Below are 144,179 nucleotides of genomic sequence, written 5' to 3'. Positions count from 1 at the left end.
CACGCTGTGCCATCAGAGCCTGAAGCGAGGCATTAACGTTCTGAACCTGAACACAACCTGCATGACCAGGCACCTGCATGCAAAGCATGAACTGCAGTGGAGTAAACACCCTAAAACCAAGGAAGTCACTCAGGCTCCCCCTGCTACCTCTTCTGCTGCTGCCGCCTCGGCCTATTCTGCTGCTGCCGCCTCGGCCTCTTCCTCCGCCTCTGGAGGAACGTTGGCACCTGCCGCCCAGCAAACAGGGGATGTACCACCAACACCACCACCACCACCTCCGTCACCAAGCGTCTCAACCATGTCACACGCCAGCGTTCAGCTCTCCATCTCACAAACATTTGATAGAAAGCGTAAATTCCCACCTAGCCACCCTCGATCCCTGGCCCTGAATGCCAGCATTTCTAAACTACTGGCCTATGAAATGCTGTCATTTAGGCTGGTGGACACAGACAGCTTCAAACAGCTCATGTCGCTTGCTGTCCCACAGTATGTTGTTCCCAGCCGGCACTACTTCTCCAAGAGAGCCGTGCCTTCCCTGCACAACCAAGTATCCGATAAAATCAAGTGTGCACTGCGCAACGCCATCTGTGGCAAGGTCCACCTAACCACAGATACGTGGACCAGTAAGCACGGCCAGGGACGCTATATCTCCCTAACTGCACACTGGGTAAATGTAGTGGCAGCTGGGCCCCAGGCGGAGAGCTGTTTGGCGCACGTCCTTCCGCCGCCAAGGATCGCAGGGCAACATTCTTTGCCTCCTGTTGCCACCTCCTCCTTCTCGGCTTCCTCCTCCTCTTCTTCCACCTGCTCATCCAGTCAGCCACACACCTTCACCACCAACTTCAGCACAGCCCGGGGTAAACGTCAGCAGGCCATTCTGAAACTCATATGTTTGGGGGACAGGCCCCACACCGCACAGGAGTTGTGGCGGGGTATTGAACAACAGACCGACGAGTGGTTGCTGCCGGTGAGCCTCAAGCCCGGCCTGGTGGTGTGTGATAATGGGCGAAATCTCGTTGCAGCTCTGGGACTAGCCAATTTGATGCACATCCCTTGCTTGGCGCATGTGCTGAATTTGGTGGTGCAGAAGTTCATTCACAACTACCCCGACATGTAAGAGCTGCTGCATAAAGTGCGGGCCGTCTGTTCGCGCTTCCGGCGTTCACATCCTGCTGCTGCTCGCCTGTCTGCGCTACAGCGTAACTTCGGCCTTCCCGCTCACCGCCTCATATGCGACGTGCCCACCAGGTGGAACTCCACCTTGCACATGCTGGACAGACTGTGCGAGCAGCAGCAGGCCATAGTGGAGTTTCAGCTGCAGCACGCACGGGTCAGTCGCACTACAGAACAGCACCACTTCACCACCAATGACTGGGCCTCCATGCGAGACCTGTGTGCCCTGTTGCGCTGTTTCGAGTACTCCACCAACATGGCCAGTGGCGATGACACCGTTATCAGCGTTACAATACCACTTCTATGTCTCCTTGAGAAAACACTTAGGGCGATGATGGAAGAGGAGGTGGCCCAGGAGGAGGAGGAGGAGGAGGAAGAGGGGTCATTTTTAGCACTTTCAGGCCAGTCTCTTCGAAGTGACTCAGAGGGAGGTTTTTGGCAACAGCAGAGGCCAGGTACAAATGTGGCCAGCCAGGGCCCACTACTGGAGGACGAGGAGGACGAGGATGAGGAGGAGGTGGAGGAGGATGAGGATGAAGCATGGTCACAGCGGGGTGGCACCCAACGCAGCTCGGGTCCATCACTGGTGCGTGGCTGGGGGGAAAGGCAGGACGATGACGATACGCCTCCCACAGAGGACAGCTTGTCCTTAACCCTGGGCAGCCTGGCACACATGAGCGACTACATGCTGCAGTGCCTGCGCAACGACAGCAGAGTTGCCCACATTTTAACCTGTGCGGACTACTGGGTTGCCACCCTGCTGGATCCACGCTACAAAGACAATGTGCCCACCTTACTTCCTGCACTGGAGCGTGATAGGAAGATGCGCGAGTACAAGCGCACGTTGGTAGACGCGCTACTGAGAGCATTCCCAAATGTCACAGGGGAACAAGTGGAAGCCCAAGGCCAAGGCAGAGGAGGAGCAAGAGGTCGCCAAGGCAGCTGTGTCACGGCCAGCTCCTCTGAGGGCAGGGTTAGCATGGCAGAGATGTGGAAAACTTTTGTCAACACGCCACAGCTAACTGCACCACCACCTGATACGCAACGTGTTAGCAGGAGGCAACATTTCACTAACATGGTGGAACAGTACGTGTGCACACCCCTCCACGTACTGACTGATGGTTCGGCCCCATTCAACTTCTGGGTCTCTAAATTGTCCACGTGGCCAGAGCTAGCCTTTTATGCCTTGGAGGTGCTGGCCTGCCCGGCAGCCAGCGTTTTGTCTGAACGTGTATTCAGCACGGCAGGGGGCGTCATTACAGACAAACGCAGCCGCCTGTCTACAGCCAATGTGGACAAGCTGACGTTCATAAAAATGAACCAGGCATGGATCCCACAGGACCTGTCCGTCCCTTGTCCAGATTAGACATTAACTACCTCCCCTAAATATATGCCAATGGACTGTTGCAGTGGTGGGTGACGTGAAGCCTCATTCTCTGCTATGACATGCAGACTGATTCTCTGCTGTCATGAAGCCAGATTGTCTGTTACGGGACCTCTCTGCTCTGCCTGTGTGCTAGGCCTAAATATATGCCAATGGACTGTTGCAGTGGTGGGTGACGTGAAGCCTCATTCTCTGCTATGACATGCAGACTGATTCTCTGCTGACATGAAGCCAGATTGTCTGTTACGGGACCTCTCTCCTCTGCCTGTGTGCTAGGCCTAAATATATGCCAATGGACTGTTGCAGTGGTGGCTGACGTGAAGCCTCATTCTCTGCTATGACATGCAGACTAATTCTCTGCTGACATGAAGCCAGATTGTCTGTTACGGGACCTCTCTCCTCTGCCTGGGTGCTGGGCCTAAATTTATGACAATGGACTGTTGCAGTGGTGGCTGACGTGAAGCCTGATTCTCTGCTATGACATGCAGACTGATTCTCTGCTGACATGAAGCCAGATCCTCTGTTACGGGACCTCTCTCCTCTGCCTGGGTGCTGGGCCTAAATTTATGACAATGGACTGTTGCAGTGGTGGCTGACGTGAAGCCTGATTCTCTGCTATGACATGCAGACTGATTCTCTGCTGACATGAAGCCAGATTCTCTGTTACGGGACCTCCCTCCTCTGCCTGGGTGCTGGGCCTAAATTTATGACAATGGACTGTTGCAGTGGTGGGTGACGTGAAGCCTCATTCTCTGCTATGACATGCAGACTGATTCTCTGCTGTCATGAAGCCAGATTGTCTGTTACGGGACCTCTCTGCTCTGCCTGTGTGCTAGGCCTAAATATATGCCAATGGACTGTTGCAGTGGTGGGTGACGTGAAGCCTCATTCTCTGCTATGACATGCAGACTGATTCTCTGCTGACATGAAGCCAGATTGTCTGTTACGGGACCTCTCTCCTCTGCCTGTGTGCTAGGCCTAAATATATGCCAATGGACTGTTGCAGTGGTGGCTGACGTGAAGCCTCATTCTCTGCTATGACATGCAGACTAATTCTCTGCTGACATGAAGCCAGATTGTCTGTTACGGGACCTCTCTCCTCTGCCTGGGTGCTGGGCCTAAATTTATGACAATGGACTGTTGCAGTGGTGGCTGACGTGAAGCCTGATTCTCTGCTATGACATGCAGACTGATTCTCTGCTGACATGAAGCCAGATCCTCTGTTACGGGACCTCTCTCCTCTGCCTGGGTGCTGGGCCTAAATTTATGACAATGGACTGTTGCAGTGGTGGCTGACGTGAAGCCTGATTCTCTGCTATGATATGCAGACTGATTCTCTGCTGACATGAAGCCAGATTCTCTGTTACGGGACCTCCCTCCTCTGCCTGGGTGCTGGGCCTAAATTTATGACAATGGACTGTTGCAGTGGTGGGTGACGTGAAGCCTCATTCTCTGCTATGACATGCAGACTGATTCTCTGCTGTCATGAAGCCAGATTGTCTGTTACGGGACCTCTCTGCTCTGCCTGTGTGCTAGGCCTAAATATATGCCAATGGACTGTTGCAGTGGTGGGTGACGTGAAGCCTCATTCTCTGCTATGACATGCAGACTGATTCTCTGCTGACATAAAGCCAGATTGTCTGTTACGGGACCTCTCTCCTCTGCCTGTGTGCTAGGCCTAAATATATGCCAATGGACTGTTGCAGTGGTGGCTGACGTGAAGCCTCATTCTCTGCTATGACATGCAGACTAATTCTCTGCTGACATGAAGCCAGATTGTCTGTTACGGGACCTCTCTCCTCTGCCTGGGTGCTGGGCCTAAATTTATGACAATGGACTGTTGCAGTGGTGGCTGACGTGAAGCCTGATTCTCTGCTATGACATGCAGACTGATTCTCTGCTGACATGAAGCCAGATCCTCTGTTACGGGACCTCTCTCCTCTGCCTGGGTGCTGGGCCTAAATTTATGACAATGGACTGTTGCAGTGGTGGGTGACGTGAAGCCTGATTCTCTGCTATGATATGAAGACTGATTCTCTGCTGACATGAAGCCAGATTGTCTGTTACGGGACCTCTCTCCTCTGCCTGGGTGCTGGGCCTAAATATATGCCAATGGACTGTTGCAGTGGTGGCTGACGTGAAGCCTCATTCTCTGCTATGACATGCAGACTGATTCTCTGCTGACATGAAGCCAGATTGTCTGTTACGGGACCTCTCTCCTCTGCCTGGGTGCTGGGTAGTGTTGAGCGCGAATATTCGAAAAGCAAATTTTTTTCGCGAATATCGCAACTTCGCGAATATTTCGAATATAGTGCTATATATTCGTAAAAACGAATATTCGTTTTTGGTTTCCCCCCCCCCCCCCCACAAAATTACAGTACACATATAATTGATTGTTTCCCAAAGGTCCAACAGCTCAGATCTTACTCACATTGCCTAGAAAGTGATTGAGGCGCGAATCTTCGTAAGGCGATTTTATTAGCGCACATGCGAATATCGGCACGTCCCAGAACAGAGGCAAAGGGCTTTGCATTCATACATTAGTGAATTGAGTTGCGAATCTTCGTAAGGCGATTTTATTAGCGCACATGCGAATATCTACACTTGTCCCAGAACAGAGGCAAAGGGCTTTGCATTCATACATTAGTGATTGAATTGAGCTGCGAATCTTCGTAAGGCGATTTTATTAACGCAAATGCAAATATCTACACTTGTCCCCAGAACAGAGAGGCAAAGGCCTGTGCATTCATATAGTATAGCACCATATTCGCGAATACGTAGAACTTCGTAAAATTCGATTTACGAATATTCGTATTTTTTATTTTACTTTCCACCTTACAGATTACATTGATCTGTACTCTGTCAACTACTGTCATCACCCCCCACTGTATCTCGATTGATTCCCAAAAGTCTCACATTCCCTAGAAAGTGATTGAGGTGCGAATCTTCGTAAGGCGATTTTATTAGCGCACATGCGAATATCTACACTTGTCCCAGAACAGAGGCAAAGGGCATTGCATTCATACATTAGTGATTGAATTGAGTTGCGAATCTTCGTAAGGCGATTTCATTAGCGCACATGTGAATTTTGCATAGCATATGTATTATGCGATGCGAAAATTCGAATTATCGCATATGCGAAATAATAACGAATTTGAATAATCGCGAATATTTTACGAATATTCTTTCGAATATTCACAAAATTTCGCGAATTCGAATATGGGACATGCCGCTCAACACTAGTGCTGGGCCTAAATTTATGACAATGGACTGTTGCAGTGGTGGGTGACGTGAAGCCTGATTCTCTGCTATGACATGCAGACTGATTCTCTGCTGACATGAAGCCAGATTCTCTGTTACGGGACCTCTCTCCTCTGCCTGTGTGTGTGCTGGGCCTAAATATATGCCAATGGACTGTTGCAGTGGTGGCTGACGTGAAGCCTCATTCTCTGCTATGACATGCAGACTGATTCTCTGCTGACATGAAGCCAGATTCTCTGTTACGGGACCTCTCTCCTCTGCCTGTGTGTGTGCTGGGCCTAAATATATGCCAATGGACTGTTGCAGTGGTGGCTGACGTGAAGCCTCATTCTCTGCTATGACATGCAGACTAATTCTCTGCTGACATGAAGACAGATTCTCTGTTACGGGACCTCCCTCCTCTGCCTGGGTGCTGGGCCTAAATATATGCCAATGGACTGTTGCAGTGGTGGCTGACGTGAAGCCTCATTCTCTGCTATGACATGCAGACTAATTCTCTGCTGACATGAAGACAGATTCTCTGTTACGGGACCTCTCTCCTCTGCCTGGGTGCCGGGGCCTAAATATCTGAGAATGGACTGTTCCAGTGGTGGGTGACGGGAAGCCAGATTCTCTGCTATGGAACCTCTCTCCAATTGATTTTGGTTAATTTTTATTTATTTAATTTTTATTTTAATTCATTTCCCTATCCACATTTGTTTGCAGGGGATTTACCTACATGTTGCTGCCTTTTGCAGCCCTCTAGCTCTTTCCTGGGCTGTTTTACAGCCTTTTTAGTGCCGAAAAGTTCGGGTCCCCATTGACTTCAATGGGGTTCGGGTTCGGGACGAAGTTCGGATCGGGTTCGGATCCCGAACCCGAACATTTCCGGGATGTTCGGCCGAACTTCTCGAACCCGAACATCCAGGTGTTCGCTCAACTCTAACCACGACCCAAATAACGGACTTGCCATGGGAGGAGGGAAGATCTGTAATAAAGTCCATGGCGATGTGAGACCAGGGAACTTCAGGAATGGGTAGAGGCAAGAGGAGACCCGCTGGTTTCTGGCGAGGCGATTTATCCCGGGCGCAAATCATACAGGCCTGGACGAAGTCCGAGACATCTTTCTCTAGAGAAGGCCACCAGTACCTTTGGGAGATTAGTTGGAGAGACTTTTGCACCCCTGGATGACCGGCAAAAGGGGAGGCGTGGCCCCACTTGAGAATTCGCAGCCGCTGACGTGGGGGTACGTAGGATTTGCCAGGAGGAAGAAGGCGCAGGTCCACGGGAGCGACTGTTATAAGGCGTTCTGGAGGGATACTATATCAAGGTGTTAACTCGTCGCCCACCACATCAGAGGAGCGAGACAGAGCATCTGCCCTAATGTTCTTACAAGCTGGACGGAAATGGATCTCAAAATTAAAGCGGGCGAAGAACAGAGACCAACGAGCCTGACGGGGATTTAATCTCTGAGCAGACTGGAGATAAGCCAGGTTCTTGTGGTCCGTGAAGATGTACACCGGATGTGTGGCGCCCTCGAGTAAATGTCTCCATTCCTCCAGTGCCAATTTAATAGCCAGCAGTTCCCTGTCCCCAATGGAGTAATTTCTCTCTGCGGAAGAGAATGTTTTAGAAAAGAAGCCACAAGTAGAAGTCTTGCCCCGGGAAGACTTCTGGGTGAGGACAGCTCCGGCTCCCACCGAGGAGGCATCCACTTCAAGAGAGAAAGGCTTGGTGGAATCTGGTCTAGAGAGAACGGGTGCAGAGGCAAAGGCGCATTTCAGGGACTGGAAGGCTTCCTCGGCTTGGGAAGGTCAGGATTTGGGGTTAGCTCCTTTTCTTGTGAGGGCCACGATAGGAGCTACCAGAGTGGAATAGTGAGGGATGAATTGCCTGTAGTAATTCGCAAAGCCCAGAAATCTTTGTATGGCTCGGAGACCAGAGGGGCGTGGCCAATCCAGAACCGCCAAGAGCTTGGCTGGGTCCATTTGAAGTCCTTGGGCTGAGATAATGTATCCCAGGAAAGGCAGGGAGGTCCGTTCAAAAAGACATTTTTCAAGTTTAGCATACAGGCGATTTCTCCTAAGACGAGTAAGAACTTGTTGCACATGGACCCTGTGTTGATCCAAATTGGAGGAAAAGATCAGGATATCATCCAGGTATACGACCACGCAGGTGTAAAGTAAGTCCCTGAAAATATCATTGACGAATTCCTGGAAGACAGCAGGTGCGTTGCAGAGGCCGAAGGGCATCACCAAATACTCAAAATGGCCATCCCTTGTGTTAAAGGCGGTCTTCCATTCATCTCCTTCCCGGATACGGATCAGATTATAGGCCCCTCGAAGGTCCAATTTTGTGAAGATCTTAGCCCCTCGGAGACGATCAAATAGCTCAGAGATTAGAGGCAGAGGGTAACGGTTCTTGATGGTAATTTTATTAAGACCTCTGTAGTCAATGCAGGGGCGGAGGGAGCCGTCTTTTTTTGTCACGAAGAAAAAACCGGCCCCAGCAGGAGAAGAAGATTTTCTTATGAATCCTCTCTGTAGGTTCTCACATATATAGTCGGACATGGCAAGAGTCTCAGGAGGTGAGAGAGGATAAATTCTGCCCCGAGGTGGAGTAGAACCGGGTATCAGGTCGAGGATCGGTGAGGAGGAAGGACCTCAGCTTGTTTCTTGCAGAAGACATCCGCGAAGGAATGGTATGGCTTGGGCAGCCCAGAAGGCGGAGAAACTTGCGGGTTCTGTTTGACCAGAGCAGGCTTGAGACAGCGGTCCGAACAGGAGGAACCCCAACGCAGGATCTCACCGGTGGACCAATTCAGGACAGGACTATGACGTTGAAGCCACGGCAGACCCAGGAGGAGTTCGGAGGAACCGAAGGGAAGGACAAAGAACTCTATAGTCTCGGTATGAAATATTCCGATGTCCATCTGCAGAGGCTGGGTACGGAACTGTACGGTGGCAGAGAGTCTCTCACCGTTAACAGTAGAGATGAAAAACGGCTTGGGTAGACGGATTACTGGAATACGGTACTTATCAACCAAGGAGGCGTGAATGAAGTTGCCAGCTGAACCGGAATCCAAGAAGGCGGCTGCGGAGAAAGAGGACTTGGAAGAGATGATCAACTGCACGGGTATGATGAGACGTGGAGAGGAAGAATCCACACCTAGCAACGCCTCTCCCACGTTTACTAGGTGCGAGCGTTTCCCGAACGCGGTGGACGGAGAGGACAATCTCTAAGGAAGTGCTCGGTACTGGCACAGTACAGACACAGGTTCTCGTTTCTGCAGCGGCTTCGTTCTTGCGGAGTCAGGCGTGACCGATCCACCTGCATGGCTTCCACGGCGGAAAGCCCAGTAGCGGGTTGAGGTGGACGCAGAAAAACGGGAGCCAGACGAGGAAAGCGTCTAGGACGAGCTTTTTCCTTTTCAAGGAGGAGTTCCTCTTGTCTTTCGGCGAAACGTTTGTCTATCCTAGTGGCCAGCAAGATGAGGTCACTAAGAGTGGAAGGAAGCTCACGTGCAGCCAGAACGTCCTTTACTTCACTATTAAGTCCCTTCTTGAAGGTGGCGCAAAGGGCTTCATTGTTCCAGTTCAGCTCAGAGGCCAGGGTGCGGAACTGAATGGCATAGTCACCCACGGAAGAACCTCCTTAGGTCAAATTTAGTAAGGCAGTCTCTGCGGAGGTAACCCGGGCAGGCTCCTCAAAAACATTCCGGAACTCTAGGCAGAAGCTCTGGACGGAAGCGGTGGCAGGATCTGCGCGGTCCCATAGTGGTGTAGCCCAGGCCAGGGCCTTCCCGGACAGCAAACTGAGAATAAAGGCTACCTTGGCTCGCTCAGAAGGAAACTGATCGGACAGAAGCTCGAGGTGGAGAGAGCACTGCGACAAGAACCCACGGCACTGCTTAGGATCTCCGTCATATTTGTCTGGTAGGGACAAACGGATTCTGGAACCGGTGGCAACTGCAGGCGGAGGTGACGCAGCAGGAGCAGACGGAGGAGCTGGCTGTTGCTGAGAAGGCAGGAGCTGCTGCAACATGGCGGTCAGCTGTTGACCCTGCTGGGCCACAATAGTGGTGAGGTCCGCTAGGCTTGGCAGGGGAACATCAGCGGGATCCATGGCCGGATCTTACTGTCACGTACTGGCAGGACAGGTAGTGGATCCTCTGGACCAGAGAGGCGATGGCGCGGGTTGTACTAAAGGACCGGTTCTAAGCAGTTACTGGTCTTCACCAGAGCCCGCCGCAAGGCGGGATGGATTTGCTGCGGCGGTAACTACCAGGTCGTGTCCCCTAGTAACAACTCGACCTCTCTGGCAGCTGATAAGGCGTGGTACACAGGGAGAAGGCAAGAGCGTAGTCGGACGTAGCAGAGGTCAGGGCAGGCGGCAAAGGTTCTAAGGCGAGTAGACGGTAGCAACGGGTTCGGCAACAGGCAAGGCAAACAAACACTGTGGAACGCTTTCTCTGAGGCACAAGGCACAAAGATCCGGCAGGAAGCTGTGGGAGGAGAAGGTTAAATGGGCAGTGCACAGGTGCAGCCTAATTAAGTCAGCACTGCCTCTCACAAACCTTAACCCTTAATATCCCTTTTGGACCAGGCACCAATCACTGGTGCACTGGCCCTTTGAATCTAAGAGTCCCGGCGCACGCGTGCCCTAGAGAGCGAGGACGCACACGCCGAGACACTGGAGTGCTGCCTGGGGGCATACGCTGTGAGCGCTCCGCGGCCAGCAGGGGACCCGGAGCGCTCAGCGTAACACTTGCTCTTCCCCAATGGAGCGTTCCGCTGCGGCTTTTGCAGCCCTGCGAGTGACTGGCAACACCGGCACAATAATGTCATCACATTTAACATTTGCACAACTTGAATCAGTTAAACACATGTTTGCTACCTGTGTACATACACCCGCCATCCCCTCTACATCTCCTGTCATAGGAGAACTGCTCCCACACACCCCACCTCCCACCTCCCGCGGTCCATCCCCAAGGTTATCTGATGTTACACAAACATCCTTGCACAGTACCTCGGGATGTCCAGGGACCTCCATAGGGACGGGTGAGTCCTGTGGGCTTCCAGGGGGCACGTATCACGAGACCAATCGTCCTAGGTCAGTGCCTAATAAAACATTTGTGGGGATCTCCGCAGAGACTCCCACCTCCCTTACTCCACTCCCAGCCCCCCAATCAAGGAAAACACGAGCTAGGGGAACATTAGGGCTCACCCCCCCAACTCCCGTGATGGTGAGGCTTTTGCCGGGAATAAGGTCTGCGTCATCCACTAGTTCAGGCCGAACTAGTGTGACTTCGGCTCCTGTATCGCGGAAGCCTGTGGTGCATCGGTTGCCCACAGTAACCGACTGTAGGTTGTCTGCGGTGTGTCTTGCAGCTCCATTCACTAACAGCACAGATGATGGGTTGCGGGCAAGCTTGCCAGGGGGTGCTGTCTTCTTCTCTGGGCACGAGTGGCTGAGGTGTCCTGGCTTGCCGCACGCATAGCACTTGCGCACGTCTGTCGGTGCTGGCTTGACTCCTTCCGGTCTTTGTGCAGGCCTGTGAAAGGGTCGCTGGACAGGAACCGACAAAGCTGGCCGGGAGGAAGAAGCAGATGAAGAGGTTCCTCCCAGACGGGACAGAGTGTCTTTGAATGCCCGAGTGCTGGGCATGGCGACGTATTCATCGGCTAGCTCGGTCGCCTCTCGCGCACTCTTCGGCTTGTGCTCACATACGTATTTTTGCACATCTGTGGGGCAATTGGAGACAAACTGTTCTCGGACCATCAGATCCGCCAGGGACTGCTTGGTGTCCTCTGTGAGGGGATCAGACCACTGTTGGAAGGTGGTCTGCAACTTGCCCAGATGGTCCATAAAAGTATCTCCGGGCCCTCTCCGCAGGGACCGGAACCGTAAACGGTAAGTCTCTGGAGTCAGCTGGTACTTGACCAGAATAGCCTTTTTGATGACCGCGTAACTGGTACGCTCTGCTAATGGTAGTCCGACCAGGGCCTCCATAGCTTTGCTCTTCAGTGCGGACATTAGATGTCCCGCCCACTGTGGCTCTGGTACCTGGTACTGCTGGCATGAGGTTTCAAAAGCATGCAGGAAAAGATCAATGTCACAGTTCTCAGACTCCATCACAGGCAGTTTTGGCTTGACCATCAGGGATGGACCTGTGGATGTGGCATGCCGGTCGGACCCCTGAAGCTGTACTCGGGCCATGTCCAGTTCATGCCTGCAGACAGCTTCCCGTTCTGCAGCCTCGCGCTCAGCCTGGCGCTCTGCCCGACGTGCCTCCAGCAGCCGAAAATATAAGTCCGGGTTACTAAGCATTAGTTGGTCCAGACCATTTCGGGATGGCATAGAGACAGAGTTATGTCCAGCTAGAGGACTGCAAGCCCCAGCAGGCTGTCCTCCTCCCAGTTCATCATCCTCATTCTGGAAGGGGTCACCTGGCTCAGGGGCCCCAGAGTCTCCTCCATTCTCTGAATCCTGCAGGGATGACTCTTGACTCCTCCGTGCACATAACTCCTGGATAAGGACAGTCTTATTTTTCCCATATACTTGGATGCCTTTGTGCTCACACAGAGCTGTGATATCAGCCACGCTCAGGGCATCATAATTCACGGATTCGGACATTATTGCCAAATAAAAGATAGGACAGAAAACAAGAGAGAGGGGAGGGTACTGTCGTGAATTATTATTCTATCAAAACTAATGCACTGTGCTTCGTTTTCCAGAATTTTTCAATCCTTTAGTACAGAGTTATGGACATAACTTCATGCACTAATAGTCTAAGCATACAGAAATCCCGTAAGCTGCCACCAGAAAAATGTCACGAACTATGGATCCAATCGCTCCGGATCCCACAGCTGTGACGTAGTGGTCTGTGACGGAGTCTGCGCACACACAGAGACCTCACGTGACCGGGGTATTACCATTCGGCTAACACCCCCCCACTACACTTCGGTAACTGCCACCACGTGGGTTCCCGGTCCACGAGCCGACTATCCGGGTCATTCACTATCACACAGATCAGTGGATGAACCGGATATCACTTACTGACCAACCGCAGTCAATCACCCCCAGCTACAATTCCTAAATGCAATTTAACTAACTACCTGGTAACGTCTCTTCAAAGGCAAGGTACGTTGTTCAGCAGCTTAGAATATGGAAGACTTGGCCATTTAGATTTTATAATCTTTAATAAGCGGTAAAAAGCAGTGCATACAAATCTAATGAAAATGACTATAAATCTACAGAATAATAATAACAATATAAATAATCACGACAGTTCAAATGAAAGGGAAAAAGATGAAAGAATACTTAGTTTCTCTGGAGGGTTTCAGATGGTCGTTCATATGTCCTTTTTGAATCCTTGCAAACCCCTTTTCAGTATGTATCAGGGGAGACCCTCAAAGTTCTTCTGATACAGGGATATGCTGTAAATTTCCAATTAAGTGTCTGGTGATGTTCCATGGGTCTCTCTCCTCTGTCCTTGTGCATGGATTTTTATGAACTCTCCCATGGGCAGGAGACTTACTCCTGTCAGCCAATGGCAGCAGAGTGACTGTGAAGCTTAGGGATTGGCCCCCAAGTGTTTTATGACCCCATCAAAGTTCAGTTCCTACAATGAGGATTATACTTAAGCCCGTATCTCCCTGATACATCGGCATATTTTTATACAGAATACATATTTGCGATCCTTATTTATTTACCTACAGAATGAGACCACACACGGTAATGCTGGGACCTGTAGTTCTTCTACCACCCATAGGTCAGCTAAGGAATCACATCCTCTAGTCATATTTGATACCCAATTAACCACAATACTCTGTAGAGCCTGGATCTGGTGTCAGAAAGGGCATAAGTTGATTCATAAATGAAATATGAAAGTGGACCGGTTTTATGCCCAGAGCTAATTAAGGGCTATTAGCTCTCCTCAAACCAGACCTGGAAATTAATGACGTCACGCTCCAGCCAGGCTTGACAGCGAGCTGATCTTATCTTACCGGACAGGATGAGCTGGGCCTGGTATAGCTTTTATGACCTTTTATTGCTGGCCTTACAGAGTAGTGGTAATAAAAGTGTCCATCTATATCATAGGCGACCCAGGCTTCAGAAAGACGAGAGTTCACAGTTTTTTTACATAGGCCAGAAGCATATAAGATGTCTACCCAGAGGAATTATGTATGTATGCCGGCACACTTAGGGCTCTCTAGCTCCCTCTAGCGTCTAGGAGGCTAAACTATACCCAAACAGGCCTGACACCAGATAATACAGGGAAATGAACATTTAACATCATATAATTGCAATAGACATGTTAACCCTTGTGTAGTGCCCACCTTTACCTAGTGGGACACTACATCTGACACCATCCTTCTTTGTACTATAGTAATCTATGTACCCTATTGTATGTAAATGAGGCTGTTGGGGGGTTTAAACTAGGTGTGCTATGCCTATATAAAGTTAGTTGACTCCCAAGCTATGTGTTGTCTAATTCTTGGGAAAAAGGGATTATTGTAACGCTACCTGGATTATTGTATGCTGTTCCTGTCTAACAGCAGAGTTATTGTGGATTATATTGCCTCTCCGCTACAATTGGTGGCAAGCGACGTGATTAAAACCGCACAGCAAAGCAGCAGTTCGTTGAAACAGCCATTCGGATATACCGGTGTTCGAGAATATGTGCAGTTATACGAACGAACGGTGAATGGAGACGAATTATGCAACTCCACAGGAGACAGAGCCAACGGAATTTACAAGAGAGCTCAATAGCAGGTTAGCTTTTTACCCAAACAACCCCTCCGTGGAGACACTAGAAAGACTGATAGCAGATGTACAGGAGTACATTGTGGCTAAGCAAAACACTATTCAGCGAGTCGGGGAAGGAGCCCCAGCGCCCATCAGCACTACCCAGGGAAAAGCCAAGATTACCTACTAAGCTTTTAAAAATTGCACAGAAGGAGAAAGTGATATAGATGAATACCTACAGGATTTCAAAAGGTCGCAGAGGCATACCGAACCGTCCCAGACGAAAACATCGGGAATTATCCCAAAGTCAAACAAGCCAACCTAGCACGGTATGCCATTACCTCTGAGGCATACCGACTCAATTTCCGGGACATCAAGAAACAAACAAAAGACTCACACACCGACTACAGCGAGCCGCCAAGGGGTGGATGGAAGTAACACGGGTCACCACTATGGAAGAGATGTTCCAGTTAATTGTAATGGAGCAGTTTTTCAATGGACTAAACACAGAACTGCAAAATTGAGTACGAGATCATAAACCTTGTACCCTACCAGAGGCAGCCAAGCTAGCTGACGAGTTCCAAGACACCAGGCGATACCAATGCACACCACACCGGACCACGTATGGATCTACCACCCGTCTGCCAGCAGTGACTACATTGGCTCATCCATGACCAGCCACGAGCCACAACCAGTACCCTCCTAGGTACAATACCTGACCACCAATCCACTGCCACACCTGCAACCAACAGGAGCACATCCAGAGAGACTGCCCACGTAACCGACCTCGCCAGAACTGGAACCACCAGGGTCCTCCTTCCCCCAATCCGGCTGCAGTACACTGCTGCCAAAGAGAATCTGTGCTCCCAACATCCACAGTTACCTCAATAGAAGAGCCTCTGGGGACCCTACACGAGGTAAACCCCATACAAGCCGCTTCCGACAACTGCCAGGGGCATCGCCAGGTGGTACACATGGAGGGGAAGAGTATACAAGGATTACATGACTCTGGAGCCATGTTAACCCTGGTCTGAAATTATTTGGTGCCTAAGCACACCCTTACTGGAGACAGTGTAGCTGTACAGGTAGCAGGGGAGCAATTTACAAAGTTCCCACTGCCAAGGTGCATTAGAATTGGGGGACAGGGCATAGAAATGTGGAGGTAGGAATTATGCAGGATTTGCCCGCTGATGTTATTTTGGGCAACGACTTGGGGGAGCTTACCTCTGCTTTTGTCCCTCAACCAACTATCCAAGAGGCCTACCCAGTTGTTACCCGGCAACAAGCACGCACCACGGCTCCTTCCGATCACTCTGAGGCTCGGGTAAACAATATGCCACACACCCCTCCTATTCTCCCCTGGGATTCCCCCCTGGAATTTGGCAGTGAGGTGGCCCTAGATACCTCCCTGCAGGTATATAAAGATAGGATAAAAAAGGACCAAGGAGGGTTGGAGGGAGAGAGATATGCTTGGGACAAAGGTCTTATATACTGCTAGGCAGAGAAGTTAGTAGCAGGGTCCATACCCGTGCCCATGAAGCAGTTAGTGGTACCCCGAAAGTATAGACGAGAGTTGCTGTGCATTGTGCATGATATACCATTATGAGGACATTTAGGAATCAGCCGAACTAAACATCGGCTGACGCAAAACTTCTTCTGGCCAGGTATCTCAAAGGATATTAGACAATAATGTCAAATGTGAGATACCTGCCAGAGGGTAGGGAAGAGAGGGGATCGCTATAAAGCCAAACTCAGATCCCTGCCCATAGTTGAAGAACCCTTCAGTCGGGTAGCTGTAGACATAATAGGACCCCTAGCGAAACCCAGTCCCTCCGGCAAAAAAATACATCTTGACCGTAGTGGACTACGCCACTAGATACCCAGAGGCAGTGGCGTTGACCAATGTACATGCAGATACTATAGCGGATGCCCTTATGCGAATATTCTCCCGTATGGGATTTCCCCAGGAGATTATTTCGGATAGGGGCACCCAGTTCACTGCAGAGGTCACCCATCAACTCTGGAAAGTGTGTGGGGTGCAACAAATCTTAAACTCCGCCTACAACCCCCAGTCCAACGGGCTCTGTGAATGGTTTAACGGAACACTTAAACAGATGATCCGCACGTTCATAGATACTCAAAAAGACTGGGAACGGTTTTTGCCCCACTTGCTCTTTGCCTATAGGGAAGTACCCCAAGAATCCATGGGATTCTTCCCTTTTTAAATATTGTTCGGGAGGAGAGTGAGGGGTCCCTTAGACCTTATCAGAGAACACTGGGAGGGAGGGGTAACTACGAATGGTACCCCTATTGTCCCATACATGCTAGAGTTTAGGGAACGCTTGGAGGCTCTGACCCAGACGGTAGGCACTAACCTCCAAGTGGCCCAACAACGACAGCGCAGATGGTACGATAAGGGGGCCTGGGACCGCAGCTTTCAGGTCGGGCAGAAGGTGTTAATCCTATGGGCAGTCCCTAATGACAAGCTGCAGGACTCCTGGCAGGGCCCATACAAGGTGGTGGAGCAAATTTGCGATACCACCTATGTGATCGACCCGTGCACTGGAGCAAGGGGCAGATTCATGCTCCATGTGAACATTCTGAAGCCCTACTACGAGCGCATAGAAGAGGTCACCGCTATTTGCCCCTCTGCCGCAGAGGAGTTTGATAATTTACCTCTCCCAGACCTCCTAGAGAAAGAGGGCCAGAAAAAGGACCTGGAAGAGGTTCAGTTAGGCGAACGGCTGAGTCCACAGGAAAGGGCGCAGGCTCATAGTCTAATAAGGGAAAAAGGGACCACTTTTTCTAATCTCCCCGGGTACACCCCGTTAGCTACCCACAGAGTAGAAACACCAGGGTAGACCCCCCTCCGCCAACCTCCTTACCGCATACCTGAATCCGTAAAGGATAATATGCGCAAGGAAACTGAAGAAATTCTACAGCTAGGAGTCAGAGCACTTTGAAAGCCCTTGGGCCTCCCCAGAAGGGATGGGACTACCCGCTTCTGCATAGACTACTGGAGGCTTAATGATAAGACCGTATCCGATGCCTACCCTATGCCCCGGATAGACGAGCTTTTAGACAAAATGGCCAGGGGCCAATACCTCACCATAAAAAATCTTTGTAAGGAGTATTGTCAGATTCCCCTAGCCGAAGATGCCATCCCTAAGTCGGCGTTTGTCACCCCGTTTGGCCTGTTCCAGTTTAAGGTCATGCCATTTGGGATGAAAAACGCTCCGGCTACTTTTCAGAGGATGGTGGATCGGCTGTTGGATGGGTTTCAGGAGTACGCTTGCGCCTATCTAGATGATATAGCGATCTTCAGCCATTCCTGGACCAAACACCTGACCCACATAGGAGCCATACTAGACCGTATTAGAGAGCCAGGATTAACATTGAAACCCAGTAAGTGCCATATAGGGATGGCAGAAGTCCAATACCTAGGACACTGGGTAGGGAGCGGCCAACAAAAACCGGAACCGGCTATGGTAGAGGCTGTAGCCAAATGGCCAACCCCTCGTACCAAAACTCAAGTACTGGCATTCTTAGGGACTGCAGGATACTACTGTAAATTTTTACCTGACTACAGTACCCTGGCCAAACCCCTCACCGATTTGACCCACAAGAATCTTCCTAAAATATTCTTCTCTCTAAAGTCAGTTTACTCTTATTGCATGATAGCATCTGCCACAATTATGAAATACAGACAATACAGACTTACACAGTGTACAATGTGAATTGGAAGGTAAATGGTTGGTGTAAGAAATCTTTCCCTAGTACACACTCTTTCTAACCTTTGCCCAGGGGTCGCCCCGGATGGTGGGGTTCCCTGTCCGCGTACCTTCCCTCCTTTCCCTATAACACCCTAACAGTGATAGTGTAGTGTAAACAAATAACATATATACGATACTGCCACAACATAGATAATTGTTGTACAAAGCAATGCTCCAAAGTGTTTCACCCATTCAAGGGCTCCTCAGGGGGTCTTGGTTCCAGTGATACAGATAGTATAGTGACACCTGTTTAAGTGTTTATCCCAAGATAAATATAAAAACACTTTTTGCAGTGTCTAGGTAGATGGTACAATCACCATATATACATTATCCGATTTGTCGTCTCAAATAGGTATTGCAGACGTCATAATCAAAAATGGTACAACAGACCTTATCAGGTGAGGGCTGGGTATCGCGCTAGCTCCTATTTTGATGGTAGGTGCTGCTACCTGTAATCCAACATATATAGTAAAAAGCAAGTACTAGATGCAGATAGGGATGTACAGTCATGTGAAAAAATTAGGACACCCTTTGAAAGCATGTGGTTTTTTGTAACATTTTTAATAAAAGGTTATTTCATCTCCGTTTCAACAATACAGAGAGATTAAAGTAATCCAACTAAACAAAGAAAACTGAAGAAAAGTCTTTTCAAGATCTTCTGTAAATGTCATTCTACAAAAATGCCTATTCTAACTGAGGAAAAAGATAGGACACCCTCACATGTATTCCCTCTTAAATTGGCTCAGATCTCACACAGGTATATCACACCAGGTGCACATAATTAGTAGATCGTTACTCTGCATGTTGAATGAGGCTTGCCCTATTTAAACCTCAGACATTTAGTTTGGTGTGCTCCTGACTGTTGAAGTGAGAGTGAGCACCATGGTGAGAGCAAAAGAGCTGTCAGAGGACTTCAGAAAAAAGATTGTAGCAGTCTATGAGTCTGGGAAGGGATTTAAAAAGATCTCAAAAGATTTTGAAATCAGCCATTCCACTGTCCGGAAGATAGTCTACAAGTGGAGGGCTTTCAAAACAACTGCCAACATGCCCAGGACTGGTCGCCCCAGCAAGTTCACCCCAAGAGCAGACCGCAAGATGCTAAAAGCGGTCTCCAAAAACCCTAAAGTGTCATCTCGAGAACTACAGCAGGCTCTGGCTACTGTTGATGTAGAAGTACATGCCTCTACAATCAGAAAGAGACTGTACAAGTTTAACTTGCATGGGAGGTGTGCAAGGAGGAAACCTTTGCTTTCCAAGAGAAACATCGAGGCCAGACTGACATTTGCCAGAGATAAAGTTGACAAAGACCAGGACTTCTGGAATAATGTTCTTTGGACAGATGAGTCCAAAATTGAATTATTTGGACACAACAGCAGAGGACATGTTTGGCGTAAACCAAACACAGCATTCCAAGAAAAGAACCTCATACCAACTGTGAAGCATGGAGGTGGAAGTGTCATGGTTTGGGGCTGCTTTGCTGCAGCAGGACCTGGTCAGCTCACCATCATAGAATCCACGATGAATTCTACTGTGTATCAGAAGGTGCTTGAAGAACATGTGAGACCATCAGTTAGAAAATTAAAGCTGAAGCGGAACTGGACCATGCAACATGACAATGACCCAAAACATACTAGTAAATCAACCAAAGATTGGCTGAAAAAGAAGAAATGGAGAGTCCTGGAATGGCCAAGTCAAAGTCCAGATTTGAATCCCATTGAGATGCTGTGGGGTGACTTGAAAAGGGCTGTACGTGCAAGAAACCCCTCAAACATCTCACAGCTGAAAAAGTTCTGCATTGAGGAGTGGGGTAAAATTTCCTCAGACCGATGTCGAAGACTGGTAGATGGCTACAAGAACCGTCTCACTGCAGTTATTTCAGCCAAAGGATGTAACACTCGCTATTAGGGGCAAGGGTGTCCTATCTTTTTCCTCAGTTAGAATAGGCATTTTTGTAGAATGACATTTACAGAAGATCTTGAAAAGACTTTTCTTCAGTTTTCTTTGTTTAGTTGGATTACTTTAATCTCTCTGTATTGTTGAAACGGAGATGAAATAACCTTTTATTAAAAATGTTACAAAAAACCACATGCTTTCAAAGGGTGTCCTAATTTTTTCACATGACTGTATACAGAGAGACCCTTAGTCGAGGTCAAACTCTTTACTTCAACATCCAGGGACATTCAAGTACACTTACAATTTAGCTCCCAGCTCCTGACGTGACTGCCTCCTCCCAAGGGTCGATATGGCAGTGGCATACATGGGAAATTCTGTTCTTTTAAAACTTACGCTCCTCAGGCACTTCCGGTCTGGTGGAACAGAAACGTCACTTCCGGTTCTGCGAGTCACCAGGACACTGGGAGCTAAATTGTAAGTGTACTTGAATGTCCCTGGATGTTGAAGTAAAGAGTTTGACCTTGACTAAGGGTCTCTCCCCCACAGGGTGTCCAAAAGAGAATGGTGGCAGTCCTACATCTCCTGCTGCAGCAGAGCAAAGCGGGGAGCAGCTGGAACAGGAAGCCAAAGAGAGGGGCGCTTCCTTCACGTTTGTGCGCAAAACCAAGAACAAACTTCAGCGAGAATTGGATGATCTGATAGTGGACCTGGACCACCAGAGGCAAATTATGTCTCATATAGAGAAGTACGGCTCGGCCCGATATGACGAAAAACGTGACAGAACTGATGCTGATGCTCCGGTAAAGGAGACCAAGGCCCTCTCCTTGGTTAGAGCCTTTGAAGAAGCGCTTGAGGAGTGAGGTGAATGTGAGAGGATGATCAAGCAACCCAGAGCAGAGATAGAGAATCTCATGAGCTCAAACAATGACGTCGGGAAGAACGTCTATGAGTTGGAGAATATGGAAGAAGTTTCTTCTGAACAAGTTGATGACGCTGATGTGGAGGCAGAAGTCAAGAGAGTAGCCAGGACCGGGTCATGAAAGATGTCCCCTCTGCCGTCAGTGCCTTCCAGAAAGCCAGCGGTCTGCTGGGGAAGAAATATGAGGATACAGACGGCTAGTATACAGATGTTGTCTACTACTGTGAGATGGCTCTCCTAGAGCCTGCCCGAAAGGAGAACAATATCCTGGGTGACCCTCTGGAGGGAATGCCAGAAGATGAAGAGTCTGATGAGGACCCTGGTGTCTCCAGTACCTCCAACCTTGATGAGAAAGAGGAGGGGTTAAGAATGCAAATATATGATGCTGTGTCTGAGGAAGATGAGAAAGCTAACAGAGTGAAGGAAGACTCAAAGGCCGAAGAAGCTAAGGCCGATGAGTTGGAGTGGGAGAAATCCTCAGATGTTCCAGAGACCAAGGATAAGGCTGAAGAGGGGTCTGCCGAAGTGGGGAGAGCCACTGAAGAAATAGAAGACTCTGAAACTGAATCCAAACCTGAGCTAAACGCTGTGGGGAGTAAAGAAAAAAGAGAAGTGTTATCTGTTGATAGAAGAAAGAAACAAAGCGAGTGTGAACACCAGGTGACACCAGAGCTGCTAAAGGGTGGTATAAAATGGACCAGCCGGATCTCCAACAAAAGGAGGAGGCGGGAGCTCCCCGTGGAAAACACGGCTGTAAAGATTGCAGAAGTTAGAGGTCGTGGACCTAAGAAGAAATCTGGGAAAGGAGCACGCCAGAAAGCTAAGAAAAAGTTCTCCAGCAAAGAGAAGGAGGACTCCCTTAGACACTGTCTGCTAGGTAGAAAGTCAGTGTTTATGAAATACCAAGCTCTGCTAGCCTGGGGGGGGGGGGGGGGGGCAGAATAGAGAGAAATATGTGACACTGACCACATCTTCCAGAGGGCATGGTACGATGTGGGAAAATCCCCAGACCTCCGGTCTGAAGAAGAGGGGGGGGGGGGATAGGTGGTAATGTGAACAGTGCTGGAAGGTGTGTTGTCCCATTTCAGGTAACTCAGATGGGTGAGACAAATAAAATCCAGAGAGTGGTAGTAGTCTCAGCAAAGCATAGTTTGCTGAGACATTTCTGTATACATTTTCTGGGCTGCATTTTACTTGGACTGGTGGCTAGGCTTGGTGGAGGGAGTTTCTAGTCCACACCTTTCCAGTATGGGTTTTCCTTTCTACCTGAGGTGATCCGCAGGTGAGGCTCAGGTTTGCATAAAGCGCCTCAGAGTAGGTCAGTCTGGGGAGGGAGAGCAAGACTGTTTTGTGAAGCAGAGGCTCTGTGTGTGGTCTCAGTCAGGAGGACTGAGGGGCCACAAGGCTTTGAATAGCCTGAGGTTTGGAGGACCTAGAGAACGAGGGTTGCACGCCCCGCGTCTGGAGGACTACTGGGACACACTCCCCTAAAAGGTACTGGAGTTGCCACAGCCTGGAGAATGCAGTATTGATGTTGGCTGAGGAAAGCCGCATATAATGTCCATGTGTGAACTGTGCTCTATGAGTGAGGTAGGGACGTATTTTGTTTAGGTAGCGCCTAGATGGGCAGGAGTTTATTTGTGTTTTAAGTGTTGGCGGTGCGGGAACCTCACCTAATCTGGCATAGATTACTGACAGTTGCACTTGGGACTATAGTTCATGATTAATGTCAGCATTGGTATGTTGTCTAGGAGCTGTTCACTACTGCAGAGGAAAAAAGACACTTTGCAGCCATGATAGTCCAGCAGGACTGTTTATGAGAAGATACTCATGAACTTATAACATAATAACACCTTATATTGCATAAAAATAGGTATTATTTTCCCTGGAAGTTCAGCATAAGGCCCCATTCACACGTCCGCAATTTCATTCTGCATTTTGCAAAACGGAATTGCGGACTCCGGCTCCATTCCCGAAAAATAGAACATTTGGAACGCACATTGCCGTGCCCGTGTTTTGCGGATCCGAGGATCTGTGGATCCGCAAAACATGTTACGGACGTGTGAATGGACCCTAAGATGCAGCCAAAATTCCTTATCAACATGCAATGCTACTTAAACTATGTGTTCAATGCTAATGCTATCCTTTATAACAGAATTATATAGCTTCTCATGCTGATTGGCTCTCTGCCAGTACTGTCTGGCAGAAGGATCTCAGCTCATATTGCAGAGCTATCAGAGAGGGCCCTGCTTGTGATATCTTTTGATTTGGATGAGCTGCAGCAGTATGGTTGACTTCCCTTCAGAAAGGAAATCTCCTCACTGGGCACAAACTTAGGGCTCATGCACATGTTCGTTGGTCGGCCGTTCTGTGCATTGGAGACCGCAATTTGTGGTCCCCAATGCACAGACAGCATCCGTGCAGATTCCACAGATGGATCCTGAGTCTGTGATCCGTTTGTACTGCAAAAAATAATACATGTTCTATTTTTATGCGGTGCACGGAGAAAAACCCAATGGAAGCATTTCCGTGCCTCAGTTACTCACCGTCCTCCAGGATCACTTGAATGGGTACGCATCCGGGATGCTGAGTGCACACAGCCGGTGCCGGCATATCACGGACCTGCTGTTCGCGAGCTGCAATATGGGCATGGCCGGGCAACAGCTGTGTGCATGAGCCCTTACAGATCTACATGTTCTAAGAGTGCAATGCAACCAGCTTTTGTTAGCCACATCCAATCCTGCATAGTCCCTTACACACAGCCCCAGCAATTCCACAAGTAAATTGCACCAAATATAATACATTGGTGTGTAATGCCACACCCCACCACCACAAATTTGTTTTCCACTGTTAAACCTATGTCAAATTAATGAAAAGTGTTGGGGCCACTTCACCTGCTTCACTATGAGATCACTACACCAGCACTGAAAGGAGGAAGGGAGCAGGGAAGCTACTGAACATGTCAATCAACCACTGAATGCAGGAGAAGGTGGACCTGGATGTTGGCGACATAAAATAAGCAGAGAGCACTACAAGAGATGAGAATGTGTGTACATAAAAACATAACAGTATTTTTATTGCATGTACTGCATATTGCAATAATATTTCATTTGAAATGCCCCTTTAATTGCATAGTAATACTTTCTAACAGATAACTAATTTAAGGTTTTTAAAAGAGGACCGCATAAACAGTACATTTTTAACCTCTTCCTGACCAGTACCGTACATGTATGGTGTTTCATACAGCAGACACCTGCGGCTAAAGTCCGTGATCGCATGTAATGTCGTTTGTGGACTTTTAACCTTTCAGATGCCATGGTCAAGCGTTAAAACCCAGAATCCTGCGCTATCGGGCTTGCTCTGGCCCCCAACCCCCACCTCCCCGGTGGAGATCAGGGAAGCCGGAGGCATTACGTGGCAGCTTCAGTCTTTTGGAATGAACCAAAGCTACTGCACATTAGTTCCTATGGAGCTCCTGCCAGGGCCCCATAAGAATACATTGAAATCCTCATACACTCCAATTATAATGTAAAAAAATATATTTTTCCCATTTGGCAAATGGCAAAATAGAAAAAAAGTCAAAATGGGCAATTCCCTTTTTTTGGTTGCTTCACCTCTCACAAAAAAATTTAATAAAAACTGATCACATAGTAACATAGTTTATAAGTTGAGCCTGAAAAAAAGACTTACACACCCCAGAACGGCATCCATGAAAAGTACAGATTGTCCTGCAAAAAATGAGCCCTCAAACAGCTCCGTACACAGAACTATAAAAAAAAAGTTATAGAATATGGAGATGAAAAAATATATATATTTCCCCCCAAACCTATACATATGGGTATCACCATAATTGTTCTGACCTGGAGAAAGAAAATAATCAGTCAGTTTTACCGTATACTGAATGCCCTAATACAAAAACTGTTGTAGAATAGCTTTTTTTTCCAATTTCATCCCATTTGGATTTTTTTTCCATCTCCCCACTACACCCTATGCCTGCAAAAAAAAAAAGCATTCATACAGAAAATGGAAAAATTAAAAAACGTTATCGCCCCAGAAAGGCAGGGAGTGAAAAATGAAAACGCTAAAATTAAAAACCCTCCGGGGCTGAAAGGGTTAATGCAAAACAATGTCATTATTGAAAAGTCTTATATTATCCGCCATATATGAATTCAACAGTCATTTATAAAACATCCTAACCCCCCCCCCCCCCTGCTCACAAATTGTCACATGTTAAAAAAAAGGATGATATATGTTTTTTTCACAGGAATCCACTGCATGGAGTAGTATAGTCTGCAGCACTAGTCCATACAGCAATACATCTTAAATCCCATGAGTAAGGGATTACCACCCTGCAATCCATCAGTGGTGGTTGTGCTTGCACAATATAGGAAAACGCACTAGCCTATGTGCGCTCCCATTGTCCGGCCACCAAAGAGGCTGATGTGATTTACTATACTGTGCAAGAACTATATATGGATTGTAGGGTGGTCTGTAACCATGGAAACAAACAGTGTAAGTAGTATAGTAAGACATGTCTCGTCAAAATCAAAGTGACAGGTGCCCCGCCCCTTTTTCACACCATAACACCTCCCAGAAACGCCCTAACCCCACCCAGATCTGCCCATTTTTCTCCCCTCGCCGCCCCAAATCACGCCTAAATGCCTCCCACTTTGATATGATTTTCATATCATTTTATATGGTTTAATATAAATTTTATATCAAATGATAAGCTTTACATATCCCTTTATAAGTCCTTATCAAATGATAAACTTTTATTAACACTTTATATCCCATTTATAACATTTTGATAGGGTTTTATACCACTTTTATGTCATTTTGTGATTTAATATCACTTTGATATAATTTTGATATGCCTTTTCACTTTGACATAATTTTGATATGCCTTTTATATATTGGCATGCCCGGTCATGTCCAAAAGACGTATACTACATGGCCGGGCGTCTTTTAATTATAATAGCAATGATAAAAAATCAAGGATGACAAAATGTTTAAATAATTTAAAAAAGTTTTATCAATTTTCTTTATTTACAACACGTCAACTTAAATTTTCAGCAACCACTTAGAGGTCGACAAGTTTGTGTGTAATACAACAGCTTATACATAATTGTTTCATGCGCTTCGCTACAAAGGAGCGCACAACATGATCATTTTAAAATCACTCGTAAACATTTTTACACTTTCAAAAGGTATTCCTTTAGCTATACAATGTGAGATATAGATGCAGTAATGGCAGCAGACCAAACTAGCGACGCCCTGGATGTTTAGATACCTTATAGTCTTAGAATTTTTGTATCCAAATTTTATAAATTCAGCAGTAAATAGCTCACTCGATGGCGATAATCCATAACTATCAAAAAAATATAGATACGTCGTCGCTGTAATATAATTAAAATGCAGTGTTGCCCCCCCTTATACGAATTGTTTGCATTTACAATGTAGGCCGCCAGGCGGTTGATGATTTTATTTTTAGGTAATAAATCGCACGGAAATACACCTTTAAATATGCAAAGGGCGTGAAAGTTGGTTTTAATAACACGTGTAATTTCATAATTATTAATTTTTATTGAGAAGCATATAAAACTTCCCTTCTATTATTTATTTTAATAATGTTTTCATGAACTGAGTACACAATCATGTTAATAGTGTTTACAATTCAGCTCTGAGATTTCTGCTTTTTACTAGCGAGAAATGACCGCCGGGTTCTTGATCCGGCGATAAATAAAAAGTGAACAATGTGTAGCCGTTCAAAATTTTGGACCGGTCCGCGGATAAAGCGTTGTCAGCCTTATGCTTTCCCGGAAATATGCACGAGCGACATATATTCTCGAACCGCTGATTCATCTTGGAAGTTAGGTTGAAACGGTTTTGCGGGTATCTGTTGCCCCTGTCCAAATATAAGGCCGCATAATTCACATTATAACGGTTGAAGCACAAGAATTTCTTTGGTAATGACCTGAAAATGACTTGTTGTCCACAAACGTTAGTATTACTGTTCTTGGTATGTTCCCAGAAAAAGATTCTCGTGGTTAGATATGCGAACAAATTTTCGTATTTCTCTGAATAAGGGCTCTATGCCGCCATAAGAGCCGACAGCTTTCGGCGTGTAGTACTGTTTTCGGAATATCTCGGCAATACCTGTAATTTAAGCAATGCTTTTAAGCAGCGTCTATCAAACAATGCGACCCAACTGTTTACGCAATATTAACTAATCATGATAGTGGATTTATTGTAAAAAGAAAAAAGCGGGCTACAGTTTATTTAAAAACAGTTTATGTAAAACTAATAAAAACATTACAAGACGTTACGTACAAACACATTTTATATACATTCAAAGTAAAATAAAATTATGTAAAAAAATAAAAACATTATAATGCGTTACATACAAATACATTTTATATATAGTACATTCAAAAGTGTAGCATCTGAAGGGGGTGTGGCTTGCTCATGGCTGAGTGAGACGTGTGTCGCTGCAGCTCTCCCGCCATTCCAGCTTATTCAGCTATTTCTACACTATAAAATCTGCTTCCATCTGACTACCATGGGCAGGAAAACAGCCAAGAACGCTGCGGACACCGATTAGCAGGGTGACGGAGCCGGCATTCAGAAATTTTTCGGATCCCAGCCGAGCACAACGGGACAGCAGGGAGCCCTCAAGATGGCCGCCGGCACCTCCATGCCGCTTCCAGAGCGCGGCTCCTGCTCGACCCCTTCAGATGCTAACTCCAGGAGTCCCTCCTCGTGCACCTCCGATATCGGATGGGACCTACAAGCTCAACTGAGAGCATTACCTACAAAGGAGGACTTGGAACACTCGGTCTCCCGCCTTGAACAGACTTACAGAACAGAGATGGATGTACTGAAGGGGGAGATTGTCCACTTAGGTCACCGGGTGGAGGCTTCTGAGAAATCACAGGAGGCCGTCTTTGAGCACCTTGCAGACCATCAGCAGGTGCTTTCTGCTCACTCCACGCAGATTTCCCAGATCTTATCCCATATCGACGACATTGATAATCGTCACCGGAGAAATAACCTCCGAATAAGGGGGCTGCCAGAATCCGTTCTGCCGGCTGACTTGGATGCCTCTGTCCAGGCGTTATTTAGATCTTTACTAAAAGGCTCTGATGACTCACCCATTGAGCTGGACCGGGTTCACAGGGCCCTAGGGCCTAAATCAGCAGACCCCAACAGACCGCGGGACATTGTATGCCGAGTGCATTTTTTCAAAATCAAGGAGGACATTATGAGAGCCGCGCGGCAGTCCGAGGACTTGTCCTACAAAGGGGCCCAAATTCAGATCCTACCTGACTTATCTAGGAGCACACTGCAATTACGGAGAGCGGTCCGACCTATTCTCACCCTGTTGAGAGAGAAGGACATCATATATCGTTGGGGCTTCCCGTTCCAGCTTCATGCCAGAAAAGATGGCAAGATGGCGACATTTCGTGACTTGGAGGACCTCCCTAAGTTCCTTGAGACTTTCTCTTTGCCTAAGGTCTCCCTCCCAGAATGGCCAGTGTTGCCATCCCCTGCACAGCTGCCAGAGAGAGCTCGATGGACACAAGTATCGCCGCGGTCAGCGAAGTCAAAGAACACGCCGTGATACCCGCGTCTACTTTTCTCATGTTGGACTATCATGTTCCCACATGCTGAGTGATCCTTCGCTCCTATTCTATATTTCTCAGGGTCCTCATACTTAGTTTCTCTGCGCATTGTTCCTGTTGGTCTAATCTGTCTGTTTTCAGTCCTGATTTACACTCTTTGTGAGTGTTACTTGCAGTTTTGTTCAGTCTGGCTATGACCTAGCTCCCATATCGGGGCTAGTGCATGGGCAGTAACATCTTTACTAAATAGCTTATTCCGGTTTTTCCTTCATTTTGAAAAGCGGGAGGGTGCCGGCTCGTCCTGAGCTTCTACCTGCCTAGTTGGTGTGGTGGAGACCTCCCTGAGATGCTGAATCCTCAGGCTGAGTGCCACCAGTTTTTGCCGTGTGTATTATCTGTGAGTCTTTGTCTTGTTAACCCTGTCTTGTCCTCTCTCCCCTTTTGTTCTTTCCCTCCCCTCCCTTCCCTGATAGGGTTGTACTTCGATTCCCTAATCCTACTTCTATAGATGGCGTCTATTAAGTTTGGTTCCTATAATGTGAACGGACTTAATGAACCCGCTAAGCGCAATCAAATCTTGTATAGTATGCATAAACAAAGGGTCTCGATAGCTCTTTTGCAGGAGACTCACTTTAAGACGGGACATGTGCCCTCCTGCAAAAGCAGATATTACACGACCTGGTAGCACTGTACTCACTCAGAGTCCAAATCTCGGGGTGTGTCCATTGCCGTCCATAAATCAGTACCTTGTGAAATTTTAGACACAGTCTCCGATGCTTCTGGTCGTTTCCTCTTCATTAAGATTTCCCTATCGTCTAGACTCCTAATAATTGCTAATGTTTACTTTCCTAATGCAGGTCACTCGCGTTTTGCCTCCAGGATGTTTTCCACCTTGACTGACTTTGCAGATGGGCTGCCAATCGTCCTAGGAGGGGACATTAACTTTCCCTTGGATGTGTCCCTGGATGCCTCCTCTGGTAGGTCCTCGATCTCCCCTTGGGTGGCCCGTGGTTTCAAGAGACATCTTAGATCCCTTAGACTCATACATGCATGGCGCATTTTATTCCCTACCACAAAGGTTACACGTTTTTCTCAGCATCCCACAACACATATCACCGCCTAGACTATACATATATCTCCCACTCCTTGCTCGACTCCCGCCCAGCCGCAGGAATTGAGCCTGCGTTATTTTCTGACCACTCCTTGACGTGGGTGGCCCTTGACATTGGCGACCCCTCCAGGTCTTTTGGTTCCTGGAAACTCAACGACAATATTCTCAGGGATCCTGTCTGCACTGCGGACATACGTTCTGCCCTTGCTGACTTTGCCCTGAACCATGAATCTGACCCTTCCAGCCCGACTATTAAATGGGAAGCCCTGAAATGTGTGGTTAGAGGCAGATTCATCCTACACACTTCCAGACTTAAAAGAATCAGGGCTGGGGAGATTAAATCGCTACTAGAGAAATTAGCGGAGCTGGAGCAGAAGCATAAGGGGTCACTCTCAAATGAGGTTTTCCAGGAGCTCTGTGAGACTCGCACAGCTCTCAGGAAAATAATTGACCAAAAATACTTGGGTGCTAGGGACAGGCTTCAGAAACTCTTTTATGGTCATGGGGATAAAAGTGGCAGATTGCTAGCGAGAATGCTACGGCCCAAAACGAACGCCTCATATATCCCCTCCCTAAATCGTAGGATAGGGGGGCGAGTTCATGCGACGGGTGACATTCTACAGGAATTTCGCTCTTACTATGAGGACTTATATAACATTAGAGGGAAGTTTGCGGACCTGCCCATTGATGCTAAAACTAAAAAGATCAGGGATTATATGGCCGGCCTTCTAGGCCCTAAATTATCCGATGAACAGAGGGAAGAACTAGAAGGGGAGATAACGGAATCGGAGGTACGTAAAACAATTAAGGGCCTGACAGTCTGTAAAAGCCCAGGACCAGACGGATTCACACCCCGCTTTTATAAAAGCTTTTTGGACGAGGTTGCATCCCCCTTCGCCAGAATGTGCAATTCCCTGTCGGATGGTGCGTCTTTCCCTCCCCAGGCTCTGATGGCCCACATCTGTGTTATTCCGAAACCGGGGAAAGACCCGCTAGCTTGTAGCAACTATCGTCCCATCTCTCTGATCAATGTAGACGTAAAGATCTATGCAAAAATTTTAGCTGATTGGATGAAGCCGTTTATACCATCTCTGATCCATGTGGATCAAGCGGGCTTTGTCCCGGGGAGGGAAACGCGCGACAATACCATCCGCACCATGGCCATTATTGACCATGCTGGCAAAGGGGGATCTCCTCTGTGTCTTTTGTCGATCGACGCAGAAAAAGCATTCGACCGGGTGGACTGGTCCTTCCTCTCTGAATCCCTTAAAGCGTTTGGTTTTGGCCCTGGCATGATAGATAGAATTTTGGCATTATACCGTGACCCTAGCGCCCAGGTCTGAGTCAACGGATCTTTATCCACTCCTTTCCGTATCCATAATGGCACAAGACAAGGGTGCCCACTTTCCCCTTTGTTATACATTATGGTTATGGAATTCCTAGCTAGAGCACTAAGGGCAAATGAATCCATCAAGGGCCTATGTATGGGTGCATTGGAGTCAAAAATAGCCATATATGCAGATGACCTCCTTATATATTGTGGTGCTGCTGCTGGAGCTCCTGTTGCAGGGAGAGGACGTGGTCTATCTGTGCCAGCTACACGCACAAGTGAAACCCCTTCCTCATGTGCGAGTAGGCGACAAAACCTGCAGCGGTATTTGGTCGGGCCTAATGCTGCTCTACGAATGGTGAGGCCTGAACAAGTACAGGCGATAGTAGATTGGGGTGCTGACAGTGGATCCAGTTCCTTCACATTGTCTCCCACCCAGTCTCCTGCTGAAAGACTACAGTTGGCACCAGCAGCCAATGTCCATTAGTCTTTCACCTCACCCCCTTGCAAATCAGCCAAACAATCTAAGTCCTAAGTCATGCAGCAGTCTCCTCTGCTTTTTGATGACTCTGTTAGCAGGGTTTGCCAGGGGCCATCAACCTAGCCCTATCACATAATTAAAAGAGATTGAGTGCACCGATGCCCAACCACTTATCTTTCAAGATGAGTACATGGGAGGACCATCGCAGCACGTCTCGGATGATGACGAAACACAGGTGCCAACTGCTAGGGCTTTTGAAAGTATGCAGACCAACAAGGAAGGCAGGGGTGAAGACTGGGTGGAAGATGATGTGGAGGACGATGAGGTCCTTGACCCCATATGGAATCAAGGTCATGTGAGTGACCTATGTACGTAGGCCGGTTTAAAAAAATATATAAAATGTCATTTACATTTTCAGCTGAAATTGACAAATTTTTGGGTGTATAGTACCACTGCTATACCTAGTAGACAGGTTAAGCAAAAAAAAAAGTCCTTTACATTTTAGGGTTAAATTAACCAATTTTGGAGTGTATAGTACCACTGCTATACTTAGTAGGCCGGTTTAAAAAAAAAAAAAAAATAATTGTCAGTTACATTTTCTGGTGAAATTCACCAATTTTTGGGTGTGAAGTACCCGTCCTCTACCTAGTTGACAGCTTAATAAATTTCAATAATTTTTCTGTTACATTCTTGGGTTGACATTATACAATTTTAGACGTGAATAAACACCTGCTATGCATAGATGACAGGGAATAACATTTGATATATTATTCAGTAATTAATGTGCGCCACATCCTATCATTCAGTGCTTATACTATGAAAAGTTGTCACACTTTTACGCTTTAATAATTTCTCCCATATTTCAACTCTATAATTTTAAATTTGAAAAAATGAATCCTCCCTTGGATGTGGTCTCTCTTTCTCACGCTCCCTCTCTGGTCTGGAACCCTGATTCCCCGCCACCCGTGATCACCATGGTAGGCGTATAAAAGAACATCGAAAGTTGATAGAGCAGATATCAAATTGGATTGTGAACATCACGGGGACGTGCGACATGGTGGGGCAGTAAGTATGTACACGCCTACACGAACTGACTGACAGGGGTCAGCCCCTGCAACTTCTGGGTCTCCAAATTGGGCACATAGCCTGAGCTAGCCCTTTACCCCTTGGAGCTGCTGGCCTGCCCTGCAACCAGTCTGAACGTGTGTTTACCATGACTGGATGGGGTTATCACAGGTTATATTTCCCAATGTTTTGGGGTGTACCCTAATTTTAAAAATAACATTTAAAACCAAAAAGCAGTGTAGGCTACCTCCTCCTCCACTGCTGCTGTCACCTACACCGCCATATACACCACCTCCTCAACCTCCTACTCCATATGGATCTCGTCCTCCTAGATCAAGATTATTATTTTTTATTGTTACCTATTTTATGTTATTTAACCCCTTAAGGACACAGGGCGTACAGGTACGCCCTTGTGCCCTGGTACTTAAGGACACAGGGCGTACATGTACGCCCTGTGCATTTTCAATCACCGCCGCGCGGCCGGCGGCGATCGGAACCCCGTGCCTGCTCAAATCATTGAGCAGGCACTTGGGGCAAATGCGTCGGGGGGTCCGGTGACCCCCCCATGTATGCGATCGCAAAAAACCGCAGGTCAATTCAGACCTGCGGTTTTCTGCGTTTCCGGGTTATTCGGGTCTCTGAAGACCCGATAACCCGGAACAGGATGGTGATGGTGGTGTGATTTCACTCCACCAATCACCATCCAGCGATCCTGAGTGGTGATGGTGACATCACCACTCAGGATCGCTTTCTGATTGGTCAGGGGGCGGTGCGGCGGCAGATTCAAAAGAGGCAGGCGCCCCTCTCCTCCTCCTTTTGTGTTCCAGCGCCGGAGGAGAGAGGAGCTGCCTGCTTGTGTCCACCATCGCTGCCAGCACCCCTGATCTGTGCCCCCAGGACCCGATCTGTGCCCCAGCACCCCATCAGGTACATAGGGACAGCTAGGGAAAGTTTGGGATAGGCAGGGAAAAAAAAGGGAAAGTTAGTTTTTTTTTACTTTTTATTGCATCACCCTAGTTAGGGTGTCTGGGGTCCACAGCACAGCTGTGTGACCCTAGACCCCCCAGGGGTGCTGCCACTTGCCCCCCTCCCCCTGCCACTTGCCCCCCCCCCCCCCCACCTTTTTTGGGGTGCTTTTTTTTTTTTTTTTTTTTTTTTTTTTTGAGTTCGCTGACTGTGACCGGCACTTAGCGTCCGGCCACTGTAAGCGCATCGCACACCCCACCGCTGATCAACTTCGGACGGTTGATCAGCAGTTTTGAATTTTTTTTCCTCACTTTTTTGCCCTTTTTTTAGTTAGTTTTATTTATTTTTTTCTGTTAGTTTTAGGGTGAGTTCGTGAACACCCGTGCCCCCTCACACACGCACACCAAATAAAGAGTTACACACACGCACATATACACGCAGACACACACTCCCCTATGGCCCGCCGGACGTTCTCGGCCGAGGAGGCATACGCCCAGCTTGCCTCCGAGTCCGAGAGTCCCAGTGAGGATGAGGATGACCCCACATTCCTGTTGTCATCCGCATCCTCCTCATCATCTAGCGATGATGATGAGCCCCCAAGGCGGCGGAGACGCCGCCAGGCGGAGCAAGGGGACCGCCATGTTAGGGACCCTGTGGCCCACACTAGTACGAGCAGCTCTGGGGCTCGTACTGGTTTCCCGGCCCACCAGTTAAATCCACCGGAGCACCCTGCCGGTGAACTTGTCTGGTGTAGCCCAGAGCGATACGAGCCCGTGATTCCTGATTTTGTAGGCCAATCAGGAATCCAGATTTCCACAGTGGGCTACACTGAATATGACTTTTTTTGTCATTTTTTCAGTGACTCACTGGTAAATCTGATGGTGGAGCAGACGAATCTGTACGCCCAACAGTTCGTCGCTCAACACCCGGGCTCCTTTTTGGCCAGGCCCGGTGGCTGGACGCCGGTCAGTGCAGCCGAAATGAGGACATTTTGGGGCCTCGTGCTGCATATGGGCCTGGTCAAGAAACCCAGTGCCAGGCTGTACTGGAGTGGGGACGTCCTATATCAGACCCCACTTTACAGTACGGTTATGACACGCTCCCGGTTTGAGGCCATCAGGAAATGTCTGCATTATTCCGATAATGCAGCATGTCCACCCCGAGGTGATCCTGCCCATGACCGTCTGTACAAGATACGGCCGGTCATCGATCACTTTGGGGCCAAATTCATGGAGGCCTATGTACCTGGAAGGGAGGTCGTGGTTGATGAGTCTCTCATTGCGTTCAAGGGGAGACTCATTTTCCGCCAGTATGTGCCTTCCAAGCGGGCGAGGTATGGCGTGAAGCTATACAAAATTTGTGAGAGTACCTCAGGGTACACTTACAAATTTCGTGTGTACGAGGGGCGAGATTCCCGGATTCAACCACCAGAATGTCCCCCCACTCTGGGTGTTACCGGGAAACTCGTGTGGGACCTTATGTACCCACTGCTGGATAAGGGTTACCACTTGTACGTGGATAACTTTTATACCAGTATCCCCTTGTTCCAGTCCCTTGCCGCCAGATCCACGTCCGCTTGTGGGACCGTGCGGAAAAATCAACGCGGCCTCCCTGCCCACCCCCTCCAGGTACCCATCCCCAGGGGTGAGACCCGTGCCCTTACCACTGGAAACCTGTTGCTGGTCAGGTATAAGGACAAGAGGGATGTCCTTATGCTGTCCACAATTCATGGTAACGGCATCACCCCTGTCCCTGTGCGAGGTACCGCGGCAACGGTCCTCAAGCCCGATTGTATCGTCGCCTACAATCGGTATATGGGAGGAGTTGATCTCTCGGATCAAGTCCTCAAGCCATATAACGCCATGCGCAAAACCCGGGCATGGTACAAAAAAGTTGCGGTCTACTTGGTGCAGGTTGCCATGTACAACTCTTTTGTACTATCCCGAAGCGCTGGCAGCACAGGGACATTCCTCCAGTTCTATGAGGCAGTCCTCAAGGCCCTGATCTTTTCGGACCGGGAAAGAGCAGGCCGGAGTACCTCGGGAACTGTAGGCGCCCGGATCGTCCCTGGCCAACACTTTCCAGGTGTGGTCCCCCATACTGGAAAGAAGGGACGAACCCAAAAAAAGTGCAGAGTGTGTCGCAGGAGGGGGATACGGAAGGACACGACTACTCAGTGCGACACATGCCCCGATCATCCGGGCCTCTGCATTGACGGTTGCTTCAGGGAGTATCACACTTCCATGGAGTACTAAATTTATATCCCAATTTAGGACTGACATGGGATAAAAAAAAAAAATGGTTCTCAGACTTGAGACACCCAAAAAAACTAAAATAATTTATTAAAAGTAGACATAGGTATTGCCGCGTCTGTAATAATCTCCTCTATAAAAATGCCCCATGACCTAACCCCCCAGATTAACACGGTCCAGAAAAAAAAAAAAGGTGCAAAAAAAGTTTTTTTTTGTCACCTTACATAATAAAAAGTTTAATAGCAAGCGATCAAAAAGTCATATAGCCCCCAAATTAGTGCCAATACAACCGTCATCTCATCCCGCAAAAAATGAGCCCCCACATAAGATAATCAGATAAAAAAAAAAATTGAAAATGACCCTTAGACTTTAGAGATACAAATTTTTTTTTAGGGTATCAAAAAGGATAATATAGTCTAAAACCTAAATTATTGTAAAAAAAAAGTTGACTTATTAGGTATCGCCACGTCCGTAAGAATCTCCTCTATAAAAATACCTTATGACCCAACCCCCCAGATTAACACAGTAAAAAAAAAAAAAAAAAAAATAGGTGCAAAAAATTTTTTTTTTGTCACCTTACATAACAAAAAGTTTCATAGCAAGCGATCAAAAAGTCATATAGCCCCCAAAATAGTGCCAATAAAACCGTCCACTCATCCCGCAAAAAATGAGCCCCCACATAAGATAATTGGCTAAAAGAAAATTTAAAAAATTACACTTAGACTTTAGAGATACCCAAAAAAAAAAGTTGTATCAAAAAAGATAATATAGTCAAAAACCTAAATAATTGTAAAAAAAAGTAGACTTATTAGATATTGCCGCGTCCGTAAGAATCTCCTCTATAACAATATCCCATGACCTAACTACCCAGATTAACACGGTTAAAAAAAAAACAAAAAAACGGTGCCAAAACCGCTATTTTTGGCACTTTTCCATTTCAGTCCGTTTTTTCCGGTAAGAAAACAAGGGTTAACAACCAAACAAAAGTTAAAATTTATTACCCTGATACTGCAGTTTACAGAAACGCCACATTTGTGGTCGTAAACTGCTGTATCCGTAAAAGGGAGGCTGCAAAAGGAAAGGACCGACATGGTTTCTGGAAGGCCGATTTTGATGGCCTTTTTTATTGACACCATATCCCTTTTGAAGCCCCCCTGATGCCCCCCTAGAGTAAAAACTCCCTAAAATTGACCCCATCTAAGAAACTACACCCCTCAAGGTATTCAAAAATGATTATACAAACTTTATTAACCCTTTAGGTGTTCCTCAACAGTTAATGGCAAATGGAGATGAAATATCAGAATTTCAATTTTTGGTAACCTTACCTCACAAAAATGTAATATAGAGCAACCAAAAATTATATTTACCCTAAAAATACTCCCCCAAAAAATGCCACCTTATCCCGTAGTTTCCAAAATGGGGTCACTTTTAGGGAGTTTCGACTCCAGGGGTGCATCAGGGGGGTTGAAACAGGACACGGTGTAAATAAACCGGTCCATAAAAATCAGCCCTCCAAAAACCAAACGGCGCACCTTTCACTCTACGCCCCGCTGTGTGGCCGTACAGTAGTGTACGGCCACATATTGGGTATTTCTGTAAACGGCAGAGTCAGGGTAATAAAGATACAGTCTTGTTTGGCTGTTAACCCTTGCTTTGTTAGTAGAAAACATGGGTTAAAATGGAAAATAAGGCAAAAAAATGAAATTTTCCAATTTCATCCCCATTTGCCAATAACTCTTGCGCAACACCTAAAGGGTTAACGACAAATGTAAAATCAGTTTTGAATACCTTGAGGGGTGTAGTTTCTTAGATGGGGTCACTTTTTGGGAGTTTCTACTCTAGGGGTGCATCAGGGGTCTTCAAATGGGACATGGTGTAAATAAACCAGTCCATAAAAATCAGCCCTCCAAAAACCAAACGGCGCACCTTTCACTCTATGCCCCGCTGTGTGGCCGTACAGTAGTTTACGGCCACATATTGGGTGTTTCTGTAAACGGCAGAGTCAGGGTAATAAAGATACAGTCTTGTTTGGCTGTTAACCCTTGATTTGTTAGTGGAAAAAATGGGTTAAAATGGAAAATTAGACAAAAAAATGAAATTTGCAAATTTCATCCCCATTTGCCAATAACTCTTGCGCAACACCTAAAGGGTTAACGACGAATGTAAAATCAGTTTTGAATACCTTGAGGGGTGTAGTTTCTTAGATGGGGTCACTTTTAGGGAGTTTCTACTCTAGGGGTGCATCAGGGGTCTTCAAATGGGACATGGTGTAAATAAACCAGTCCATAAAAATCAGCCCTCCAAAAACCAAACGGCGCACCTTTCACTCTATGCCCCGCTGTGTGGCCGTACAGTAGTTTACGGCCACATATTGGGTGTTTCTGTAAACGGCAGAGTCAGGGTAATAAAGATACAGTCTTGTTTGGCTGTTAACCCTTGATTTGTTAGTGGAAAAAATGGGTTAAAATGGAAAATTAGACAAAAAAATGAAATTTTCCAATTTCATCCCCATTTGCCAATAACTCTTGCGCAACACCTAAAGGGTTAACGACGAATGTAAAATCAGTTTTGAATACCTTGAGGGGTGTAGTTTCTTAGATGGGGTCACTTTTAGGGAGTTTCTACTCTAGGGGTGCATCAGGGGTCTTCAAATGGGACATGGTGTAAATAAACCAGTCCATAAAAATCAGCCCTCCAAAAACCAAACGGCGCACCTTTCACTCTATGCCCCGCTGTGTGGCCGTACAGTAGTTTACGGCCACATATTGGGTGTTTCTGTAAACGGCAGAGTCAGGGTAATAAAGATACAGTCTTGTTTGGCTGTTAACCCTTGCTTTGTTAGTGGAAAAAATGGGTTAAAATAAAAAATTTGACAAAAAAAAGAAATTCTCAAATTTCATCCCCATTTGCCAATAACTCTTGTGCAACACCTAAAGGGTTAACAACGTATGTAAAATCAGTTTTGAATACCTTGAGGGGTGTAGTTTCTTAGATGGGGTCATTTTTGGGTGGTTTCTATTATGTAAGCCTCGCAAAGTGACTTCAGACCTGAACTGGTCCCTAAAAATGTCGTTTTTGTAAATTGCTGAAAAATTTCAAGATTTGCTTCTAAACTTCTAAGCCTTATAACATCCCCAAAAAATAAAATATCATTCCCAAAACAATTCAAACATAAAGTAGACATATGGGGAATGTAAAGTCATCACAATTTTTGGGGGTATTACTATGTATTACAGAAGTAGAGAAACTGAAACTTTGAAATTTGCAAATTTTTCCAAAAATTTGTTAAATTAGGTATTTTTTGGTGCAAAAAAAAATATTTTTTTGACTTCATTTCACCAGTGTCATGAAGTACAATATGTGACGAAAAAACAATCTCAGAACGGCCTGGATAAGTCAAAGCGTTTTAAAGTTATGAGCACTTAAAGTGACACTGGTCAGATTTGCAAAAAATGGCCTGGTCCTAAGGTGTAAAAAGGCTGTGTCCCTAAGGGGTTAAAGTCATATCCCTATCCACATTTGTTTGCAGAGCACTTGCCATGCTCTTACCACATTTTGATGCCATTTGTAGCCTTCTAGCCATTTCCATGACATTTTTACAGCCATTTTAGTGCTCAAAAGTTTGTGTCCCCATTGACTTCAATGGGGTTTGGGGTCAAGTTCGGGTCAAGTTTGGGTCCCAAACTCGAACTTTTTTCTCAAGTTCGGCCGAACCCGACGAACCCAAACATCCAGGTGTCCGCTCAACTCTAGTATCGACCCATTTCAACTTATCAAATTGGCGTCAGTATGAGGTCTTGAGAAGGGCTTATAGGGGCACGATTATGGCTGTGACTGAAAAAAAGTGACGCAATACTTTAAACGTGAAAAGAAATACAGAACAGTCACTAAATGTATCGACCCAGGTGTCATTTTTCAGCTCTTCGTACCACACCATGAATTATTTTTTCTCGCCTGACATCATGTAATCGCAGCCGTAATACCGCTCATCCGGGAATGACACCTATGTAATTTTGTTATTCTTCCGTATTGAAAAAATGCGGGAAGTGACCCTTGGCACCTGAAAAACCCATAGCTTCGGGCATCTTACTGAGCTTCATCTGTATGAAATTCAACAAATCTATTAATCAAATTTTTAAAATCAGTCAGGGTAACGCAGATTAACCATCCCGCCTTGGTTTAATGTCAATTTTAAATTTTTTAGTTGATCAGCTCCTGTATAACAAAATAAGCGTCGTAACGACCGGCATTCTGTGCTATGAACGTGTAGCCGGAAACTTTCCGTCGATTAAAAAAGCGTACAAAATCGCGCGTATAGGATTTACTGCTAAATTGCCAGGAATTAGGGCCGTATAAATGCAATTGGGTATATGTATGCCTGTTTCTTGCATGCACTCAAAGTTGTAAAAGATGTACTTGTCAGATTGTAAGGCTGCATGTAAGAGACGTGGTCGTCAAATTTGCCAACCAGCCCGCCACAGACGCTGCATTTTAAACCGCTACACTTGTGCTCAGCTCCCCAGTCTATAAATCTGTAATAAAAACCGCCCCAAAAATTTTTCTTACAAAACATATTGGGCACCGAACATTATCTTCCTGATCAACGCAATCCGACCGGTGACACGCTTTTCAAAACTGTATACAGCCGTGTTGGTGTTTTATTGTTTTACAAACCGGATTCCAAAAAAGTTGGGACACTAAACAAATTGTGAATAAAAACTGAATGCAATGATGTGGAGATGGCAAATGTCAATATTTTTTTTTGTAATAGAACGTAGATGACAGATCAAACGTTTAATCCGAGTAAATGTATCATTTTAAAGGAAAAATACGTTGATTTCAAATTTTCAGTGTCAACAAATCTCCAAAAAGTTGGGACAAGTAGCAATAAGAGGCAGGAAAAAGTAAATTTGAGCATAACGAAGAGCTGGAAGACCAATTAACACTAATTAGGTCAATTGTCAACATGGTTGGGTATAAAAAGAGCTTCTCAGAGCGGCAGTGTCTCTCAGAAGCCAAGATGGGTAGAGGATCACCTATTCCCACAATGTTGCGCAGAAAGATAGTGGAGCAATATCAGAAAGGTGTTACCCAGCGAAAAATCTATCATCCAACTGTGCATAACATCATCCGAAGATTCAGAGAATCTGGAACAATCTCTGTGCGTAAGGGTCAAGGCCGTAAAACCATACTGGATGCTCGTGATCTCCGGGCCCTTAACCACTTTAACCCCGCTAGCTAAAACCCCCTTAATGACCAGGCCACTTTTTACACTTCTGCACTACACTACTTTCGCCGTTTATTGCTCGGTCATGCACCACCCAAATGAATTTTACCTCCTTTTCTTCTCACTAATAGAGCTTTCATTTGGTGGTATTTTATTGCTGCTGACATTTTTACTTTTTTTGTTATTAATCGAAATTTAACGATTTTTTTGCCAAAAAATGAAATTTTTCACTTTCAGCTGTAAAATTTTGCAAAAAAAACGACATCCATATATAAACTTTTCACTAAATTTATTGTTCTACATGTCTTTGATAAAAAAAAATGTTTGGGCAAAAAAAAATGGTTTGGGTAAAAGTTATAGCGTTTACAAACTATGGTATAAAAATGTGAATTTCCGCTTTTTGAAGCAGCTCTGACTTTCTGAGCACCTGTCATGTTTCCTGAGGTTCTACAAAGCCCAGACAGTAGAAAACCCCCACAAATGACCCCATTTCGGAAAGTAGACACCCTAAGGTATTCGCTGATGGGCATAGTGAGTTCATAGAACTTTTTATTTTTTGTCACAAGTTAGCGGAAAATGATTTTTTATAATTTTTTTTCTTACAAAGTCTCATATTCCACTAACTTGCGACAAAAAATAAAAAATTCTAGGAACTCACCATGCCCCTCACGGAATACCTTGGGGTGTCTTCTTTCCAAAATGGGGTCACTTGTGGCGTAGTTATACTGCCCTGGCAATTTAGGGGCCCATATGTGTGAGAAGTACTTTGCAATCAAAATGTGTAAAAAATTGCCTGCGAAATCCGAAAGGTGCTCTTTGTGAGCCCCTTTGCCCACCTTGGCTGCAAAAAAGTGTCACAATCTGGTATCGCCGTACTCAGGAGAAGTTGGGGAATGTGTTTTGGGGTGTTATTTTACATATACCCATGCTGGGTGAGAGAAATATCTTGGTCAAATGCCAACTTTTCCCATTTTTTTATACAAAGTTGGCATTTGACCAAGATATTTATCTCACCCAGCATGGGTATATGTAAAATGACACCCCAAAACACAATCCCCAACTTCTCCTGAGTACGGCGATACCACATGTGTGACACTTTTTTGCAGCCTAGATGCGCAAAGCGCAAAAAATTCCTTTTAGGAGGGCATTTGTAGACATTTGGATCCCAGACTTCTTCTCACGCTTTCGGGCCCCTAACATGCCAGGGCAGTATAAATACCCCACATGTGACCCCATTTTAGAAAGAAGACACCCCAAGGTATTCCGTGAGGGGCATGGCGAGTTCCTAGAATTTTTTTTTTTGGCACAAGTTAGCGGAAATTGATTTTTTTGGTATTTTCTCACAAAGTCTCCCTTTCCACTAACTAGGGACAAAAATTTCAATCTTTCATGGACTCAATATGCCCCTCACGGAATACCTTGGGGTGTCTTCTTTCCGAAATGGGGTCACATGTGGGGTATTTATACTGCCCTGGCATTTTAGGGCCCAAAAGCGTGAGAAGAAGTCTGGAATATAAATGTCTAAAAAATTTTACGCATTTGGATTGAATTTTTTACGGATCCACGGATACATGGATCGGATCCGCAAAACGCATACGGACGTCTGAATGGAGCCTTACAGGGGGTGATCAATGACAGGGGGGTGATTACCCCCCTGTCATTGATCACCCCCCTGTAAGGCTCCATTCAGACGTCCGTATGATTTTTTACGGATCCACGGATACATGGATCGGATCCGCAAAACGCATACGGACGTCTGAATGGAGCCTTACAGGGGGGTGATCAATGACAGGGGGGTGATCAGGGAGTCTATATGGGTGATCACCCCCCTGTCATTGATCACCCCCCTGTAAGGCTCCATTCAGACGTCCGTATGTGTTTTGCGGATCCGATCCATGTATCCGTGGATCCGTAAAAATCATACAGACGTCTGAATGGAGCCTTACAGGGGGGTGATCAATGACAGGGGGGTGATCAATGACAGGGGGGTGATCAATGACAGGTAAGTGATCAGGAAGTCTATATGATCTGGTGATCTCTGTACTGGAGACACCCCTTTGCTTGGTTTTCCTTCCTTTGAAGGATATCTGTCTTTCTCTATGTTGAAGACCCATCACTGGGACAGAATGCAGGCATTTCCGAATGGCCTCAAACCAGGTATGTGTCATGGCCGTACTGTAAAGTGGGGTCTGGTAGAGGACGTCCCCACTCCAGTAATGCCTGACAGTTTTTTTTTTGACTAGGCCCATGTGCAGCACGAGAAACCAAAACATCCTCATCTCGGCTGCACTGACCGGGTGTTGAGCAATGAACTGTTTGGCGTACAAGTTCGTTTGCTCCACCATCAGTTTCACAAAGTGGTCACTGAAAAAAAAGACTAGAATAGTCATATTCAGTGAAACCTACTCTGGGAATAGGATCAAAATACTCTGGGGTACACCATGCAAGTTCACCGGTAGGGGGCTCAGGTGGACTTATCTGGTTGGCCGGAAAACTAGTACGAGCCCCAGAGCTGCTCGTACTAGTGTGGGCCACAGGGTCCCTGGCATGGCGGTCCCCTTGCTCCGCCTGGCAGCGTCTCCGCCGGCTTGGGGGCTCATCATCATCGCTAGATGATGAGGAGGACGCGGATGACAAGAGGAAAGTGGGGTCATCCTCATTCTCACCCGAGAGCCTCCGGCGGGCCATAGGGGAGTGTGTGTGTGTGCGTGCGTGGAAAACTTTATTCAGTGTGCGTGTGAAATTCCAAAAAAGTAAAAAAATAAAAAGATTCAAACGTGCTGATCAGCAGTGGGGTGGGCGATGCACTAACAGTTGCCGGACGTTAAGAGTGCCAGCCACAGTCAGCGCATACAAAAAAAAAAAAAAAACTTGCGACCAAATAAATTTGTGTGTGGGGGCAGGGGGCAAGCTGCAGCACCCCTGGGGGGTCTAGGGTCACAGACACCCGATCCAGATGTTACAACACAATAAAAAAAAGTTTTTCCCCCTAACTCTCCCTCACTATACCTGCCTAATCTACCTCTCCCTACCTCTCCCAAATATGCCGATTTGTGCCTGATGGCACAAAAAATCTACACTGCAGCCGGAGCTCCTCTCTCTTCCCGCTGCACTAACATGTATGAGTGGGGAGAGGAGCTCCGAAAATTCAAATTTGCCGCTCCACTCACCCATCTAGTGGGAGCCTGGGTCTGTCCTGTTTCCCCAACATACTGTATAAACCCAACATTCATTGCGCAGAATCAGGTACACAACATTGAATGTAGAAGTTTTGTAAAAAATGTGTTTTGGGGGATCCATATCCTTTCCTGTGGTCATTAAATGGGAACAGATTTCGTATCTCCTTACACTGCAATGAACCTACTATATGATCAGAACATTGAGTTTGTTGGTAACTTAGCAGGGAAAGATTGGGAATACTATTTTTAAATGGCTATTCTTGTGTAAGACATTGTAAAATCTCAGTGTTACTTATCTCCCTGAAATCGCAGTTTTCTCTGCTTATAGGGTTTGCACACATCAAGCAGCCTCTCCCTGAAGAAAACGTAGGAAGCTTGCGTTGGAGAGTGCTATGTAAGGACATGGCTGGAACTGTGCAAACAGACAAATGGACAATTCAGGTCAGTAATACAGATATGCAATTCATTGATGTGAGACTGTCTTTATTGTATAGCTATTATGCTTTGTATTTTATTAGATTATTTTTAAGGATATTGTTATATATTACTTCTTCCTGTGTCCTCCCACTGCTCTTTAGTTTTTTTTTTTTTTATATATATTTTTAAATGTGATACATGTGGACATTATGACCACAGATTTAAATATTTTGTTGCATTCTACTAGTATTAACTTGTTTTTTTGTATAACTAGCAACTCCAACACCATAGATTTGGGTGCAAACTGGCAGCAGCCAGCTCTATCTCTTTCAAAGCAGTTGCAGCATCTTGCTCCAGGGGTTGCATGATACTGAAAAGTGCAAAAGTATATTTGTTGTCATGTATGCATTCACTGTTTGTTTCTGTAAGCACATGGTAATTATAGGCCATATCTAATAGCCACCACTAGATCGGGCTGATATCATCCTCTACAGTATATAAGGAGAGGGGAGAACATTCTAGAGCCAGTTTAAGCCAGTCAGCCAGACAAAGATAGTTTGAGAGAGATAGGACCCATTCCAAGATGTGAAGTTGGCATTTTAGCGCATCCTAGACCTGGATCTACCCAGGATAGAGCCATAACATCTCCAAAGTGGACCATATGCTAGAGAGGTGTAGAGAAAGACAGGTAGAGGGGAGCAGTCTTGCAAATGACTTATTTGACTCTACAGCAACTGTGTTCAGGAAAAGCCTACTGAGCACACATGACACATTTTGGCGCACCTGTGTATACCTCCACGTCCCAAAGTGGAAATGTGTCTAAGCAACCTGTCAAAGAATGTAGTAGAAAAGTTTGCCTACAGTGGAGGGGAATATACTTATTGGTTATGATGTGTTGCATAAAGTGACGTATTACACCACACATATGGAAGCTAAAGTACAAGTCATTTAGCAGAGTGCAGAGTAAGGAAGATTGCTTAAACCATCTAAGGAGACACCATTTTGGCCTATGATTATCTGTGCAGCTGTGTGACCTGTAACATCTGGGGATGCTGCATAACATCAGCCGGTCCATAACAAGTAAGACCTGTCCTGAATTGTCTACATTTGAATTCATTAAATAAACTGTTTGGATGCACAGCTGTATCCTCATCATTGCTTTTTGTACTACATTTGCACCGCAAGGTGCTAGTCTCATGACTACAGGGACCCTGCCTTGCACTGTAAAACCATCAACATCAAGGGTACCCCATTCCCCAAAACACAAATTACAGTGCATACCACACATATGATCGTAGGTTCCTGGCTTCCACAGGCCTTGGTGCAGCCTGTTTTTTTTTATATCTACTTCTTTATTTTTAATATTCTCTTTTCCCTCTACACAGCCTCTGTTGGACATATATCAGTAGATTTGGTTTTCACTACCATCTCTATGCTCTTTTTATTTTACCCCCTATATTCAATCGATTGCCTGCTCATGTCACCTTCACCTCAAAAGAATTCTCACTTTTTTTATTGTGGAAACAACAAAAACTCATTGTTGCCTTAATCCATTCTTGTCATTAATTGGTATTCACCCATTAAATGTTCCCCTCTCTAACCTATCCTTAATGCAGCAGCAACACAAATTTATCTGTCTAACCCCTACTCCAATGCTTCCACCCTATGTCAGTCATTGCAATGGTTGCCCATACAATTATAGGATTCAAATACATTGCTCATTCTCAGCCTCCCTCATTTCTGTCTACCAGCCCACCAGTGCTCTATGCTCTGTAAATGATTTACAACTAACATCTTCAACATTCCTCTCGACCTGCGACAGTTCTCAGGAAAGCCCTACCCCAAGCAATTAGGTTAATTCTCAACATCCACAGTTTTAGTCGCTCCCTAAAAACACATCTTTTCAGGGTGGTCTCATCCCCAGATCTTTTGTCCATTTTACCACCCCCCACCCCACCCCAAATTCAGCTGAACCTGATCCTCCATCAAACTATCCACCATATCCCATGTACTGAAAAGCACAACAAATATCAGCTGATGACTGGCTCATGCACCTTAATATATACTCCCTTATTTTGTTAAAATGGCTGCACCAATATACAAAGCAAGCACTTACCTTTTGCGTCACCCCTATCTCCTTATATAATGTAATCTCTGGTGAGCAGCACCATTATTCCTCCTGTTTTAACTGTTGACTTGTTTGTTGCTATGCAATGTATGATGTTTGTACATGATCCCTATAATTGTAGTGCTGCTTGTTGGTGCATGGAATATGTTGCCACTATATAAATAAAGATTATTATTACATTTGTGGTTTTCTTTATAAAAAAAACAAACATGTTTACAGTAATTTTTAATCCCTTTAGGGGACCTGAATATGTAATCCTCTGATACCATAGACTGCAGTTGTATGAAATTGCAGTCTGTGTGATTTTCACTGTCTTCCTGTTAAGGGCTCTTTCACACTTGCGATCTTGTCTTCCGGCATAGAGTTCCGTCGTCGGGGCTCTATGCCGGAAGAATCCTGATCAGTTTTATCCTAATGCATTCTGAATGGAGTGAAATCCATTCAGGATGCATCAGGATGTCTTCAGTTCCGGAACGGAACGTTTTTTGTCCGGAGAAAATACTGCAGCATGCTGCGCTTTTTGCTCCGGCCAAAAATCTTGAAGACTTGCCGCAAGGCCGGATCCGGAATTAATGCCCATTGAAAGGCATTAATCCGGATCCGGCTTTAAGCTAAATCGTCGTTTCGGCGCATTTAGCTTTTTCTCAATGGTTACCATGGCTGCCGGGACGCTAAAGTCCTGGCAGCCATGGTAAAGTGTAGTGGGGAGCATGCGGCTCCCGGGGCGCTCCAGAGTGACGTTAGGGCGCCCCAAGCGCATGGATCACGTGATCGCATGGCACGTCATCCATGCGCATGGGGCGCTCTGACATCACTCTGGAGCGCCCCGGGAGCCGCGCGGACTGTAAGTATACCGCTCCCCCGCTCCTACTATGGCAACCAGGACTTTAATAGCGTCCTGGCTGCCATAGTAACACTGAAAGCATTTTGAAGACGGGTCCGTCTTCAAATGCTTTCAGTACACTTGCGTTTTTCCGGATCCGGCGTGTAATTCCGGCAAGTGGAGTACACGCCAGATCCGGACAACACAAGTGTGAAAGAGGCCTAAGTCTTGCCACAGGAAGCTTGCCATTATATTGTCCTCCAATGCAATATATGCTTCTCCCCCCAAAGATGTAGCACTCAGTTCATCAATAACCTTAATGCTAATAAAATGTGTATTCTGAAGCAGCAGCAGCATCAGAAAATTAAAGAGGTTGCATAAACTAATGGAGTTCTCTGGATTCTGCTGATGAGAAGACTGTGCTGTAATCATGTTATGACACATAAGGGAGGTGTGCTGATGCCTGAAAAACAAGATTTATGAGGTGCTGAAAGCTGATATGTAGTATATAATGTGCTCTAATGTGAATCTGCTGGCAGACACAATAACACTCCACAAACGTATCCAGTTTTAACCGTCCTTAACTTGTTATCTCTATGGGTGGATCACTATTCTCTGTGGTCTGTTCGCTTTTCATTCGTATTCGTCTATGCCCAAAGCGAATTCAAACCAGTCCAAGCACACACACTGTAGTCTTCTCATTAAGTCTTAAACAACAAAACAATTAAGTAGGAAGTGTGGTGTCTATACATCGTGTCACTCAAACTAATCTGTGGTATGCAATTAGCATGTCTGCTTTTGACCTGTTCTACTGATGTAGCTGTGGCAGTGGGTTTTATGCTTCAGGTATTATTAAAGTACAGTCACATTCACCACATGGGTGTAGAGATATCGCGAACGCAAATTTTTGCAAATGTTCGTGAATGGGCGAACCGCCATAGTCTTCAATAGGCAGGCGAATTTTAAAACCCACAGGGACTCTTTCTGGCCACAATAGTGATGGAAAAGTTGTTTCAAGGGGACTTACACTTGGACTGTGGCATGCCGGAGGGGGATCCATGGCAAAACTCCCATGGGAAATTATGTAGTTGACGCAGAGTCGGGTTTTAATCCATAAAGGGCATAAATCACCTAACATTCCTAAATTGTTTGGAATAACGTGCTTTAAAATATCAGGTATGATGTTGTATCGATCAGGTAGTGTAAGGGTTACGCCCGCTTCACAGTGACAGACCAAACTCCCCGTTTAACGCACCGCAAACTCCCCATTTGCACAAGGTTGGATACCAAGCTAGCCATGTCCCGTTCCTTGTCCTCACTGACGTCATTGAAGGTCTCTTCCTCCACCCAGCCACGTAGAACACCAAGGGTCCCCGAAAGGTGACAACAAGCCCCCTGGGACGCCTGCTGTGGTTGGTCTTCCACCTCCTCAAAGCCACCTTACTCCTCCGATTCCTCTTCTTCAGACTCCTCTCTCTGCGTTGCCGCAGGTCCAGCAATCGACGACGAAAAGGCTGCCTCTGGTGGTGATGGTGACCACAACTCTTCCTCTTCATGCTCATTTACGGCCTGATCCAGCACTCTTCGCAGGGCACGCTCCAGAAAAAACGCATATGGGATGAAGTCGATGATGTTGCCTTGGGTTTAACTGACCAGGTTTGTCACCTCCGCAAAAGGATGCATGAGCCTACAGCCATTGTACATGAGAGTTCAGTAACGCGGCCAAAAAATACCCAGCTCCGCAGAGGCTGTCCTCTTCTATTTATTTTTTTTATTAAAAAAACAACTGTTCTTAACAGTTTAATCTCTGTTTTGTCCCCTATCAGGGGCCGGTGTATGGAATAGATTTTAGGAACCGGGAGATGGAAAAAGATGCTTGGTTGGTCCTCTTACTTCCAATTTGGGGCACTGCGCGTGCAATGTACTGTGCCACCAGATATGAGTGGTGTGTTAAGTAGTACTATTCCTATCAGTTTAATCCCTGTTACGTCCCTGTTACGACATGTATGGAATAGATTTTAGACAATCGCAAAGAGTTGTCAATAGTTGACACACTCATGACATAAATTTTATCCCTCTATGCGTCAATCTTGGTGTAGTGATGACTGTGCTTGTATGCACATTTGGGAGATTGCAGGCGATGTTTTTTTTTCAAAGCCTATGGTCTTGCTGAGGTAGTTTAGTGACAGTTAAGTGACCCAGAGAACAATGATTCTGCAGTGTGGGCCCATTGTTGGCCTAGTAGGCTTTAATGATCACCTTAGATGATCACAAAGAAAATTAATGTTTTTTTCTATGCAAAATTATCCAGCCGATCGCTTTTGGTCTGTTCACAATGAAGCAACGACCTTATCATCTGGGGTGTGCCAACATTGCCATTGCCAACAAACTCATAGAGACGGTCGCTTCATTGTGATATGCAAGCCCCTTCACCACAACAAGGTAACGATCACAAAGGGGAATTGACACATCTATGTGCCTTTTTTGTTTTGTTTTTGCAGCCACAGTGCAGCACTAGAGGCCAGAAAAATTAGGCACGTACACATGCCTGAAAAATCAGGTATTGTTGCAGCGGCCAGAAGAATTTATGTTTTCCAGGCAAAAAGTGCCCTAAAACATTGTGGCCTGAACCCTAGTTGGTGGCAGATAAGTCACGCAAGTCATCCGGCATTCAGAGATAAAATACAGCAGCGTGTGGACCATTTTTAGCCCAAGGCAGCTCATCTCAGTCATCAGGCCTTTTTTAATCGAATGTATCACCCACTGTCAGTCCCTTCGGGATCCATGCCTCATTCATATTAATAAAGGGGAGGTAATCTAGACTTTTTTGACCTAGGAGACTTCTCTTCTCAGTGACAATACCTCCTGCTGCACTGAAGGTCCTTTCTGACAGGACACTTGAAGCGGGGCAGGCAAGAAGTTATATCGCAAATTGGGATAGCTCAGGCCACAGGTCAAGCCTGCACACCCAGTAGTCAAGGGGTTCATTGCTCCTCAGAGTGTCGATATCTGCAGTTAATGCGAGGTAGTCTGCTACCTGTCGGTCGAGTCGTTCTCTAAAGGGTTGACCCCGAAGGGCTGTGGCGATGCGTAGGACTTAAAAAGCTCTGCATGTCCTCCATCAACAACATGTCTGTAAAGCGTCCCTCCTACCACGACTACGCCGGCAAGGACAGAAGATTACTTTCACCTCTTCCCCTGTTAGATTCCCGTTGTGCTGTGACATCACCCTTATACGCTGTGCAAAGCATACCTTTTAATTTATTTTGGAACTGCTGCATCCTTTCCGACTTCTGGTAATTCGGTAACATTTCAGGCACTTTCTTCTAGTAGCGTGGCCACCCAGTACAGGTCATTCTCTTTCAGCCCTTTTATACAAGGGTCCCTCAACAGGCACGACAGCATGAAAGACCCCATTTGCACAAGGTTGGATGCTGAGCTACTCATGTCCCGTTCCTCGTCCTCACTGATCTCACTGAAGGTCTTTTCTTCCCCCCAGCCATGTACAACACCAAGGGTACCAGATAGGTGACAACAAGCACTTTGGGATGCCTGCTGTGGTTGGTCTTCCTCCTCCTCAAAGCCACATTCCTCCTCTGACTCCTCTTTATCAGACTCCTCTTCCAGCGTTGCCACAGGTCCAGCAAGCAATGCTGATAAGGCTGTTTCTGGTGGTGATTGTGACCACAACTCTTCCTCTTCCTCTTCACGCTCATCTACGGCCTGATCCAGCACTCTTCGCAGGGCACGCTCCAGGAAGAAAACAAATGGGATGATGTCGCTGATGGTGCCTTCAGTGCGACTGACTAGGTTTGTCACCTCCTCAAAAGGACGCATAAGCCTACAAGCATTGCGCATGAGCTCCGCAGAGGCTGTCCTAGCACCCCGGTCATACAAATACTCGTTGACAGCTTTTTCTTGTTGGAGCAGGTGGTCAAACATTAAGAGTGTTGAATTCCAACGTGTCGGGCTGTCGTAAATCAAGCGCCTCACTGGCATGTTGTTTCGCCGCTGAATGTCTGAAAAGTGCGTCATGGCTTTGTAGGAACGCCTGAAATGGCCACACACCTTCCTGGCCTGCTTGAGGACGTCCTGTAAGCCTGGGTACTCATGCACAAAGCGTTGCACGATCAGATTACACACATGTGCCATGCACGGCACATGTGTCAACTTGCCCAAATTCAATGCCGCCAACAAATTGTTTCCGTTGTCACACACCACTTTGCCGCTCTCCAGTTGGTGCAGAGTCAGCCACTGATCCACCTGTGCATTCAGGGCGGACAGGAGTCCAAGACGGCGAGACACTGTCGTATCCGGGATGTGGAATAGCCCCTGGGGAGCTGGGGGGGGGGGGGTGCAGTTGATGTTGAGCAAGACGCAGCAGCAGAAGAGGACTCAGCCGAGGAGGTTAGCAAAGAGGATGGAGTATGAGGAGTAGAGGAGGTGGCAGCAGGCCTGCCTGCAAGTCGTGGCGGTGTCACCAACTCCTCTGCAGAGCCACGTATTCCATGCTTGGCAGCCATCAGCAGGTTTACCCAATGCTCAGTATAGGTGATATACCTGCCCTGACTGTGCTTTGCAGACCAGGTATCAGTGGTCAGATGGACCCTTGCCCCAACACTGTGTGCCAGACATGCCATGACTTCCTTTTGCATAATAGAGTACAGGTTGGGGATTGCCTTTTGTGAAAAGAAATTTCAGCCGGGTACCTTCCACTGCGGTGTCCGAATAGCTACAAATTTTTTGAAGGCCTCAGACTCCACCAGCTTGTATGGTAAAAGCTAGCGGCTAAGAGTTCCGACAAGCCAGCTGTCAGACGCCGGGCAAGGGGGGGACTCTGTGACATTGGCTTCTTACGCTCAAACATGTCCTTGACAGACACCTGACTGTGGGAGATGAGCAGGAACTGCTCAAGGCGAGAGTTGGAGTGGTGGGTGATTGAGAGGGGGCAAGGAGGACAGCAGGGGTTGATGTGGCTGAAGATGCTGGACCAGGAAGAGGATGGTGGCTTTGAGTTTGTGTGCTGCTTGTACTCATGTGTTGATCCCATAGGCGTTTGTGATGTGAGATCATGTGCCTTCGCAAAGCAGTTGTACCTAGGTGGGTGTTGGACTTCCCACGACTCAGTTTCTTTTGGCACAGGTTGCAAATGGCATCGCTGTTATCAGAGGCAGACACACACAAAAATGCCACACTGCTGAGCTTTGCAATGACGGCATTCTGGTGATGGCAACAGCATGCGTTGATTTGCGTGCTGTCTGGCTGACCCCGGGTGCCGTTACATGCTGTCTGACTGTGCCACTAGCTCCTTGCGACGACCTCCCCCTGCTTCAAACTCGTCTCCTCCTCCTCTCTGTCTCCCCATCTGAACTTTCCCCCTGTTCTTCTTCTCTTTGAGCGGGCACATACGTGACATCCATGGACACATCGTCATCATTAACCGCTTCACTTGTATCTGACAACTTGGCAAAGGAAGCAGCAGCGGGTACACCATCATCATCATCACACTGTACGTTCATGTGTGTAATGCTGCCTGACTGAGACATATCCCTGTTATCTACATCCTCTGGCAATAATGGTTGCGCATCACTCATTTCTTCCAACTGATGTGTAAATAACTCCTCTGACAGATTAAGTGAAGCAGATGTGGTGCTAGTGTTGGTGGTGGCGGCAGGCGGGCGAGTGATAACTTTACATGCAAGCTACTGTGTGTGACACCAGATATGAGTGGCACTGGCAGAAGTTGGCAGAGCAGACGCTGTAGGCCTAACATACACGCTTGCAGAAAACTAACTGCTATTATATTACATTCAAAATTATTTTTTTTATTTTTTTTATGCAAGCTACTGTGTGTGACACCAGATATGAGTGGCACTGGTGACACTGGCAGAAGTTGGCAGAGTAGACGCTGTAGGCCTGACACACACGCTTGCAGAAAACTAACTGCTATTATATTACAGTCAAAATTGTTGGGTTTATTTTTTAAATGCAAGCTACCAGATATGAGTGGTGGCACTGGGCAAGTGGGCACAGTATACGCTGGGAGCCTGACACACACGCTGGCAGGCAACTGCAATTAGATTACAGAGAGAAAAAAAAAAAGCAGACTGATGTACTAACCCTAAAAAGGGCTAGTACAGCTAATCGATCAAGAGGGCCGGTACATTTTTCTTCATTGCTACTGGCAGGGGCAAAGGAGAATAATGGCTTTTATATATATATACCACCTCCCTTTACGACAACGGTACTATGCAGATTGATGAATTTCAAACCGGATTCCAAAAAAGTTGGGACACTAAACAAATTGTGAATAAAAACTGAATGCAATGATGTGGAGATGGCAAATGTCAATATTTTATTTTTAATAGAACGTAGATGACAGATCAAACGTTTAATCCAAGTAAATGTATCATTTCAAATGAAAAATACGTTGATTCAAATTTTCACGGTGTCAACAAATCCCAAAAAAGTTGGGACAAGTAGCAATAAGAGGCTGGAAAAAGTAAATTTGAGCATAACGAAGAGCTGGAAGACCAATTAACACTAATTAGGTCAATTGGCAACATGATTGGGTATAAAAAGAGCTTCTCAGAGTGGCAGTGTCTCTCAGAAGCCAAGATGGGTAGAGGATCACCAATTCCCACAATGTTGCGCAGAAAGATAGTGGAGCAATATCAGAAAGGTGTTACCCAGCGAAAAATTGCAAAGACTTTGCATCTATCATCATCAATTGTGCATAACATCATCCAAAGATTCAGAGAATCTGGAACAATCTCTGTGCGTAAGGGTCAAGGCCGTAAAAACCATACTGGATGCCCGTGATCTCCGGGCGACACTGCACCACAAACAGGAATGCTACTGTAAAGGAAATCACAGAATGGGCTCAGGAATACTTCCAGAAACCATTGTCAGTGAACACAATCCACTGTGCCATCCGCCGTTGCCAGCTGAAACTCTACAGTGCAAAGAAGAAGCCATTTCTAAGCAAGATCCACAAGCTCAGGCGTTTTCACTGGGCCAGGGATCATTTAAAATGGAGTGTGGCAAAATGGAAGACTGTTCTGTGGTCAGACGAGTCACGATTCGAAGTTCTTTTTGGAAATCTGGGACGCCATGTCATCCGGACCAAAGAGGACAAGGACAACCCAAGTTGTTATCAACGCTCAGTTCAGAAGCCTGCATCTCTGATGGTATGGGGTTGCATGAGTGCGTGTGGCATGGGCAGCTTGCATGTCTGGAAAGGCACCATCAATGCAGAAAAATATATTCAGGTTCTAGAACAACATATGCTCCCATCCAGACGTCATCTCTTTCAGGGAAGACCCTGCATTTTTCAACAAGATAATGCCAGACCACATTCTGCATCAATCACAACATCATGGCTGCGTAGGAGAAGGATCCGGGTACTGAAATGGCCAGTCTGCAGTCCAGATCTTTCACCTATAGAGAACATTTGGCGCATCATAAAGAGGAAGGTGCAACAAAGAAGGCCCAAGACGATTGAACAGTTAGGGGCCTGTATTAGACAAGAATGGGAGAGCATTCCTATTTCTAAACTTGAGAAACTGGTCTCCTCGGTCCCCAGACGTCTGTTGAGTGTTGTAAGAAGAAGGGGAGATGCCACACAGTGGTGAAAATGGCCTTGTCCCAACTTTTTAGGGATTTGTTGACACCATGAAATTCTGATTCAACATATTTTTCCCTTAAAATGGTCCATTTTCTCAGTTTAAACTTTTGTTCCGTGATTTATGTTCTATTCTGAATAAAATATTAGAAGTTGGCACCTCCACATCATTGAATTCAGTTTTTATTCACGATTTGTATAGTGTCCCAACTTTTTTGGAATCCGGTTTGTACATCTCGGTACGAGAGGAGTGCCCGGTGCTGGTGATGGGCGACTTCAACTCGGTCATGGATACTAGAAAGGACCGGACCTCTACCATAATTAATTATGAGTTGAGTTCCGGCTCAAGTACTTTACTCTCTAGAATGTGTAAAGAAATGGCATTGGTCGATATATGGCGGTCTCTTTATGGAGACAAGCAAGTATTTTCATGTTTTAGCAATACATATAGGTCAATGTCACGAGTTGATCTGGCCCTCGCCAGCCCCGGGCTCATTAATAAGGTTAAAAAAATGAACTATGAACGCCACGGCGTCTCTGATCATAGCCCTGTCAAGGTAATACTGCAGAACCAGAATAAAATAAATCAAAATAAAATGTTTAAACTTAATCCGCATTGGATGACATTAATAAAGGACCTGGACCAGATTGATGAAGAAATAAAGCTATTTTGGAGCGATAACGTTAACTCAACCCACATTCATATGGTTTGGGACTCACTTAAGGCATTCCTTCGAGGTATATATTCATATCAAATTAGAAAACAGAAAAAGGCCTTTGCAGAAACGCAAAAAGAAATAGAAGACCTGCTTGGTCAGGCAATGAAAGAGATCACCCATGTTAATACCCCAGAAAAACAACATCAATTAAAAAAATTACAAGATGAATATAAACAATTTTTATATAAAAAAGCGCAGAACAAAATGTTCTTCTCGGGCTTGAGAACTTTTAGTGAGTCCGGGAAACCAAGTAGACTAGGTATCTATGATAGTAGAAAATCAAAGGGGGAGTAATAATATAACTGGAATTAAAACTGAGATGGGAACCATTCTACGAGACCCCGACGATATTCTAAAGGAGTTTACCCGATGTTTCTCGATGCTATATGAAGCTGGGCCCCAAAATCAGAGAGGGAAAATAGATCAATATTTAGACAATATCAAGATCCCTGAATTTGATCAACAAGATATCGATTGGCTGAATAGACCCATTCAACTGACTGAGTTACAAACCACGTTGCAATCCATTAAGGGCAATACCTCCCCAGGGGTGGACGGTTTCCCATTCGAAATATACCGAAAACATGGGGGAACTATCTTGCCCCAAATGTTGGAGGTACTTAATCAATCTTGGATAATGGGTTCCCTTCCCCCCTCATGGATGGAAGCAACCATTTCATTAATTCTCAAAAAAGGGAAAGATCCGTTGTCAGTTACATCTTATCGCACCATCTCTCTGTTGAACACAGATTATAAAATCTTGGCCAAACTGCTAGCGAACAGATTAAAAACAGTTATCCACAAAGTCGTCCACGTGGACCAAACCGGGTTCATCCCGAAAAGGAATATACAGGACAATATAAGGAGGGCCTTTCTTAATGTTCAGATGGGGGATGGGGAGGACTGCTCCATCCTGTCTTTAGATGCCGCTAAGGCCTTTGACAGGGTGGAGTGGTCCTTCCTTTGGGGAGTGATATCTCGGGTCAAAATTGGTGAATACTTCTCTAGATGGGTGCGCATTTTGTATCAAAATCCAGTATCTAGGGTTCGAATTAACGGTGTACACTCTGCCCCTTTCCCCTTGACACGTGGAACATGCCAGGGCTGTCCCCTCTCACCCTTGCTCTTCTCGCTGTTCCTGGAGCCAATGGCGTGTAAGATTCGAGCAGATGGGGAAATATCGGGATTCGGGTGTGAGGGAGAGGATGATAAAATCAGTCTCTATGCGGACGATATGTTACTATTCCTGGGGAGAGGATATATGAACCTGCCCAGGGTTATGAATAGTCTGGATGAATTTGGGCGCCCGGTCATAATCTCCGAGTCAGTATACTGAATCCATCCGACTCCCTAACATATCTGGGTATCCAGATAGGGACTAAATTGGAATACTATATGAAACCGAACATACTCCCAATAATAGATAGAGTTAAGGAAAAAATTAGAACATGGCTTAAACTTCCCCTGTCACAAATCAACCGCATAGCCCTTATTAAAATGACGTTGCTTCCAATGTTACTATATGTATTTAATGCTAGCCCAATAACGATAGAAGACAAATTTTTCAATAAGCTATAGTCCCTCTTCAATGAATTAATATGGGGGCGCAAACGAGTCAGAATTAAATTACAATATCTGTACAAAGATGAGGGTGGACTCTCTATCCATTTTTTAAAAGAATACTATATAGCCGCCCAACTGAGATGGTGTGTGAGGAACCGAAAGAATAAATGCATTCGGCTTATTTACGGGGAGCACTGTAGACCTTGGGAGGATCTCTTTCACATTCTCGAAACCGGCACGGTGGAGAAGAAAATAATAATGAATCCTTTTGGTAGGATGCTTGTGTATATTTGGCAACAAATTAGATACATAGCTGGAGTAACCCAGGCAGTTCAGTACACCCCACTGTGGGGAAATGCACATCTACCACAAGTTAGGTTACTGGGTGATGTGGAATATTGGGAAAAATATGGGATACGTTTTATTGCACAAGTGTTTCATAAAGGACAGCTTAAGCCATTAAATAAAATCCTTCCAGACACTACATTAGGATTTATTGATAAATTTAGATATTAACAATTACGACACGCTATTCACTACACGGAGAATAAGAACTATTTAAAAATTGTAAGGAACACTTTTTTTTAGATTTTTGTTATGATATGACTTTTAACACTTCTATATCACACATCTATGCCAAATTAAATTATGAATACACTAAAACAATCACATTTAGAAGTGAGGCTAAATGGGAAAAGGACCTCCGGACTGGGGAACCTATCCCGTGGAACGTTGTCTACAGAAATATTAAAAGATCGACGGTCTCCCCTGCCCATGCATGGATCCTTTTGAAAATTACACTCCGTCTCTATTATACACCAGTTCTTTTGCATATTATTTACAACAATAGGAAACAGAACTGCTACAAATGTAGTAAAGATAGAGGAGACTATATACATCTACTGTGGGAATGCCCAGGGATTAAAGAGTATTGGACTAAAATATTCCGGAAATTGCGGGATAGCTCACCCATGAAATATGAGGCCTGCATTAATTATGTTATCCTGGGTGTATTCCCAGAGATAGACCAAAATAAAACTGAGCAGATACTCTGGCTCCGGGGTATTGCACTGGCCAAAATATTAATTATTAAATACTGGGGCACTCCAGAATACCCCAATTTTCAGGAGTGGATGGAACAGATGAAAAGGGTTAAGCAATACGAATACATTCTTGCCCAAACAGCTGGAAAAAAAGGCAACTTGGATGCGGATATGGGGCAACCTGAAATGATAATATTAGGTGTAAAGACAGTAGCTCCGCGGAAAAAAGGGGGTTGTAGGGAGGGAAGGGGGGGGGGGGGTTAGAAGATAAAAGGGAAATTTAGTATATGACGATATTATGTACCACTGTATTATTGCCTTGTGACACAAAAATCTATTACTGTAGATTCACTATTTGTAAAATAACATTATTATATAAAAAAAAATTCAGCACCATTTCTATATTTTTCAAAAGGTATTTTAAAAGGTTGTTTTACAAAATCTTTTGTGCTGTCCACACAGGTCGTGTCCATAAAATGGACGCTGATTGAGGGTCATGTGACCAGGGAAATTACCTCCATATGATGTCTCCTCTATTCAAATACACTGGACCTGCCATCTGTACTTTGTGAGTTTAGTACAGGTGTAAGGCTTTTAAATGGAGAAGACATCACATGGAGCTGATATGCCTTGTTATATGACTCTCCATCAGTGGCCATCTTATGGACAGGACCTCTGTGTGGACAGCACAAAAGACTTTGAAAACAAGGGGCCCACCTTATAAAAAATAGAAAATGGCACTACATTTCAACAAAGGCTATGCTTAGTAACTATCATAATAATCTCACAAATACATAGATCAACAATAAACAGAAAGTGGCCAACCTCTTTAAATTGCATGGGTTTCCTTCGGGTACTCCAGTTTTCTCACACTCCAAAGACATACTGATGGAGACCTTAGATTGTGAGCCAATTGGGGACAGATATAACGCACTGCAGAATATAGCAGCGCTATAAAAGTGTATAAAATACTTCCTTTATATACAGTGCATATCATTTCAAAACCCAAACTAAGAGATTCTTTCCTAAACAATAGAGACGACCAGAATAAAGTCAAGCAATATATAAGCTTTTCATGTTATTCACAAGAGTCTTTGTAGTATAAGTTCTAAAGCAAGCAGAGCATGATACCAAACCCATGTCTACCCCTGTTATCCATTTCAATCCAGTAGTTTATATAATCCTAGAAGCTCATCCTAGCAGCTCATACTGTAACATGTTTTCAATATGGGTGATTCTTCTAAAAATATCCTTTGTATAAACTAGTATATTTATAATTTTATGATGATCTTGCAATCACCTTATAGTTGTAAAAGACATAACTGAAAAGCATGGTCCCTTTCCTGGGAGGTAAAGGATAGGTATACAAATTCCTATGAGCTGGTCCCGCTAGACTTGCGGTAGCAGCATGAACTTGGATAAAGAGTGCTTGGATAAAATTGAGCTGTGTCAGCCCCATTTACATGAGAAATGAGAAATTAAAAAAATTGTAATGTTAAAAGTGGCCCTCATAGCTCTTATATGACCTTATAGGGGGCACAAAGTGTAAAATAGTAAAATGTTTATACAGATTAAGAAATAAAAGTTTCAAGTGTAATAAAAAAGCCCCCGTCCCCTCAAACCATTTATCATTGTAAAAAAATAAATAAATAGGATTTCTACTGGCTTTATAAAACTATCACATGATCTATCCCATCAGGTGAAAGCCAACCAATTTTTGGTCACCTTGTCTCCCAAAAAACATTATATCAAGTGATCAAAAAGTCGTATGTAACTTGTATAAAACTGAAAAAATAGACATATTTGGTATCATTATGTCTGTAACAACCTGCTCTATAAAAATATCCCATTATATATCCCCTCAAGACGCCATAAAAAAAAATACTATGCCATAACAACCATTTTTGGTTACCTCACCTTCCAAGAAACAGTATATCAAAAAATATTATGTCTATAAGAAAATAGAGATAGAGAACGATATATTTTTAAAATGCTTTTATTGTTTAACCATCTCCCGTCACACTAACACCGAAAGGCATCAGTGCAGCGGCTCTCTCAGGTCTCGATGACGCCTATTGGCGTCATCTCATGAGACCCGAGATTTCGCGTGAACGCGCGCATGCGCACTCGTTCACATCGGTGCGCAGCTGACAAGTTGAACTACAGCCTGCCAGCGATGATCATACAGGCTGTAGATGTTAAAAAAATCGCATTAGAAAGGTATATTAGACGCTGTTTTGTTAACAGCATCAAATAATCCTGCTACCTGCTCCTCTGGTGGTCCCTTTTGCTTGGATCGACCACCAGAGGACACAGGCAGCTCTGTAAGTATCACCACACTACACCCCCCGTCACTTATTAACCCCTTATTAACCCCTGATCACCCCATATAGACTCCCTGATCACCCCCCTCTCATTGATCACCCCCCTGTAAGGCTCCATTCAGACGTCCGTATGTGTTTTGCGGATCCGCGGATTCACAAAACACGGACACCCGCAATGTGCTTTCCGCATTTTGCGGATCCGCACATTGCGAGAACTATATAGAAAATGCCTTTTCTTGTCCGCAATTGCGGACAAGAATAGGACATGTTCTATATTTTTGCGGAACGGAAGTGCGGACCCGGAAGTGCAGATCCGCAATTCCGGATCTGAGTGGGACAAAGTCTGTCCCCATAGAAATTAATGGGTCCGCAATTCCGTTCCGCAAAATGCGGAACAGAATTGCAGACGTGTGAATGGGGCCTAAGGGTCCCTTATCACCGCCAGTTAGTTAGCTACTTGTTAGGTAGTTAGCTCCCAGCTCACTGATTAGTCGCTGATTAGCGTCATCACTGTCGCTAATCAGCACTAGTACGATATAGTATCTGTAAGTGATCAAAACTGATCACAATCAGATCTATATCAGTACATTAGGGTCACCTCTGCAAAAACACAGTAAAATCGCTGCGGCGCTATAAAGATCACTTTTGAGGGGCATGGCGAGTTCATTAAAGATTTTTTTTTGCCACAAGTTAGCGGAAATTGTTTTTTTTTTTTTCTTGCAAAGTCTCATATTCCTCTAACTTGTGCCAAAAAATTAAATCTTACATGAACTCACCATACCCCTCACAGAATCCAAATGTGTAAAAATGCCCTGTGAAATCCTAAAGGTACTCATTGGAATTTGGGCCCCTTTGTGCATCTTGGCTGCAAAAAAGTGTAACACATGTGGTATCGCCGTACTCAGAAGAAATAGGGCAATGTGTTTTGGGGTGTATTTTTAAATATACCCATACTGTGTGTGAGAAATATCTCTGTAAATGACAACTTTGTATAAAAAAAATGGAAAAAGTTGTCATTTGCAGAGATATTTCTCACACACAGGATGGGTATGTGTGAAAATACACCCCAAAACACATTGCCATACTTCTCCTGAGTACAGCAATACCACATGTGTGACACTTTTTTGCAGCCTAGATGCGCAAACGGGCCCAAATTCCAATGAGTACCTTTTAGGAGGATACCCCACAAGTGACCCCATTTTGGAAAGAAGACACCCCAAGGTATTCTGTGAGGGGTATGGTGAGTTCATGTAAGATTTTATATTTGTCACAAGAATAAATAAAATAAAATAATTTTCCGCTAACTTGTGCCCCCCCAAAAAAAAAACTCTATGAACTCGCCATGCCCCTCACGGAATACCTTGGGGTGTCTTCTTTCCAAAATGGGGTCACTTGTGGGGTATTTATACTGCCCTGGCATTTTAGGGGGCCTAAAGCTTGAGAAGTAGTTTGGAACCCAAATGACAACTTAAAAAAAAAAATTATACAAAGTTGTCAATTTACAGAGATATTTCTCTCACCCAGCATGGGTATATGTAAAAATACACCCCCAAACACATTGCGATGCCACATGTGTGACACTTTTTTGCAGCCTAGGTGCGTAAAGGGGCCGAAAGTCCAACGAGTACCTTTAGGCTTTACAGGGTTGCTCACAATTTAGCCCCGCCCAAAATGCCAGAACAGTAAACACACCCCACAAATGACCCTATTTCGGAAAGTAGACCCCCCAAGGTATTCACTGAGGGGCATAGTGAGTCCGTGGGAGATTTATTTTTTTTTGCCAGAAGTTAGCAGAAATGGATACTTAATTTTATTTTTATTTTCCTCAGAAAGTTTCTTTTTCCGATAACTTGTGAAAAAAAATTAAATTATACATGAACTCACCATGCCCCTTCGCGAATACTTTGGGGTGTCTTCTTTCTAAAATTGGGTCATTTGGGGGGTATTTATTCTATCCTGGCATTCTAGCACCTCAAGAAACATGACAGCCAGGTGCTCAGAAAGTCAGAGCTGCTTCAAAATGGAGAAAATCACATTTTTGTACCATGGTTTGTAAACGCTATAACTTTTGCGCAAAACAATAAATATACACTTATTGGATTTTTTTTTTATCAAAAGACATGTAGCACAATAAATTCGGACACAAACTTGTATAGAAATGTAATTACATTTGAACAATTTAACCAGAGAAAGTTAAAAATACACTTTTTTTTGAAAATTGTGGTCTATTACAATTAATATCAGAAAACGAAAAAATGTCAGCAGCAATCAAATACTACCAAAAGAAAGCTGTATTTGTGAGAAGAAAAGGAGGTAAAATTCATTTGGGTGCCAAGTTGCATGACCGAGCAATAAACCGTTAAAGTTGTGAAGTGCCGATTTGTAAAAAAGGGCCTGGCCACTTGGGGGGTATAAACCTGTGGTCCATAAGTGGTTAAACTAGTTTTATGCTTTTAACAAATATATATATTTATACACACAATACAGATACCAAAACAAATATTCCTAGCAAACACCGAAAGAATTAAAGTTTCTAAAATCAGTTTTAAATTATTTGAGGGGCATAGTTTCTAAAATGGGGTCATTTATGGGTGGTTTTTATTGGGTAATTAATGAACTGAAATCGTCCTTTAAAAAGTTGGTTCTGGACATTTTCTTGAAAATTTGAATAATTGGTTCTAAAATTATAACGTCCTAAAAAAGAAAATGACATTCAGAAAATAAAATAGACATATGGTGAATGTTAATTAATGACCATTTTGTGAGGTATCTGTCTTAAAAGCAGAGAAATTAACATTTTTAAAATTGCTAAGTTTGCAAAAATTTCTGTAAATTCTGTGAATTTTGTTATAAATAAAAAGTAAAACATCAACTCATTTGCCACTGAGTTGAAGTGAAAATTTTTTATTCACTTGAACAAGTTATAATGGGGAAAAAAATCAAGGTAAAGTGGCAATTAATACTTAACCGTTTGTTAATGATTGGAATGACATTTTATTTTTTGCTAAAACTGATGAGACTTATTGTAAAACATGAAGAAACCCAAAAAGTGGGGAAAAAAAGAGAGAGATTGCAGACACTAAAATCTTTAAAGGAGTTTTCGGCACCAATATGAACAGCTATAACCAAGAACCAATAATTTAATAAAAAAATGTGAGGATGTTACTAGTACAAAAAAAAATGCCAAAGAGATTTGTATGATTATTCCCACAACCAAATTTATGAACGGGGTTCTCATTTATCCAGGGCATGGTATATCTGTAAAGAATAAATCAAGGCAACTGGACTTACTGTAGATTTCATTCTGAGAATTGAGAAAGCTCGTTGGAAGAACGAGTGAAGCACCTGGAGTAATCACACACTGTCACAAAAACCAGTAGTGGACTGTGATTTCTCCTTTACACCTGCTTTAGACATAGTGAACCTTTCATAGTTTATGTTGACAAGTGATTAAATAGAAGTGCTCATCCGTGCAATTCATTTTGTTCCCTACTGTGATTTTGATGTGTTTTCTACTTTACTTTATATTAATAAGTCTGTCCATAATCCTATGGTCAAGTGTCATTTTCTGTCTAACAAAAAAACTATCTTGGAGGAGACTTTAATACGACCGGATAATCAATATAAACCCCTACATAATACATCAGAAGCTACTCAGGTCAACCAATCAGCATCTTTACAACAGTGTATAATCCATACTTGTACCCTTTGAATTCCTGTACACAAGCTAGAACATATATTATTGATTTAAATAAATTGTTACGTAGAATTGGTATAGCCATTGATAATTCCCCAGGAGCTTAGACTCCAGAAAGGATTGGACCACTAGATTCTATACCAAGTGCAAGTACCTCTGCGGTTGATAGGCAGATAATCTGTACTCATGTGGATATTTCTGACACTAAAGTGGGAGAAATGGAGGAACAGTTTACTGGGGGTGTTAAGTCCACTGTGTTCTCACTCTTGTCACCAGGCAGTTCTGGTGATTATGCAGTGAGCCCTTGAGGAGTTGATGAAGAGGATGGGAGTGGTAGTGGACCTGATTAAGTGTTGTGTCACGGTGTATTCCCTAAGGCCGTTGTTCCCTGGAGAATCGGTGCAGTGGAAATGTGGTGTTGAAGAAGGAGGGTAGAGTTAAATGTAACAAAGTGTTTTTTACTAAGTCTAACATAGAACGTGAAATATATACAGTAGCAGCAAGCTTTAAAGGAAACCTGTCACCAGGATTTTGGGTATAGAGCTGAGGACATGGATTGCTAGATGGCTGCTAGCACATCCACCATATCCAGTCCCCATAGCTCTGTGTGCTTTTATTGTGTATAAAAACCAATTTGATACATATGCAAATTAACCTGAGATGAGTCAGAGTTTGAAAATATGACTCTTCTCTGGTCACACAAGTAAGATATGACTCTTTTATGTTAATTTGCATATGTATCAAATCGTTACACAATAAAAGCACGCAGAGCTATGGGGACTGGGTATTGCGGATGTGCTAGTGGCCATCTAGCAGCCCAAATCCTCAGCTCTATACACTAAATCCCGGTGACAGGTTCCCTTTAAGTGCAATTCTTCTCTGACATCAGAAAGGATTATGGAGGCAGTTTATATGGTAACAGTTTAGCACTTAAGTGGTACTGGACTAGTCAGGGCCATATTAATAGCTGGTGCATGTCTGAATATTTCTTATTGGGACCAGGGGAGAGGACAACACAAGTAGGCGGAGTCAATTCAAATAGGTGAGGCTAACACAAGTAGATAGCGGCAGCAATACCGTAGAGGGCCAGTATATTATGCTGCACTGTGGTATTTGGTTGCTGTAGATTACTATGTGGCTGAAGCAATGTATGAATTTCAGGTTATGGAAACATATATAAAATTATCTGGTTATCCTACTGATAAGATACAGCAAAAATTGAAAACAATGCTACACAAGAGTGTTGAAGTTGCTGAGAAAGTGGCTAAAAGATTTGCTCCAGTCGTTCAAACCAAATTGATATTTTCTTCCTAAGATGCATAAAGCGATTTATAAACCACCAGATACAGACTGTGGCAAGTAGGGGTTCTGTTACATAACCACTGTCACAATATTTAGACTGGTTTTTACCCCTGCTATTTAAAAATGTGTTTAATGTTTAAACTATTGATGTCTCTAGCCTGTATACCATCATGATGGTATTAGGGCCATCCAAACCTTATTGGAAATGTCAGGTAAGGGATCACATTGTGTGAATTTAATTTGTGATGCCCCGGATTTCATGTTGTCTAACACATTTTGGTTTGGTAGTTAGTGATATGACAATGGGCACCAATCTTTGCTAATTTATTTTTATCACTTTTGGAGGAGATGTCCGTATATCCCGTAGGAAATCAATTTGACAATATTATACAACACCGGACTAGATTTATTGATGTGTTGTTCATATGGTCAAGTTCAGAAAAATTATTTGTATTTTTTTGCAATATTTCAATTCCAACTAAATAAACGTCCTGATGTTTACGTCCTGTTTTTTTTTTTTTTTAAACGTGATGTTTACGTCCTGTCTTTTTGTTTTTTTTTGGGGGGGGGGGGGAGGATTGAGGATTGAGTTTTTAGATGTAATCTATTCAGAGGATGACAGACTACTAACTAAAGGGTTTCAAAAATATAAAGCCACAATTGTCATTTTGCATAACTTTAGTTATCACCTTGTACATCTGAAAAAAATCCTTATCATATGGCCAATTTTTAAGGTTGAAGGAGGCCAATTTTTAAGGTTGAAGTAGATTATTTTTCTTTATATTGATGACCTATCCTTAGGATAGGTCATCAATATCGGATTGGCCAGGGGCCAACCAACGGCACCCCAGTGCTCTGCTGTTTGAAGACAATGCAGCGCTCATATGATCACTGTTTACCTGCTCACTGTCACAATTGAAGAAGCGAGGTGTAATTACAACTCCGCCATTTCATTCACTTCAATGGGAAGGCTCCTTCTGATTCAAGTGAAGAAGAGCAGTTATAATTACACTTGCTAGCTACTGCAATAGCGATGGCAAGCAGGTAAACAGTGAAGAAAAGGGTGCACTCGCAAAAGTGCTGTGGTCTCTTCACACAGCTGGTGCTGGTAGTTGCACCCCAACCCCCCCCCCCCCCCAGCTGATCTGATATTGATGACCTATAGGTAAAAAGACAGTTGTGGCAGTAAATTGTTCTAGCAGTTACAGGTAAGGAGTGTGAGGTTTTATTGTTCCCTGATATCCAGTCCGTGAAACTGAAGAACTCAAAAGGTCTAATTCCTTAAGAGGTGTAGAAGGACATAAATCCATGCAACATATTCATTCCTGATATGAGTGTGTCAAAGATCAACATGAACTTATACTTCCAGACTATCCTGACCATCTTAGATTTGAAATTCCATTTTATTATGAAGACTTTAATGTCTGCGATGTTGTGGTCATAGCTACAAAAGTGTTTAGGTACAGGCAGATCTTCCCTTTTATTGTGTGGCGATGAGAGTACATTCTAAGTGGAACACTTGGTACATACACTTTTGTAATCAAATATAACACATTTGGTGTGGTGCATCTGTACAGCTGGTTGCACATGAATATATTGTTCCTATTGTTGTAAAGGTCAGTGAGCTTCTGACAAGTTTCAGACATGTTTCTGAGATTAAGGGGGAGTGTCTGCAGCACAGGAGTGGCCTGTCTGGAAACATTGATTTCAAACGGTCATTTTTTTGTAGTATTGGATGTTTTGCGTTATTGAACTGCTGTATAACACTAGTCAGACGGTCTAACAATAATTCAGAAGTCAAGAAATGTGAGACATCAGATCTGTGTGTATTCTTTGATCTGAATAATTTAGTAATACTACAACATAAGCACAAACAAAACATATGTATCAGCACATTAAACATTATACAACAGCCTGATTGCATACGTGAGAGTACTCACGGACAATTCCACCATAAGTTCAGGAATAGTTCAGAGCTCCACTGAATGCTGCTTGCCAGATCCAGAAGCAGTCACAAAATGGAGGATAGAAAGTTCCAGGTTAAATGTTACTGTCTTTCTCTCTGTGAAAATTACCACTTCCTGTCAAGTCCTGGCATAATAATAACTAACTCTGACCACTAGATGGCAGCAACATCAAATTAACATCACAGAATAATCTATAACAGTATATTACATACATTTTATATAACAATATGGGCAGAACACTGGCATAATTTATTATGTCACTACCTATATTACTACTGCAATGCAGAAAAAACACATAAACAGGAAAATGGAATCCTAGCTAGTCTTTCCTAGACACCACCCATGTGTGAGGAGTGTGGAGGATTAAAGACCCATGTACATCCTCTGTCTTGGAGAAAGTCTTGCAATTGTGAGTCGCTGGCACAAATGTTAAGTTCCTTGCAGGCTCCCACAAGGTTTGTTCCTTTGTTAGAACGGAGCAGTTTTACTGGGCCACAAATTGAGAAGAATCTCCTCAAGGCATTAATAAGGCTTGATGTTGACATGGCTTCAAGTAGCTCTATGTGTATAGCTCAGGTGGACAAAGAAGTGAAAAGGACTGCCCATCGTTTGCTGTCCGTGCGGCCTCCTCCAGTACGACGGGTTAAAACTGACCACGGACCAAGCACATCTAAGCCCACATCGGTGAAAGGTGGTTGAGCAATTACTCTGTCCTCTGGTAGGTCTGCCATCTTTTGATTTTGTAATCTCCCTTGCAGCTTGCGACAGATGACACATTTGTGTATAACAGCCGATACCAAGCGTTTGCCACCAAAAAATCCAGAAGCCTGCAGATCTAATTGCGCCTTCTGTGATGTGGCGCTCATGGTGAACTACTTGTTCATGATAGTATATAACAAGCAGTGTAGCAATGTGGTGATCGTGAGGTATAATGATTAGAGATGTCGCGAACATAAAATTTTCCCTTCGCGAACGTCGAATGCGAATTTCCGCAAATGCTCGCGAACGGGCGAACTGGGCGAACCGCCATAGTCTTCAATAGGCAGGCACATTTTAAAACCCACAGGGACTGTTTCTGGCAACAATAGTGATGGAAAAGTTGTTTCAAGGGGACTAACACCTGGACTGTGGCATGCCGGAGGGGGATCCGTGGCAAAACTCCCATTGAGAATTACATATTTACATTAAAAAATCATTGCAAATATTGTCCTTGACTGATGTGTGGCGTTTTCTCCACCCTTCGGTGAAGGATTATACTCTGTATTCAGCTCCACACAATTCTTACTACAGAATTGACTACTTTTTTCTCCAGCAGTCTTCCCTCACTAAGGTTCAATCGTCCTCAATAGGCTCAGGGGTTCATTCAGACCACTCTCCATTAGGAGTTCATGTACTGATGTCAGATCGTCCAGGCACGCGGCCGCCTTGGAGACTTAATGAAACTCTTCTCTCCACTACAGAGGTCCAGAAGAAAATCACAGACAGTCTCAAATCATATTTTGAGTTGAATAACAATTCAGAAGTACCCGGGCCGGTAGTGAGGGAGGCGCACAAAGCGACCATTAGAGGCGAGTTCATATCCATAGGCACATACTGTAAAAAAAAGAGAGAACAAGAAATCAGATCCCTACAGTCGACGATCTCCCATCTGGAAAAACTCCATAAGCAATCCCTTATAGCGCCAATTTTACAAAAGCTCACGGAATCCCGATTACAGCTTAGAGATCTATTAAACAAAAACTCAGCTAAACTTTACATGTCAGTCAAACATTCTTTTTATGCCCATGGAGATAAAGCATCTAAATTGATGATGTCCCTCATCAAAAGAAGAAAGCCCCACACTTTCATAAGGGAAATTAAGGATAAAAATGGAATCATCACTACTGACCCTGGGAAGATTGAAAAAGAATTTATTGACTTTTACACCTCCTTATACCAACTGCGCACCCCAGAGGTTCAGGAGGACTCGCAGGACACTCTTGCGGCAATATCAAATTTCCTATCCCGTGCATCCCTCCCCAAACTAGACCCTAGTGCGCACACAAACCTGTTGAAACCTTTCACACAGTTGGAGGTCCAGTCCGCCCTGCGAAACAGTCCTAAGCAGAAAGCGCCGGGCCCGGATGGTCTCCCCTGCTTTTATTATAATACCTTCTTGGGTGTCCTTCTCCCTCATCTGGTGGATACATTCAATGCATACCTCTCAGGGTCTAGCATTCCAAAACAGGCTCTTGAAGCCTACATCACCTTAATTCACAAGGATGGGAAAGATGCCAACCAGTGCGGAAGTTATAGGCCAATTTCTCTGTTAAATACAGACCTAAAATTATACGCATGCCTACTGGCCAATAGACTTAAATCCTGGATCCCCTCTTTGATTTCCCCTGAGCAGGTGGGGTTTGTGTCCGGCAGGGAGGGGAAGGATAACACACTGAGAATTCTCTCCATTATTCAAATAGCCAACCAGAAGAAAATTCCCTTGGTACTACTGGGTACCAACGCCGAAAAGGCTTTTGACAGGGTGGACTGGACCTTCATGAAACAGGTACTTCTACATTTTGGTATACCGCAAGAGTTTGTTAGCGCTATCCTTTTAATGTATGATACTCCCTCAGCGAGGCTACGTATAAATCAAAACCTATCAGCACCTTTTCATATATGCAACGGGACAAGACAGGGCTGCCCACTATCACCAATCCTGTTTGCCCTTTCACTTGAACCTCTATTGGCATCCATCAGACTTCACCCAGATATAAGGGGATTCAATGACGGCAAATATGAACATATAGCTGCTGCTTACGCAGATGATATTTTATTGACTCTGTCGAATCCCTCTATTGCTTTTCCAGCACTTCAAACTGTGTTAAAGGAGTATGGCTTGTTGTCAAACTTCAAAATAAACGCTTCCAAGTCAGAAGCCTTGGGGTTTAACGTAGACAAGGAAGAAATGGACATCTTACGTACCCATTACCCTTTTCACTGGCCAAAATCATATATCACATACCTAGGTATTAAAATTAGTTCTAAATGGAGCGAACTATACTCACTCAATTATGCCCAAATCCCAAACACCTTTAGTCAAATATTCTCCTCATGGTCCTTGCCATTTCTGTCTTGGATGGGACGAAAAAATCTAATAAAGTCAATACTACTCCCTAAGCTGACGTATCTGTTTCAGACTCTCCCAATACCTCTCCCATCATCTTTTTTCAATAATCTACACAGAGTTGTTAGCAACTTCCTTTGGGATGGCAAAAAACCCAGATTAAACAGATACCTACTAGCTCAGCATAAGACTAGAGGAGGTATGTCGGTTCCGGACTGGAGACTGTATTACAAAGCCGTTCACCTTACCAGAATAGTGTATTGGCTAAGGGCGGATAAAAACAAACTCTGGCTTCCACTAGAGAACCTACTCGCTACAACTCCTCTTAGAGCATTTCTCTGGAAGAAAAAAGAGAAACCCGTATCCCAACTCTCACTAAATGTGATTACACAAACCACCCTATCACTGTGGTATCAGTACATGAACTCCCTTAGTCCCGTACTATCCCCCTTAATGATGGTTTCAGATATTGCAGAACTACATCAGGAGAAATATAAAGACACAGGTCTAAGGTTTGAAGATGTCAGATCCTTAACGTTACACTCCTTTCTCAATCCAGATCGGTTAGATGATCCTCTCAACCACATTCCAATGCACACACTACATAAAGCACATGTTCACTCACTAATAAAACCATACCTTAGTCAAGCCACGAGCCCCAGAGAACTTACACAATTTGAGAAATTAGCGGCCTCCTCCAATCCTCCTAAACACTTGCTGTCACAGATCTATAACATCCTACAACAAATCAAATATTCAGGCACCAGAAGCTACCTGGGCGACTGGGAAAAAGATCTGGACACCACATGGTCCACTGCAGAGATCAAGCAAATATATGTCAAATCACACGGTATATCTAGATGTACCCGGCTTCAAGAAAACTCATACAAGATAGTTACTAGATGGTACCGAACGCCCGTGAGACTCAAGCAGATGACCTGCCTAAATTCAGACACATGCTGGAAATGTAAAGACTTGAGAGGCACATACATACACATGTGGTGGGATTGCCCAATAATCAAACCATTTTGGACCCAGGTCCTCAGCCACATAACAAAGATATGCAACCTAACACAAGACCCAACCCCAGCCTCCATATTCCTCAACATTCGACTAGGTAATATACCACCAGACAGCAGAACACTTTTCCAGCATCTCACAGCAGCAGCCAAATTACTGATCCCTCAGCATTGGAATCAACCAAGCTCTCCCACCCTTTCACAGTGGCTACACAAAGTAAACCATATTTTCCACATGGAGGAACTATCGGCGTGGGAACTGAGAGTTCACACCAGATTTCTTCAGTTGTGGAATGGCTGGGTTAAATACCGCGCTTCCACGACAGTGCTACAATTACTATCAGACTCGATAAAAAAAAAACAAAAAAAAAAAACAACTTAGGTGTTCACATTCCACGCCATTAATTGAGGTCCCCCCTACCCCCCCCTCTACCCTCCCCTTCATCCTTTTGATACACCTTCTTTTATCAGTCTTCCTCACGTTTGTATCACTGACGGAATAAAGACTAATCTAAGTCTGGATTACCACACTAACACCTCCTTCCGCCACCCATTATGTCTTTTGACTTATACCATACCCTTATAGGACTAGAACTGACCGTTTGTAATACTTGTCTTTTGGCTGTGCATTGTCATAATATCTATTGTAAACCTGATATTACATTTCTTCATTTATGCAATGTACTTCTTTTGTTGTATATTATACCTTTTAAAAAATTAATAAAAAGAAAATTGAAAAGAGAATTACATATTTGACGCAGAGTCTGGTTTTAATCCATAAAGGGCATAAATCACCTAACATTCCTAAATTGTTTGGAATAACGTGCTTTAAAACATCAGGTATGATGTTGTATCGATCAGGTGACGCCAGCTTCACAGTGACAGACCAAACTCCCCGTTTAACGCACCTCAAACAATGCAAACAGTCCATTTGCACACCCGCAAACTCCCCATTTGCACAAGGTTGGATACCAAGCTAGCCATGTCCCGTTCCTTGTCCTCACTGATGTCATTGAAGGTATTTTCCTCCACCCAGCCACATACAACGCCAAGGGTCCCCGAACAACAAGCCCCCTGGGACGCCTGCTGTGGTTGGTCTTCCACCTCCTCAAAGCCACCTTCCTCCTCTGACTCCTCTTCTTCAGACTCCTCTCTCTGCGTTGCCTCTCTCTGTGTTATTATAAGGTGTGTTAAGTAGTACTATTCCTATCAGTTTAATCCCTATTACGTCCCCTATCAGGGGACGTGTATATGGAATAGATTTTAGGAACCGGGAGATGGAAAAAGATGCTTGGTCGGTCCTCCTACTTCCAATTTGGGGCACTGCACGTGCAATCTAATGTGCCACCAGATATGGGTGGTGTGTTAAGTAGTACTATTCCTATCAGTTCAATCCCTGTTACGTCCCCTAACAGGGGACGTGTATATGGAATCGATTGTAGGAACCGGGAGATGGAAAAAGATGCTTGGTCGGTCCTCTTAATTCCAATTTGGGGCACTGCGCGTGCGCCATGTAATGTACTGTGCAGTCCCAATATGTGTGGTGTGTTAAGTAGTACTATTCCTATCAGTTTAATCCCTGTTACGTCCCCTATCAGGGGACATGTATATAGAATCGATTTTAGGAAACGGGAGATGGAAAAAGATGCTTGGTCGGTCCTTTTAATTCCAATTTGGGGCACTGCGCGTGCGCCGTGTAATGTACTGTGCCATCCCAATATGTGTGGTGTGTTAAGTAGTAATGTTCCTATCAGTTTAATCCCTGTTACGTTCACCATTATTATTATTATTATAAGGTGTGTTAAGTAGTGCTATTCCTATCAGTTTAATCCTTGTTATGTCCCCTATCAGGGGACGTGTATATGGCATTGATTTTCGGAACCGGGAAAAAGATGCTTGGCCGGTCCTCCTACTTCCAATTTGGGTCACTGCACACGCAATCTAATGTGCCACCAGATATGAGTGGTGTGTTAAGTAGTACTATTCCTATCAGTTTAGTCCCTGTTATGTCCCCTATCAGGGGACGTGTATGGAATAGATTTTAAATAACTGCAAAGAGTTGTCAATAGTTGACACACTCATGACATAAACTTTATTCCTCTATGCGTCAATCTTTGTGTAGTTATGACTGTGCTCGTGCGCACGTTTGGGAGATTGCAGGCGATGTTTTTTTTTCAAAGCCTATGCTCGTGCTGAAGTAGTTCAGTGACAGTTAAGTGACACAGAAAACAATGATTCTGCAGTGTGGGCCCATTGTTGGCCTAGTAGGCTTTAATGATCACCTTAGATGATCACAAAAATTTATGTTTTTTCTATGCAAAGTTATCCAGCCGATCGCTTTTAGTCTGTTCACAATGAAGCAACGACCTTATCATCTGGGGTGTGCCAACATTGCCATTGCCAACACTCTCATAGAGGTGGTCGCTTCATTGTGATACGCAAGCCCCTTCACCACAACAGCAGCACCAGAGGCCAGAAAAATTAGGCATGTACATATGCCTGAAAAACTAGGTATTGTTGCAGCTGCTGGTGTATCACCGGCCAGAAAAATGGATGTTTCCCAGGCAGAAAGTGCCCTAAAACATTGCAGCTTGAACCCTAGTTGGTGGCGGATAAGTCACGCAAGTCATCCGGCATTCAGAGATAAAATACAGCAGCGTGTAGTCCAAGGCAGCTCATCTCATCAGGCCTTTTTTAGTCGAATGTATCGCCCGCTGTCAGTCCCTTCAGGATCCATCCCTCATTCATATTAATAAAGGTGATCTAATCTAGACTTTTTTGACCTAGGCGACTTCTCTTCTCAGTGACAATACCTCCTGCTGCACTGAAGGTCCTTTCTGACAGGACATTAGAAGCGGGGCAGGCCAGAAGTTCTATCGCAAATTGGGATAGCTCAGGCCACAGGTCAAGCCTGCACAGCCAGTAGTCAAGAGGTTCATCGCTCCTCAGAGTGTCAATATCTGCAGTTAAGGCGAGGTAGTCTGCTACCTGTCGGTCGAGTCGTTCTCTGAGGGTGGACCCCGAAGGGCTGTGGCAAAGCATAGGACTTAAAAAGCTCTGCATGTCCTCCATCAACAACACATCTGTAAAGCGTCCTGTCCTTGCCAGCATGGTCGTGGAAGGAGGAGGATTTATTTCACCTCTTCCCCTGTTAGATTCTCGTTGTGCTGTGACATCATCCTTATACGCTGTGTAAAGCATACTTTTTCATTTATTTTGGAACTGCTGCATCCTTTCCGACTTCCGGTAATTCTGTAACATTTCAGGCACTTTCTGCTTATACCGGGGGTCTAGTAGCGTGGACACCCAGTACAGGTCATTCTCCTTCAGCCTTTTTATATGAAGGTCCCTCAACAGGCATGACAGCATGAAAGACCCCATTTGCACAAGGTTGGATGCCAAGCTACTCATGTCCCGTTCCTCGTCCTCAGTGATCTCACTGAAGGTATGTTCTTCACCCCAGCTACGTACAACACCACGGGTACCAGATAGGTGACAACGAGCACCCTGGGATGCCTGTTGTGGTTGGTCTTCCTCCTCCTCCTCAAAGCCACATTCCTCCTCTGACTCCTCTTCCTCACACTCCTCTTCCAGCATTGCCACAGGTCCAGCAAGCGATGCTGATAAGGCTGATTCTGGTGGTGATAGTGACCACAACTCTTCCTCTTCACGCTCATCTACGGCCTGATCCAGCACTCTTCGCAGAGCATGCTCCAGGAAGAAAACAAATGGGATGATGTCGCTGATGGTGCCTTCAGTGCGACTGACTAGGTTTGTCACCTCCTCAAAAGGACGCATGAGCCTACAGGCATTGCGCATGAGCATCCAGTAACCTGGCAAAAAACTTCCCAGCTCCGCAGAGGCTGTCCTAGCACCCCGGTCATACAAATACTCGTTGACGGCTTTTTCTTGTTGGAGCAGGCGGTCGAACATTAGGAGTGTTGAATTCCAACGTGTCGGGCTGTCGCAAATCAAGCGCCTCACTGGCATGTTGTTTTGGTGCTGAATGTCTGAAAAAAGTGCGCCATGGCCGTGTAGGAACGCCTGAAATGGCCACACACCTTCCTGGCCTGCTTGAGGACATCCTGTAAGCCTGGGTACTTATGCACAAAGCATTGTACGATCAGATTACACACATGTGCCATGCACGGCACATGTGTCAAATTCAATGCTGCCAACAAATTGCTTCCGTTGTCACACACCACTTTGCCGATCTCCAGTTGATGCGGAGTCAGCCACTGATCCACCTGTGCATTCAGAGCGGACAGGAGTGCTGGTCTGGTGTGACTCTCTGCTTTCAGGCAAGTCAACCCCCAATCCGGGATGTGGAATAGCCCCTGGGGAGCGGGGTGCCGTTGATGTGGAGCAAGATGCAGCAGCAGAAGGGGACTCAGCCGAGGAGGTTATGGAAGAGGATGGAGTAGGAGGAGTAGAGGTGGCAGCAGGCCTGCCTGCAAGTTGTGGCGGTGTCACCAACTCCTCTGCAGAGCCACGCATTCCATGCTTGGCAGCTGTGAGCAGGTTTACTCAATGCGCAGTGTAGGTGATATACCTGCCCTGACCGTGCTTTGCAGACTAGGTATCAGTGGTCAGATGGACCCTTGCCCCAACACTGTGTGCCAGACATGCCATGACTTCCTTTTGCACAATCGAGTACAGGTTGGGGATTGCCTTTTGTGCAAAGAAATTTCAGCTGGGTACCTTCCACTGCGGTGTCCCAATAGCAAAAATTTTTTTGAAGGCCTCAGACTCCACCACCTGACTGTGGGCAGATGAGCAGGAACTGCTCAAGGCGAGAGACAGAGTGGCGGATGGTTGAGAGGGGGCAAGGAGGACAGCAGTGGTTGACGTGGCTGAAGATGCTGGAACAGGAGGAGGATGGCGGCTTTGAGTTTGTGTGCTGCTTGTACTCATGTATTGATCCCATAGGCGTTTGTGATGTGCAATCATGTGCCTTTGCAAAGCAGTTGTACCTAGGTGGGTGTTGGACGTCTCACGACTCAGTTTCTTTTGGCACAGGTTGCAAATGGCATCGCTGTTGTCAGAGGCAGACACACAAAAAATGGCGGCATTCTGGTGGTGGCAACAGCATGCGTTGATTGGTGTGCTGTCTGGCTGACAACGGATGCCGATGCATGCTTGTCTGACTGTGCCACTAGCTCCTTGCGACAACCTCCCCTTGCTTCCAACTCATCTCCTCCTCCTCTCTGTCTCCCCATCAGAACTTTCCTGTTCTTCTTCTCTTCGAGCGGGCACCCACGTGACATCCACATAGTCATCATCAACCGCTTCACTTGTATCTGCCAACTCGGCAAAGGAAGCAGCAGCGGGTACAACATCATCATCATCACACCGTACGTCCATTTGTGTAATGCTGCCTGACTGAGACATATCCCTGTTATCTACATCCTCTGGCAATAATGGTTGCGCATCACTCATTTCTTCCAACTGATGTGTAAATAACGCTGGCAGATCAAGTGAAGCAGCTGTGGTGCTAGTGTTGGTGATGGCGGCAGGCGGGCGAGTGGTAACTTGAGAGGGGCCCGAAGCTGAGCTGGAGGAGGATGGTGCATCAAGGTTCCGAGCAGAAGCTGTAGAAGATTGGGTGTCCTGTGTTAGCCAGTCAACTATGTCCTCAGAACTTTTCTAGTTCAGGGTACGTGGCCTCTGAACAATGGGCATTATTCTAAGGCCAAAGGGAATCACAGCACCACGACCACGATGGCCCCTGCGGGGTGGCCTGCCTCTGCCTGTCATTTTTTTTAGATTAGTTAAGTTGTACTATGCGTGCAAGCTACTGTGACACAAGATATGAGTTGCGCTGAAGTGACACTATGGACTTGCAGCTGAGCCTTAAACACACAAACACATGTGTGCAACTGACTGCTATTTATTCACAGTAAAAATCTTTGTTTTTCATTAAATATAATCGAACGTGACACCAGATATGAGTTGCGCTGAAGTGACACTATGGACTGGCAGCTGGGCCTTAAACACACAAACACGTGTGTGCAACTGACTGCTATTTATTCAGTCAAAACTGTTGTTTTTCTTTAAATTGAATCAAATGTGACACCAGATATGAGTTGCACTGGTGACACTATGCACTTGCAGAGCATGAAAACACTTGCGCGTGCCGGCAACTGACTGCTATTATATTACCGTCAAAAAATGTATATTTTTTTTAAATGCAAGCTACTGTGACACCAGATATGAGTGGTGGCACTGGGCAAGTGGGCACAGTATACGCTGTGAGCCTGACAGGCAACTGCAATTAGATTACACAGAAAAAAAAAGAAAAAAAAAGCAGACTGATGTTCGAGCCCTAAAAAGGCAGAGATCAGATGAGTCTTTCAGGACTGTAGTGGACACTGAATACACTAGCCTAGCTATTGATTTCTCTATTAAATCAGCAGCAGCTACACTGCCCCTCTGTCACGGACGGTGTACGGGAAACAGGACAATGCAACATGCATATATGACTCACTGGATCCAAAGCTAAGGAACCAAAAGGGAGACCCCTGCACAAGACCTGAGACTTTCCCTGGCTGCTCAGCCTATGCAAAGATCCGAAAGGTGGAAGGTTGCATATCCACGTACCTCGACTATATAACCCCTGAACACCCTACAATAGTGAGGGGACACGACCACCAGCTCCCTACACCAGACACGGAGGGAGTCAGGGTCACCTGGGATCCAGTAAACAGAAAATAACAGATAAATGTTCAGCACTTAACTTTGTAGCAGACAGGAAAACAAGATCAGCATGCACACACACTCCAGGAAGAAGTATAAGCCGCCCAGTAATGCATTATGGGGCGGAATTTAAAGGGATGCAATCAGTCCAACTCCATGACAGCTGAGAGAGGCTAACGAAATGAGGAACTGAACAGCACAACAAAGAGAACTCAAGGAGGAGGTTCTGAAAGGCCTCTGTCAGAGCTTCTCAGCTGTCTGGTTGTGACACAAGGTCCACCTAACCACAGATACGTGGACCAGTAAGCACGGCCAGGGACGCTATATCTCCCTAACTGCACACTGGGTAAATGTAGTGGCGGCAGGGCCCCAGGCGGAGAGCTGTTTGGCACACGTTCTTCCACCTGCTCATCCAGTCAGCCACACACCTTCACCACCAACTTCAGCACAGCCCGGGGTAAACGTCAGCAGGCCATTCTGAAACTCATATGTTTGGGGGACAGGCCCCACACCGCACAGGAGTTGTGGCGGGGTATAGAAAAACAGACCGACGAGTGGTTGCTGCCGGTGAGCCTCAAGTCCAGCCTGGTGGTGTGCGATAATGGGCGAAATCTCGTTGCAGCTCTGGGACTAGCCGGTTTGCCGCACATCCCTTGCCTGGCGCATGTGCTGAATTTGGTGGTGCAGAAGTTCATTCACAACTAGCCCGACATGTCAGAGCTGCTGCATAAAGTGCGGGCCGTCTGTTCGCGCTTCCGGCGTTCACATCCTGCCGCTGCTCGCCTGCCTGCGCTACAGCGTAACTTCGGCCTTCCCGCTCACCACCTCATATGCAACGTGCCCACCAGGTGGAACTCCACCTTGCACATGCTGGACAGACTGTGCGAGCAGCAGCAGGCCATAGTGGAGTTTCAGCTGCAGCACCCACCGGTCAGTCGCACTGCGGAACAGCACCACTTCACCACCAATAACTGGGCCTCCATGCGAGACCTGTGTGCCCTGTTGCGCTGTTTCGAGTACTCCACCAACATGGCCAGTGGCGATGACGCCGTTATCAGCGTTACAATACCACTTCTATGTCTCCTTGAGAAAACACTTAGGGCGATGATGGAAGAGGAGGTGGCCCAGGAGGAGGAGGAGGAGGAAGAGGGGTCATTTTTAGCACTTTCAGGCCAGTTTCTTCAAAGTGACTCAGAGGGAGGTTTTTTGCAACAGCAGAGGCCAGGTACAAATGTGGCCAGCCAGGGCCCACTACTGGAGGACGAGGAGGATGAAGAGGAGGTGGAGGAGGATGAGGATGAAGCATGTTCACAGCGGGGTGGCACCCAACGCAGCTCGGGCCCATCACTGGTGCGTGGCTGGGGGGAAACGCAGGACGATGACGATACGCCTCCCACAGAGGACAGATTGTCCTTACCTCTTGGCAGCCTGGCACACATGAGCAACTACATGCTGCAGTGCCTGCGCAACGACAGCAGAGTTGCCCACATTTTAACGTGTGCGGACTACTGGGTTGCCACCCTGCTGGATCCACGGTACAAAGACAATGTGCCCACCTTACTTCCTGCACTGGAGCGTGATAGGAAGATGCGCGAGTACAAGCGCACGTTGGTAGACGCGCTACTGAGAGCATTCCCAAATGTCACAGGGGAACAAGTGGAAGCCCAAGGCGAAGGCAGAGGAGGAGCAAGAGGTCGCCAAGGCAGCTGTGTCACGGCCAGCTCCTCTGAGGGCAGGGTTAGCATGGCAGAGATGTGGAAAAGTTTTGTCAACACGCCACAGCTAACTGCACCACCACCTGATACGGAACGTGTTAGCAGGAGGCAACATTTCACTAACATGGTGGAACAGTATGTGTGCACACCCCTCCACGTACTGACTGATGGTTCGGCCCCATTCAACTTCTGGGTCTCCAAATTGTCCACGTGGCCAGAGCTAGCCCGGCGGCCAGCATTTTGTCTGAACGTGTATTCAGCACGGCAGGGGGCGTCATTACAGACAAACGCAGCCGCCTGTCTACAGCCAATGTGGACAAGCTGACGTTCATAAAAATTAACCAGGCATGGATCCCACAGGACCTGTCCATCCCTTGTGCAGATTAGACATTAACTACCTCCCCTTAACCATATATTATTGGACTCCAGGGCACTTCCTCATTCAATCCTATTTTTATTTTCATTTTAACATTATATTGTGGGGCAACCCAAAGTTGAATGAATCTCCCTCTGTCTGGGTGTCGGGGCCTAAAAATATCTGACAGCGGACTGTTCCAGTTTTGGCTGACGTGAAGCCTGATTCTCTGCTATGACTTGAAGCCTGATTCTCTGCTGACATGAAGCCTGATTCTCTGCTGACATGAAGCCTGAATCTCTGTTATGGGACCTCTCTCCTCTGTCTGGGTGCCGGGGCCTAAATATATGACAATGGACTGTTCCAGTTTTGGCTGACGTGAAGCCTGATTCTCTGCTATGACATGAAGACTGATTCTCTGCTGACATGAAGCCTGAATCTCTGCTATGGGACCTCTCTCCTCTGTCTGGGTGCCAGGGCCTAAATATATGACAATGGACTGTTCCAGTTTTGGCTGACGTGAAGCCTGATTCTCTGCTATGGGACCTCTCTCCAATTGATATTGGTTAATTTTTATTTATTTAATTTTTATTCATTTCCCTATCCACATTTGTTTTCAGGGGATTTAACTACATTTTGCTGCCTTTTGCAACCCTCTAGCCCTTTCCTGGGCTGTTTTACAGCCTTTTTAGTGCCGAAAAGTTCGGGTCCCCATTGACTTCAATGGGGTTCGGGTTCGGGACGAAGTTCGGGTCGGGTTCGGAACTTCTCGAACCCGAACATCCAGGTGTTCGCTCAACTCTAGTTAACAGCCAAGCAAAACTTTATATTTATTACCCTATTTCTGCAGTTTACAGACCACCCCATACGTGGTCGTAAACTGCTGCATGACCAAACGGCAGGCTGCAGGTAAGGAACGCTGTATGGTTTCTGGAAGGCAGATTTTGTCGGCCTTTTTTCTGGCACCATGTCCCATTTGAAGAACCCCTGATGCCCCCCAAGAGTAGAAACTCCATAAAAGTGACGCCATCTAAGAAACTACACCCCTACACCATTCAAAACTACACCATTCAAAACTGATTTTACAAACTTTATTAACCCTTTAGGTGTTCCTAAACAGTTTATGGCAAATGGAGATGAAATTTCAGAATTTCTATTTTGGTAACCTTGCCTCACAAAAATTTAATATAGAGCAACCCAAAAAAATCATATGTACCCTAAAAATAGTCCACCTTATCCCTTAGTTTCCAAAATGGGGTCACTTTTATGGAGTTTCTACTCTAGGGGTGCATCAGGGGGGCTTCAAATGGGACATGCTGTAAATAAACCAGTCCAGCAAAATATGCCTTCTAAAAACCACACAGCGCACCTTTCCCTCTACGCCCTACCGTGTGCCCGTACAGTAGTTTACGGCCACATATGGGGTGTTTCTGCAAACTACAGAATCGGGGCTGTTAGTTTTTTTTTTTTTTTTTATTATAATTTTCATTTTATTTTTATCATCTCAACAAGTTACAATTTATATAGAAAAAACCAAAATAGTAAGATCATCCCCATCCCACCCCACAACCACCCCCCTCCCCACCTTGCATGGAAAAAAAAAAAAGGGGAAAAAAAAAGAAAAAAAAGGAAGGGGAGACCGGATTAATGGACCCTGCCCCAATCCTTCCACAGTTTGTCCCACTTTGAGTAGGATCCTCTTTGTTTATACAGAATCCTCTCATAGCATTTCACTTTCTCTACCAAACCCAGCCAGTTGTTGCTGTCTGGAGCAGAGGAGGAAAACCATGCTCTAGATATAAGAAGCCTGGCTAAAAACATCACCTTGATCAGCAGTCTATATTTTATTGGCTGGCAATTAACCTCCGATAAGTCTCCCAGGACCCATATCCTGGGGGACAAGGGGATGTCAATGTTGAGTTTACGAACCAAGTTAGATTGAACCAGTCTCCAATACCTGCCCACCGCTGGGCAGTCCCAGAGCAGATGTAGATGGTCTGCCCCGGGATCGCCACACCGTGGGCAGTCAGAAGAGCCTCTAAATCCTCTCCTATATAGCCAGATAGGTGTAACATATATTTTGTGCAAAATGTTAAATTGTACGACAGTGTGGTTGACGTTATGGGAAACAAACTTTAAACTTTCCCCTATGTTCTCCCAATCAGGAGGGCCCACCTCTGAAAGTACGGAAGACCAGGACCTCTGTCCTGGAGAGAGAACATCCTCAAAAAATGTTTTCATTAAGTGTCTATAGCAGTGGGATACTTTAACTTTCGTGACAACTTTCTTACAAATTAAATCATCTAAAAATTCAGGAGTATCTATAGTAAATAAGTGACTATTAGAAGTATTAGAAAGTGCTAGCCTCAATTGAAAATATGCATACCAAGCCACCTCACCTACATTTTCCCTTTGCTTTAGCTCCATAAGAGACAAGATTTGTCCACCTCTGACCACTTGATACATGTACTGAACATTTTTTGTCCTCCAATACTGCCGACAATTTGGGTCGACTAGATTTATAAGCTTTGAGTTATGCCACAATGGGGTGCACATGAGTGATGCCTTAACTCTACACCAGCTTCTTATAACCAGCCAAGCCTTTGTGGCCAATCTGCAGAAGAATTTATAACCGGTCTGTATGTTTGATAGATAGTCAGACTCTAATACAGTAAAGAAATCCGAAAAACCTGAATCTCTCACCATTCTACTACAAAAATGGCTGTTTTCCCAGTCATTGAAAAAGCAAAGTTGGGAGGCCACAAAGTAACCCTTAAAATAGGGGAGGTTAAGACCTCCCCGATTGTAAGGCATAGAGAAATAGAGCACCTTCAGTCTCACACGCTTCCTCCCCCATAATAGATCATTAAGCATCCGCTCTATCAGTCTAAAATACTTATCCGCAATCCATACCGGCGAGTTGCGCAGCACATAAAGCACCTGGGGCAGTACTACCATTTTTATTAAAGAAATTCTGTCCGCTCTTGCAAGCAGGATTTTTTGCCATATCTTAGTTTTAGCCCTCAACTTTATCAGCAGGGGAATCAGGTTAAGTTGTAAGTATTCCTGAGGTTTGGCAGAAACTGTTATCCCCAGGTACTTTATTGAATCGGAAATCAATAGCTGGCTATCCCAGTCTCCTCGCACCTCGTCTATAGGAAGGAGAACAGTCTTTTCCCAATTGACTTCGAAGCCAGACGGATCGGAAAAGAGATCAACCAGCTCCATTATACGGGGAAGGGTGTTCTCTGTTTGTTGGATAAAAAAAAGGATATCGTCTGCGTAGAGGGATACACGATCGTGCTTCCCCATTGTGCCAAAACCGACCTCCTTCGAGTCCTGTCTTATGCTGGATGCTAAGGGTTCTATGTAAATATTAAATAAAAAGGGAGAAAGGGGACAGCCTTGTTGGGTGCCTCTTCCTAATACAAAGCTCTCTGTCATCCTGTCATTGATCCTGATCCTAGCAGCTGGAGAGTTGTATAATAACTGAACCATCGCCATAAATCTAGGGCCAAAACCCATTTTTTTCATCACCTCCCAGAGAAAAGTCCACTCCACCCTGTCGAAGGCTTTGGTAGCATCCAACGACAGGATGGAGCGGGCACCACCCCCGGGGGACTGAATATTTATGAATAGCCTATGCAAGTTGTGATAGGTACCCCTTTTTGGCACAAAACCGTTTTGGTCTGGGTGGATTATGGTAGACATAACCCGAGAAAGCCTCCTAGCCAGGGCTTTTGATAGTATCTTCGTATCCGTATTTAATAGTGAGATTGGTCTGTAGGAACTCAAGTCTAGCTGATCTTTATCCTTTTTGGGGATTAGGACTATCAGGGCCTCCATCATAGAACCTGGTAGACCCCCTCCTTGGGTTGCCTGAGAAAGGACTTCTAGCATATGAGGGAGGATCACATCGCTATACTTGCGGTAAAATTCATATGGGAGGCCATCTAGCCCTGGCGCTGGGTTCCCCGAGATAGACCCCAGAGCCTCTTGGAGCTCCAAGAGAGACAGATCCTCTTCAAGATATTTTATTTGAGCTTCCTTTAGGGTCAAAAGTGGAATTCTCTCCAGGAACCGCCTCGCCAGGTCAGATGACAAATTGGGTGAAGACCTGTATATCTGAGCAAAGTACTGTGAAAAGGTATCCCTTATTCCTTCTGAATCTGTTATAATTTCCCCTTCTGGGTTACGAGTCGAGATAATAGATTTATTTTTCTTATCTTGTTGTGTAATTATTCTGGCTAAGAGCTTACCCGGGCGTCCAGATTCCGAAAAATACTTTAAGCCCCTAAAGAATACTCTATGATTTGCTTTCTCGACTATGTATTTCTCCAAAGAGCAGCTAGCCTTCTGCATCTCTTCCTTATTATATTCAGTGGGTTGGCTAATAAATTGCTCAGTTGTAGATGCAGCAGTCTTGGCCAGGTCTTCCTCTTTTTTTTTTTTTTTTAAATGTTCTCCGTAGTGCGGCAATAGCACTTATAAAGACCCCCCTCAGATATGCTTTCAAAGCATCCCATACTATATTGATGTTGGCAGAGGGGAGATTCACCTCCCAAAAGGAGGATATCAGTAGTTTGATAGACTGATGGTTAACCATAGTAAGCCAATATGGATTCAACTTGAATCCTAGCCCCCTGTTCTCCTTGTTCTCCCCGGTGCGAACCTCAATTGATACGGGTGAGTGGTCTGAAATTGTTCTTACTCCATATCATATCCTTCGGATATTGCTCAAATTGCTCTCATTAGTGAATGCTAAGTCAATCCTAGACATTGCTCTGCCACCCCTGCTAACGCAGGAGTATACTCTCTTACCTCCGCCGAGATGTTCCCATATATCCACCACTCCAACCTCTGAACAAAACTGGGGCAACGGGGAATTGCAAGGGTTCCTCCCCCCTTCTGCATCTAATGTAAATCTGTCTTTTTTGGGATCCATTACAGCATTAAAATCCCCGATCAGAACTAACCGACATTCTGGTCTCTTTTCCAAGAAAAGCAGTAGCTGGATAAGTGGGTACATTGAAAATGGCGGAGGAATATAAAAAAAAGCGAGAATATAACTATAGCCATAAAGCTTACCATACAAAAAAATGAATCTACCCTGATCATCTATATGGGATTCTGTCAGAGTAAAATCTATGGAATTATGGATCAGGACTGAAACGCCCCTAGAGGCACTACTAAAGGTGGAATGGTAAGATTGAGAATACCATCCCGTTGTCAGACGGGACACAGTCTCTTTAGTAAGATGAGTTTCTACTATGCAAATGATTGCAGGAAGATATCTTTTTAAAGCATCCATAATAGCTTGCCTTTTAACCCTTTCCCCAAGACCTCTAACATTCCAAGATACAATTCTAGTAGACATTAATCAAGAGAGAAAAAAAAAACAAAAAAAAACAAACCCCATGCCTGCAAGGTGGGTCCCCTCTCCCCCCCCCCCTCCTTCCATAACAGTCCCCCCTTGGATTCTTGATTGTAGAACTTTCTCTGCCTAGTGAACCACTGGGAATACCATTCACAATCCTCTTCTCCCACAGTGGCGACAACCTACCCCTTTTGAATAGACTCCCAGTTAATCGGACTTATGATAGTACCCTGGGATTCATCTTTCCCTTTCTCGGTACGACATCACAATTGGTGGGGGAACTTGTGTTGAATTCTTTGGTTTCCATTTCTTCTTCACCATATAGCAGCATGATGGTGTCACGGTGGGGAGTGGGGGAAACTCCCCACCGTACAATGTCACCAAGTGCTAAGCCATAGACAGGGAAAAGGGAGCTAGTCACCTCCTAAAGCTTCCCTAAAGCAGCCCCAGTCTCCTGGCTGTATGAGCCGCCTTCAATGGTAAGGGGGCTCATACCCACGAACCTAGAAGTCTAGGAATCCCTGCATCGCCCTCAACATCTTGACAGGGCAGAGACCTTCTGTTCATCCATCACCACAGATGAAAGGCATCTCCAGCAGCCCAGTAGCTAACAGGGAGAAAGACAATGCAGCAACTGCACGACAGGTAAGAACACAGTGTAACAACAGAACATCAAACACTTACCTGCTGCAGAAAAGATGTAAAAACAACACCAAAACAACCTGGACCCCCATGCAGACACCAATGCAAGGTGGCTCCAGGCAAGGCTGCTAATATCTTTAGGTTCACCCCTCCGGGAAACCAATGGGACCCCCTTTTGGAGAAAATACACACAAAGGGAAACGTCATGCCCACATGCAGGGACAAACGCCAACAACATCCCAGACATGCAACCACAAACAAGACGTAAAAAAAACCTCCAACTCAAACCCACACCATAAACAACACACAGGGAGGGGAAGGAAGACAAGGAGGAAAAACTCAGTATGACATCGCAGATGACATTGCTAATAGCCTTGATGTCAAACTTGGATGGCCCCCAGATCTCATCCATGCACAGAGCAAGCATCTCACATGCAAAGCAGATAAACCAAAACTGATCTAAGTCTCCATGCCAAAGTATATAAAGAGACCTGAGACCACACCCAACTCATTACTTTGCTGCAGCCAGTGAATTAATCCCACACACACCACACAGCAGGTAGACCCAATTTAAAGGGGAATTGCACACACAAGCAAAAGGCAACAGGTTGCCGCAGACAAGAGCATGCGTGGCCAGCAAGTCACGGCGCAAACAGCAAAACCCGTGACACTGCCACAAAAGGCCAAAATGGCAACAGCAGGCATGCCAACAGTGTCACGGCGTACACCATAGGCCGTGACAGATGGGATGTTCAGTAGTTGAAGTCACAATTTTTTCACATATTTTTCAGACATAGGATACAATGCAACATAACACTACTGACATTAATACTAGCATCAAGACGATCACCATACCTATCTGGGTGAGGAAGAATTTCCAATTTTTCAACCATCCAAAGTACTCATCCCATTGAGACATTTACATTATTTGTTGGGGTATACCCACCACTGTTATTGTTTTTTTTCTCCAATAAACAGCTTGAGATGAGGAAATCACCATTGCATGTTTTTACTTAATGCCCTACTTTCATGATATAATATCACTGCAGCATGAAGTTTTTATGTTTTTCATAAATTTCACCCGAAAGCACAATAGAACGTGTTGTCAAGTACGTGTTTTGGATAAGGAGGCCGATTGGTACAAACGAGGCGTGAAGGAGGCCACCTACGTAAAAATGGAGAAGCCAATAGATTAGATGGGGGGGTTAGACATCTATTGTCTGCCACATACAATGCTGTCTTGACACCTTTTTCTGGGAAATCTTTATCACCTACTGACTCCAATTAGGATAATGGAATCAACACCTTTGACCCAATGCTGGGTATAATTACCAGATGTGGATTCAGTTACATATTTATTCCCAGAATTTTTGTACAATCATTTAGAATTGAGAAAGCTCGTTGAAAGAACGAGTGAAACGTTTTCAAGAAATCTACAGTACGTCCAGTTGCCTTGATTTATTCTTTACAGATATACTGAATAGACTGTTAGAATTTGCATTATGGCAAGAAAAAAACTGCTAAGTAAAGAAAAACGAGTGGCCATCATTACTTTAAGAAATGAAGGTCAGTCAGTCCGAAAAATTGGGAAAACTTTAAAAGTGTCCCCAAGTGCAGTCACAAAAACCATCAAGCACTACAAAGGAACTGGCTCACATGCGGACCGCCCCAGCAAAGGAAGACCAAGAGTCACCTCTGCTGCAGAGGATAAGTTCATCTGAGTCACTAGCCTCAGAAATCGCAGGTTAACAGCAGCTCAGATTAGAGACCAGGTCAATGCCACGCAGAGTTCTAGCAGCAGACACATCTCTAGAACAACTGTTAAGAGGAGACTGTGTGAATCAGGCCTTCATGGTAGAATATCTGCTAGGAAACCACTGCTAAGGACAGGCAACAAGCAGAAGGGACTTGTTTGGGCTAAAGAACACAATGAATGGACATTAGACCAGTGGAAATCTGTGCTTTGGTCTGATGAGTCCAAATTTGAGATCTTTGGTTCCAACCACCGTGTCTTTGTGCGACGCAGAAAAGGTGAATGGATGGACTCTACATGCCTGGTTCCCACTGTGAAGCATGGAGGAGGAGGTGTGATGGTGTGGGGGTGCTTTGCTGGTGACACTGTTGGGGATTTATTCAAACTTGAAGGCATACTGAACCAGCATGGCTACCACGGCATCTTGCAGCGGCATGCTATTCCATCCGGTTTGCTGTATAAGGGCTATTTGACCATGGAGGAGAGTGATGGGGTGCTGCTCCAGATGACCTGGCCTCCACAGTCACCAGACCTGAACCCAATCGAGATGGTTTGGGGTGAGCTGGACCGCAGAGTGAAGGCAAAAGGGCCAACAAGTGCTAAGCATCTCTGGGAACTCCTTCAAGACTGTTGGAAGACCATTTCAGGTGACTACCTCTTGAAGCTCATCAAGAGAATGCCAAGAGTGTGCAAAGCAGTAATCAAAGCAAAAGGTGTCTACTTTGAAGAACCTAGAATATGACATATTTTCAGTTGTTTCACACTTTTTTATGTATATAATTCCACGTGTGTTAATTCATAGTTTTGATGCCTTCAGTGTGAATCTACAATTTTCATAGTCATGAAAATAAAGAAAACTCTTTGAATGAGAAGGTGTGTCCAAACTTTTGGTTTGTACTGTATATACAGACCCAGTAGGTAGTGCCTTGAGGCTTGAGAATGGTCCCAGCAAGTGGACCGAAATGTCTCATGGGTGAATAAAGGATCCCACTTTCTTTTCACTATTGGACGTGCTGCGGTGTATTTATTTGTTCTGAATCGTACACTTTGGTAAAGTGTTACCACCGCTGGCACCCAACTACTTGTTACAAGGTGCGCTGCCCTGAACTTCCGTTACTATATATATATATATATATATATATATATATATATATATACACACAGACACATATATATATACCCTATACAACTATTTCTTTTTATTATACAAAAATTTGCACGGATTGGGGGGGGGGGGGCTGCACAAAAAAACTGAGCACAGGTGTTGATCAGTGATGTATGCGCTGATCTGTGCTTGGCGGTGTGGGGATTTGCTCTGGTAGGCAGGTTACCGGACGCAGTATAGAGGCAACCACAAAGTCTTTAACTTAAACGGTTCAGTGTTTATTCACACAAAAGGCAAACAAATATGACAGTTCCAAGTCTTGGTTTTTGTTCACACCACGGAAAGTCCACAGAACAACAACATTCACCTTGTTAGCAGGTTTTCAGCAGCGGTCCACGGCAGGCTTCAGGGGCCTGTTTTCCAGGATGCGTCTCTCAGCCCTTTAGCACGGCACATACCTTCAGATCCTAAAACACAGAGACAACTTGTCTTTTAAGGACAGCTTGGTGTTGTCAAAACCCAGACCTGCAGTCAAAATCCAGTCCGGTGCTTGACACCATCTGGCTGCAAATCAGCCCAGCAGCACACACTGGGAGGAAAATATCTGTCCTCTCAGACCATACCCCTCACTGTGTCACATACCCCCCCCCCATTGTTCAACCCTGAGGGGGTGAACACCCGCCAGACAATGTACCCGGGACAGCGCATCCGCGTTTCCCTGTAGCCAGCCTGCCCTGTGTTGCACTGTAAATTTCAAGTTCTGTAGGTACAGGAACATTTCTGTCTTTGGCCTGGCTCATCCACCTAAAAGGGGAGTGGTCGGTCACCAAGTGGAATTTTCTTCCCAACAAATAATAGTGGAGAGACTCGAGTGCCCATTTAATAGCTCTCTCCACTATACTGTACCTGGTCTCGGCTGGGGTGAGCTTACGACTGAGGAAGACAATGGAATGCTCCTCCCCATTGACTTCCTGGGATAGTACAGCACTGAGGCCCCCCTCAGAGGCATCCGTCTGTACTATAAATTCCCTCTTGAAGTCGGTCGTCACTTAAACCGGGGACCCGCACAGGGCCGACTTTAAAACGGAGAACGCCTCTTCCGCCTGATCATCCCAGCAAACCATCACAGACTTCTGTCCCTTCAAAAGTCTTGTCAATGGCATGGCTATCATAGCAAAGTGGGGGACGAATCTCATGTAATAGCCCACCATCCCCAGGAATGACTTTACTTGCCTAGAGGTGACAGGTCGGGGCCAATTCCATATGTCCTCTATTTTGTTTACTTGGGATTTGACTCTGCGCCCAAAGACATACCCAAGGTATTTAGTCTCTTCTAACCCTATCGCGTACTTTTTTGGGTTAGCGGTCAAGCCAGCCTTCCTAAGGGAGTCCACCACAGCCTGTACCCTAGGTAGGTGACTTTCCCAGTCAGTATTGTCACGGCAAGGTGATGGGGAAGTTTCAAACTGACTCCACCCACACCTCTGTACCTGCCTACTTGCACTTACCCATTGTGACGAGACCAATCTCGCCACATTGCATTGGAGAAGCCTGGTTGCCTTCCTGCTTCCTTTAGACTATGGCCCCATGTTGAAATGCTTTATTTTCCTCTGCAAAGACATGAAAGCCGGGTCATTTGGTACTTGCCCTATTTGCACAGTGATACGCCAGATAGCTATGCCATGGAGCCCATTCGGATAATGAAAGACTATGTGAAAGACTTTGGCTCCATGGTGATTCTACTGAATTAATTTAGTCTGAGTGCCATTCACCTAATAATATGCGCTCAGACCTGAGCTATCTGGGAATATGTTAAATGTCTATGTTTTATGCAATAGCTGCACAGTTAAATATTTTTATGTCTTTTATTGTCTTTTGCTACCATGTGGCTAATGGAGTTTTGCCTCTGCCCTTGGAGATTAATTGGATTACTTCCCAATTGTCTCCAGGACAGAAGACGTTGTGTAAAACTGTGTATTCTCCTGCCTGTGATAATTACATTAACCCATTGTGTAAGGTAATTGGATCACAGGCAGAGGGGAGGATTTTGTGTGGGAGTGTCTGAGTGTATTGTACGGGGTTACTGGTTGTTTTACAAAACCCTGTGGGTGGTACTAATGTGTAAGAATGTGTATATAAGAACAATAAACACACAGCTCTGGCTGTCCACTGCTTTACCCTCAACACAGAGCTTGGTCTCGTTCTTGGGGGGATTGTATGCTGCTCCAGTTCGACTGCTAGCAGTGTAAACTTTTCATATGGTTTTTCCTATTCAGCTGTTTGCAGCATTCATATGGTTTCCAGTTCAGGAGATTAGTGTCTTTAGTAGCTGCCTTTGCATCTGGAAAGGGAATATCTGCTAAACGGCGTTTACCCCCTTTTATGCCCAGGGTGCCGTTACACCCATCCTAGACAACGGAGCGCAACTGGGCGGCAATCCCTTACCTGAGTAAGTGCGGAGAGACAAACAAAACAGACAAACATAGAGAGGTCGAACTAGCAAGGTGAAAACCAGGAGGTCAAGGCGGTACTAGGGGACAAGCAGAAGCAGCGTCAATGTACAAAACGAGAGTAAATACCAGGAGAAGCAAGAAGGACACAAGGAGCAGGCGAGGACAAGTCAAGCAGAAGCAACAATTCAAAAGGAGCAAGCAAGGGACGAAGTCAAATAACGAGCCGAAATACAAGTACCAAGTCAAATGTCAAAGGGAATATACACTAGGTATAGGACCTTAATCACAGGCAACCTGTGGCAAGCAGGCTGCCTGTTAATTAGGGGAGAGAAGGAGTCATGTGACATGGCCATCGTCACATTACTTTCCCCCCTGCATACTGCTGAGTGCCCAGTTGGGCGCCCAAACTTCTCACCAAAACCACGGGAGCAGAGGACGCCAACCATGCTAAGGAGGCGTGCACGGCTGGGTCCTCTCCACCCCTGTTACCCTGGAGACAAGGACGCAGCACACGTCCTTGCTCTGAAGTTATTGCAGGGCGCCGGCGGCACAGAAGAGAAGGAGCGCGAAGCCGGCACCCTGTGACAGTACCCCCCTTTCTACGAGGGGCCACCAGACCTAAAGTTGCTGGAGAAGTTTTTTCTGGACGAGTCAGATAAAATTTTCTAATCCACCTAGAAGCATGAATCTTATTCACTGGCACCCAGGACCTTTCCTCGGGTCTATAACCCTTCCAATGGACAAGATATTGGAACGAGTTACAAGCTCTCCTAACATCAATGATTTTAGAAATAAATAATGAGACGAAACTATGGGTGAAATATATTTTTTAAGCAAAGATTTATGAAATACGTTGGCAGCTTCAGCCTAAATGATACGGGATTAATGATGTCGAAAATTTCATATGGTCCAACAAATCGAGGCGCAAATTTCCTAGAAGACACTTTTAAGGACACATTTTTTGTGGAGAACCAGACTCTCCCCAACCTTAAAATCTACCCCTATGGAACGCTTCCTATTAGCTTTAAATATCTGAACCTCCTGAGCTTTTTCCAGGTTTGATTGAACCCGAGTCCAGACTGTGCACAGTTCTGAAGTTACGCTATCAGCTTCAGGGTTAGGAGAGGAAATAGATGAACAAGAATGAAATAGAGGATGGAAACCACAATTACAGAACAACGGCGAGACTGCAGTGGAAGAGTTCACACGGTTATTGATGGCGAACTCTGGAAGGAAGATATTTCACCCATAATTGCTGATTATCAGAGATGTAAGATCTTAAATGAATACTTCTGTTCAGTTTTTACAAAAGAAAAAGAAGGAGAAGGACCTCCACTAGAAAGGATGACTATTAAATCGTTTGATGCATGTGTCTTTACAGAGGAAGATGTTCTAAGTTTGCTGTCTAAAGTGAAGACAAATAAGTCACAGGGGCCTGATGAGATACACCCAAAATTATTAAAAGAGCTTAGTGGTGAGCTGGCAAAACCGTTAACAGATTTATTTAACCAATCATTAGTAACAGGAGTCGTCCCGGAAGATTGGAAATTGGCAAATGTCGTGCCCATTCACAAGAAAGGTAGTAGGGAGGAATCGAGCAACTATAGACCAGTGAGTCTGACATCAATAGTAGGCAAATTAATGGAAACCCTATTAAAGGATAGGATTGTGGAACATCTAAAATCCCATGGATTGCAAGATGAAAAACAGCATGGGTTTACTTCAGGGAGATCATGTCAAACAAATCTTATAGATTTTTTTGACTGGGTGACTAAAATAATAGACGGTGGAGGTGCAGTAGACATCGCATATCTAGATTTTAGTAAGGCTTTTGACACTGTCCCACATAGAAGACTTATCAATAAACTGCAGTCATTGAGCATGGACTCCCATATTGTTGAGTGGATTAGGCAGTGGCTGAGTGACAGACAACAGAGGGTTGTAGTCAATGGAGAACATTCAAAACAAGGTCATGTTACCAGTGGGATTCCACAGGGATCTGTACTGGGACCAATTTTGTTTAATATCTTCATAAGTGACATTGCAAAAGGCCTCGATGGTAAGGTTTGTCTTTTTGCTGATGACACAAAGATATGTAACAGGGTTGATGTTCCTGGAGGGAAACGCCAAATGGAAAAGGACTTAGGAAAACTAGAAGAATGGTCAGAACTCTGGCAACTGAAATTTAATGTGGATAAGTGCAAGATAATGCACCTGGGGCGTAAAAACCCAAGGGCAGAATATAGAATATTCGACACAGTCCTGACCTCAGTATCTGAGGAAAGGGATTTAGGAGTAATTATTTCAGAAGACTTAAAGGTGGGAAGACAATGTAATAAAGCAGCACGAAATGCAAGCAGAATGCTTGGATGTATAGGGAGAGGTATAAGCAGTAGAAAGAGTGAAGTGCTTATGCCGCTGTACAGATCACTGGTGAGACCTCACTTGGAGTATTGTGCGCAGTACTGGAGGCCATATCTCCAGAAGGATATAGATACTCTAGAGAGAGTTCAGAGAAGAGCTACTAAACTAGTACATGGATTACAGGATAAAACTTACCAGGAAAGGTTAAAAGACCTTAATATGTATAGCTTGGAAGAAAGAAGAGACCGAGGGGATATGATAGAAACTTTTAAATACATAAAGGGAATCAACTCGGTAAAGGAGGAGAGCATATTTAAAAGAAGAAAAACTACCACAAGAGGACACAGTTTTAAATTAGAGGGGCAAAGGTTTAAAAGTAATATAAGGAAGTATTACTTTACTGAGAGGGTAGTGGATGCATGGAATAGCCTTCCTGCAGAAGTGGTAGCTGCAAATACAGTGAAGGAGTTTAAGCATGCATGGGATAGGCATAAGGCCATCCTTCATATAAGATAGGGCCGGGGCTATTCATAGGATTCAGATATATTGGGCAGACTAGATGGGCCAAATGGTTCTTATCTGCCGACACATTCTATGTTTTATGTTTCTAAAAAATGTTCCACAGCCTGATTCAATCGTTTAGTCTGTCCATTAGTCTTGTGATGAAAAGCTAATGAAAAGGACAATGATATCTCACACCTCTGACAAAAGGCTCTACAAAACTTAGAAACAAATTGAACACCCCTGTCAGATACAATGTTCTATGGAACTCCATGCAATCGTACCACTTGCTCAATAAAAAAAGAAGCCAGAGTCTTGGCATTTGGGAGCTTGGCCAGAGGAACAAAATGTACCATCTTACTAAACCTATCGACCACTACCGAAACCACAGAGGGTGGCAAGTCAGTAATGAAATCCATAGAAATATGTGAACAGGGTTTTCTATAGGAATGGGTAATGGTCGCAATTCACCAGCAGGACGTGTTGTAGGAGTCTTAGACCTGGCACATACCTCGCAAGCAGAGACAAAAGAACTGACATCCCTAGATAACGTGGGCCACCAATAAAACCTGGATACCAGGATGACCACATAAAACAGAATCACGGCACTCACCAAGCAGCCAGAGATGGAAATGACCAGGAACAAATAACTTATCTGTGGGTGTCTGCTCCGGAGCTAGGTGTTGTGCCACCTCAATATCAGAAGAAAAATGCCACAATGATGTTAGTCGGCAAGATAGGTTCAGAGGAGAGTCAGGAGGTTAAAACGCCCAAAAGCTTCGAGACAAAGCATCAGCTTTTACATTCTTACTTCCTGGCCTGAAAGTAATAGAGAAGTTAAAACACGTAAAGAACAATGCCCATCTGGCCTGGCGAGGATTCAGGCATTTCGCGGATTCGAGAAATAATACATTTTTATGATCAGTAAGAACAGTGATGCAATGTTTGGCCCCCTCCCAAAAATGTAATGGCTAACAATTCACGATTACCAATATCGTAATTCCTCTCAGAAACAGAGAATTCTTGTGAAAAAAAGCACAAGGTCTTAGATTAGTGAGGTTAGAGGGTCCCTGAGAAAGAATAGCCCCCACCACATCCTCAGAAGCATCGACCTCCACCACAAAAGGTTTCTCCTGATCCGGCTGAATCAAGACTGGGGTGTTCCCAAAAGATTTCTTAAGAGTTTTGAAGGCTTCTATGGCCTCTACAGGCCAGTTAACAAGATCTGCCCCCTTCTTGGTTAAGTCGGTTAAGGGCCTAGCAATTACTGAAAAATGTTTAATAATATACGATAATAGTTAGAGAACCCACGGAAGCGCTGTAATGATTTAAGGGAAGATGGCCTTGAATAGTCTTGAATAGCCTGTCAAGGATCCATCTTAAACAAGTGTGTAATAAGGATATATCCTAGATACAAAATTTCTTGCACCCCAAAAATACATTTTTCTAACTTGGCAGATAATAGATTTTTTGTAAGAATTTCAAGCACTTGCTTGATCTGAATAACATGGGAATGCCAAAATCAAAATATCATCAAGATATACAATCATAAATTTACTAGCACCGGACTAAATTTGACTGCACAGCCACGGCACACAAGCAGATTCCCGGCTGCTCCATACACTGCCGCTGCTCGTAAACACAGGTAGACAGCCAGAACTGCCTCATACTAGGCAAAGACCTTTTCTAGAAGGATTATCCTAACCCTCTCACACGAGCAGGACTGGTTGAAGCTGGCGGCTCGCACAGGAAAAGTATCCACTCGGGCCGCTTAGCAATTGTCTGGCGCCTGCTGCAAGAGGAACAAACCGCCAGCGGTGAATAGTGTTTAAGTGCCACCTGACCACTGAGGCATTGCTGGTCTGCTCTAAATAGATCACCTTTGTTCTCACATGTTTCTATGTTTACTGGAAGTAACTTGCTAGTTAAACGTCGGACAGAGCACCACCCGCCTGCGCTCTCAATCACACAGCAGGCACCCCAGATCTCACCCTCACTGACCTGTCTGTGACACCAGAGATAAAAGGGTTTTCGTTTCTCACTGCAGTGCCACTCCGCCTCTTTTTCTTCATATACATTTCTAAATAGATCACCGCCACCCCTAGATGAAAGAACCGGAGGTGACAGAAGATCACAGTGGGTGCCGCTTTAAAGAAGTGGGACTGCAATTCAACTTGAACAGACAAGTGTACAAGAGAAACCTGCAATGCCTCTAAGTATTTAAAGGGCAACATCACACAATGTCGAAACTCAGAAAGTGAACATGACCTAACTGCTCTTCAGTATTAAATCCATTAATTGTTTATACCTTTTTCCTTTTGTGTGATAGTCAACAAACAAAATTACCAAAGGCCAACAATCAGCGAAAGGCACGAAAGCTCTAAAAACGCCAGGGAAAAATATAGAAACACAGAAACCCATGAAACTACAAAACAAATTATGTAAAAAAAAAAAAATCACTAAACATAAAAGATATTGCTAAATATACTTCTCCAACTAATGAGTGGTCAGAGAGTGATGAGGAGGAAGATCCAGCCTCAGAACCTGAAAACATACAATGACTCATTAAATCGCAACCCACTGCATCTTGTATAAAAAGCATGTTTAGAGAATTTTCAGATTCCATTAAAGAAGATTTATCTGAACTAAAATCTGACATCAGGCAAATTTCTTCCAGGAGGACACAAGCGGAGTATTCCACTCAACTATTATCTGCACATGCTAACCTTCTCTCAAAAAAAATTGAAAGAACAAAAAGAAGTCATACGCTCTTTAATTACATCTGGACGATCTTGAAAACAGATCAAGGAGAAATAACTTGTGAATTAAAGGACTCTCTAAATCTGTCATAGATGAAGAGATAGCACCAGTTCTCACTAAGATCTTTTGTGAACTCCTAGAAAAAGATTAAACCTTTGACGTAGGATTTCAGAGAGTACACAGGGTTCATAGGCCGAAAAATGCAAAAATAGAAACGCCCAGAGACATATTATGCTGCCTTCTGGACTTTAATATTAAGGAAGAAATCTTCAAAAAGGCGAGATTCACTAAAAAAAATAGATTACGAGGAAAAATAAGTTTTGATATTCCAGGACATTTCAAGATACACTTTGGAATTAAGACGTAACCTACAGCTTCTCACTAGTGCCTTAAGAAATAAAGGCCTGAAATATAGATGGCTCTTTCGATTTGGACTTGCAGGAAAACCTATAATTGTTAGAGAGCCTGCTGATGTAGACAAGGCTGCACAAAAGTTGGGACTTCACAACATTGTGATCAATGATTGGATTGCTGGAGAAGAAGAAGATGAAGAACCACAATTTCCTTGACTCCAACCATGGGAAACGGTGACAACACCCAAAGCCAAAAAATCTAGAACTGTAAATAAATAATCCATTATGAGAGCTCCACAAAAGCCTCAGCGCACACCAACGGGAGATGTGTAAGGTTCCCTCACACATCGAGGATGGAAATTAACTTTAATAAAATCTTCACAGATAAGATTTTTATGATGTAATTTTTTCCATATGTTTTGTTGAAGGTTGCATCATGAGGTAGTATAACAAGTGATGTTTGGTGTGAATGAACAGGATCGAGCAGCGGTACCCTTAATGGAGTAGGTTCAATCTCCTCAGTATAAAATAAAGGTTAGGAACGGGGACCGCGCTATATATTAACAGTTAATGAAAGCGGTTGGAAAAAGAACCATAAATGTAGATTAGTGAGAACTAAAAGGACTTTTAGTTCTTTTTTATAGTCATTTATTGGATCACATTTTAATTTTCTATATGTGGTGGTATCGCTCAGAATTTTCTGCATTTCTATATTATAATCAACTTTATTCAAAACCACTACCCCTCCCCCCTTATCGGCCGGTTTTATTATTATCTCTTTATTTTGTTCTAGACTTTTCAGAGCCTCTTTTTCTTTTTTAGTTAAATTATACTTTTTTACACCCCCTATATCTAGACGGTCCAATCCTTTCAATACTCCCCGTTTAAACGCATCTATACACTCATTATCTTTATTATCCGGAAAAAAGGTTGATTTATTTCTCAGATTAGTGTATATATTGGTATCTTGAACACTAGGAGTTTTTATGGGATTTTTTGTCAAGTATTTACATATATTCAACTTTCTAATAAATCGATGCACATCCAAATAGGTTTCAAATTTATTGCTTTTATGTGTTGGGGCAAACTTTAGCCCCTTATTAAGAACCGATGTTTCTTCAGGTGTCAAAACATGAGTACTTAAATTGTAGATGCCTAAAGGATCCCTCTGCCTTTCTTTGCTTCTGGACTTATTGTGTCTCCTTCCCCCCCTTCTTCCCCTACTTCCGGGGCAAAAGGTTGCTATATATTCATGGACTTTGGCGGTGTTTGTTACCGCAGCCCCTGACGAAGCTAACAGCGAAACCCGGGTCGGGCAATCATATATGCATGTGAAAATGTGGAAATTGTGAGTATAATAAAAATCGATTACCTCGAAATATAGAGGGTATTGCACCATTTGTTTGTGCTTCTTGTGAAGGTAATCCTGATCCGGTTTGGTGTGCACGGCTGGTGGCTCAAAGGGAGATCAAACGGCTGGCTGGAGGTGGATAGCAGGCTCATTCCATGTGAAGTACGGACCTGTGATCGACACTGCCGGCAGCTGAGTAGAAGCTCGGCTGAGTACATTTATGGTTCTTTTTCCAACCGCTTTCATTAACTGTTAATATATAGCGCGGTCCCCGTTCCTAACCTTTATTTTATTGCATCATGAGGTAATTTGTTCTGATTGTTAAACTCTTGTGTATTGCATGTACAGTGTCTATGGGAAAAGGTTTTGATGTCTTCTGTCTACATGCCTTTTGGTCCCCTGTGGGTTCGCGGGACCTGGAGGCATAAGGTCTGTAGAAGAGACCCGTACTCATGTTTAGGTATATGTAGACCTTTAATGTTTAACCAGGTTCACATTGTTTAGTATTTATAAACTTCTGTACACACATATTTATGTTAGGACTGAGGAGCAGTCCTTAATGTTCATAACCTTTAAACTTACTTGTACGCCCCCAACAACTATTCGAAACCTTTTTGAATTCAATTGGAGAAACTGTTTTCTCCAACTCTTCCACCCTGTTTGACATCTAGAGTGGAAGTATATACTGTTTCAACCCTAGGTGCTCAAAAGTTGTGCACCTCAAAAGGCAGTATTACTTAAACCCATTTAGTACCGATATTCAACCAGAATATGTACTACCTCATTATTGTTAAATTTCCTCTCCTTACAACTTCCCCCTCCCTACCCAAGTTAAACATCAGGGAATCAAATTATACCAGGTCAGGGTATACTCTCAATTGAAACAAAATTATGGCTGATTTTATTTGCGCCTCATGTAATTTTAATGGTCTCAATGATCCTAGGAAAAGGTCTAAGATACTAACATATATGAGAAAGGAAAAGGGTGTTCCTAACCCTCTCACCCTCTCTCTCAAGAAACCCATTTTAAAAAAGACTAACCCCAATACTATCACTGGTACAATTCAACCACGCCCTTGTCCAAAAGAAAGGGAGTTTCTATTGTGTTCCATAGGAAATTAGGTTTTCAACACATAGATACTCTATGTGATGAAGAGGGCAGGTATATATTTGTTAAAGGCCAACTATATGGGAAGGTGTACACCTTTGCCAATTTTTAGTCACCAAATACGCTACAACATTGTTTTCTTGAACATGTCCTGAACAAAGTGGATTCTTTTGTTGAGGGCATTTTGGTCTTAGGAGGAGACTTGTACACTCCCCTGGAACCAACCATAGACGCATCAGTGGGTAAAGCAGATTAGTGTATTGTGACCTCAAGGCCCTGAAGAAAAAGCTCCAACATCATGGTTTAATTGATGTTTGGAGGATACTGAACCCCAGTTGAAAAGATTTTTCCTTTTATTCCTCAACCTATAACCTATATTCAAGACTAGACTACTTTTTATGTATAAAAGAGATGTACAAATAAAAATAAAAAGGCTACATACAAATCCTTCCATTTATCAGACACGCTCCACTGTGCAGCTCTCTCCCGGCCAGGTTAAGAACAAAACATTGAATTGGTCGCTCAATGAGAGCTTGTTGACTGATCCTAAGGACACTGCAGCAATCATGAAAGATATACAATAATTTTTTGCTGAAAACCTACAAGGGAGAGATTGCACTTCTCCTGAATGGGAAACCCATAAGGCAGTGATCCGTGGTAGACTTATTAGGTTAGGCTCACATAAAAAGAAACTTAGAGAGAGAGAGAAATTAACAATATTTAATCTCAGATAAAACGACTGGAAGCCGTTCATAAACTCGAGAAAAAAGTGATGAAAGAACTTACAACTATGCGGTCTAAACTCTTACAACTAATGGATCAGAAGAACCAAAAATACTATAATGGTTGTAATAAAAGGTTAGCCAGATTATGACAAAAAAAGAGGAATAGGTCGTACATAGCCAGAGTCAGAGACCATACAAACTCTTTATGCAACACCTCAGTGAGTATTACGGGCACGTTTAGAACCTTTTATGAAAAACTATATAATATAAACAAATATACCCCTGACCAAATAGATATGAGAGCCAAAATTAAAGGGTTTATAAACTCAATTGAACTGCCTAAATTGACTGTAGATCAGCAAGCTAAACTGTTAATCACCTTCTCACAATCAAAAGTAGAGTTAGTTCTAAAATCCTCTAAAATCCTTACCCAATGGTAAAAGTCCTGACCCGGACGGTTTGACTGCGAGTTATTATAAAAAATGTAAAACAACTTTAATCCCACACATGTGTACTAATTTTAACAACATAGCAAAAGATTCATTCCGTCCAGAATCTCTCAATGCCCACATAACAATAATCCCCAAAGAAGAAAAAGACACAACATTGTGCTCAAACTATAGACCCATATCCCTACTAAACGTAGATATTAAAATCTACGAAAAACTTTTGGAAAATAGACTAAAGAACATAATACCGAACATTATACACAATGATCAAGTTGGTTTTACCGAAGGTAGAGAATCCAAAGACAATATATATAGAATTCTTATACAATTAGCTCAGGAGAAAAATATACCCCTAACGCTTGTTGCAACAGATGCGGAAAAAGCGTTTGATAGACTAAATTGGTCCCATCTAGAGGAGGTCTTAAACGCTTTTGAGATCCCTAAAACATTTGTGTAAAAATTTCTGGCTATGTACACCTTTCCATCGGCTGCTGTCAGGGTAAATGATTCATTGTCAACCCCCTTCCAAATCACAAATGGCACACGGCAAGGGTGCCCCCTGTTGCCTAATCTCTTTATTCTTTCTCTAGAACCATTACTCATTAAGATTAGATCCAACGCTCTTATTCAGGATATTACAACATCTAAAAAACAGCATTAAATAGCGGAATATGCTGATGATACTTTATTTATGATAACTAACCCCTTGCTTGGAATTCCCATGCTTCTGAAAGAACTAGAAGAATTTAGCTCCATCTCATATTTTAAAATTAACTTACATAAGTCTGAGGTGTATAATGTGACTACGCCCCACCCAAGTTTGGCAGGAGATCATATCTACTACCCCCTTGAAACCAGCGCTTACATCCTTTAAATACCTAGGTATCAATATAAGCAGAAACTTTCGGGAATTATATACCTTCAATTTTTTACCTCTTCTCACCAAGGTAGAATCAACTTTTAAAGATTGGGAGAAACTTTATATATCTTGGTTCGGGCACATAAATGCCATTAAGATGGTATGATTACATACCTAAAGTACTGTATTGTACATTTTACAGGCCTTGCCCATGGATATACCTAAATATTTATATAATACCCTCAGGAAGAATATATTAAAATTCATATGGAGATCTAATTGCAACAGAATACAATACAACACTATGTCCATGCCTACATGCCTAGGGCGAACGGTGGTTTGGGGGTACGTGATTTTCAAAAATACCACCAGTCAATACACATCACTAAACTACTTGAATGGTTTATCAAACCTTCTAGGAAAAGATGGATAGATGTGGAAAAGGAGTCACTACCCCCAGAATACCACTTGCTATTGTGGAAAACCAGAGAGAACCCTTTCCCACCTAAAACCAAAAAGACAGGAGACCCCTTGACTAGCTTTTCCCTAAAAATATGGCATAAAACCAATAAGCACATGCAGTTTTTAATAGCTTACAACGTAGAGACTCCGGTGGGAACATTAATCCCCCCCCCAGATATAAAGACCTTAAAAATAAGCTAATGAAGGTCACGGAACTGTTCCTCTCACCAATAAAGAACTTAACGCATGAAGATACATTTATTGTCACAACCAGACAGCTGAGAAGCTCTGACAGAGGCCTTTCAGAACCTCCTCCTTGAGTTCTCTTGTTGTGCTGTTCAGTTGCTCATCTCGTTAGCCTCTCTCAGCTGTCATGTGTTGGACTAATTGCTTCCCTTTAAATTCCTCCCCAGAATGCTTTTCTGGGCAGCTTATACTTCTTCCTGGAGTGTGTGTGCATGCTGGTCTTGTTCTCCTGTCTGCTACAAAGCTAAGTGTTTGAACATTTATCTGTTATTTTCTGTTTGCTGGATCCCAGGTGACCCTGACTTCCTCCGTATCTTGTGTAGGGAGCCGGTGGTCGTGTCCCCTCACTATTGTAGGGTGCTCAGGGATTATATAGTCAAGGTACGTGGATATGCAAACTTCCACTATTCGGATCTTTGCATAGGCTGAGCAGCCAGGGAAAGTGCCAGGTCTTCTGTTCCTTAGCTTTTAGATCCAGCGAGTCATTTATGCTTGTTGCTTTGCCTTGTTCCCTGTACACCGTCCGTGACATTTATTTCATACACAGATCTTAATAGATACTTTTCGGAATTAAATCTTTCCATTATTGAATACACACAATTTATAGACTGTATAATGAAGTCGGAGGCATATCAAGCCGCCTCTCGTCCATTAACGGTGGTACAAAAATGCATTAAAACAAAAAGCCACTTCCTTTATATACAACATAATGAATAACCCTATCTCCCCACCTTCCTATCTAGCCAAATGGACAACAGAACTAGGTAGAGATTTCAACAACTCTGAGATAAAAAATATTATCCTGAATGCAAGATCTAGATCCATAAGCCCCAAAGTACAAGAATCCCATTTTAAGATAGTCTCTCGTTGGTACAGGACCCCTGTTTTACTCAATCGCATATTCCCACACATATCCCCAATATGCTGGAGATATGGAATTGAGCGGGGTACTATCTCTCATTTTTGGATTCATTGCAAAAAGCTAGAAACTTTCTGGAAGACCATCACCATGATAATTAACAAAACTTTCAACAAGACAGCTAAAATCCCCCCAAACCTGATTTTATTTAGTATATTTGACATACACACCTCTGCTATTAGACATCCTTTGACCCTACACATTTTAAAAACATAGCCAAGTTATTGATTCCAAGATTATGGAAAGAAAAAGAACCCCTTTCTATCCTAGAATGGTTAAAAGAGATGCATACTCTGCATAACTATAAGAAATTAAGACTTATAAGAGACGATAGAAAACTTTGATACAATAAAACATGGAATTCTTGGATATAGTTCTTAGATAGTGATGCCATCACTAAATTTCTCTAATTACTCTGCTTTAATATTACTGACCCTAAAGTCACACCCTCAGATTAATCCCCCCCCCCTCTTATCACCCTGTTAACCTTGTTCTTCCCCCAGTTATATTTTTTTTTAATGTCTATCTGGAACGACTCAGCTAGATTATTACACTCAGTAATCTAGAATTGACTTACTCCGAATTATTAGAAAAACTGTAGTGGAATACAGGGAGTGCAGAATTATTAGGCAAGTTGTATTTTTGAGGATTCATTTTATTATTGAACAACCATGTTCTCAATGAACCCAAAAAACTCATTAATATCAAAGCTGAATATTTTTGGAAGTAGTTTTTAGTTTGTTTTTAGTTTTAGCTATTTTAGGGGGATATCTATGTGTGCAGGTGACTATTACTGTGCATAATTATTAGGCAACTTAACAAAAAACTAATATATACCCATTTCAATTATTTATTTTTACCAGTGAAACCAATATAACATCTCAACATTCACAAATATACATTTGTGACATTCAAAAACAAAACAAAAACAAATCAGTGACCAATATAGCCACCTTTCTTTGCAAGGACACTCAAAAGCCTGACATCCATGGATTCTGTCAGTGTTTTGATCTGTTCACCATCAACATTGCGTGCAGCAGCAACCACAGCCTCCCAGACACTGTTCAGAGAGGTGTACTGTTTTCCCTCCTTGTAAATCTCACATTTGATGATGGACCACAGGTTCTCAATGGGGTTCAGATCAGGTGAACAAGGAGGCCATGTCATTAGATTTTCTTCTTTTATACCCTTTCTTGCCAGCCACGCTGTGGAGTACTTGGACACGTGTGATGGAGCATTGTCCTGCATGAAAATCATGTTTTTCTTGAAGGATGCAGACTTCTTCCTGTACCACTGCTTGAAGAAGGTGTCTTCCAGAAACTGGCAGTAGGACTGGGAGTTGAGCTTGACTCCATCCTCAACCCGAAAAGGCCCCACAAGCTCATCTTTGATGATACCAGCCCAAACCAGTACTCCACCTCCACCTTGCTGGCGTCTGAGTCGGACTGGAGCTCTCTGCCCTTTACCAATCCAGCCACGGGCCCATCCATCTGGCCCATCAAGACTCACTCTCATTTCTTCAGTCCATAAAACCTTAGAAAAATCAGTCTTGAGATATTTCTTGGCCCAGTCTTGACGTTTCAGCTTGTGTGTCTTGTTCAGTGGTGGTCGTCTTTCAGCCTTTCTTACCTTGGCCATGTCTCTGAGTATTGCACACCTTGTGCTTTTGGGCACTCCAGTGATGTTGCAGCTCTGAAATATGGCCAAACTGGTGGCAAGTGGCATCTTGGCAGCTGCACGCTTGACTTTTCTCAGTTCATGGGCAGTTATTTTGCGCCTTGGTTTTTCCACACGCTTCTTGCGACCCTGTTGACTATTTTGAATGAAACGCTTGATTGTTCGATGATCACGCTTCAGAAGCTTTGCAATTTTAAGAGTGCTGCATCCCTCTGCAAGATATCTCACTATTTTTGACTTTTCTGAGCCTGTCAAGTCCTTCTTTTGACCCATTTTGCCAAAGGAAAGGAAGTTGCCTAATAATTATGCACACCTGATATAGGGTGTTGATGTCATTAGACCACACCCCTTCTCATTACAGAGATGCACATCACCTAATATGCTTAATTGGTAGCAGGCTTTCGAGCCTATACAGCTTGGACTAAGACAACATGCATAAAGAGGATGATGTGGTCAAAATACTCATTTGCCTAATAATTCTTCACTCCCTGTAGTTACATAATCAGTTAGTAATCATTCTATTGTTCTATTAATAAAGACTTCGGTCCTTAATTTCCATATGGTTACTTGTCTTTCTAAGCGACAATTGTTAAGACATAAGTTCAACAACTTATTAAGAGTTTGACTGCTTACATAAAAAATTTTCTTTATGTATAATTTCATTACAATACATGACATGACAAATCAATGCTATGTATAATGATTTTATTTTCTGTATATGACATTGATTAACTTTTTCTCGCATTGTAAAGAAAATTGTTGCATTTTGAACTTTGCAAAATTCTGAATAAATAAAGAATTTAAACAGAACCTGATTGAACAGATCGGGAATCAATGGAAGAGAGTAATGATTTTTAATGGTGATTTTGTTCCATTCACAATAATCAATACACGTTCTGAGTAGGGTGGAGCGAACCCAAAGTTCGTACTGAACTTTAGGATTTTTTGGACCCCGAACATTTCTGTAAAAGTTTGGGTTTGGATTTGGTATTCGGCGATTTCTTAGCGCTTTTTGAAAGGCTGCAGAGCAGCCAATCAACAAGCGTTTAACTGTGTGCCCTTAGAAGCCATCACAGCCATGCCTACTAGTGGCATTGCTGTGATTGGCCAGTGCAGCATGTAACCCAGCTTCTATATAAGCTGGAGTCACGTAGTGCTGCACGTCACTCTGCTGTGGTTAGTGTAGGGGGAGGATGCTGTTGGTGTGAGGGCGAGAATAGGACAGAATCTTTAATCAGAACTCCAAATGAACTCAGCAATCTACATAGATTTAGTTGTGTGGGTGCAGTGCACAATCTTTTTACCCTGCCCTGAGCCCAGTGACAGAGAAAAATAACTTTTATCCATCTGTTAATTAGGTGAGCGGTGGCGGCCATTTTATGCAAGCTCAGTCCACCAGCACTGCATATGTGCTTTTGTGACATTCAAATCCAAGCTTGAAATACTGCAAGGGATAAACACTCTTTTTTGACAATATTCTACATCTGGTGCCTTTGCGGCATTAGTCAGTGTGCAATTTAAGCTAGCAATAGAGCTATAATATTCAGGGTTTTTAAAAACACCCTTTTTGGGTAAAATACACAATTGTACAGCCCTTACTGCATCTGCACGTGTGAAATTCAAGCATTATATACTGCTGTCAAAAAACACCCTTTTTGGGCAAAATACTTACAAGCGCACCCTGCTGGTGGCATTCCCACCTGACAGCGGGGGCACAGTTGAAGCACAAGGTGAAGGCAGAGGAGGAAGAGGTCGCTAACGCAGTTGGGGCATCGCCAGCACCTCAGAAGGCAGGGTTAGCATGGCCAAAATGTGGAAAAGCTTTGTCAGCACGCCGCAACAACCAGCACCACCAGCTGATATGGAGGCAGCATTTCACCAACATGGTGGAGCAGTATATGTGCACACGCCTACACGTACTGAATGACGGGTCTGCCCCATTCAACTTATGGGTCTCCAAATTGGGCACATGGCCTGAGCTTGCCCTTTACGCCTTGGAGGTTCTGGCCTGCCATGCAGCCAGTGTATTATCTGAACGTATGTTTAGCACGGCAGGGGGAGTTATCATAGACAAGCGCAGCCGCCTGTCCACAGCCAATGAGGACAAGCTCACGTTCATTAAAATGAACCAGGCATGGATCCCACAGGTGCAGAATAGACATGTATGCCGGCCTTACCCAGCCATTGTTATACTACCGGGCAATTGCTAATTGTTGCATTTTTGATATTTCCCACTCGTTTGGGGTGCACCTTAATAAAAATATAATATTAAAACCAAACACCATGTTGGCTACCTCGTCCTCTTCCACTGCCGCTTCTATCTACACTGCTACATCCACCGCCTCCTCAAACTCCTACTCCATATGGACCTCCACCTCATAAATTAAGTTTTTTATTTGTACGTATTTGATTTTATGTAATTTTACTAATTGGTCTGTTACATTTTCGGTGTGATATACCACTGCTATACCTAGTAGACAGGTAAAAAAATTATATTATTTGTCTGTTACATTTTAGGGTGAAATTCACCACATTTTGGGTGTGATATACCACCGCAATACCTAGTAGACAGGTTATTAAATTTCACTAATTTTTCTGTTACATTCTTGGGTGGACATTTTACAATTTTTGCCGTGAATTAACCCCTGCTCTGCATAGGTGACAGTGACCGAAATTTTTATTTTTACAAATAATTTGTTCTGCCATTGACCTCCCTTGGATGAGGTCTCCCTTTCTCACGCTCCCTCTCTGGCGTGGAACTCTGATTCGCCGATAACCGTGATTAACATGGTAGGCTCAGAAAAGAACATCGAAAGTTGATAGAGAAGATATCCAAATGGATGGTGGACGTCACAGGGACGTGCGATCAGGCAGAAGTTATCTAGAGTCAACAAAGCGGCAGCAGGGCCTCTCCTGGCTAACGTTTCCAAATCCAAAATACCCCAGTGACATTCCCTATAATTTTTTATTAATCATTCAAATAACATGGCATCTTAAGATTCCTGTATTGTTATTTATCGTCACTACCCCCCAGAGTCCGGAGTGGGTAATTGCCACGTGCCTCCTCCTTTCCTTCAATTCTTCTGTTTTAATAGCTTCTCCCACATTTCCGCTCAATCACAATTACATTTCATCCATTTATCTCCCTTGGATATGGTCTCTCTTTCTCATGCTCGCTCTCCGGGGTGGAACCCTGATTCGACGCTAACCGTGATCAACATGGTAGGCACAGAAAAGAACATCGAAAGTTGATAGAGCAGATATCCAATTGGATCGTGAACATCACGGGGACATGCGACATGGTGGGGCAGTATGTTTGCACATGCCTACACAAACTGACTAAAGGTTCTGCCCCCTGCAAGCTCTGGGTCTCCAAATTGGGCACTTTGCCTGAGCTTGCCCTTTAAGCTTTGGAGGTGCTGGCCTGCCCTGCAGCCAGTGTATTGTCTAAACGTGTGTTTAGCACGACTGGAGGTGGTTATCACAGGTTATATTTCCCAATGTTTTGGGGTGTACCCTAATTAAAAAAAAAAAATTAAAACCAAAAAACAGTGTAGGCTACCTCCTCCTCCACCGCTGCTTCCAGCTACACCGCCACATGCAACGCCTCCTCAACCTCCTACTCCATATGGACCTCGTCCTCCTAGATCAAGATTTTTATTTTTATTTTTTACATATTTTATGTTATTTAAAGTAATTTCCCTATCCACATTTGTTTGCACTTGCCATGCTCTTAACCACATTTTGATGCCATTTGCAGCCCTCTAGCCCTTTCCATGACATTTTTTACAGACATTTTAGTGCTTAAAAGTTCGGGCCCACATTGACTTCAATGGGGTTCGGGTTTGGTGTCAAGTTCGGGACCCGAACTCAAACTTTTTTGTGAACATCCAGTTGTCCGCTCAACTCTAGTTCTGAGACCTCCATCCATCTTTTTGACAAAAAAGAAACCCGCCCCAATAGGAGACACAGAGGGTCTGATGTGTCCTTTATTTAGACTCTCCTTAATATACTCCATTATAGAATTGCACTCTAGACCAGATAAATTATATACCTGACCCTTAGGGAACCTGGAACCCACCACTAAATCAATGGCACAGTCATAAGATCTAATGGGGGGCAGACTCTCCGGGTCAGATGAGGAAAACACATCAGCAAATTCCTTAATATATGAAGGTAACGTCTTAGATTCTGCAGAGACACCCGCCTGTATAATGGGTAAACAAGAGTTAAATTTAGGACCCCGTTTTTCAACCTCACCTCTGGCCCAATTAATGACAGGGTTGTGTAATTGGAGCCAGGGCATACCTAAAACTATTTCAGCTGGCAAATTTTCTAAAATCAACAAGGAGCAATTCTCAGTGTGAGTCACCCCTACTGTCAGAGTTATTTTAAGTGTACAAAACTTAACAGTGACCCCCAGCAAGGGGGTAGAGTCAATAGCTACAATGTAAATAGGGCTTGGAAGGGCTAAAATAGGTATCCCCACCTGAAGAAAAAATTTAAGATCAATAAAGTTAGAGGCCGACCCAGAATCAATAAAGGCACTACCTGATCCCCCTGTTTAATCCAAATGAAATAGAAAAAAGGTACCAATAACTTCTTTTTTACCACCCCAGGGAGTACCTTGTCTTTAGATCCCTCAGGTTTAGGTGATCTTCCAGAGGGAGGGACCTTGGGACATTGCCGAATCCAATGATCGGAGTCACCACAGTAGAAACATGTACCAGTGCAACGACGTTGGTCTCTTCTGGTCAGAGCTTCATAGGTTCGTCAGTACAAGGCTCAGACTTGTTCCCCACAAAATTGGTCTCTTGTTTGGACATATCCTGTGGAAAAAAACTAATGCTCCCATTGTCTCTCCCTAATGCGTCTGTCCAGTCTCACAGCAAGTGTCATGCTTTGTTCCAAGGTTCCAGGTCAAGTATAACATACTAGCATGTCTTTGAGAGTGTCAGATAGGCCAGACCCTAAACTGACTTTTAAGAGCAGGTTCATTCCAACCAGAGGGAACATACCATTTGCGAAATTGAGTACAGTAGTTTACTACTGGATGGTCACCCTGCACAAGAGATTTTAACTGACTTTCCGCTACAGGTTCATCATACAAAACCCCAAGAGCTTGAAAAAACGCGTGAACAGATCTAAGACACTGAGAGTCGGGGGGGGGGGGGGGGGGGGTGACTCTTCGCAATCTCAGCAATACGAAGAAATCGCGAATGCAGACCGTTTTAAAATAACAAAAAATATATATAAATCACAAGAGCCCTCTCCTGCACACAGAATTATAATTAGTGTTGAGCGGACACCTGGATGTCCGGGTTCGGCAGGTTCGAACGAACTTTAAAAAAAGTTCGGGTTCGGGACTCGAACTTGACCTGAACTTGACCCCGAACCCCATTGAAGTCAATTTTTGGCAACTAAAATGGCTCTAAAATAGCCCTGGAAAGAGCTAGAGGGCTGCAAAAGGCAGTAAAGTGTGCTTAAGAGCATGGCAAATGCTCTGCATACAAAAATGTGGATAGGAAAATGAATTAAAAAAACATAAAAGACCTTAAAAATATAAAAATTTGGAATGATCTAGGAGGAAGAGGTTGAGGAGGCGGTGAATGGGTGGATGTGGCGGTGTAGAATCACGTGGTGGTCTTGGTGGAAGCGGCGGCGAAGGAGCAATAGGTAGCCAACACAGATGTGTGTTATTTTGCATTTTTACATAGGGGTCTCCCCCAAAATATTGGGACATATAAAAAATAAATAAAGGAATAAGTGCACTTGAGTACAAGGATGGATGGTTGGGGGGCGTGGCCTGACCGAGCTAGATGGCGGCTGCTTGTTAGCAGAGCTCTCGCCACCAGCACCCATCTAAGCCTCATTTAAGCGCTATCCTGACCTCGGCATGAAGATCCAGCCGAAGGATTGTATGCAGTCAGCACCGGGGCGTAAAGAGGACCCAAGCTCCAGCCTGGAGATGGACAAATACCTAAGTAAATCGGCTTCTCAGCCGCCGACGCGGCCCTCCAAGATGGCGCCGAAACCTCCTGGCTCGGCTCTGGGTGAACACGCTTCAGCCCCACTACCAGGAGATGACTGCGCTCCGCACAGCGACGAGAGAGCCGGCCTCACTAGGGAATTTCTTGAAGAAGCCCTGCAGAGAGCACTTGCTCCTTTAGCCGCGGATCTAGTGGCTATTAAAGCGGACGTGCACCACATTGGCGATCGCGTGGAGACGCTAGAACAGTCGCAAGACTCCATGCTTACCTTCAATGCAGCGGTGAAAGATTCTCTGCTCTCGCATGCTAGGGCGATGAATACGCTCCTACTTCAGATGGAAGATCAAGAGAACAGGAACAGAAGGAGGAATATTCGGCTCAGGGGGCTCCCAGAGGCGGAGGACAAGGAGGACTTGTTTCAAGTCATGGACTCCCTTTTCAGTGTGCTGCTAGGCCAAGAACAGGCGGCGCACATCACTGTAGAAAGAGTACACAGGGCATTAAAACCGAAGCCGATGTCCCGGGACAATCCAAGAGACATAATCTGTGGTATTCTTAGCTACAGAGACACCGAATTAATCCTACAAGCGGCTAGGAAGCAGGGAGAAGTGAAACTTCAAGGTGTCCAGGTCCAAGTTTATCAGGACTTAGCTGCATCCACGTTGCAAAAACGGCGCTTGCTGAAGCCCCTCACAGATCTACTACGTTCATCTAAACACCCATATCGATGGCTTTTCCCATTTGGGATCTCTATCACAGTGGGGAACCGCCGCCATACAGTTCGATCGCCTGAGGACCTGCCACCGGTTTGGGAAGCACTACAGCAGCCTCCGACTGAAATTCCCTCCTGGTTGCCCGTTCTACCTATGGAGGACTTGCCACCGCTCCCTCAGGTGTCTAAGTGGATGAAACCGAAAACCCAGCGGGCTGGGAAGAATAAGAGAGCATGGCCCCGTGGAGATCCGGACTGAGGGTTCGCTGTTAACGCCATTTTTTCTCTCCTTTTAGCAGTTGCAGCATTGTTGCACCGGCCAGTATGCGTCTTGTTTACGTAACCTGTCTTTCTTAATTAACCTGTTTTTCTTCTCTATTTACATGGCAGACAGAGTTAGTAGAATTTGCTTTCACTAATTGTATGTGGGGCTGTAAGCCTATAGCTATGTGACTAGGTTGCCTATGGTTATGTTCCGTTAGCTGTTGATGCTTAATATTGTGCCTTTCTTCCTCAACAACACTAATAGTATTGGTCAGGATGGCCTTACCATTTTTTTTAACTCAAAATTAATATGCACGAGGCTTAGAAGTTGGGTTCTGGGCTGGTTGGGATTCACATGGTTCTTACATGTGCAATCTTCTCTTTCCCCCCCGGTCCAAAAGTCCGTACTACTTTGCTATTACCTTTGAGTTATAGTTTTTGTTTTATTCTGTTCATTGACCTGTTTAGTACATCCCAATGGTCTAGCCTGATTCACGACTTTAACCAGCAGAATGTCATGTTACTGAAATGGCTCCGTTGACATTGTGTTTTACCACCCTTAATGTGCATGGATGTAATAATCCTAGGAAACGCAGTAGAGTGTTTCAGGTTCTCCAGAGAATTGGTGGGGACATAATACTTCTCCAAGAGACCCATTTTTCCCGTTTACATGTTCCTAATTTAGAACATGGCCCTTTCAATGTGTGGTACCATGCTACTTCCAATAGTTCTGCGGCCAGAGGGGTCAGTATAGGATTCAAGCGGGGCACCCCTTTTACAATGCAATCCGTAGTGAGGGATCCGGAGGGGAGATACCTGTTATTGAAGGCAGAGATAGGACCTGTAAATGTCACAATATGTAATCTCTACGCACCAAATGTGAAGATGGTAAATTGGCTGACAGAGGTTCTGGATAAGATTGGCTCGTTTGCTGCTGGCCTATTATTAATTGGGGGAGATTTTAACCTTACTTTGAATCCTTTACTTGACTCCTCTGCCCAGAAATCAGCCGTCTCATTCCGTGCACTAAAAACGGTTCAGACACGCCTTAGATCTTTGCAGCTTAGTGATGTTTGGAGGTCGGCGCATGGTGACAGACGTGATTACACGTTCTATTCTAACCCTCATAAATCCTACCAGAGGTTGGATTACCTCCTTGTGCAGGATAAATATTTACCAGCTGTTCAATCTTCCACTCTACACAATATCACGGTCTCTGATCATGCGCCGGTCTCCCTTGTCATTGGGCTCCCGGAATTGTGCAGCAGGGAGTGGACCTGGAGGTTAAACCATACCCTTCTGGATTCGCAGACTCAGGTGGACAACATCTCGCAAAAATTGCGGTCATACTTTTCTACCAATGCAACACCTGATGTGTCTCCTGCGATTGTATGGGAGGCACATAAGGCGGTGATTAGGGGAGAGTTTATTGCGCTAGGGTCTTATATGAGCAAGATGAGAATGCGTAGGTTGACAGACCTTTTGACCCGCATTGCTGGTCTAGAATCATCCCACAAACGCACTAATGCACTCAAAGATTTGGAGGAATTAAAGACCACGAGATGAGAATTACAGGAGTTACTGAACATTAGGGCGTCTAAAGCCTACCTAAAAGTGAAACACAAACATTATGTTCATGGTAATAGGGGCGGGAAAATAATGTCGGCGCTCATAAAAAAGCGTGACGATCAGGTATTCATTAAGCGCATGAAATCACAGGCGGGTCAAGTCATGACCGACACCCGAGATATCTCAAAAATCTTTAGGGATTATTACCACAATTTATACAACCTTAGGGGGGAGGAACAGGAAACAGTGCGGATAGACCGCAAAAGGGAGATTGAGCTTTTCTTGAGGGCACTGAACCTTCCCACCCTCGATGATGCCTCCATATCATCGTTGATGGCCCCCATCACATTAGCTGAAGTAAAAAAAGTATTAAACTCAACTCCATCAGGCAAGAGCCCAGGTCCGGACGGATTTACTGTGGCATATTATAAAAAGTTTTTCCCGGATCTAGGTCCACAGTTAGTTGATTTCTTCAATGCTCTTTTAGGCGGTACCCCTATAGCCAAGCCCTAGAGGCGCATATAGTTGTATTGCCTAAACCGGGCAAAGACGTGGAAACCCCCTCTAGCTATAGACCGATCTCCCTGCTGAATGCAGACGTGAAACTATGGGCTAAGGTACTAGCCAGTAGGCTGTCCCCTTTACTTCCGGGGATTATATCCCAGGAACAATCGGGCTTTGTGGGGGGCAGGGAGTGCAGAGACAGCACCTTCAGAGTCCTTCAAGCTCAGCAATTTGCTTTAAAACATGGGAAGAAGCTTGCATTCCTCAGCACCGATGCCGAAAAGGCGTTTGACAGGGTGGCCTGGGATTACATGGAGGCCACGTTGCATAGGTTCGGTCTCCCCCCTCAATTTGTGGGAGCGGTGCTGTCTCTGTATTCTAACCCCTCCGCAAAAGTGCAAGTAAACGGGATCCTGTCACCCCCGTTTAAGATTTCAAACGGGACGCGTCAGGGCTGCCCACTCTTGCCCACGCTGTTTATTATGTGCTTAGAGACATTTATACAATCCCTGAGGCAGGACTCTAGTATTCAGGGGCTCACGATAGGTAGGGAACTACACACTGTTTCTGCGTTTGCGGATGACATGCTCATATTTTTGACCAACCCTGAGAAGGCTTTCCCAGCCCTCTTACAGCAATTAGAGGTGTTTGGCGCCCTTTCCAATTTTAAAATTAATCTCTCTAAATGTACGGCAATGGGTATTAACATCTCCCATTCATCGGTCGAGAAGTTAGAGAGGGATTTCCCGTTTAAGTGGAATAACTCCCACATTAAGTACCTAGGAATTAATGTGACCAAAGACCCTAGCCTGCTGTTTCATCAGAATTATTCGCCACTATATGATAGCATAAAACAGCAATTAGCTGATCTAAGGATCCCCTTTTTATCCTGGTTAGGGAGAAAAAACCTATTAAAGACCTACATCCTTCCTAGAATGCTATACACCCTGCAGACCTTACCTATCCCCCTACCTCAATCTTTCCTTGCAAAGATCCGGAGTCTCTTCTCCTCATTTGTATGGGGAGGTCATAGGCCCAGGCTGGCGTATAAGATCCTTACCAAACCCACATGCAGAGGGGGTTTTGGACTCCCGGATGTAGCAGCATACTACAGAGCTATACAGCTTAGGCTTCACTCTGAAATTTGCAACCCCAATAATAAAAAGCTAGGATGCAAAATAGCTAGGGACATATTGGGCCCCGCGGGAGTGGCGGCACTATGGGACCCGAAGTTAGCGACAAGTACTTCCAGGGGTAGAGGGGGTCTTAACTCTATGCAAGGGGTCATGGTTACCTGGTCAAGGATTTCACCACTCCTGCGAAACTCCCCATGCCTATCTCCGTACACTCCCACTTGCTATATCCCGTATTTGGTGTGTCAGGATTTCCGAGATGATTTGGGGATGTGGAGGGCACTGGGAAGTGTAGCAATTGGGGATGTCCTGGAAAACAGGTCAATCCCTCCTATCCATAGCTTGAAATCAAGTTTCCCTCACATCCCGTGGTCGCACACTCAATTCTCCCAGTTTCAAAAAATATGTGCCCAATACCTGGCCTGCACCCCTGAAAAACTAGACCCTACTTGGTATGATACATGTTTACTTAAACAACCAAACAGGAAAGGAACCATATCTAGAGTATACAATAAATTGTTGGAAGAAGTAGGCCCGAACAAACCTTGGTTAATTTCTCACTGGGAGAAAGAGCTGGGCACTATATTTGGTGAGGGAATGGTAGATAAGATCCTTTGCAGATCTCATGGTTATTCCAGGTGTATTAGGGTCCAAGAAAATGCGTACAAGTTGGTAACTCAGTGGTACAATACGCCTGACAAATTGCATGCCATGGACCCCTCACATTCGGAGCAGTGCTGGAGGTGCAGAGAGTCCAGGGGCACGTTGCTCCACATTTGGTGGGCCTGCCCTTTGATCCAACCGTATTGGGATATGGTTTCCAAGAGTATATTGGAAATTGTTCCTTCCTCGTCCCCGTTAACCCCTTTGGTGGCCCTGTTGAATCTCCCCAATGAAAAATTCACTCTCACTAAACATTCTTTATTGTCCTCCCTAGTAGCTGCGGCAAAACTCCTGGTCCCAGTTCACTGGCTTACCAATACGATTCCGACGTTCTCGGACTGGACAAACAAAGTTCAGGAGATCCGCCAATTAGAAGAGATGTCTAGTTGGGAATCCCTGGCTCACGATAAACACCTACGGATATGGGCTCCATGGCTGCAGTGGCAGGCTGATAGACAGAATGCCCTAGCGACCGCGGCAGGGACTGACACTATTAGTAATGGTTAATGGGGAGTGTATCTCAGAGTACTAAGGCCTTTCATTACCTGTATGTCTATGTCTTGTACTCTAGGATGTGAGAGGTTCGGAGCGGTATCCTGATCCTCAATCATTACATGTCTCTTTGGTCATATACAGGTCCTTCTAAAAAAATTAGCATATTGTGATAAAGTTCATTATTTTCTGTAATGTACTCATAAACATTAGACTTTCATATATTTTAGATTCATTACACACCAACTGAAGTAGTTCAAGCCTTTTATTGTTTTAATATTGATGATTTTGGCATACAGCTCATGAAAACCCAAAATTCCTATCTCAAAAAATTAGCATATCATTAAAAGGTTCTCTAAACGAGCTATTAACCTAATCATCTGAATCAACTAATTAACTCTAAACACCTGCAAAAGATTCCCGAGGCTTTTAAAAACTCCCAGCCTGGTTCATTACTCAAAACCGCAATCATGGGTAAGACTGCCGACCTGACTGCTGTCCAGAAGGCCATCATTGACACCCTCAAGCAAGAGGGTAAGACACAGAAAGAAATTTCTGAACGAATAGGCTGTTCCCAGAGTGCTGTATCAAGGCACCTCAGTGGGAAGTCTGTGGGAAGGAAAAAGTGTGGCAGAAAACGCTGCACAACGAGAAGAGGTGACCGGACCCTGAGGAAGATTGTGGAGAAGGACCGATTCCAGACCTTGGGGGACCTGCGGAAGAAGTGGACTGAGTCTGGAGTAGAAAAATCCAGAGCCACCGTGTACAGGCGTGTGCAGGAAATGGGCTACAGGTGCCACATTCCCCAGGTCAAGCCACTTTTGAACCAGAAACAGCGGCAGAAGCGCCTGACCTGGGCTACAGAGAAGCAGCACTGGACTGTTGCATGTCATTCGGAAATCAAGGTGCCAGAGTCTGGAGGAAGACTGGGGAGAGGGAAATGCCAAAATGCCTGAAGTCCAGTGTCAAGTACCCACAGTCAGTGATGGTCTGGGGTGCCATGTCAGCTGCTGGTGTTGGTCCACTGTGTTTTATCAAGGGCAGGGTCAATGCAGCTAGCTATCAGGAGATTTTGGAGCACTTCATGCTTCCATCTGCTGAAAAGCTTTATGGAGATGAAGATTTCATTTTTCAGCACGACCTGGCACCTGCTCACAGTGCCAAAACCACTGGTAAATGGTTTACTGACCATGGTATTACTGTGCTCAATTGGCCTGCCAACTCTCCTGACCTGAACCCCATAGAGAATCTGTGGGATATTGGGAAGAGAAAGTTGAGAGACGCAAGACCCAACACTCTGGATGAGCTTAAGGCCGCTATCGAAGCATCCTGGGCCTCCATAACACCTCAGCAGTGCCACAGGCTGATTGCCTCCATGCCACGCCGCATTGAAGCAGTCATTTCTGCAAAAGGATTCCCGACCAAGTATTGAGTACAGAACTGAACATAATTATTTAAAGGTTGACTTTTTTTGTATTAAAAACACTTTTCTTTTATTGGTCGGATGAAATATGCAAATTTTTTGAGATAGGAAATTTGGGTTTTCATGAGCTGTATGCCAAAATCATCAATATTAAAACAATAAAAAGCTTGAACTACTTCAGTTGGTGTGTAATGAATATAAAATATATGAAAGTCTAATGTTTATCAGTACATTACAGAAAATAATGAACTTTATCACAATATGCTAATTTTTTGAGAAGGACCTGTATGGGGTTATTGGATATGTCTCATCTCTATGTCCCCCTGCAGCTCAGTGACTGCATTAGTACTATGTCATTTCATTGACCTAACCAGTGTAACATCAAGTGCTTTTTCTAATGTCGTGTACTCTCTTTTTTACATTCTGTATCCCTAGTATGTAAAGGCTGGTCCTTGGATGTACTGTTCACGTTTTCTGTTAATGTTATTACAGTATGATAAACGATTGATCTTTATTCTGTAAGCTGATGATACTCTTAAATAAAGATTTGTCAAAAAAAGGATGGATGGTTGAGGCTGTTAGAACTGTCTATTCTGCACAAGGACAATTCTTGTGGGATCCAGGCCTAGTTCCTTTTAATGTTGGCTGTGGACAGGAGGCTGCGTCTGTAATTACGCCTCCTGCCGTGCTAAATACACGTTCAGAGAGTACACTGGCTGCATGGCAGGCCAGCACCTCCAAGGCATACAGGGCAAGCTTTGGCCATGTGGACAATTTGGAGACCCAGAAGTTGAATGGGGCAGAATCATCAGTCAGTATGTGTAGGCGTGTGCACAGTACTGTTCCACCATGTTGTTCAAATGCTGCCTCCTGCTAACACGCTCCATATCAGCAGTTGGAGCCGATTGTTACAGCGAGGTGACAAAGCTTTTCCACATGTTGGCCATGCTAACCCTGCCTTCTGAGGTGCTGGCGCTGATACAGCTGCATTGGCAACCTCTTCCTCCTCCCCTGCCTTCGCCTTGTGCTTCCACTTGTCCCCTGGCGTCAGTCGGGAATGCTCTCAGGAGCGCATCTACCAGTGTGCGCCTGTAGTCGCGCATCTTCCGATCACGCTTCCATACTCTTCCATCACCGCCCTAAGTGTTTTCTCAAGGAGACATAGATGTGGTATTGTAACGCTGATAACAGCGTCATTGCCACTGGCCATGTTGGTGGAGTACTCGAAACAGCGCAACAGGGCACACAGGTCTCGCATGGAGGCCCAGTCATTGGTGGTGAAGTGGTGCTGTTCCGCAGTGCGACTCACCCGTGCGTGCTGCAGCTGAAACTCCACTATGGCCTGCTGCTGCTCACACAGTCTCTCCAGCATGTGCAAGGTGGAGTTCCACCTGGTGGGCACGTCGCATATGAGGCGAGGAGTGGGAAGGCCGAAGTTACGCTGTAGCGCAGACAGGCGAGCGGCGGCAGGATGAGAATGCCGGAAGAGCGCACAGATGGCCCGCACTTTATGCAGCAGCTCAGACATCTCGGGGTAGTTGTGAATGAATTTCTGCACCACCAAATTCAGCACATGCGCCAGGCAAGGCATGTGCGTTAAACCTCATGATCACGGAACCCTTCCAGTGGGTGGCAGTAGATATCATTGGTCCCCTCCACATTCCTAGCAGTTCTGGCAAGCGCTACATCTTAACGGTCGTGGACTATGCCACCCATTATCCAGAAGCGGTAGCACTGTCTTTGCTTAGGTCTGCCACGGTAGCAGATGCCTTAATTGGGATTTTCTCTCGTGTGGGGTTTCCCACTGAGATGATCTCTGATCAGGGCTCCTGCTTCCTGTTGGAGCTAATGGAAGCCCTCTGGTAGAGGATGCAAATCAAGCAAACCACTTCCAGCCCATATCACCCCCAAACCAACGACTTGTGTGAACGATTTAACTGAACCTCAAAGCAAACGCTGGCAACATTCGTAGAATCGCAGGGGAAGGACTGGGAGCGGCACCTGCCTCCTTTGCTGTTCGCTTACAGAGAAGTGCCAGAGGATTCCACTGGGTTCGCACCCTTTGAACTCCTAACTCCTATATGGACGAGATGTCCGAGGGCCCTTAAAACCGATTCGGGAGACCTGGGAGGGAAAATGTGACCCCTCAGAAGTCTCCGTAGTTGAATATGTACTAAACTTTTGGGAGTCCCTCATGGCCATGATGATGAGAAACCTCCCAAATGCACATGCCAAGCTAAAGGCCGGGTATGACCAACACGCCAGAGACCGGTGATACCAAGCAGAAGGTATATATCCTACTCCCTGTCAGGCAGAACAAACTGCAGGCCGCCTGGGAAGGACCATACACCATTCTGAAACAGGTGAACCCAGTCACTTACCTAGTGAGTCTGGGGGGTAAGCGACAGAAACTGTTCCACGTGAACATGTTTAAAGCACATGAGGAGAGAGAGAGCAGTATGTGTTAGCAGTGTGCAGCCAGCTAGAATCAGAAGAGCCAGATCCACTGATAGACCTGCTAGCAGAGCTACGAGAAGTGGCGGAGGATTGGAACATCAACCCCCACCTCTCGTACCCCCAGCAACTTCAGCTAACCGCACTCCTTAGTGCGCACAGAGCCACATTCTCAGGACTTCCTGGCCAAACCAACCTAGCAGCTCACCAAGTTGACACAGGGACCCACCAGCCCTTACGGCAGGGCCCTTATCGCACCTCACCCGAAGTGCAGGCTGAGATCAAGCTAGAAATTGAGGAAATGCTGCAGTTAGGAGTCATCCAGGAATTCGCTAGCCCATGGGCTGCTCCGGTTGTTTTAGGCCCCTAAAATGGACAAGACAACCCGATTCAGAGACTGAATTACATAACCACAACCAATGTGTATCCCATGCCTCGAATTGATGAATTGCTGGATCAGCTGGCGTCCGCCAGCTATCTGACAATCATGGACTCGAGCTGTGGGTATTGGCAGATTCCGCTTGCGCCAGAGGCGAGAGCGAAGTTCGCATTCATCAACCCTTTCAGCCTCTATGAGTTTACTCGTATTCCCTTTGGGATGAAGAATGCGCCCCACCACCTTTCAGCTGGCCATGAATTAACTGCTTGAAGGAACACAAGGTTACGCAGTAGCATACCTGGATGACATTGCGCTATTCAGTCCAAACTGGGAAGATCACCTTGACCATTTGTCACGGGTATTTGGAAAACTGTCTGCTGCCAATCTGACCGTTAAGCCCAACAAATGTCAGATTGCCTTGACAGAGGTTCAGTACCTAGGACACAGAGTAGGCAGCCAGACCCTGAAACCTCAGATAGGGAAGGTCGATGCCATTGTGGCATGGCCGCAGCCTACCACCAAAAAACAAATACAGGCTTTTCTGGGAACGGCAGGATACTATAGGAAGTTTGTTCCTTCCTATAGTACTCTGGCTAAACCACTGACCGATGCAACAGGTAAAAAACAACCCAACAAGGTCATGTGGAACCCAGAACTAGAAGAGGCATTTTGGGCCTTGAAGAAAGCGCTGGCTAGCGCTCCTGTCCATCAAGCTCCCGACTTCTCCCGTCAGTTCATCGTACAAACTGACGCCTCAGACCACGGTCAACCTGAGCAGGAAGCTACTTCTTCTGGAAGCTGCGTACTCCACAACCGAGAAAGAGTGCCTAGCAATTGTGTGGGCCCTACAGAAGTTACAGTTGTACCTATATGGATGATCCTTCACAGTCGTCACAGACCACAACCTACTCAGCTGGCTGAAACCTACTGCTGGTACCAACAGAAAACTCCTCTGTTGGAGCTTACCGCTCCAACATTACGATTTCACGATCCAGCATAAACCGGGAAGTCGCCATCAGAATGCTGACGGCTTTCCCGCTGTAACGAACCCAAATAGCGAGCGGGGATTGCTTCAGTCCTAGTCTTGCTGACCACTCATTCCCCAATCTTCCAAAGAGGGAGGTGCAATACGAAGAAATTGCGAATGCGTCCGGTTTTAAAATCACCCCAAAAAATAACAAAATCACAAGAGCCCTCTCCTGCACACAAAGAGTTACATTCTTTGTATTTTATTTTAACCCAGAAGTAATTCACCTTGCTAGCACAGCTCACAGATCACAGTCAATTAGCAGCTCCATGCCAAAAGAATCTTCCTGGACAGAGGAGCCATCACTCTGCCACCCTGCCAGGATATACAGCCATCACTCTGATATCATCATGACAAAACCTCATCATGACATCTTCCCAGTCTGTGTGGCTATTTCTATCCAGCCAATCTGTTCGACTGGCAGGTATATTTATCTGTCAGTTTTAATGTATATATTTTTGTGTATAGTTTTCAGAATAAAATTAACGATTTAATCATTCCAGTTTTGCCCTTGTTATTTGATTATCTGGTCTATGCTAAAAACTCTGTTTTTAGAAGCGACATACTACTGTATTGTCTTATTTCTATAATTGGTTAGCTAGGTTGCAAATAACAGTTTCTACCCTTTAGGATTAGCTACCCTGGGTATCTTCACCCCAATACGAAGAGTGGTGGCAGCCAAATCAATCCTTTTATTTTACCGATTGTATCATGTATGGGCACAACAACCAATCTTAAACGTCTACTGTGCTCACAGTGGATTTGCCTCCAGAAGTCTCTAGTGGGCGAGACCTGTATGGCAACTGTAGCATAGTACAACGGAATTGGCGGGTGGTTGTCACAGGGGGTAACGAAAATGCCCAGTCCTGGGGGTCGCCTTGTAATAAGGACAGAATAATTCCCACTCTTTGTTGAGCAGAACCAGAAGAGTGAGGGCACAAATGGAAATACAGTTTACAGCTCTCCTTAAAGGCTAAAAAACAATTGCGATCCCCCGAGAACTGATCTGGAAGCTTAACATGTGGTTCTGCCTGTAGAGCAGATGAAGAAGAAACAGAGAGGTTTCGGGCAGCTTCCTGTACTTGTAAACTCTCCCCTAACTCCTGGACAATCTGGGCCAGGTTTTGGACATGATCCGTGAGAGTTTGCAACGGATACATTATATGGTAATAAGGCCTGTGATTCTGTCACAGGAAGGGGATGGGGAAGGTGCAAACTGACTCCACCCATACCTCTGTCCCTGCCTATTTGCACTTACGCGTCCTAGGCAACAGAGTGCAACTTGGCATCGATCCCTAACCTGAGTAAGTGCGGAGAGACAAACAAAACAGACAAACACATAGAGGTCAAACTAGCAAGGTAAAAACCAGGAGGTCAAGGCGATACCAGGGGACAAGCAGAAGCAGTGTCAATGTATAAACTGAGAGTAAATACCAGGAGAAGCAAGAAGGACACAGGGAGCAGGCAAGGACAAGTCAAAGTCAAGCAGAAGTCAAATACCAGGAGAAGCAACGGTACAAAAGGAGTAAGCAAGGGACAAAGTCAAATAACGAGCCGAAATACAAGTACCAAGTCAAATGTCAAAGAGAATATACACTAGGTATAGGACCTCAATCACAGGCAACCTGTGGCCAGCAGGCTGTCTGTTAAATAGGGGAGAGAAGGAGTCATGTGACGTGGCCAACATCACATGACTCATCCCCCTGCATACTGCTGTTCGTCGAGTGCCCAGTTCGGCGCTCAGATTTCTCGCCGAAACCACGGGAGCGGAGGACGCCGACCACGCTAAGGAGGCATGCGCGGCCGGGTCCTCTCCGCCCCCCGCTGACCTGGAGACGAGGACGCAGCGCACGTCCTCGCTCTGAAGTTATCGCAGGGCGCCAGCGGTACAGAAGAGAAGGAGCTCGAAGCCGGCGCCCTGTGACAGGTACTGTGGATAACAATATCGTCCAGGTACGCTGAAGCATACTGACGATGTGGACGGAGCACAATGTGCATTGGCCTTTGAAACAAGGCGGGGGCGCCATGTAGACCAAAGAGTAATACCGTATACTGATACAGCCCCTCTGGTGTGATGAAAGCCGTTTTCTCCTTGGCAGCCTCCATCAAGGGTACCTGCCAGTACCCTTTGGTGATGTCCAAAACAGAGAAATACCGGGCTTGACTTAACTTCTCAATAAGCTCATCCACTCTGGGCATGGGATATGCATCAAACTTGGAAATCTCATTAAGTTTGCGGAAGTTGTTACAGAACCGTAACGTCCTGTCCAGCTTGGATATTAATACTATTGGACTGGCCCATTCACTTTGACTCCTCAATGACATCTAGCCGCAGCATTAGCAGCACTCCCTCCGAGATGGCTTGTCGCCGAGCCTCGGGTACCTAGTATGGCTTTAACCAGACTTTTGCCTGAGGTTCAGTAACAATGTCATGCCGGATTGCGGAAGTGCGTCCAGGGAGGTCCGAGAACACATCCGTGTTCTGACTAATAAACTCTCTGGCCTGTTTAGAGGAGAGTCTGTCAGCAATTTTTACTGTGGCAACTGCTTCCCTTGCATCAGACAGAGGGTCTGGAAGGTCTGGAACCTCTTCCGCTAGAAAACTCGGCCTGATCTTCAGTGAAGGTCTCCCTATCTTTCCAATGTTTTAGTAAATTAACATAGTAAACCTGCAGCATCTTTCGCAGCCCTGGCTGGTGTACCTTGTAGATTACCTCTCCAACTTTCTCAATCATCTCGTAGTGCCCCTGCCACCTGGCCAGGAACTTACTGTCCAGGGTCAGTACCAGAACCGAAACCCGATCACCCAGGTTAAAATTCCAAACCTGAGCCTGGCGGTTATAGACTCTACTCTGGGCTCACTGAGCTGCCTCCATATGTTCCTTAACCAGCAGCAATACTGTCTCTATCCGCTCTTGCATCTGAGTGACATACTCAATCACACTTTTATGTGGTGTGGGTTGTTGTTCCCACACCTCTTTGGCTATGTCCAACAGACCACGCGGATGTCGGCCATACAGCAGTTCGAAGGGCGAGAACCAAGTAAAGGCCTGGGGCACCTCTCGCACTGTAAACATGAGATAGAGCAGTAGAATATCCCAGTCCCTCCCATCTTTAGACACCACCCACTTTAACATGTTTTTAAAGGTTTAATTAAACCTCTCTACCAGGCCGTCCATTTGCGGGTGACAGACAGACGTCCGAAACTGTATTATCTTTAGAAGTTTACTGAGTTCCCTCATGACTTTTGACATAAAAGAGGTCCCCTGGTTGGTCAGAATCTCCTTAGGTAGGCCCACTCAGGAAAACATCTCCATTAACTCTTTGGCTATGATTTTGGTGGAGGTATGTCGCAGCGGCACTGCCTCCGGGTACCGAGTGGCATAGTCCAGGACTACCAAGATGTGTTGGTGCCCTCTAACGGACTTCGGTACTGATCCCATGAGATCCATAGCAATCCCTTCTAATGGAACCTCAATAATCGGGAGAGGGACCAGGGGACTACCAGGGGAAATGTGGCTGGGGGCTGGTTATCTGGCAGGTTGGGCAAGACTTGCAATACTTTTCTGACTCTCTGAACACACTGGGCTAGTAAAACCGCTGTAGAATCCGGTCCTGCATTTTCTGCTGGCCCAGGTGTCCCCCAAGAACATGTTGGTGGGCTAACTCCAACGTGAGCTTGCGATACACCTTGGGCACCACCAATTGTTTAATATGCTCACCCTGTAGTTGATTTACCCGATACAGCATCTCCTGTTGAACTACAAAACGGGGGAACATAGTCTCGGCCCTAGGTTGTTGTGGCTTACCCTCAACTACTACCACATTTTCCCAGGCTCAAGATAGAGTCGGGTCCTGGAGCTGTACTGTACCAAAATTATCTCCGGAGACATTGAGGCCTGCCAACTCCGGACCCAGTGGCAAGTCCTCCACGTCTCCCACCATCACACTTAGCTGGGTTGTCTCCCCCTCTTACACCGAAGTTTCGGTCACCTCTACTGCTGGCCCTTTAGTCTCAGGTTCCCAGGGTTCTGGTCTCCCCCCTGAGCCGGGCCACTTTGATAAGGTTACCCATGTCTCATGGGTATTGGTGACTCTCACCTCAGGCCACAGTAACGGGAGACCGAGAAAGTCTCTCCCAATTATTAGTTCATAATGTACCTTTGTGGCGATGGCCACCTCATGAGTGCACCTGCCAGCCACCGTGGATACAGTCACCAGGGCGGTGGGATAGTTCTTTAAGTCTCCATGGATGCACACAACAACGATTTTTCAGCCAGTATATTCGGCGGTAGATTTGGTGGCCTCATAGCTCTCCACAAGGTCGACCATCTCTAGGGCATTACCAGGAGACTCCTGGCCGATCCATTGCTGGAGAGGGTACGGCAAAGCCCTCCAGAACACATCCGCCAACAGACGGTCCAGCATAGCAGTGGGACTCAGTACGTCAGGCTACAGCCATTTTTGCAACCGGTGTGGCAGATCATAATACTGCGGTCTGGCAGGTTCAGCTGGGTTAAATTCCCACTGATGCAACTGCTGGGCCGAGACCAGCACATTCACCCCCAGTCTTGAGAGAATCTCACCCTTTAGGGTCGGGTAGTCGGCCACTTAATCATCTGGTAGGTAAAAAAACACCTGCTGGGGTCGGGACGCCAGGAACGGAGCGACAACCTCAGCCCATTGGTCTCGGGGTAGCTTCTCTCACATGGCTACCTTTTCAAACACCGCCAGATATGTCTCGAAGTCGTCTGCAGGGGTCATCTTGGGGATCGCCGCGCGGACAGCTTTCTGGGCATCGTGGTTGTTCTGAGACGTTCCTGACGCTTGTAACGCGATCACATGGTGTAATAGCAGCTGGTTGGTTTCCTGCTGCTGCTTGTTAGCTTCCCGCTGCTGCAAGTTAGCTTCCATGAGGGCTTTCACGACCACCTCCATTAATAGTATGTACTGACTTAAATCAAAAGGACTCCTAAAAAACTAATTTTATTTCTTTTTTTTTTTTTTTTTTTTTTTTAATACCCGTATGTGAGGATCTAAAGATATAATTGTGAACTTAACTCAAATATAAGATAGACTTTGCATATACAAAAATGGTGGAATAGTTGTCCAGATGAGTGGATGGGGGCAAAGAGAGTACTAAGGAGGGTAAACTTTCCCTACAGAGGCCCTATCTACCCTTCAGCCCGGGGGTATCCCCTAGTGGTGCGGACCCTCCGTTCTCATTCCTGGCCTGCATTCACCTGGTTCACCCTAGACAACTTATTTCCCAAACCCTGGGTCGTAACCTTGCCAGCTTGATATAGGACATACCCCCGTGCCCGGGAAAAAACTAAAACTTTTCGGCCTTTGGGCCAGCCTCACTGCGTTTGCCCGCATCCGACACCAATTGTGGGGATTTGCTCTGGTAGGCAGGTTAGCGGACGCAGTATAGAGGCAACCACAAAGTCTTTAACGTAAACGGTTCAGTGTTTATTCACACAAAAGGCAAAACAAAATAACAGTTTGCAGTATTGGTGTTCGTACACACTACAGAAAGTCCACAGAACAAAAACATTCACCTTGTTAGCATCCTATCCGCAAAAAAACTGAACGGACACGGAAACAAAATACGTTTGTGTGCATGTAGCCTTATGCTATATTTTGTTCTGTCATCTGATGAAAATAAACTTTATTCCGCTGGCTAGGTGAATGTAAATAAGGCAGCTTAGAGTCATGGGGGCAGCAGTCAAGCACATCAAGTTCACTAGCGTAGTAGATGCTCTTTTCAGAGACTTAATTAATGTACAGAAATAGAGGGTTAACTGAAGCAGGGGCCATTAGACCCTAATGAAATTATGGAAAGTAGAACATCTTTAAAATGAATTAGTATAACAATATGTACATTATGAAAAATAGATTTTACAGTTTATTTAATGCCTTAAATTAAAGGAGTTGTCTGCTTTTTTTATACTAATGACCTATCCTCAGAATAGATCAGTAAGTATGACAAAGGAGCGAGGCGCAGACGTAGCGCAGTGGAAATTGACTGGAAGGGGGAGGTGTCCAGGCAGGTTAGGGTTAATGTGGTTAGGAAAGGGTGGAGTGTTTCTGGGGAGGGTCTGTGGGGGTGGCAGGGAGTTCGCGCCCCGTATATAGGCTAGGGTTAGGGGCGGGAACGGCACCAGTGTCCGTTGCGCCTAGGCGAGTTGCCCACTTACCCGCCCTGTTTTAAGTTGTTTCGGGGGACTTTTTTCATTTCATGGCAGGGGGCAGGTTAACGGGGGGTCCTGGAAGGCAATTCTACGTTTTATTAGGTGCATGACACGTTGGAGCGTGAATCTTATTTGGTTTGGTAAGCTGAAAGCTGGGGGGCTCCTGTTGGGCTAAAAGGACTACAGGGGGAGAGGAAGATATGGATTCTGGAGGATTTGGTGCCCTTGAGTCGGAGAGTGCGGCCGAGGGTAAAAGGATAAGATGTGAGGAGTGAAGATAGCAGCTTGCTTGGGTTGCCTTCTAGGATCCTTCCGCAAAGGGATTGTTGGGACATTGTACTGTTGATGTTTGCATATATGTATATCTCATGTTTGCATTATAATAATGTTGGATAAAATATTGTTATTTAATAAACGGCTTCTATGGCCTTTCCACCAAGAATTCAGGTTTTGTGTGCTTACTGGGGTAGGGGGGAGTGGTTGGTGGGAAGGGTCTGGAAATGATCTTACCTCCTTAAGTCATATAAAAAAATATAAAAAAATAATAATCAGACAACCCCTTTATATGCAGGGTACAAAGTGAATATATGCAGATGCTGAAATCAGTTACAGATAGAGCATGCCAGAGCACGTCAGGTGAAAAAATGACACATTAAGGCTAGTTTCACACTAGCGGCAGGGGACTCCGGCAGGCTGTTCCGGCAGGTGAACATCCTGTCGGATCATCCTGCTGCTAGTTTACGTGTGCCCCCGGACCGCCGCTCCGTCCCCACTGCCTATAATGGGGGCAGGGGCGGAGTTCCGGCGGCAGCACGGCGGTGCACGCCGAGAGGCAGCAGGACTAAAAGTACTGCACAGTTCATGGCTGCACTATATTGCTACCCTAAACTAGTTACCAGGATCACATGTGTATTTCCACATTCATGGCAAAACTGCTAACCAACTATTCTTAAAAAAAAGGACTAAATTTAATTCCTTGCTGTATGAGACCAAAATGATGTAGTTAATTTTATAAAGGGCAGAGAAGCAGAAATCAGACTTGGTCATATTGAACTTTTCAGTGGTTGACATTGCGTACATGCTCCTGTCCAGTGTGATTTTAGCTATATTAATGGAGTTCCAGTGGGCAGTAAAGAAATTGAATTCCCAAGAATTAATTAATTAATATGCTAGTCTAGAATGCAGATTATTGCGATATTTAAGTCTGGTGGAAAATTTGGCACAAAATGTGCTTTAACCTTAGTTCACTTCAAACTGGAAAATATATATTACGTCATAGCAGTAATCTCTTCTTACCACATGCCCTGACAGTGGACTGGATGAAACCTGATGTTATTATCTGTGCAAAAAGTCATACAGAGCCAAAACAAACAAGCAGCAATGTAAATACTTTCTCCCCTACACACTTTATTAGTTTGATATGACAATGGAATAACCTTATAAATAACCACCCACCATCCCATAGGAACAAAGTTCTGTATGTGTCCACTCACTAATAGTATACAGGATCCGTTTGACTACAACAGTCTGGTTTGGAGTTGTCTGAGAATAGCTATATGCAATATAAGCAGACACGCGAGTTAAAAGGACTTTAGTTTCAGGAATTTTAAGAAGGGAGTATATTAAGGCCTGTATTACACCAACAGATTATCTGACCAATATCTGTCTATTCAGACCAATAGTTGGTGTGTATAACAAATGATCTGTGTGCCAACTGGCCTACTGACCAATGACTAGTCAGAAAATCTGTCAGATAATCTGTTGGTGTATTACAGGCATGAGGTTTATCATTTTGATTGCACTGTATTATAGTATTTGTTTTTCTCTCTTTTCTGGTGTAATCCCCATTACAAGTATGTGCTCCATGACTGACAAGGCAGTCCAGTGCATATCTTGTATAATCTATCCAGTTCTGGAACAGCAGTTTGAGGGTACATGTTGTTCTGCAAAATGTGAGCAAATTGCATGTTTGGAAGCCCAGATCCTGTATCTAAATGAGAGACTTTCAACACTGAGACTCACTCACTGTGCAGACACTCAGTGGGGAAGATGAGGGGGACGTTGGTAGTATGGAGGAGCAGGAATGTGAGCTAGCTGGGTAATAGAGGCGGAGTTGAGAGAAGAGTGCCAGGAAGGGTAGCCCTGATCTAACACACCCCAACAAATTTGCAAGTTTGGCAGATTTGGGGGGGGGAGTAGGGGAGTCAGTTAAATAGTAACATAGTTTATAAGGGTAAAAAGAGGACATCTGTCCATCCAGTTCAACCTGTTTTCCTGCAATTTGATCCAGAGGAAGGCAAAAAACTAAACAAAAAAACTGTAAGGTAGAAGCCCATTTTCCTAAAAAAAAAATCCTTCCCGTTTCCAATCATGTTAATGCTACCCAGTGTTTAACCATTTAGTATGTACTGGTAACATGTATTTTTCTTTCCCATGTTCATAACCTTACATTTGTCTCTGCCCAAGCCTCCAATCTATCCAGATCCCTCTGTAATAGTGTATTGTCCTCTTCCGGGTTAATTACTTTACACAGATTAGTGTCATCTGGAAAAAAAAATTATTTTACTGTGTAAGCCTTCTACAAGATCATTAATAAATATACTGAAGAGAATAGGGTACAATACTGACCCCTGTGGTACCACACTAGTGACAGTGACCCAATCTGAGTGTGTACCACTCAGTCTAGAACTTAACTCCTCATAGAAACTGATTAAGTTAGTTTGACATGACTGATGAAGCCATGAAGCCATGCTGATATGGTGACAGTTGATTATTTTCACTGAGGTACTCCAAGATAGCATCTCTTAGAAAACCTTCAAACAGTTTACCCACAACAGATGTTATACTTACCGGCCTATATAGTTTCCTGGCTTTGTTTTTGGATACATTTTGAATATAGGCATCACATTTGCTATGCGCCAATCCAGTGGAACACTCCCTGTCAGTATAGAGTCCTTTAATATTAGATATAAGGGTCTGGCTATGACATTACTTAAAGGATGGTACTGCTACAACAAAACAACTCCACAGCCAGCCTGGGTAACCTTAGCTCCAGTAACAAAGGGACCAGGAGTGCAGTGCAGGCCAGACAGGTGATGGTAGTGGGAGACTTAATCATTAGGAGTACAGGTAGGGAGATCTGTCGGTTGAACGGTGTGTTTTATTCCTGGCATATCGCAGATTGGGTTGATAGAAAGAGGTAGGTGGAGGGTCCTTAAAAATGATTTCAGGAACCTAGGTTGCAAGCTCAGGGCAAGAACCTAAAAGGTAATATTTTCTGAAATACTACCTATACCACACAAGAAAGGCAGTGGGAAGTTAGGGAGGTAAACAAGTGTCTAAAAAACTGGTGTAGAAAGGAGGAGTTTGGGTTCCTGGAGAATTGGGCTGACTTTTCTGACGGCTAAAAGCTCTATCATAGTGGTGGGCTGCACCTAAATGCGGGAGGTGCAGCTGTTTTGGGGGAGAAAATGGCTAGAAGGTTGGAGGAGTGTTTAAACTAGGAAATTGGAGGGAATGGGTAAATACATTATAAGAAGGGAAGACAGTGACCTGGACAAGGTAATGGAACGGTGGGGAGTCAAACGGAGGGAGGGACTAGAATGGTTCATAAGATATAGGGTAAAAAACATCCAAAAAACTCTTAAAGGCATGTATACTAATGCCAGAAGCCTGACCAAATGGTGAACTTGAATTAGTAATGTCTGAGGATGACTATGACACAGTGGGAATAACTAAGACATGGCTGGATGAGAGCTATGACTGGACTGTTAACATACAGGGTTAAAGTCTGTTTAGAAAGGATTTTAAACGTCTGATCTAATGTCTGATGGGGGTCTGATCTGAGGCTGATGGGGGATGGGGATCTGATCTCAGGCTGATGGAATCTGTGGGGTTTGACCTGAGGCTGATTGATTGAGGGTCTGATCCAAGTCTGATGGGGGCTGGGGGGCAGAACTGAGGCTAATGGAGGCTAGGGGGCTGATCCAAGGTTGATGGAGGATGGGGATGGTATGATGAGGGTCTAATCTGAGGCAGACTGGGGGTCTGGTTGGGGACTGATCTAAGACTGATGGAGGTTGGAGGGTCTGATCTGAGGCTAATGGAGCTTGAGGTCCAATTTGGGAATCTTCTCTGAGGTCTGATTTGTCACAAGAACAACCTAAAAAAAAAAACGGAGCCCGTCTTTTGAGCATTACGCCTTTACACAGCATTTGATCAATAATCCATCAGTATTGCTAAGTCCAAACAAAACAGGAGTAGATCCAAAACAGAGATGACACATAATTGGAATATTTGCATGTAGTGATTAGTGTTGATCACGAATATTCGAATTTCAAATTTTTATCGCGAATATAGGTACTTCGAAAATTCGTGAATATTTTGAATATAGTGATATATATTCGTAATTTCGAATATTTGATTTTTTTTTTTAATCAGTACACATGATCCCTCCCTGCTTCTAGCTTGTGGGCCAATGAAAAGGCTGCAGTATATTTGACTTTAGGAGTAGTGTTGTTTGCAAATTTTCGTAATGCGAATTTTTGTAATGCAAACTTTTATTGCAAATTTTTCAACTTACAACTATTAGACAAAGAATATTATAGCACTATATTAGCGAAATTGCTTCATATTCTTTTTTTTTTCAAATATTCGCTATATTGCTATAACTTCGTTTTTCGAATATTCGTAATATTCTAAAACAAGAATATATAGCAATATAGCAAATATTTGAAAAAAAAAAACGAATATAGAGGAATTTAGCTAATATAGTGCTATAATCTTTGTCTAATAGTTGTATTTTTTTTCTCATCTGAGATTCAGATTGGAAAAAAATTACAACTATAAAAAAAAAGATTATAGCACTATATTAGCTAAATTGCTCTATATTCGTTTTTTTTCGAATATTCGCTATATTGCTATATATTCTTGTTTTAGAATATTACGAATATTTGAAAAAACTAAGTTATAGCAATATAGCGAATATTCGAAAAAAAAATGAATATAGAGCAATTTAGCTAATATAGTGCTATAATCTTCTTTGTCTAATAGTTGTAAGTTGAAAAATTAGCAATAAAAATTTGCATTGCGAAAATTCGCATATTACACGATCATTACCTTGCCGATTTTTTTAGTAAAAAAATCGTAGAATATAACAAATATTTGAATTTGCGAATATTCAACCAGTATTCTACAAAATATTCACAAAATATCGCAAATTCGAATATGACCCCTGACGCTAATCACTAGTAGTGATGAGTTAATGCGGACCGCCATGTTCAGGACTGTACAGAACATTATGGTTTCCGGGTATGGAACACAGATTTTGGTGCCAAAGTCTCTGTTCGTTGTTCGTAGTTTAAATAAAGCTTGTTTAAAGGCTGCATCCAATAAAAAAGCGTTTAAGCTGTGGGCACTTCAGAGCCCTCACCGTCATGTCTAGTATTGGCATGGCCATGATTGGCCAGCGCTCCATGTGACCATGCATGCATAAATGCTGGATTATGTGCATCGCTGCACTGAAGGACAGGGTTTGGCCTTTATTATTTTGGATAACTCTGTGGGTAACCTGTAGGCATTTATGTGGGTACAATCCAACACCTTTGCACCAGAAATAGAATACTTAATAGGGCTCTTCAGTCTGTGGGTGCCCTGTAGGAATTTTTGTTCAGTGCAGTCCTACTCCTTTAAATCCAATAGTTAATCAGTCTGTTAATTGTGTTGGTGATTGTGTTGGTGTTTGGTTGCAAAAACCTTTAGTTGCCACCGTCACAGGGAAATATAATAGTTAATCAGTCTGTTAATTGTGTCAGTGAGGCATACATATTTTCTGGGGTGAGATACACCTTCTTTACATCCGTGACACAGAAATAAAATTTTTCGTCTGTCAGACAATTTTATGGATGACTGTGAAAAAATGAGAAGAGCATCAACTAGGGCATGTGGCCATGTTGCTGCTGGTGTTGGTGGAGCTCCTGCTGCAAGGAGAGGACGTTGTCGATCTGTGCCAGCTACACCCTAAATGATACACCTTCCTCTGGTGCATGCAGGCGACAGGACGTGCTACGTCATTTTGTAGGCCAAAATATCGCTCTAAGATTGGTGAGGCCAGAACAATTAGAGGCGGTGTCATGAATATGATGTGGGGGTGCATACTTGTAGTAACTATTATAGAAGTATATGTGCTGTGTGTCTTTTGTATGAGGTGTCATTTCTTCTGGCTAGAAGGGTCCTTCACCAAATGGCTTTGAAGCCTACATTTTATCACAGCAGGGTGGAGTCAGGCAGGCTGGTACTCTGCCAGCTACAGGAGATACAGTTGGACAGTTCTCCTCATGTTCCTGTCATATCTAAAACCTCTGGCTGCCAGGTACTAGCTTCAAAGAAGCACCTGCTCCCCCCTGATAAACTAGATACTGGAGGAAGGGGGCTCATTTTGGAGGGAGATGTGAAAACTTTAAAACAAAGAGATTTCAATATTCAATGCCCTGCACTCCCCTCATTAATTGTCCCCCAATGGAAGAACTAGGATTTGGTTAGTCAATGACTGGCCCGACCGGAAACTGGAAACCAATCCTAGTTCTATAAAATTGTTGCATGGACATACAGTCCTGATCAAAAGTTTAAGACCACTTGAAAAATGGCAAAAAAATCATATTTAGCATGGCTGGATCTTAACAAGGTTCCAAGTAGAGCTTCAGCATGCATCAAGAAGAAAGAGAGACAAAACATTTTTTGAGCATTCAATTTAATGAAAACAACGAATAAACTGAAACAGGCCTTTTTTTCAGCTGATCAAAAGTTTAGGACCACACCTCCAATAAAAAAAATAAACAGAAATCCAACTTCCAAAAGTGAACTCAGTAATGAGTAGCTCCGCCGTTATTGTTTATCACTTCAAAAATTTGTTTCGGCATGCTTGATGCAAGAGTTTCCATGAGGTGAGTGGGAACATTTCTCCAAGTGGTGAAGACGGCCGCAGGAAGGCCATCCACTGTCTGGAACTGTTGTCCATTTTTGTAAATTTCCCTTGCCATCCATCCCCAAAGGTTCTCAATTGGATTTAGATCAGGGGAACACGCAGGATGGGCCAAAAGATTGATGTTATTCTCCTGGAAGAAGTTCCTTGTCCTGCGGGCATTGTGTACTGTAGCTTTGTCCTGTTGAAAAACCCAGTCCTTACCACACAGACGAAGGCCCTCAGTCATGAGGAATGCACTATGCAACATCTGGACATAGCCAGCGGCCTATGACGCCCCTGCACTTCCTGAAGCTCCATTGTTCCACTGAAGAAAAAAGCACCCCAGACTATTACCTAACATCTCAGGTGGGATCTGCTTGTCATGCCAGTAACGTTGGAAACCATCAGGACCATCAAGATTACATTTTTCTCTCATCAGAGAATAGAACTTTCTTCCACCTTTGAATGTCCCATGTTTGGTGCTCTCTTGCAAAGTCCAAACGAGCAGTTCTGTGGAGTTCAAGGAGACGAGGTCTTTGAAGACGTTCTTTGTTTTTTAAGCGCTTCAGTCTCAGATGCCATCTGATGGTTATGGGGCTGCAGTCAGCATCAGTAAGGTCCTAAATTTAGGTCGAGGATCGTCCAGTGTCTTGACGGACAGCCAATTGGATCCTCCGGCTCAGTGCTGGTGACATTTTTTGGGGTTTTCCTCTTGACTTTTTTGTTCCATAACCCTCAGGATCATTCCAAGTCTTAATGCGTCCCACCTCAGCAGCGATGGCACACTGTGAGATACCTTGCTTATGCAGTTCAACAACCCGACCACGTTCAAAAAGGGAGAGTTTTTTTGCCTTTGCCATCACAACGTGTGACTACCTGACAGAAAATGACAATTAATCCACATCTTTGCACAGATTTGGCCTTTTAAAGGCATGTGGTCCTAAAATTTTGATCCAGTGAAAAACAGCCTGTTTCAGTTTAATCGTTATTTTCAATGAATGGAATGCTCAAAAAATGTTTTGTCTCACTCTTATTCCTTCTTGTTGCATGCATGTACAATGTAAAATATGATTATTTGCCATTTTTCAGTGTTGCACCGTGTGGGAGTCACAGCCAAGCTGGCGGTTAGCCATTTTCCTCCCCTTCTCCTAGGACAGTAAGTTATTATTTACAGTTTTTACCCATTTATTTTACTCTTACTGTTTTGTATGTTATTTTTACTTTGTCTCATCTTACATCTGTTTTTATAAGCACTGCACTATTTTTTGTGTATAAAATATTCCCTTTATAAGTCCGCCTTGTTGCTCTAAAGACTCCATAGCCTGAACGTGTGACTGTGTGATTGCTTGTGAGCAAAATATATATACGTGGAGTGTGCAATGTTTTCGGCTTACGTCAAAGTCGGTGGCGGCAGCTGGTGTTTGGGGTGTTGAGTCTGTGCGTTTGGGGGAGAACTACACTCACTTAGCGGCCTGAGTGTGTGGTGTGCGTGGAGTGAGAGCTTGGAGGTAGTCTGGGGCCCTTGGCAGACCCATCCCTGGTTGCGAGACACAGGTGCATACGTGACAAATTGGCTATCTCGGTACCCATGGAAGGCCAATAAAAGTGATGGGTCAAGCGAGCTTTAGTTTTGTGCACACCCAAGTGTCCTGTAAGGGGTATTTTGTGCACAATCCTCAACAACTGTTCCCTGAACTGATAGGGAACTACCAGTCTATTCTTAGAGTCCCATGGCTGTTGTCTGTCTGTGGAGATATTTTCCCTTGGTTCCAAGTACACTCTTTCCTTGTCAGACTCAGTAGGGGATTGTTCGGCCAGTCGTCTCAGGGCCTCCAGGCTGGGGTCTGTTAGCAGGGCTTTTTGGAAAGCTGCACTATCCATCTGTAGACCATGGCTTGATGGGGTCGCTAGTCCAGACACTGAGATGGGATCCTCTGAGGGCATAGATGGGACCTCAGGGGGAATAATCACATTAGGAGGCTCTATGGCAAGAGTAGAGCCCTCTTCAATAGGTATTCCAGTGGAGGATTTATCATCCATGACAGTGGCTGGAGGGTTACGAGTCACAGCAGCAACATGCACACAATCCTCACCATCAGCCTGAGAAATATCAACCTCGCCATCATTTCCTAGTGCTCCCTCCAAGTCGGTACATCTCCACAAGTTAGCACGGGACGTTGTTGCTGAAGTACCAGTCTCTGTGGTAGTAGTGGCCTTGGTTTGAGGTATAGGCACATAGTGGGACAACATCCGCCCCAGGTCTGTGCCCAGCAGCACATTGGTAGGGATAGTGTCAGACACCCCTTGTTTTCTCATTCCCCCCCCCTACTCCTGTCACCGACATGGTCTTTCCTGGAATTATGTCTGCCAAGTTCACCATCTCTGGTCGCACAAGGGTCACTTTTGCTCCAGTGCCGCAGAGGCCAACTGTAATCCTATTGCCCACAGTAACAGACTGGAAGTTATCCATAGCTTTCCCTTCAGCCCCAGGCCCAAATAAGACAGAAGGGGGGTGCACAGATGGTTGGTGGGAGGTAGGGTGCTCCTTCTCTTATCGGGACACATGCCCCACCTTGTTACAGGTAAAACATCTGTGGGGATCCGTAAAAACAAGCCTAGTTCCCTGGGCCCCAGATGTAGAAGTAGGATGCCCTGGGTATCGGCTGGAGAGGGAGTGTCGGCTCCCACTTGCTTACCTCCCTTCCATCTGGTCACAGGTGGCTTTCGGGTGTCGTGCATCCTGTTGGCTGTATAAGAGTCCGCAATTTGGGCTGCCTGGTCTGCTGTGTTAGGCTCTCTGTCACAGATAAACTGCTTCACATCCACAGGGCAGATATGGAGAAACTGGTCTTTGATCATGAGGTCCTCCAACTCATCAAAGATGGAAATAGATAGTTCTTGTCCACTGCCGAAAGGTAGTCCTTAAACTGCTCACGTCAGCATAGCTGTCGGTAGAAGTCCTTTGTATTCCCCTGAACCTTTTATGGTAGACCTCTGGGGTGAGATTGTACTTTTTGCTCAGGGCCTCTTTTATGGCATCATAGTCCCCATCTTTCTCTTCAGGAAGAGCCGAAAATGCATCCAGGGCTTTGCCTTTCAACCCTGGCATCAGATACTGTGCCCATTGCTTACGGGGCAGTTGGTACTGCATGCACGTTTTCTCAAAACTCCACAGAAAAATGTCCAAGTCACCATCTTCTTCCAACTTAGGGAAGTTCTCCACACTGGGTCTCCTTAGGTGTGGATCCTGAGATGGAGCTTGTGGGGAACTGCTGCTCTGTTGAATTCTCACCATTTCTAGCTGAAAAGAATTTTTCCGCTCTGCAGCCTTCCTCTCGGCTTTGCATTCTGCAGCCTGTTGATGTTGCGTAATGAGTTGCAGGCGCATGTTAGGGTCACAACATTCTACGTTTTCCCTTTAAGTGCAGGGTTAAGGTGTGTTGGACTAACAACTAACTTTTAACTAATGTCCTTTGGGACTTTATTAACCTATTTTTCCCTGCACCTACCAATAATCTTAAGACTTAACTTTTAATTTCTCTCAAATAAATATAAAAGTGATTTGGTAATATACCGACATAACAATAGTGTATTAAAATTTTCAGTGTCACTGGCCTTTATTTGTCACTTCAATGTCTAGATGCTCAAGTTGCCACAGCAGGCTACGCGTTTGCCTAACTTTATTATCGGCACTATGTCTAGGATTCCTACGTTTACTGAGGCACTAGTGACTACTGTTTAAAATTGGAGCCTCACGCTGCCCCCCGACATGTTTCGCCGAATACCGGCGTCCTCAGGGGTTCGGGCAGTGTTTGTGAGCGTGTTCACCTCGTCTCAGGCTTTTATGACCTAGGTTGTGACGTGTTTCCTGATCATTAGCATTGGAGGTGTGGTATCCGTGCTTGCTAGATTGCTGATTGGATAGTACAGAGGCTCGGCTCAATGACGACTTGGCCACTCCCCCTAACGTAGGTTGTATGTGGTTACGCTTCTCTCTACTGGTGCTTGTAATCATTCGGCGCCGCGATTCTTGATGACGTGGGAGCTCTCTGTTTTGGTGCGTGTAATCATTCGGCGCCGCGATTGTTGGTGACGTGAGCGCACTCTGTATTGGTGCGTATACTCATTCGGCGCCGCTTTTGTTGATGACGTGGGTGCTCACCAACGACATCACTACACGCCCATGCTTCCGATGGTTGCCATGGTAACCTATCAACTCTACTTTCTAGTGATGTGCTCCCCACTCTTATTCGTGAGCACCAGATATTATCTATAGGTCGATAAATCCTAAACTCATCTCCATCTCACCATCTACAGTCCGCATTTATCCTCCAACATTGCCAAATTGATCCGCCATCTCTTCAATTGGCTTTTAAGTTGGATATATATCTCCTCATTTTCTTCTTATGTTTCCATATTCCCCCAGATTTATCTTTTAAGGGTTTTAGGACCTTATATTATTGGTTGTCCAATATCCAATTTATTAATAGGGGGGGGGGGGGCGCGGGGGAGAGTGGGGTGGGGGTGAGTATTTTAGGAATATGAGGATATCCAGGTGAGGTCTACAGCCATTTCACTTGATTTGGTTAATTTACTATTGCCTTACAGTTATTATGCCTCAATGTCCATATTTATGGCTACTTCCTGGATTTACTATCCTCTTTATTGATCGACTTCTATTTATTCCTTGGGTATAACCTCCCCTATTATCCATTCTATTTTTCACCTTATTCTTTTTTTTGTGGGGCTCACATGCTGGTCATTATAGTTGTTTTCTTCTTTTTGGGTTGGTTTTTTCTCTTTTTCTTTTCTAGTTATTCTCTATAGGTCGTCAGTGCCTTGCTTGGCTTTCCACCTCATAATTTTAGTTTTTCTTTTTTGATATATAGCTGTTTTAATTATTTAGGTCTGGCCTAAATTGAGGTTGCTCTTGTTATTGTTAATGTATCGTAAGTTTTATTCTGTAATTTTTGTTATAATATTTTTCCATTTGTTCTCAGATGTGAGGTACCATCTAAAGAAAGGACGAATACGTGAACCCTTCATTCAGGCCGTTTGGAGACAGACTATTCAGTAAGTAGATCCATTTCGTCTCTTCTTGTTGAAGTTTTTGGTCTATGTCCCCTTTTCGTGGGCCTGTTTTCACCTTCATTACTCCCCAGACTTTGATGTTTGTATTACTGCCTTTATGCTTGTCTCTCATGTGTCTGGCCAGGCTAGTATCTTCTCCTGTACTTATACTGCTCAGGTGTTTGGATACTCGTCTTCTCAACTCCTGAATAGTCTTTCCAACGTACAGTTTTGGGCAATCGCATCTAATGATATACACTACCCCCTTTGTCTTGCAATTAATGTAGTCATTAATTTCATAGTTTTTTCCGTCCACTGGATTGATGAATGTTTTTGTGGCTGCCATCTTGCTACAGAAGATACAGTCCCCACATGGGTATGATCCATTGTGGGACAGCCAGTTAGTTTTTTTACCAGTTCGGTGGGGTTGATAATGGCTGTGAACTAATTTTTCTTTTAAGTTCTGTCCTCTCCTGTATGTGATTGCAGGATATTTAGGTATTACATATTGCAAATCTACATCAGTTTGCAATATGTGCCAGTGCCGTTTTAGGATTTGTTGTATAGCTCTATGTTCAGTGTCATACGTTCCTATACATCGTATAATTTTTGTTCCCTCTTTTGTTTTTTTATCCGTCAGCAGATCCAGCCTTTCGGTGTTCCTAGCTCTGTTATAGGCCCGATGCAGACATTTCTTGGAATACCCTCTCTCGTAGAAGCGTGAGTATAAGATTTTACATTCTTCTTGAAATGCTTCCTCGGTGGAGCAGTTCCGCCTGGCTCGGAGATACTGCCCCACCGGAATTCCTTTTTTGAGGGGGTCAGGATGGAAACTCTGCCAATGTAATAGGTTATTTGTTGATGTTGCTTTACGATGTATCTCGGTTTGGATCCTGCCGTCAGGCTGCAGGTTAATCTTAAGGTCCAGGAAATTCAGTGTATTCTTATGTATTTCGGCTGTAAACTTCATGCCTACTTGGTTATCGTTCAGCTGGCATACAAGCTCATGAAATTGTGCTTCAGTGGCATCCCAAAAAATTAAAATGTCGTCGATATAACGACCCCAAAATAATATGTGCTTTGTGTACTTCTCCATTGTGTCTGTGAAAACAATTCGATCTTCCCACCACCCTAAAAATAAATTTGCATAACTTGGTGCACAAATCGTGCCCATAGCAGTGCCGGTGATCTGTAAATAATATTTTCCATTAAATAAAAAATAATTGTGCTCCAACAGAAATTTTAATAGTGCAATAACAAAATTATTGTGCTCGTGATATTGTATTCCCTTAGTATTTAAATAATATTGAATTGCTTGTATGCCCAGCTGATGTTGGATACTCGTATAAAGTGCCTCGACGTCGAGACTAGCTATTAATGTATGTGAATTAACCTGGATTTCCTGCAGCCTGACGACAGTATCCTTGGTATCCTTGAGATACGAAGGCAAGGTTTTTACAAAGGGGGAAATAACCTGTTCGACATATTCGCTTATATTTTCGCATAGGCTTTGATTGCCGGAGACAATAGGTCTCCCTGGGATCGGTACTCTTTGCTTATGGACTTTCGGAATAGCATAAAACGTTGCTCTAGTTGGTCTCGGCCTGTACATGACTTTATATTCTTCCTTCGTTATTAAATTGTGATCTTTGGCGTCTTTTAATACACCCTGATAGCCTGGCAAGTAAATGGCAGGCTTTTTGTCTAACCCCGCAACTACCCAAACGTTTCTGGCCGAGGCAGGGAGAGTATTCTCTACAGAAAGCCTACCAGTTGATTGTTTGGATGTAGCCCAGGCGTTTAGAGAAATTAACAAAACCTACAAACGGTATATACGAGGAGTATGGGAAACCGCGAGCCTGGAAACATACCTCCAACAACAAATAGTCTATAGAGGAATGAGAATAAACATTACTCCAAATTCTCATCAGGAAGACGTAGAGTTTATTAAGGGGTGGGAAACACTCCTTACTGAAAACTCCCTGCGGATGCAGGCGTACCTGCTAGATTATGAACGAAAATCTTTGGCGATAATTACAACACAACTACAAAAAGAAATTCAGGAGATCCAAACATTCAAAACAAAACCAGAGTTTGTAGATTACGAACAAAAACTACAAAAAAACGTAGAGAGCTTACAGGGGGAAATTAAGGAGCGGAAACATAGGAAATATAATAGAGATAAAAAAGATTTTGATACTGGAAATATATATTTCAGAAAGCAAGGAGGGCGATCAACAGCCAGGCCAAAAGACAACTGGAGGGAATATACGGACATCTCCGAATCTGAAATTTCTGAAGTGGAAGGCAGCAATACGCGAACTACAGCTAAAACTAAGCGTAGACCAAAAAATAAACCATCATATTCACAGAAAAGACAACCACAACAGAACCCAGCCACTAATACAACTTCTAGTTCAAGTGGAAATACAGTATGGGCAATAAATCAAGATCCAGGTCAAAATACTCAAATACAGTATCCACATTTCTTACAATTTCCGCAGCCATCCTCCTTATCTGTACCAACAAATGGTACTTTCCAGCCCCAGAATGCAACACAGGGAGGTTTTTTAGGGCAAGGAATGAGTTTAAGGGACAGGGAGAAGTGGGGCTACAATCAAAAGATGTAAGTCCAACAACATTACAGATAGAAGAAGGAAACCTTGTTTCCAGCCCATTAATGGATGTGAGGAGCAGTCAAGCAATGCAAATAATCAATAAAACACAGCTAAAACTAACTGCTGAACATATAAGCCTTATACAGAAAGGCCTCTCCTTCACCCCAGCACCAGCGTTCAACCGATTCCTGTGGGTTAAGGATATTAACCTATTTGCCAGAAAGCTAGCCCTACACAAGGAGTTTAACTCCAGGGAACAAATAGAAAGTAACATCCAGCGACGTGAGAGAGAAGCGGTTGAGACACTTGAAGGCCTACTGAGGGAAGGAGAAGGAGAACTAGTTGCCCCAATCCCACCATTCAGTACACTTACCCCAAAGTCCAAATTTACCCCCCCCCTTTGGCAAATATGCTAATATACAAACCTTTGTTGATGTTGTAACTAGAGATATACAGAAAATGAAAGCTCCAAAAAGGAATAAATATAGTAATCTAAGCATTGAGGAGCAGAGAGCCATGAAAGATCTAATGGAAAATGAGAACCTGGTTATTAAACCTTCTGATAAGGGAGGAAATACTGTTCTATTGGAAAGGAAAGACTATGAGAGAATGGTAATGGATCTCCTGAATGAGACAAACACATATAGGGAGCTGAAATCAGACCCCACAGAAAAATATGTAGTTGAACTTAAAAAATTATTAAAAGACGCCAAAGATCACAATTTAATAACGAAGGAAGAATATAAAGTCATGTACAG

This window comes from Bufo gargarizans, chromosome 9 (genome assembly GCF_014858855.1).
Source record: "Bufo gargarizans isolate SCDJY-AF-19 chromosome 9, ASM1485885v1, whole genome shotgun sequence".
Lineage (NCBI taxonomy): Eukaryota > Metazoa > Chordata > Amphibia > Anura > Bufonidae > Bufo > Bufo gargarizans.
Note: the sequence above shows the minus strand (reverse complement) of the source record.